We start from the raw sequence: 112,510 nt of genomic DNA on the forward strand, positions 1-112,510 counted from the left end.
GCAGACCCTGATTTACAATTTATTCTGTTATTTCTGGCAGAAGAGGCGGGTGGTGTCTGGACTCATCTGGTTCGCCAGGTGGAAGCAGCCAGCCACGGTGTCGGCAGTGCCTGAGGTGTGTGTGCCAGCACAGCACAGCACCCTGCTGGCTCGGCCATAGGCCATCCCTGAATCCTTCCAGGTGCAGGTGGCACCACCTCTGAAACACAGCAGGCACCAGGGCAGGGGCACTGCCAGACCACGGGAAAGCCTGGGTTGTTGATGAGGCTGTTAACGCTCTTTCAGTCCTTTAATGTACAAGTCCTTACAGAAGACACTGGCTTAATCTCAGCTCAACTGGAAAAATGCCGATGACTGGAAATGTCATCAGCTGCCTGTGGGCCAGACTGGCCCTGAGCTGATAAGGAGCAACGCAAAATAAAAATGTCAACACAAAACTGGAGAAACACAGAGGGTGTTTGCAGCTCTTCTCCATCCTGCAGGAAGCAAGGCCCCTCTGTTACCAGTCCTTCTAGGAGCTGAACTTTCCCTAAAACCTCAGTGACAAACTCTGCTCTTCCTCAGAAAAGAGAAAGGTGGCTGCTCTCAATGCTGCAGAGAAAAAACTGAACTCTTGCCCCATTGACTTAAATAAAGAGGGTAAGTAAAATTTAATTTTTTTTAAACTTTAAATTATTTTTTTTAGGGCAAATCTCACAATGTTCTGTGCTGCAACCTTGTTTTCTTCAAGCACTGGTGGGGGAAGGAGACCCAGCCAGAAGAAAGGCTGATCCACCTCCCTCTCATCTGGAGTATGGGCTTCAAACACCACTAGGTGGTGGACACTAGGTTTGGGCAGAAGTCCATCTCACCCCATCCCACGTGTGCTCTCAGGACTCCACAGGAACACCAAATACTGTGCCCTTTGGGCAAAAAGTAATGTTAGAAGTGACTATCTAATCTTCTGTCTTTGCTGGGAGGGGACATGTTAATTCTCCATGGAGAAGGAGGTGCAAGGCTCAAACTTTGTGACTTCTGGACCAGAGCAGTGTCTGAAAATGTGACCTAGGCCTTGAAGCTGTCTGCATCCCTTCTCCATGTTTACAGAGAAAAAAAAAAAAAAAAAAAAAAAAAGTCTAGGGAACAATACATGAATAGCCAGCAGATTATAAGTAATTTACTCATAAAAGCAACCTGTGAACTTTTCCATGGGTGCTTTAGTGAGGAATCTTTGAGAGAAAGAGCCAGGGAGAAGAGAGGCAAAGCGTGATTTAGATTCCTTCTGGGGCCGCGTGTGGAGGGACACGTCCTTGCCACCGCAAACCATTTCTCGCCGGCCGAGTTCCCCGCTCCTTTCGGCACCATGGGCTCTCTTTGCTTGTCCTTACGGGCTCATCTTAGAGATTTAACACCCCGAGCTTTCTGCTGGTCTGGTCTCCTCTGCACGGACACGGGCCCTGTGGGCAACCGAGCGGCGGCGGGGGCTGTGGGCGAGGGCTGCCATCCCCCGGAGGCAGCGGTGTTCCCAGAGGTAGCGGTGTCCCCGGGAGGCAGCGCCGGGCTCCGCAGACGGGCCCGGCCCGGCCCCTGCCGGCCCCGCTAGGTGGAGCTCGGGGCTCACGCACCGAGCAGGCCCGGTGCTGTGCCCGCCGTGCCCGGCCGTGCCACCCCACAGCCTGAGGGGTCGCACTGGTGCCACCCCACAGCCTGAGGGGTCACACTGCTGCCAGCCCCACAGCCTGAGAGGTCACACTGGTGCCACCCCACAGCCTGAGGGGTCACACTGCTGCCAGCCCCACAGCCTGAGGGGTCGCACTGCTGCCAGCCCCACAGCCTGAGAGGTCACACTGGTGCCACCCCACAGCCTGAGGGGTCACACTGGTGCCACCCCACAGCCTGAGGGGTCACACTGGTGCCAACCCACAGCCCGAGGGGTCACACTGGTGCCAACCCACAGCCTGAGAGGTCACACTGGTGCCAGCCCCACAGCCGGAGGGGTCACACTGGTGCCAACCCACAGCCCGAGGGGTCACACTGGTGCCAGCCCCACAGCCGGAGGGGTCACACTGGTGCCAACCCACAGCCCGAGGGGTCACACTGGTGCCACCCTGCAGCTGGAGGGGCCACACTGGTGCCAACCCACAGCCCGAGGGGTCACACTGGTGCCACCCCGCAGCCTGAGGGGTCACAATGCTGCCAGCCCCACAGCCGGAGGGGTCACACTGGTGCCACCCCGCAGCCGGAGGGGTCCCATCCGCCCCGCAGCCCCAGCAGGAGCAGACCCAGGCTGTGGCCGGGTCTCTCCTGCTGAAGCCGGACGGTCCCTGCGCTGGGGAGCTGGAAATGTCAGTGTGGGGCTCGGGGGGGGCAGCCACGAGGCGTGGGCAGAAGACGGGTGCTGGGACAGCGGGGGGAATGATGCGGTGGTGAAAGCCAGCGTGACAAATGTCAACCTCGCTGTCAGGCACCGCCACGTGCCTTTGAAGAGCGGTGGCAGAGATGGGCTATAAGGAGAGATGCGAGAGGTGGCCTGGCAGGCACTGAGAGCTCCTGATGTGTAGATGCAGGAGAGGAGAAAAAAGCTCTGCTGAAACGCTTGCTTTTTGAATGGTAATTTAATCAGTGACACTAAGTCCTTCCAATTATTTCTTTCCACGGGTACTTCTATTTATTAATTTACTTCATATAAATCCATCAAGCTGTTGCCACACAGCAAGTAAACAAAAGCACCCCAGAGTTTTGTTGGGAAGGCCTAAAAGTAACCGAAGAGGTTAATTATCACTGTTAATTAATTTCTTAACAGATTTGGCTGTGCACAGCATATCCCGGTGCTGGAAAGCCAGGACCGTGGGGCTGGGGTGATGGCAAGGACATCAGGCAGGGTGCCATTGGCAGGGCACTCATGGAGGGATGATGGTCGGGTATCAACATCCAGTCCGGGACAAGGAAGCCTCAGGATACCAGGGGTGTGTCCATCAGTGTATTTCCTTACCTTCCAGAATGGTTTGCTTAATCAGCTTTGGCTTCCTGCTCAATCAAGCAGCTCCTTTGGTGGGGCAGCGGGCCGGAGGGGTCGCCAGGGGTTGCCTTGGGAGAGAAGAAGATTCAGAGGCTGGAAAACTCTCGGAAGGGAGCCATGAAGGAAGTTTAAACTAATTTAGCATAAGAAAGGAAAGGTTAAGTGGTGACTGAATCATCATCTCTACGTACTTATTTAGAAATAAGCCTTCTGGGAGCAGAGGGCCGTTTAATTTGGAGGACAAAAGCATAGCAATACACAGTGCTTGAAAGATGAAGACAGGTGAAAACGGGGTGTCTTCCTTGTTAATGCTTAAGATTCCCTACTAATGTATTTGGAAGGATGGAAGACTTTCCATCCTTTGGTAACTTCAAATCCAGACTGAAGATTTCTCTAAGAGAAAAGCCTGGGGTCAGACAGAAATTACTGGCTTGTGTTTCTATGGGCTGTGTCATGCAGGAGTTCATATGAAATTATTTTATCTGATCCTTTAGCCTTCAGATCTATACATCTCCCTGCAATAACTAACAGATGCCACGAATGTGCTGATTCCATTTGGTAGTTTGCAGATGACTATAACATGATACATTTTGTGTCCGCCTCTCCCCAAAATGTGGTTCTGATGTACATCTGGGGCCTCTGTGCAGACTGCAGAGCCCCCTTGAGTCCCCTTTCCCTCAAATGGATTTCAGTGATGCAGCAGTTTGCTGCACTGGTTCTCTGTCCAGGGATGGCTGAAAACTTGTTGCTGCACAGCCTGGTTAAAACATATTTTGTCGTCCAGGCTCTGCTGTTTACTGAGGAGTACTAAGGCATGCAGTATCCCATCTTCTGCAGAGGCCATAGGATTTTATTTCTGCTGAGCTCTGGCTACTCTGAAATGTGACTGTCATTGAAATAGTGGGAATCAAATACTTGCTTTTACAGAAAATGTTACAATTTGGGAGGAATCTTCTTCCCCCAGAAAAGTTCAGGTTTCTGCTGCAGAAGTCCAAATTTGCCTGATGGGGACATGAAAAAGCTCTCAGCTCCCAAATCCACCTGATTTAAGGCAGCTGCACGGTTTGAATTTCTTCTCCTCGGAGTCCCTGAGTTGCTCAGCTGAGCGTTGTGTTAATGCTGGGCTTTGAATTTGCTATTCCTCCTTTGAATGGCTATGCTCTGTTGCTCAACCGTGCGGTAGTTCCTCGGCTGATGTAAATCAGTCTAGCTCCACTGCCTTTGCTCCTCTGTCATATACCCCGGTTTACAGCGTCTCCCACAGCCTGGCACCCCAAGGCAGCCACCTCAGCAACCTCACTGGCCCCCAGGGGCCGTGCAAAGGAAGGTGAGGTTTAGCTGGAGCTCTAATTGAAGCCCAGTTGGCTGAGGCAGAACTTGGTGGAGTGGTGCTGTTGTAATCTTCCTCCCAGGGCCAGGACTGGATGCTCATATCTCCCACTTTTTGGAACAGGGGGGTGAAGTGCTGCTCTCCGTGAGCCCCCTTGGTGCTGGTGGTGCAGAGCATTCGACCGGTGAACATCGCTACGAGCAATACAAAGGAAGGCAGTGTCCCTGCACTAGGACTGTGACTTCAGCAGGCTTCCTGGTGGATTCAAACTTCCAGCATGACTCAGGGTATTGCAGTGAATCTTTTGAGACAACATATTTTGCTTGCCAACATGTAGGCTGGCTGCCAAAGGTGGGGCGAGGAGATCTGCTATGAGTCTTTTGTATGTGCTCACAGTAAATAGATACATGCCAAATTGATTACACTTGCCTTTCTATTTCTCCACTAGGAATTGAAGGAAAGGAAAAAGTAGTCCCCTGTGGTCTGCCCCAAACCACTGCCTCACATGCTTGGTTTCTCAGGTTCCTGTAGCTGCCTGCTGCTGCAGCCAGCACACACCCCAGAAACAGCAGCATTGGGATGCAGATTTTGCAGCATGGATTGAGATCCTTGTCGTGCTGAGCGGGATGCTCTCCCATTCCATCTCTGGATGTGCCATTGGGTGAGAGGGTGCTGGTATCCCTGGTGACAGGTGAAGGGAGCCAGGATGCAGCAAGGAAAATTGACATGGGGTGCTCCTGGCTGAGGTCTGAACTGCCCATGGCAGGGACACCCGACCTTGCTCAGCCCTCATTTTGCAGAGCTGAGCAGCAAAATGAGGGCCAGCTCAGCCTCACCTCATGCCCTTGGTCCCTGCCTACTCGCAAAACCCCAGGACAGCATCAGTTTTTGATCTAGTGTCTCACTGCCAAGCCATTAATATTTCCAGTTTAAATGCTTAATACAATGGCCTTATTTTGAAGTCTGCCAGCTGAGCTGCCTCTGAGCTGCTTAGGACTATCATTTCCAACTGTTCTCTGGCAAGATGATTTCTCAAATGATTTAAAAAAAAATAATCAAAGTTCTAACCACATCTGTGGCTGCCTTTATCTCTGGGAGCAGCGAAAATTAGCTTGGAGGCCATCAGGTGCTTTCTGAAATGGAAGTCTTCTCCTGCAGACGGCACAGCTCCTGGTGGTGGAAAGACCAGCCACTAATGTGGCTCTTGCTGAGATCTCTGGCACCAGTGTTTTGTGGCTGAGTGAAAAGAGCAGCCTAAACCCACCTGATTTAGGCTGTTATCCTAAATCAGCCGTGGGTTCTCTTCACACACACCATCCAGCTGTGCTGATGCATTGGCAGGCTGACCTGATAAGATCTATAGTGTTAGTGAGTAGTTTTACTTCAGTGCTTCTCTTTTCCTATTAGTTCGTCCTAGACTGCAGTATTGGTCCTCTGCCCTTTCCTAGCACAGCTGGCAGAGGAGGCAGCAACACAAATTTTTCTTCCATGGCAGCTAAGTCGGAGAGCACATTTGGAGCCTTCTCTGTGACATACCAGTGAGGTTCTACTGGTGTACTGCAGCTGAAGCTCTTTTCCCATCATCTCTAGGAAAAGTTGATTAGGTCCAGTGGATTGCTGACTTCTTTTATGAAGAAGCTGTAAAAAGTTTTTTTTTCTTCTGCTAGCGCTTTTCTCCAGGGAGTTGTTGGCAGAAAGAGAGAGGCGAGTGTCTCAGCAATAATGCATTTCAAAGTTATTATGCCAGCAGAAAAGAAACACAAGGGTTTGAACTTGGTAATATATATTTTTTTATGACAGGACAGAACTCTAAAGGGGCCCTCCTACTGTGCAGACCTCCCCGGGTTTGCAGGGCTCCTGGCTGACTGCACTGTGGGGTGACGGCATCAACTAGAATCCCATTTCAGACTAATCCTGAGGGAGGTTTCTGCCGCTGAGCTGGCTCCCACGCTGGCTGGGGAAGATGGGGATTCAGATGGCTTGTCTGGAAGTGTCCCTTGGGCATGTCCCTTCTTCTGACTTGGAGAGACAGGGGCTCTTCTACCTACACCTACCAGTCACGGTGGCACATTCAAGTAGTGAGCAGTGTCACCGAGCCTGAACCTTTGTGCTGCTGTGGCAATGGTAGTGCTTTCACATAGGAAATGAGTGTTTTGTCATCTGAGACCTCCTCTTTTTGTAATGATTAACCTTCTGCTAATGATTTAATATAATATTGGGCGACATTGAGTGCTGCGATATTGATGTTTAATGTGTTCCAAAGCAAGGGCTCAGGAAGCAATAAAGATTTACTCCAGCTAATGTGTGAGAGCTGGGTTGTCGCTGGGCCCTGCACTCACTGATGGCCTGACATATTTGCCGTGGTGTGGCAGCATAATCTAACAGAAGCTGAATTTCTGGCTAATAATTTAATGAAGGTTTGCTGTATTTCCAATTACTGGAAAAAGCCATGATCCTATTCTGGTATGTGTTATAAAAATCAGCCCTTCATATTGGAAAGAGCCAGGGAGACCACCTCATATCTCTCTTTTGGCTCCTGATCAGTGCTACAACAAAGCCTGCCTGCCTCATAACAAAATATTGGGCCATACAGAGGTGCTGCCCATGAGTGTGGGAGGTGGCTCCCAAATGGAGGAGAGCAGAAGAGGCAGAGCACCTAACTGAGGCACCCACCCAGCCCCAGGACCCTCCATGCCCCACACATGGCTGAGGTAGATGGAGCTGGCACAGGCTGACACCACAAATAAGATGGCGTGGGAGGAAAACTTGGAAGGACAAATTACTGTGAGTATTGATTCCCCTGACTGCTTGCAGAGGGATTTCATTTAGCAACACTGCCAATGACATTATGTGCAGCATCTTGTCCATGGCTGGTTCAGTGGCATTAAGAGAATTACTTTGGCCTAATGAATAGGAATAAGAATATTTCAACCTCCTCCCTGGAAAGTAATGGTGGATCATCAAGTGTGCAGCCAAGTTCAGGTCTAGTTACTTGCCAAGTGAATGCAAATGACAGGTTGTTTTATTAAATGGATGCCATGATGTGTTGGCCAAAATTGTTGTCTCTTTTCTTAGCAGATTGGTTCTCTCCTCCCCCCCCCCCCCCCCCCCCCCTTCTAAATCAGACTTTGCCTCTGCTCCTGATTGGCTTTTTTTTTTTTTCCAAGCAGAAGACATTTTTGCTGACTCTTGCACTGAAATCTGTCTCTAGATTGCACCCAAACTCCTCTATCAGCTGTATTTTATGCTGTGCTAAGGGAAGAAGCAGAAGCTGGTGTGCTGGTAGTGGTCACTGCCAGCCTACAGTGAGGCTGCATCTCCCTGTCTCCTTCCAGCTTGGAACCAGTGAGATGCCCCATCGATGTCACTGCTGCCCCATCACTGGGACCACGGGGACATTGTGGAATTCCACACTCTCGCATTGGGCCATTTGCTGGCATGGTGGCCTGGGAGCACCTGGGCTGTGGTGCACTTGGGTTTGTTCAGAGCACTTGCTCTTGCAGTGCACCTCTGCTGTCAGCTGCCATTCAGCCAGCGCCCCGCAGCTGCTCCCCTCCAAAGTCTTCCTCTTCCTGCATGGCTTGTGAAAGTGCTGCTTGCCTCAGCTGCTGCTGCTGTCAAGAGGTTTGCAGCAGTGAAGGTTCCTGTGAATGGCCAGGAACATGGCCTCGCCTGCTGCACACTCACTCAGCCCAAGAGCGAGGTGGGTGCTCTGAGCTGCAGGGTCTGGGTGGTCCAAAGCACGGCTGCATCCCCAACACAGGGTCCAGCCAACCAGGGCCAGAGGCACTGCAGGTGGGGGGGTCCCATTCCATCAGGGGCTGTACTTGGTGCTACACATACAATGACTCTTCGAACACAGACTGTGCCTCACTATGGCTCACAAATTAGATCAGCATGAGGCAAAATATCATCACAAACTAATATTTTCAGATGAGATGCGATGCTTTGCTTCATATAACAGCAAGGATTTGCAATGGCCAAGGGTGGGCTTTTTCCCTCTTCTTTTGTAAAAAAACCCAGAAAGTGTTTGCAAGGTAAATTCTGACATTTCAGCTACAGACCAGTCACCTTTCGAATGAAGTGGCTGTTACTGCTCACTGGCAGTTAATCCTTGCATGGAGATTTTTGCTTAAAGAGCTGGAGGGAGGTGGGGTTTTTTATGTATTTGTTTGGAATCAGGGTTCTATCCTAATTAATTTTTTAGTTGACAGGTTTCTGCTTTGTTTCTCCAAGTGTTTTGATGTATGAGCAGAGATGTCGCACGGGATGTGTGTTTGCAAAAGAGGCTGATGGGAAAGATCAAAACTGATTTGTTTTGTTTGCAGAGAAGGAGGCTCCAGATTTATGAAACAGAGCAGGGAGTGACTGAAGGCCCCAGACACCAGCATTTTCAAGTTGAAATTGCGGCTGTAAGCTGGTGACCAAAGCCCTACTGACCTTGCAGAAGCCACGATTTCATGTCAGATGTCTGTCACATCCTGGTGCCCCCCTCTCAACCTGCCCTGAACAAATTAACTCAGCACAGACTTGGGGACGAGCCCAAGGGCTTCTCTGTCTCCAAGGCTGAGCACAGCAGGGGCTGCTGAGAGATTTAGGAATGAGCTGGGCTGGGAGAAATGCTGGACAGGTCTCTGACCGTTTGCAAATCAGCTGCAAAATCATGCTCACAATAGGGCTGCAAAGCTGCCTTTTGACTGGAACCATGCCTGGAAAATGTATTTCCCAAGTGGGGACTTCAGCCATTACAAATCCCTGACTGATGTGGTCAAGGAACATGGCAAACACATGACCCATTACCATGATCCGCCAGGCTGGATCCTGCTAATGTGCTTGTTTAACCCTCTCCAGCACTACCCAGAAGCTTCTGCCTCTGAGTGTCTCCAGTGTCAGCCCTTCCTGGTGCAAACCCCCATCCCAACAGGCACAGGCAGATGGGAGCTCCCTGGAGGAGAGCTGGCCTGGCTGCTGGGAAAGCAGCAGTGGAGAGCATGGGAACAGGCAAGGAGCTGGCTGCACTGCTCCCACGGAGCCTGGGAGTGAGTGCTTGCTGTGAGGGCTCATCAGGGCAGTGGCTTCAATGCTGCGTAAGGTAGGACAGGGGATTGCCACCTCTTTCCTGACACCTGGCTTCTTCTGAAAACTGTCTCTCCCCCAGTTTTCTTTCTTCTGCCTTGTTTGCTTGCAGCCTTTGTCCTTCATGGCAAGCTGTTGCCAGGGTGGATGGCTGTGGTGTGTGATGGTCTGTGATGGGATTGATGGATGGAGGTAGGATGGTAGTTGGGCTCCATAGCAAAATCTCTATGCTTTATGGGCATTGTGTCATGGTTTTGGGGACCCTTAAGGGAATGGGCACCGTGTGAGGAGCTCCCTGTCCCACCCTGCAGATTGCTGAGGATGTTCACCTCCATAAGCAGACAGGGAGCTGCCATTGTCCTTCACAAGCTGTTCTAACTTGTCTCTAACAAGGCTCTCCAAGAGCACAGTCTGCCTGGAATGATTGTCATCCACAGCAGCATTGTGGCTGGGCCTGAATTTGGAGCCAGCTGGAGCCAAGCTCAGGCACTTGGCGTGGAGCTGGGTGCTCTCACCTTTCCAAAGAGCTGTGACACTGTGTTCTGATGTTGGCATAGGCTGGCAGTGTGCTTGGTGAATTCAGAGGATATTTTTACACAGTTGTGGCTGGGAAGGATTGAAGAGGGTTTTCTTAATCTTTTTAAACAATAGGTAATGGCAAAATCCATCCCCTGCCTCTTTTAAAGACATCTCCTTTTCCTGATGGGTAGATAGATGTAATGAGATTCTCAAACTCGTAAATCTGCTTCGACTTTATTGCCTGCATGTGTTGGAGATGATGTGAAGAGAACTTCATACAGAGAAGACTCTTGAAAAGTTACAAAGGGAACCAGCAGTCTTCAGAAAATCTTCATCTAGAGAAAACAGCCAAGAAAACCCACACAGAAGAAAGCACTTGAGCTGGATGAATAGCTGTAAGGGATGAATGCAAGTGACACCAGCAATGGGGCACCTTGTTGTGAAAGCAAATTGAAGCTAGTCCCCCGTGTGGGGCAGCTCTGGTGCAAGAGCCAGCCTGTGGCTGTTGTGCCCAGCAAGGGGCTGGCCAGCACCCCTACCCTCGCACCCAACACCTCTGCGCTGACAAGGGGGGGCACGGATGGACCAGAGCAGAAATGTGTTGTGGCTTTGTTATTTGCCCTCTGGTGAATGTTGCCCCTATTTTGGCCCCTGCCCTGAGGCAGGGACACTGGTGAGAGGTATCCCAGTTGCTTAGATCCTTCTCCAGGCTGCTGGGTCTGCCACAGTGGACAGCCCCATGGCAGGGGTGATGGCACACCATGGCCTCGCCACATCCCCATGCTGCTCCACCTTCCCTCCGGGCTCTCACAGGGTGGGGCCAGGAAAGGGGTGCAGGAAATGGCCACAGAAATTAACTACATGTTAAGTTGGTTAGTAGATCAGTGGGGATCTGATCAGCACCTGGGTGCTGATCAGTTTTGTACTTGTTGAGGAGCCCTGGTCCAAGGATGGGCAAAACACTAGAAATATTCCAGTAGCTCCGCAAAACACTAGAAATATTCCAGTAGCTCCAGAGCTGGGACTGCTTGCTCAATGTTGTCATGGCCAAGAGAGTGACAGGAAAATGAGATGTCCCAGCCTGTGCCTTGCCCCAGGACCGGTGGTCAGGGAGCTGTGATTGCCAGGCAGGGGACTGTAAATAGTGAAATTGGGCTGGAGATGGTACCAGAAGGTGCAGCCGGCTCCCAGAGCACAAGCTGTTGTGCAACATCGTGTCTGTAGTGTGATGCAATGATATCCTCATGATATCATAATGCAAGCTGGCAGCTATTTTAGGCAGAGAATTAGACTTAAACCTTCCACTTCCGGTTGCAAGGGGGAAGATGTATTTGCTGGTTTTCCTGCCCCAGGTAGCCTCTGCTCTTGCTGACACCTCTCCCTTGCTGAGACAAAGAGGTAATCCCGAAAGCAGAGCTGCAAGTGGGGAGGGAGCAGATGACATCTTTAAGCTGTGATCATTGAAGAATATTAACTGCTCTTGGGCTTTCTGACTGCCAAAAAGTGATGCTTGAGCAATGTGGCGCCAGGAATCCTGAAGTCACTTTTGTAGCCTTGGAAAATGCAGCTGCTTTGGGATTTCAGCCCAAGACGGCTGTTATTATCCACTGTGCAGAATGAAGCTTCTGTTGGGAGCTTTTACAAAGGCCATCAGTCTTCCCAAATAGTGGCTGTTTTTATCACCTGGCAGTAATGATACTCTCTGGTCCCTTTAATATCTGAGTGTGTTCCCAAAGTGAGACCAGGAAACTCATTTAGGGCTCTCCCCCTCCAAGGGAAACAGTTTACAGTTTTCTGCCAGGTAGCCCTACCGTTGTGAGAATGGGCACGACTCACCTAATAAAAACCTTGCTGACAGACACGACCTCCTGGAGGTTTATCTGAGTCGCTTGTTGAGGAGCAGAGCAACATATATCAGGGCTGAAATAGGTGCCAAGCAGCAATCCTAATGCACGCCATGTCTGCTGTAATTGATTCGCAGGCAGGACAAATACCCGGTGGAGAGCGCGAGGGGCCCTGCCTACTCTCCCAACTAAAATGTTATATAACACTGTGTGAAATCATATTGCTGAAGCCGGTGGCTAAAATCCATCTTGTGGGCTGGCTGGCATTAAAGCTGCATCATCCAAAATATCCCTGCCCCTGCATGCACTGACTGGGGCACTTGGGCTCCAGTTCAGAAGAAAACGTATTAAAAAAGAGATCAAAATTTTGACTCTTGCCAGTAATGTGTGTGCAGTATTGCGTGTGCGTTGGCTTTCATTTTTTTGCCAATGCTGTGTTATTGTTCCTCCAGGTAAATGTTGAATGAGGAAAGGCTTAAAACCTGAGGAAGCCACTTAAAACCACAGGGAACTGAGAATTTTAGGCATGGCTAAAGTTGATGGGGATGGCTTGGTGTGGCAGTGTGGTGTAAAGCAGATAGTGGCTCTAGGAGCATCCCAAAGTGCCCACACTAGGAACCAGCCTTAATTTTTTGTTGATCGTCTGGCATCTACTACATCCATGTGGGGCCAGCTGTGGTTCTGCCTCCCCATTGCTCAGCTGGGGAACTTGGTGGGAGATGTCCCTGGAGGGGTGTGAAAAGTCACTGGACACCCTAAGCAGTCTCCCCAAAAATACAGGCTGGCTGGGGGAGCAGGCAGCAGAGAGAAGATGCCATCTCCTGTGAGCTTCTTAATTTCATCAGCTGCACAGGGCTGCTTCACCACACATCCCCCCCAGCATGGGATCAGGCAGAATTAGAGATTTGATCCTTGGGAAGGGCTGGGGGAATGCCTTACAGCGCGAAACTGGAGGAGCTCAGCTTGTTTAGCTTATTAAAAAGAAGATTAAGAGGTGACTTAATTGTGCTGTGTGAGGTACCTTCATGGGGAGAGAAAGGCAGGTATTAAAAGGCTGTTTAATCTAGAGGAGAAAGGCATCACACAAGCCTGTGCCTGGAAGCTGAAGCCAGACAAATTCAAATTGTGAATCAAACAGACCTTTTAAAAAGCGAATGTTAATAAAGATTAAACCACCCAGGAGAGCCTTGCATCCCCTTGCCTTTGATATATTAACAGACACACAGACAGGATGCATTTCTGCCCCATAGACTTGAGCCAAGCAGGAGTTACCAGGCTTGGTAAGGAGTAATTGAATGCCAGACCTGGCCCTGCCTCAGGAAGGTCGGATGAGATGATCTAATGGTCTCTGCTGGCCATCAGTGCTCCCATGCCTGGAGGCTGTGATTTGTGTGCCTGTGTCCAGGCAGCTGGCAGGGACACGGCTCTACCAAGAAAAATCAGTGGAGAAACATGAGGAGCTTGGCACTGCGTCAGAAGGAACAAGAAGACAAGTGAAGACTGATGTGTATGTGGAGAGTCAAAATACTAGAAAGGAAAGGCTTTTAGCCAGAAAAAGGCTTTTTATTAAAAAACAGATTCTCTCCTGATGTTAGCAGACACGTAAATTTTTTGTGCTTAGCTACCCCTATTTTTCCTCACAATTCATTAAAAATAAAACCACCCCTCAAGTTTTATGTGGACCAGGAAATCAAGGCATCAATGTGAAAGCCTCATTTGGGGAAAGACAAAGACAAGTCATACCCCAATTTAATGTAAGTAGGGTACAGAGAAATGATACCTAAAAACCTCAGAGAGCCCCAGGAGTGGCTCAGGAATCACTGCTCACTTGGCAGTGCTGAAGTAAGTTGTGAACTTATTTTCCTCTCTATTTTTATGAGCTGCTCCCCAGTTGAGTGTGGATGCAGACAAGGAGCTGCTGTGGGGTGTCCCTCATAATTTTTAATAAAACTGGGATTCAGCAGAGCTTATCTCCTGCTTTGTGCTCTGAGTCTTTGTCCTGGCCCTGGTGATGGCCTGCCCGGAACAGGATCCTGAGATGCAGCACAGAAGTGTGGAGGGATGCACTGGGCCTCAGCTGCTCCCAGGCTGAGTGATGGGCTCCTGCAGCAAACGATAGAGCCCAAGAGAGGACCTTGCTGAGAAATTGTTGTTCAAGGTGCTTTTCATAACATTTTAAAAATGTGTTTGCTTCCTCTTGCAAATGTTCAAACATCTTTAAAGTGTCTGTGGTGCCAAGCTGCTTCTCGCCCTGTTTTTAAGAGAAATAAGCTTTCTTTAAGGAAAAAGAGCCACAAAAAGCACAGCAAGCCCAAAGTTAACAGCAAGCAGACCAAAACTAAATTAACACCAGCAAGATTTCAGCTGCCCCTCTGAAATATTGTGTCTCACGGCAAAGGGTCTGCGAAAAGATGGGAGAACAGATTGCTTTAGCGCATCTTCATGGTGTTTCTGCGGCACAGATGAAGCTCAGGCTGGGTCCCCTTCCCCTTGCCAAGCCTGCAGTGAGGACTCACAGCCCCCAAAAGTGGACATTCAGAGGTGCAGGCTTGCCAGTGCCATGAACACCCATGGGTCCAGCACCACAAGGGGATGTGACTCGGGACACTGTAGTCAGAGAGTTTAGAGAAGCATTACCTGCAAAACCAGAGTGTGAGCCCAAAAAAGAAGCAGTGAAGAGAAGGCAAGGGACAGGGAAGGAGAGCCTGGCCCTTCTCCACTTCCATAAATTGGAGGCGAGAGAATGGGAGCGTTAGTCATTGGCCATGGTGTCACTGCTCCATGCGGATTACATTGGCCAGCTTCAGTGATGAAAATAGGCAGCCAGCAGTGAGTTCCTCTTTGTAACAGAAAATAGTCAAAACAGCTTGAAAACTATTCATAATGAGAGCTCTGAGAACAGCCAATGCTACACACACGGAGTGAATACTGTCATTAAGCATTCTTTGGATGACAGTCCCAGCAGTTCATTATCCCCCATCACTGCCTGGGGAAGGTGGTGGAGGAGGGAGAGGGGTGAGCTTTTTTTAAATAATCCTTCTTTTTTTTTCTTTTTTTCTAAATTAATCTCCACTGTAAAGCAGAGCACCAAAGGAGCAGTATAAAGGCAGTGTCCTGCCTAGCCAGTGACCTCCGAGGTTGGAGCGTGGGGCTCTTGCAAAAAACCAGTGCCACCAAAACACAATCCCAACCTTGATTTTATTTAATTTGCTAATGGATTGCATTTATACTTTTTTTTTTTTTGTATAGTTTCTGAGTGTATCTTCTTCCTCTGAAAGTGCAATCTAAAGTTTATTTTTAAGACCCTAGCTAACATTTCTGTCTCATATTAGGCAGTATGTCCAGCAGATGTGAGCTCCAGGCTCACCACCCATTCACCATGAATGAAGCAGCAGCTGCTGGGAGCCTCCATGTGAGGATACCCACCTGCAGGTTGAGACTTCTTTGTGTAGGTGCAGGTGGTGCAGGTGGGTGTCTCAGGCTGTGTCTGTGAAGCCCCTCCACATGGGGACTGTGGGGCAGGGGGACAGCCAGGAGGAACAGGTCTCCCTGCCCTTGTCCTGCAGTGGACCAAATCCTTTAGTTCCCTGTGCTTAGGGAAGAGGTGCAGGATGCCAAGCTGGGTATGGGCAAAGGGCTGGCAACATTGTCCATGTTTGCAGGCCGAGTCAAAGTGGATCCTGCCTAAATGGGGATGTCAACTTGAGGTCTTTTATAATTAGTTTGTGATTAGCCCCTTGTTTGAAGAAGTGTATGTTTCTGTCAGGGACAGTGTTACAATGCACATTGGGTCTCCTAACCAGAGGATTTTAGGATGTGAATATCCCTGTATGCCCAGAGGAGAACTCTGTGCCCTTGCCTGGTCAGAGGAGCCCAGTACCTTATTACTGCCATCCAAATTCGTCAGGGCATCCCTTGGCATCAGGAGAAACACTTGTTAAAACTTGTGTAAATATTTCCTCAGCCTGCAAAGTCACCTGGGCAGATGTAATGAGTCACTGTGGCTGTGTGTGGCACCCTGCACTTCATCAGCATTATCTTTCCTTCATCTCCACTATCAGAGGAAAGCAATCATAACTTACTCCAGAGTTAGAATGTTAAATCTCTTCAATTCCAGCAACATTGCTGTGTTCACAACCTTGTCATTATCCTGAGGCTGATAACCTCAGGCAGAGGTGTTAATTTTTTAAGTCATTGAGCAATGTCCTGTTTGTGACACTCGATATTCAGAAATACAAGATACAGCAGCCCTTCCCATCCTCCCAAATCACCCACCAAACCCTCCACCATTCCACCCAGACTCACTATCCTCCTCAGCCCTTGAAATAGATCCTGATTTAGAGCTGCTCATCTGCAGGTCCCATTACAGCCCCCTGCTCATGTGCTGTGGTCTGGCGTTGTTGTATGGCAGGGTCTGCAGATCACTGTTGGAATGGTTTTATCCCAGAGCAGTACACTGCTTGTTCCCAAGTGTGGCAGTGCTCTGTTTTAGTGAGCTTTGGACATGGCATTGTCAGCAGAGCCCTGGCTGTTTGGTGATGGCCACTGGGGATAATTAATCTAGTGTGTGCCCAGAGCCCTGTGCCTGCCTGTGGCCTTGGCTGGGCCAATGCCAGCTGGGGCAATGCCAACAGCACTGATGGGCTATGGCTGAGGTGTGAAACTGCCTTGAAGGGGCCTATTTTTGCCCATTTCTTAAATTGAGGCTAACATTGTTTCCAAGCTTATAGTTTAACTTCTTCCTTTGGAAAAAAAAAAAAAGGAAAAAAAAGCGCCTGTTTTTGAAAAACAGATTTCAAGTGTGACTCTGTGACTCACCCCATAATGCTACCAAACCCAGATTAGGATGCTCCTTGCTGATACCTGTGTCCACACCTGGCCTCCAGAGAACTGGTGGGGACAAGTGTGGGGCTCCTCATCCCAGGGAAAAGGGCTAATGTGCTTTGCACCACCCACTTCCCTGAATCCCCAGGGCACACAGCCCCATGCGGGTGCCTGGGAAAGGGTTAACTGTGCTGCTACCTTTGCCTTTGGCCACTTCAGCATGTTTCCTCTGTGTTTGTCCCAGCCCTTTGGAGTGTGCTGCTGCTGCAGCTGAAAGGCACTGCTTGAATGGCACTGAGTACTTGTGTATTTGAAGTTCAGAAAAGCCAGAATTACTGAGATGGCTTTCTCTTTCCAGGAGGAAAGCCAGAACTGGAACTGGCTTTTTCTTCCTCCTTCTTTCCTCTAAACCAGACCAAACAGAAGTTTTTAGCTGCTTCAGCAGGTAATCACTGCCTGTGTATCAGAAAAAGCCATGGAAAACTCCCTTTGCTTCATAAAACGGAGGCAGCACATTTGTCACCCTCCTTGACACAATTGGCCTGCCACGTGTTGGCAGGGAAGTGGCACCTTCCTGGCACTGGGATTTTCTTGCAGTGGCAGCGATGGGCAGTGGTAACGGGACAGCCTGTGGCAGGAAGTGGCACAGCTTCCCTGCCTGTCCCCATCTTCATCCCTGTCCAGGCTGGGAAGCCTCAGATGAGCTTTTGGCACAGGGTGTTTAGGCAGGGTCACACCACCTGGGAAAGCCCCCCCAGAAGGCTCCAGGCCAGGCTCCCATCACCCTTCTCTGTGGGTGCAAGGGAGGGAAGTGGTGAGCACAGGGAGGGGTGCCACAAGCCAATCTCCTTGGCTGAAACGGCGTGTGCCACCCATAAGGGAGTACCAGGCCTGGTTTTCTATGTGTTTGCAAAATGTCTCCTCATCCAACCAAATAAATAAATGGATAAATAAGAACTGCTGGGCGAGATGTGGTGGCAGGGTGCCAGTCCCAGCACAGCCAATTCATTTTCAGTTCTCATTAATTTGGACTGACCTTTGCTCACATTTCCACCATGAGCACGTTCAAAACAAGGCAGACATTTAACTCTGTTTTGGGCAACGTTACTCTAATGTGGCTTTTTTTTTTGCATAGCTCTCTCTTTTATGGTAAGCAAATGTACTGCCAACTTTTCTCTTGCTATGTACACCAGCGAAGGGAACCAGATGCTTTGTGTTTTCCTCCAAAATGTATCTGAATGTTGTTTTTTGTTTAGTGTTTCGGAGGGAGGGCTGGCTTACAGACAGCATTTCATAAATCCAGTCCTCACTGCATGCTGTTTCCCAACTTACAGTGAGTGGGTCCTGGCTGTGGCTCCTGGCTGGATTTGTGCTCTCTCTTCACACAGTGTGGCAGCAGCCCCTGAGGGGCTGATTCCCAGCTGTCCCACTCTCAGTAGGGCATGACTGCCTCTTCCACCCAGTGGAAGGGTCCCCAGTGAGGTGTGGTGAAAGGTGTGGGGCAGGGCAGGCTCATCCCACTGACTTCTTGCACAACAGACTGTCCACAGCCTGGCCCCACGCAATGGCCATGGCTCTTGAGGAAGCTCTGAGATCAGCCCTAGAGACACATTCCAGGGGGAAAAGATCTCCAGTTTTCAATTCTGGAGATTTCTCCAGGAATGGGGTTTGCTGCTTGTGGGGAGCAGGGTGTGGGGGTTAGCCTGGTGAGTGCTGCTCTGCCTCTGGAAATGGAGGGGTTTCACTCCCAAAGACACTGGGGCCATATGGGGCTGCCTGTGCCCACCCCTCTTTGCCAGGTGGTCAAAGTGTTCTGCATGGGGGGCTGCTCCTCTCCTGTCTGTGCAGACCTCAGCTGTTGATGCCAACCCAAGAAATTCTTGCTGTGCAAGAAAATCATGCAGTCTTGGGCAAGACTGTCAAAAATACTTATGCCACCAGGGCACTTCTGGCCATTTAAAATAATTCCGCTCCTCTACCTCCATCACTACATCTGCTGATATTTTTATAATCACTCTTCTGCTTTCAACTCCTTATCTTCTTTAGCTTTCCCTCTCCTTTTCACACTTCATGCCCTAAAATATTTTCATTACCTTTTCTTTTTTTTTTCTTTTGGGGGGTGTGTGGGGGGGGGTTGATTGGGCTTTATTTCTTCTCCTCTGCCAGATTTATGTGAGTTGTCAAGTCCAGCGGCCGTTTGTCTCTGCCTGATGACAGACTTGCATCCCACCCCCCTCCGAAATCAGATTCATGGCTGTTCTTTAAGGCCCTTTAATATTTTAATGCTCTGACTATAAATTCCATTTTGTCTAAGCTTCAATCCTTCTGCAGGCCTTCCCTTGGAGGGCCAGCACAGCCCCCCTGCTCTCTGCCGTGATTTGCGGCGTGTCACAGGCGGCGTTTGCCATGGCTTTGCTCCACGCACGGGAGAGGAGCGTAGCAGGAATTCGCTTTTCCTTAAGCTCAAACGATTCCTCAAACCTTGACAGGAATTGACTTTTTTTTTTTTTTTTTTTTTTTTTGCTTTCAAGACATGATTTGTTGTGGGCTTGTTGTGCTTTTTATTAAAATGCTCTCGCGGAGTGCTTAGAAAGGTTGGCTTTTCACAGCCTCAGCTTCCTTCTTTAATAAATGCAGCCTTGGCTTACAGTTTTTCCCTATGATGTGTCAGCTGGGGGACTCTCTCCATCTCAAATACACCCAGACTGCTTAAATCATCCTTATATCTCTCAGAGGGAAGAGAGACTTTTGCTCTCCAAAACTTTTCACACCCTAAGTTAATAAAACTTCTCTGCTGAAAGGGATGGATGTGACACTGTGTTGAGGATTTCATGGCCGAGTGCTGGATTATTGCTGTGGTGTAAAAGGCTCCCCAGCCTTGGTAAGCACATTGAATATCTTCTTAAAATATGAGGTTGAAATGCATTTGGCAACGGCTGCGATGCTCAACACAGCCCATCACCGAGGTGTCCTGTGCCTCTGCTGAAGCCACTCTGCTCTGGAGTGTGCTTCTACACTGGAAGAGCTTCCCACCAGAGAGCTGGGCTGGGCGCCAGGGCAGAGCTACTCTGTATAAACCCGAGAGACGAGAGACCAGGAGGGCAAAAACAGTGCTGGAAATTTTGACGGTTTTTGAAAAGAAGTCTGTTATTAAGCATGAGATTGGCAGCTGATTCAAAGGGTGACAAAGCAGCCCTGCACTGCACCAGGAGGGACCTGATAGGAAATTATCAGCAACATCTGGGACAGCTATTTCCTCTAGGTTTGTAAACATTTGACCAAGGAAGTGTTAGCAAAGTCTACAGCAGCAAATGGTCCTGAGCCATCAGCATGGGTTGGCTCACCCTGCAGCCCTCCACCCACTGCTGCAGCACAGGGATGCAGAGCTGTATTTCTTCCCTTGATTTTTGGCACCCGGGCCAAGGCGGGGGTAGAGCTGCTGAGTGTTTAATTCAGTGCTTTCCATTTAGGATATTAGTAGTGCAACTGAGTTATGACACAGGAGCTGAGAGAGGAGTCATTCCCTCTCAACACATTCAGGATTAGTTATTTTCCCATTAAACTGCTTTAGACACAGTGAGTTTGTTGCCTCAAATGGGTCACTGCATGTAACAGGAGTTGATAGGAAAGCCTAATCCTACATGATCAGTGTGAGTGACAACAAGGGACCTATGGAATTCAATGCAAATTTTGCTACAGATGTATACAGACCAAAACTGAGTGTCACCCTCACTATTTATACCACAGAGCTCTACTGAGCAGCCACAGTAATGCTGAAAGGACATGGCAGGGACACAGCAGTGGTGGCACTGGCTGCAGTCAGGTCCCCAGTGCTCAGCTCACCAGGAGTCAGCACCTGGGGGTTCACCAGCTCCTCTCATGGCCAGGCAGGTTTGTCCATTTGGGGTGTAAAGAGGGAAGATGTGAACTACTTTGGTGCAGCCGTTGAACAGAGTCATCCAGCTTTCATGGGAAGGGGCCATTGGGAACTTCCCAATGGAGAGAAGGTGCCTTTATGGGCACTTGTCATCATAGTTTAATGGGCCTGGCAGTTATGGATGCAATGGAAAGGCTCCCTGTGGTCCCTTCAGGGAGGAGGTGGAGCACCAGCCTCCCTGCCTGCCAAAGTCATTGTCCACAGCAAAGCTGGCACCAGGTTTTGCTCAATCCCACTGGATAGCTGGTGATAGTGCCAGGCTCCAGGAGACAGAGGCGTTCTTCAGAGAGAGAGAGACAGAAGAGAGTGAGGCAATGGGAGGCTCTACTTGCACCTGCCTGCAATTAATTAATTACGAATACACTCATTAGCTCAGCCCCATGGCTCCCCTTACTGCCAAGCCCCCAGCTGTCCAGAGAGCAAGTCATTATCTGAAAAGATTTCCCATTAAGTCCAAAAGAAAAGGCATATTTGAAAGAAGGGGCAAGAGAAAACAGCAAGGGTGTACACACGATTGCAATCAGCTCTAGAGGATGTGCGGAGTGGCTGGATCCCCATCTTGGAGCAGCCCGAGAATGATGAAATCAATTTCATTAGCCTGCTTAGCCCCTGATTACTCTTGTGCCACGTGGAAAACCCCCCATGGCTCCCCACAGTCCGGCCTCTGCTCGCAGTGGGTACCTTTGTGTGCATGGCAAATGCACCAGGGCACTCCGGGTCCCACCCCATCCTGCTGGCTGCACAGCAGCCCTGTCCAAGTGCAATCCCAGCTTGTGCGGAAAAAAAACTGCCTGAAGATTTCAATTTCCTCAAGTGAGTGCCTGCCTCCCCTTGGTGCCCAGGCAGCAGCTTCAGCCCAGCTCACAGTATTTTAACCTCAGCCAGAGCACACATCTGCTTTGCCTGCCGTGTTTCTATTACCTGCTCTCTGCTCCCTGTGTTAGCGGAGGCTCCCCTTAAAGCGCAGTGATTTACAGGCGGTGTTACGGCAGGACAGGTCTGACACTGATTGAGTCGCTTATCTGCCATCTCCGTCCTGCTCTCTGACAGCCTCTCCCCCAGGTATCAATCTGCACATCAGTTCTTTATTCCTAGGTGAGAGGAGAGCTGTCAAGGTTGCAGCTACACTGTCATCTTCATCTAAGCTGCCAACAACCCTTCATCATTTAAAGACCCTCTTTAACACACAGGCGCTTTTGGGAGGGGGTCACCATGTTGGGGATGGCAGCAAAATTTCATTTGCTCTCAAGGTGCCCAGAGCTTGATGGATTGGGTCTCATTTGTCAGGGTGCCCATAAATAAGCAAGAGTTTCCAAGCTGTAGGTTCAGCCCCACAGCTTCTCCTTTCTACAGCCCTACAGCGGCTCCTGGCTGCCTGCTACAGGGTACTGGGACCCCTGTGAGACACGAGGCTCCCCTGGGCTTGGGCTGCCACCAGGGCAGTGTGACAGAGCAGAGGGAGGGTGGAGAAGACAAGTACGTGGAGCCAGGCTTGGCATTGGGGTTTGCCAGGAGTCCCCACTGTCTTTGTGACGAAGAACAGGGCTGAAGCTGAACTGCAGAACACCACCCCATCCTAGTCACTGCCCACTTTGGCAGGTTCATAGAAACAGGACAGGGATACGCTGGGATACCAGCACCTGTACCCTTGTGAGGTGGACAAACTGCAACAGGCTGGCCCCCACCAGTGCACTTTAGTTCTAAATGATTTTTCTAAATTATTTTTAGCCTAAAACTGCACTCTTCTTTGGGATAACTGGCAGTGCTGGGCCATGGCACAGGGTGACAGGAAAGGACCTGCATTCACTATGGAGTTTGGTCTCAGCTGCTGCTTTTTGGGCCAGAGCAGCTTCCAGTTATCCCCAGCTCTGATAGGAGATACCATGTGTGTGCACTGGGTCTGTGTTAAAACCCCATGTCACCTTGGTGTGCCACACTGCCTGAGGTAATCCAAAGGCCCAGGCAGTGCACAGCAAAGGAGAGAAGTGGGCATGGCCCTGTGTGCCTCCAGTTGCACCTCATTTCGCTGGGGCTTCTGTTACCCACAGCCCTCTTCAGTTTGGTTTCCTTGTTGCTGCTCCTTCATGAATAAAAAAAGCCACTGAAACATAATCTCTACCATAATGTTTATTAAATAGTAATTTTAAAAGATTTTTATACAAATCATATAAACACAGTTTTATTTTTGTTTTGTTTTGTTTGTTTGTTACACCGAAGAATCACAGTAAAAGCTCTTTAAGTCCGTAAGTCCTGGCTCAGCCAGCAAATGGTCAAACACCTTGAACTGCAAACCTTGGAGAATATCCATTTCAGTATATAATTTCTTAATGGTTTAATTCCCATGCTCACCTCCGGCACCCAGAACTATAGCCCTCCCATTAGCAACATGTCCTGCCATGGGAAGCGTGTGGAGGTAACAGCCCATTTAAGCAAAGGCATTAATGACAGGTTTTTTTTTCTTTTTTGAATTTTGCAGAGGGAATTGCAATCACCAAACCTAATCTATTTGCAGAGGAGGACTCAATGAACTGAACGCACTGATGACTTTCTCCCCCTCCCTGTTGAAGTTACAATCAAACACAGTTTTCCACAGAGCAGTCAAGCACCTGGCAGAGGTAAGTGAGGTATTGGCTGTGCAGCATTATCGGCCTTTTCTCGCCTGGCGAGCTCACACGTGAGCTCTGCCCCAGCTGCCAGGGGCCAGCGGGACACGTGGGCTGGGCGCTTCGCTGGGCCCGTGCCACCTTAGTGCCAAGGTCAGCAGTACTCTCCTGCCCCAGATCAAGAGATACATTAACACGAGTCAGTCCCACGGAATAAGTCACATACACGATACATACAGAGAATTCACGTGCGTGTGCAAACACACTATTTCTGAATATATGTATATATGAACTCTTCTCTCTGTACGCCTACTAGACACCATAACATCACCTTTTTAATTATATATTTTCGCCTATTGTTTGCCTAAGTTGGCTTTTCTACTGTATGGTCCTTTTCCATTCATCCTTCCCCTCTCTGATGATTTCAAGGGGATAAAATCATTGAGCAGCAGCAATTCAGCTTTGAAATGGTCTGGTACATTTCCTCTCCCTGCCTCTGTTTCTTTTGTACAGTAAAATAACTCCCCTGTGGAATTTGTCTGTGAAAAATGCCAGAAGAAATAAGGTGACTCGAAAGGAGAATCAGAGACACATTTACTGCTGGTTTTGTCGGGTGCACAGTGTGAATTAAAGAAGTGAAGTCCTTTGTGTGTGCATCTCTGCGTGAGTGTACGAGCCGTGGATGTTCTGATGACGCAGCTGCTGTATCTGCTCCCCCAGCACACGTGTACCTTTCTTACAGCAGGGAAGGGCTTTTCTTCCTAAAATCTTATTGTCTGAAGGAGCTCTTCATGAAACAGCAGACAAATGTTCCTATTCCCACAGTACCAGGGAGCAGTTGTGGCACTGCTCATGTGTCCGTGCTCATCTCCTCTCCAGAGGGTGTGCCCAAAACCTGGACTCCTGCATGATGTGTCTGTAGGGCTGAGCTTCACAACATATCACACCTTTGTCAGTCGTAGTTGGTGAGGAAAATAATGCCATCCCCAACCCAAACTACTTGCCAGGTAAAATGTAAAAATCAGGACATGCCAGGTATTACCATAGAGCCCCTGGAAAAGCAAACCTAGTGTGACAGAAAGGTTTCTTATTTATTTATGGGCAAGCTGATAGAGGTGATCCATCTGTACTGAACTGGAAATGAAGGCATTGGTTTGGGGTTCAGCATTTCAACTCTTTTTCTCCATTCAGATGTTTCATAACACTCCTCTCCCATAGCACACTGGTTAAGTGGAGAGGTACCAGCTGCCACACAGTGTAGCCAGACCATTTGAAAGTAGAAGGACCAGATTTCTGCTGGGCTCTAACCAGCAAAGAGTGGTGAAGAAGAGCATTTTGTGGGGGAGGATGAAGGCCTCACTTGCTGTTTGCTACAGCACTGATCATCAGCTGGAGGAAAATACTTCTAAGGCACTTGTTCAAAGTAAACGAAAAAAAACAAACCAAAACAAAACAAAAACAAACCCAAAACCACAGCTCATAGATAGATCTCGGGGTCTTTGCTACTGATCAGGAGCAGCACAGTTTTGCTCCAAAGGGGTTGTAGTGGCAGCTGTTTGTTCCAGCAGTGCTGATGGCACCAGCTCACACCCCCCAGCTCCAGGGAGAACTGGAGCACCAGGAAGGTGAGGGAGTGCCCCCGGGCCCCATGGCCAGGCTCCCCAGGGCTGTGGGCATGGTTCCAGCCTCCTTCCTGTTCATTTTCCCTTCCTGGCACTGTGGAGAGGCCTCAGCACTGTACCTCAAGTCAAACCCCAAGTGAAGCCCCCTTCCCAAAGCCATTGCCTAAGCGCCAGCAACCTGAGAGGCTCTATCTTTTTTTTTTGCTGAAGTTTTCTCATTATAGCAAAAAGAAAAATGGCAGGCTCAAGAGGGGTGGGAGATTCAAATGAAGGCCTTCCTGACGAAGGCCTCAGCTTTTGCAGTCAAAGATCTGGATTTAATAAATGGCTCTTATTCACAAATCACTTTAAGGCTCTTCAGCTTCTCTCAAAGAGGTGCTTCTACACATAGGGTTTCCCTTCTATTTTCTTTCTTAATGTTTTCAGAAAGCGCTGCTGTTACTGTTGACAGTAAAGCCAGTATCCCACCTTTCCCCTGCTACCAGAGGGAAAGTTGAAGGTAACAACATGCTTCCATTTTCAGGACTGCAAACTACAGCTTCCTGTTCTTAGTGTGAAGTGCACAAATCCCTAGAATGATATCTGGACGGAGTCTAAAATGGACAGGGGCTCCATGTGTATGTGTGTTATTTCTAAAGAAATCCCTCAGCCTTCTCAGTAACTTACCAGAGGAAGGAGGTGGGAAATAACAATCAACATTTAGTTTCTCACATCCAAAAGTTAAACCAGGCTCCCTCACCACATCCCAGCCACTCACATCAGCAGAAAATGAAGATGAACCAACAAACAAGGGGCTCAGTCCCCCCTCGCCCGGCACAGTCTGGTTTGCAGGAAAGCCACTCGGTCTTGGTGCAGTGTGACCCGGCAGCAAGACCTGGTGGCAGGAGCAGTGGCTCCCCTCACTCCTGCTCCCCTCATTCCCTGTTATGGCATTCAGTTCCCATAGAAAACAGCAAAAATGTACCCCCCTGCCAGCCCACCTCACCGGGCACAATGCCAAAGGGTGATCCCCAGGCACCCATCAGGCCTCCGAGCAGCACTTCTGGTGGTTCATCTTCACCTTGTGCTTGATGCCATCGTACAGTTCAAAGTTGTAGTTCTCCAGCGTGGTGGAGCTCCGCGAGGACAGCCCGGCGTACGAGCACGTGCAGTAGAGGAGCAGACCAGCGCAGATGGCCCCAAGGAGGACACCGAGGGAGCTCATTGCTATAATGGTCACCAGGATGGGATCCAGGGTGTATAGCCAGCTTTTCTCTTTGTCCAGCTTCGGGGTTCCTGGAGAGTTAGTAGAGAACAGTGTGTCGTTCCTATCCGATCCAAAGTAATCTGCAGTGGAACGGGCACTTATTATCCAGGGATCACTTTTTATTCCCCCCCTCACCTTTATACATTTCTCACTTGGAGCTGTGATGGCTTTACAAGAGTTATATATATATATATCTAGGAATATCTCAGCAGGATTCATTAACCCAGGTCGAGATATAAGGTGAAATACCACACTACCAAAGAAGTAGGGCACCCTGGTTCATTTTCAGACATCAGACTATTGACACAGCATGCAAGCATTTTGCACCCACTGGAACTCTGGCCCTTCCACTGCCACTAGGTTCAAAACTATGGAATCAATCTGTCACAGGCCACAGACTTAATTTTCTTCATTTACAAGTCAAAATGCCATGCAAGCAGCTAAATGCTAAAAAGATCAGTTTCACCTGTCCTAACACAAATTCAATACATTGACTTTGCAAGGTTGCTGGCTGTTGAAAAAGGAAAACAGGAAAAGGAAACCAATGCCTTTGAACACTAAGCCACCACTTCAATGTACGTTCTCAAGCGTGTTCTTGCTCCTAACACCACTAAAGCTGAGGTTTGTGAGTAATCTTAGCATCTGATACTGAAATGCAAGTTGCCACAGCTGAACTGTCCATGTGGCATTTGGATACAAACCTGAATCATCGTTGTCTTCAAAGTCTTGCTCAGAGCTTGGGAAGTCATCCTCCATTCTTGGGAAGTTCACTAGAACAACAAAATGGGAAGCACTGTTTGTTGAAAATGGCCTTCTGGGGGCATCATTGTAAGACAAGCCAGAAGAAAGTGATTGTTAAAATACTACAAGGCTCTTCCTCGTGGAAGGAGGAGGAACTCTTTATCTTCTTCCCTTGGCAAAAGTCAACGAAGACTCTTGCATGCTTGAGAGAAGAGGGTCTTCACACTATGTCACATTTCATAACCACTAAATCACCAGTTTTTAAGGAGAAAAGAGAGTGAGTGAAAAGCAAAGAAACCAGAATAGCATTAAAATATTGTCACTGGTGCCTCCATAATGGCCATAATTCACTATTAACATGCTCCTGGGTATTACCCTTATAGCTTTGAATAGGATCTTAGTGCCTGTCATTACTTGCCAATAATGCTGGATCCATTTAGCACACACTCTACTTTTCATCTTTTCCCATATGTCTAACTGGATATAGAGCTCCAATGACCCAGTTCCTCTTTGGGTTTCAGATAAATTTACAGTAATTTGAGGAATTTATGTATCTTCATTATATGTTTTAATGCAAAAGCTGGTTGAAATGGAGAGAGCGGCAAATGGGTGTCCATACCTAGGCCCTTATGTTAACATTTCCTTGATCCAAATTCCATTTAGTGGTGATATTTCTTTCTATTGTTCAGCTCAGACCAAGGACTAGTAACCAAATGCACATATTCCAGTCTGAGCAGAAATGCGCTATTTTGCTGTGCAGTCTTCCTATCATTTTCTCTGCGTACAGTTACCATGGCTCTTTTCCACTTTTCCAAAAGAAAATGTCTTTTCATTTCAATCTGCGAAGAGTTTTCAAAGCTGACTGTAACTTGGGGTCCTCAACTGAGAAGGTGTCTTGAAATGATCAGGAATGCAAAAAATCAGGGACTAGAAAGTGATAGAAGTCACACCTTGGAAGTAGTTGTGGTTGGAACCAAGATTACTTTATGTCTTATGCCAAAATGGCAAGAAGGGTTTAGAGAGGTTACTAACAAACAACCAAAACTAAAGATTGTAACTTGTACCTAAAAAGCCACATGCAAAGAAATTATTCAAAACCTTATAAAAGAATATTTCCGCATATTTGCATGGATATTTAGGACTTGAAAAGGCCTCCTGAATTGTCAAGTACACTTTTTTGCTATGCCAGACAACTGTGTCAGGCAATCCATGCCAGCAACATTCCAAGGTTCTCTTCCAGAGTGGGGTCTCTGCTGAAAGCCACGCTGCCCCAACACCACCTGACCCCTGACAGCAGTGATCCTCTGCTGTTATTAATGATAGCTTCTCGTTCTCCAGGCAGAATTGTATCTGCACCAAAGAATTAAGGGATGTCTTTGAATTTACAAGTGAACCTGGCAACAGGAAGGCTCACAGCCCAACACTTGCCCCTCCTGCCAATGAGTTCTGCATTCAGTGAGTCAGGTAGTTAAGCTGACTCAAGGCTGCTGGTACCTCGTCGAAGAAACACAGGTGCACACTGCCTTCTGTAAATCCTCACTTTAGCGACGAGTTCACATGATTTCTCAACAGTTCTCGAACTGACAGGCCCAGATGGCAACATCTTAGGGCTGGGAGAACTGCCTGAGGGCCTCTTGCAAACATTTAGAACCAAACATGTGGAAAAATACCTTGCAAAGCAGTTCACACACGGAGACGTCTGAAATGCTAGTCACCCACTGGAAGACAAGCATTGAGATTTGCCATCCGTGTCATCCACACAAACCCACAGAAACTGTGTGCTGCTCAAAGATGAGCAGAGGTCAAAATTAGATGACAATCTGCCCAAGGAGTCCGTGTATGGAGAAAGGCTGTTGGAAGTCATCTGACATTCCATATTGTAGCTGCTCTAAATTTTGTGTGAGAACAAGCTAGCAATTTGATCCTTTTGTAATTTCCCAGGGTAACCTTGAGGGAAAAGCCAGAAATAAAAAAGTATTGGTTAATCAACACTTTCAAAAGAACACCAGTACTTCCAGCCTGAAAGGAAGGAGCACTGGGAAAACTTGAAAAGAAAGAACATTTATATGAAAAGCCCAGTCCAGAATCTGTTTACTCTTCTAGTGATTTGCTCGATTCCCCATGCATTTAATACAGCTCTTAAGTCCTGCTTAAATGATAACTTCCTATTTGCCCATTTTCCTTCCTCCTCAGGCCCTCATTCTTCAGTTCCCCACATGCCATTTCATTGCTATTCGATTTTATGTTATCACACAGGGCTTTACACCCTCTAGAAAGCTTTAGAAAAATATAATTCGACACTTCTTTTTCCATACTGGGGCTTCTCGAGTCATTAACTGAATCAGCTCAGGCTGTGTGGGTGTCTGTGGGAATTGAAGCTGGTGGTCTCAGTTCAGTTCCTAGTGGAGATGATTTAGAATCTAGCCTGTCACAGAATCTAGCCTGCTGTTTGTCATCAGTTAGGCTCCTTTGGGACAAGTCTCAGCAATACTGTAAGAAGTGGAGCAGGCCAGAGAAGGCAACTCCCTTAGAAAGTGGTCCCCAGAAAAGCCCTGCAAGCTGGTGGGCAAAATGGGAGAAACATGCATCGCTCTGTGTTGTGGGAAACTGCTTCCTTAAAGGGCAGATTTCAGGCACAATTTACCTTGTATTTTAAAAGGGAAAAAATATTCTGGAGAAAGGTAGTCAAGAAAGTTCGGAGGAAAGTGTAATTAAGTATGAGGAATGATTTCTCCTGAGTGAAAAGCCATTTTTAAAGCCTGTGTGCCAAATGATGCCTGTGAGCACCTAGCCAGTCACGGCCGAAAGATGATATTAGCAATGATGCTGAAACAGCCGGATGCCAAGAAAGGCTGTTATCTGTTGGATCTGAGAGCACTGCCAGCTAAAAGGCTAATTTATGGGGCCTGAAAAAAGAAAGATAAAATTCTAATCAGACAAGGGCTGATTTAAGTGCCATGTTTGTATGACCTCACATGGAGGGAGAGCAGGAGAATTAGTATTTTCAGAGATTAAAGAGTTTCAGAATACATCTGTTTTAAAATAGCAGCTGGGGTGGGAGGGATTGTACCAGGGAGGATGAGGGGGTCAGGAGAGCGGACAAGGTTCTCTGGTGTCCCACCAGACATACACATGCCTCTTGCAGGAAAGTTCTCCAAGCCTCCCCAAGGCAGCTCACCTCTCCAAAGCTGAGCTCAGCGTGTCTTATGGCCTGGCACATACTTCCCACCACCACAGGTGCTGGATGCCAGCCCTCCTGCACAGCTTACAGCAGCACCACCACCTCTGGCAGAGACCTCCACACCAAGCCAAGAGCTATTGCTTTGGAGAGAAAACCCAGCCCTGATTGCTGGAACCCGGACACATTCTTCCAAGGCAAATGACAATGTCAAGAATAAAAAAAATTGCTGTGTCCTTCTAGCCTGACTTTGTCTGGTTTAAGTCCAGGCATCAGGTGGTGCCTCCTGCCAGGTGGCTGGGGAGAGCTCAATCACCCTGGGGCAGAGCTCTATCACCTGGCATCTCTCTCTACACACAGGAATTTGCAGATTATCTGTGGTGCCTCTTGGAGTCTTTCTGGCTGAACAAAATTAGCCTCTCAGCAGGAGGTGCCTTTCCCAAACAATATATCAAACTTGCAGCAATTTTCAGATCTTATTATTGCCTGCAGCCACTTTGGCACAGGATAGCCTGGGCTGGAGAGCACCCAGGATGGACTCCCACCATCCCTGTGCTCCTGCTCCGCACTTTCTGCAGAGGTCCACAACCTCTGGGGCTGAAAGCGATGCACCAGGTGATGGGTGCTTTGTGAGATCTGCTCCCTACAGTCTTTCATTCCCAGTAATATCTGTGGCTGTGCCTGCTGGGACAAACAAGCAGAGTGTGTAGGAGGAAGAAAAACAAACTGCTGGTTTGGGGGAAAAATGAGCAGCACATGGTTGTTTCCCCACTGTGGAAAGGACTCGAGGGCAGCCAGCTACATGCTCACCCCTCTCTCCTGCTGCTGCAACATCCCTCTTGGGCAGTGCTACCCTGCCCAGTGAAGGGAGCGTAGGAGGCACGCCGCTGCTCTGCTGCCAAACAAGTGCCCATGAGGGTCTGAAACATTAAATACAGCCAAAGCCAGGAAAACGGGGTCAGAAATTGCCATTTCCCAGTCTTGGCAGAGACAGAGCTCCGGCTCCACTCTCATCCTTGCTTTTCTCTCTTTGCTCATTCCCAGTCCTTTTCTCTCCACAGCAATAGTGCGACTCCAACACACATCATTTTGTTTTGACACGGCAGAGCAGCCGCCGTGGCCTCGCCTTGACACCGCTCTGCTTGGCGGCGCTGCTCCTCTGGCTGGGAGCCCTGGGGGCTGGGGGTGACACCTCCCACCCTTGGTAAGTGGAGAAGCACTTCTCAAAGCAGCAGCACAGGCTCCAGGCAGGAACACTCCCTCTGAATCCCCCATTGCTCTATTTCCAGCTGAAAATCCACCTCACTTCTCTCCTTCCCACTCCTCCAGAAACACAGGACTAATTTAGTTTACAGAAGAGATAAATCCCTGCCAAATTTCAAATTAAAACAGTGCTTTGGCTACAGTTGAGCATTAAAGAAAGCAAACAAGCTGCCACTCCTTGGCCAGGCCTCCCTCTGCAGTGCAGGAACCGCTGGACCCTTATGCTCAGATTGCCTTCGGGCTGCGCTGGTGGTGACCAACTGGGCACACCTCAGACCACCACAGAACCACTGTCAAACCGGGGGCATGGATGAGCCTCTTGCACTCCTTGGGCTTCCCATATAAAGGTAAGGTGGGAAAGTATGGCTGGCAGGTGAAGACCCCCCATGAAAAGCACTTGGAGACATGGAGCCAGCCGGGTGCTCGCTGTGGCCATGAGCAGGCAGCTATTTCCAGCCCTGGGGCTGTCCTCGGACGTGTGGCAACCTGGCCCTGCTGCACGCATGGCAGATGGCCAAGGTGGCTACCCAAAATGAGCACCCTGCCAAACCCTCCCTGCTGCAGACACATCCCCTGCTGGCAGCCTGACCCCTTTCTCCAGCCCTGCTTCTGCACCTCTCCTCAGCAGCGGCACCAGGCCAGGGAAGCCGTGGCGGTGGCACGCGTGTGTACGGCGTGACTGTGGCATTACACAGCGTAATCCTCTCGTTCTCCCTCTGTCTTAGCTCTGGACTACTCAGGTAAGGAGCTGACATGCAGCTTCTGTGCTCCACGCTCAGCTCACCTACCCCAAACCGAGCGACTCTTCTGCACAAGGGCGGCACCGTGCCCCGCTGCCGCCACGCAAGGGCTCGGAGCTGGGGGAGAAGCTGGCAGCCCTGAGACGTCCTGGTATGTTTATCACCCTCCCCGGTGTTGCTGTTTGTTTTTACAGTGCAGTGGCTAACGACACGATTCCTCAAATTGGCAGTCACGCCTGCAGTCTCTGCTAAGAGCCGCCAAAGCCACTGATGGAGGAGCTGTGGCGGAAAGCCAAGCGGCTCTCCAAGCTCGCCTCGGGGCCTCGCCTGCTGTCTGCGCGCCCGGCTCGGGGTGAGTGGAGACTGGCCCTGGCAAGGTCAGTAGGTTTTCACAGGGTTTCTAGAGGGACAAAAATCCAAACATAACCCCATGCACAGCCTGCTTTCTACCTCGTTCCCTTGCACGCGGCAGCAGAGGCGTTTCCACCGGGCCAGGAAAAGCCAACCTCGTGCCCGCAGCCCGGGGGGCAGGCAGCTCCGGGGCTCCTGTGCCAAGTGTCATCCTGCAGGCGCCTGCCCCGGCAGGAGGCTGACCCAACTGTGCGGCCAGTCCCTGGGCTGGTGAATGAGCTCTGCAGCCTGCCTGCTCGAGCGGCCATCTCGGGCACGCTGACATTGCCAAGGCACAGCACAGCCTTTCCCACAGCGCCCTTTGCTTTGCCAGGTCAGTGCTCCCTCTCTCACATCCCCCTTAGGCGCTGTCTTTGCCCCAGTGCTCACTGAGAGTGCCCATGGACTCCCGTCTGCGCCTTCAACACAACACCAGCTGTAGAGATAAAATAAAAAGATTGACACCATCACAGCCCATACCACCAGGGAGCCACGCCTGAAGCCTCCCCATGACACACACAGGACAAAATGCTATTCCCTGAAAAATAGAGCCCCCACTGCTCCCCCAGAAAGTTTTCCTCTTTTTTTTAAGTAGACACTTAAATAAAAATACTGGCAGAAGAGTTTGCATCAAAATCACAAGAAGCTGTATTTATTTCCTTAAACAAAGCATGCTAATTTTAGCTGTTTTCTTCCCTAGGATGTGCTGCAGCCTGAGCAGCACCCAACTCTCTGGCCAATCTGTCTGTGGTGCACGTACGGAATAATTAATCCTGAACGATTTCTCCCTTTTCGTCTGTTTACTTAACAGAATTTTTTTCTTCCTTGTTGGGAAGCCATCAGTCAATCTCTCCCTCCCTGTTTTTCACATGTGCATATTTGTTTTGAATTTTGCTTGAACAGTCGCTGAAGTGTACAAAATGCAAATTACGAGCGTAATTTGCTTTGCTGTACAATTACAGGGAAAAAAAAGCCCTCTCCCAAAAAAGCAGCATGGGTCCTCAGCTTCGCTTGTGTTTGAATAGCCAGTGTGAGGGAATCACATCTGAATTTTTTTTTTTTTTTTTTGATGGCCTGAATTCCTAGTAAAGTCAGGAAGTTTCATTGCAAAGCTGAGGTTTATGCCAGGGTAAAGAATATGAGAGAGGGAAAATAAATGAAGGAGGGAAGGAAAAACCTCTCAAACTGGCAGCAAAATATATTTCACATGAAATGTGATGCTGCTGACTCTGCTGAAGGGGTGAAAGGTGCGCCTAGGGAAGATGGGAAGCAGAACTGCTGCAGCAGAAGTCCCTGTAACAAGCTGGGAGGACTCAGGTGGAGGGAAAGCAGGGGACATACACCTGTCCAAACACGCCGTGCTGTGGCAGCTGGGCCACTCCCAAACAGGTCCCCTGCACAGTCTGACATACAGAAACTGGGATTGCACAGAAGAGGAAAGCATGCTGTTTCCATTATTAATTTTGGTAATGGCTTACCCATCTTTTGCTGAGCTCAAGGCTGGAGTGTGCGGCTCAGCTGAGCTGGCAGCCAGGCCAGCCCCAGGGACCCTGGAAAGTTGGATGTCCTGTCTCCAGGGGCCCCAGCTGGAGAAATTCTGCATAATCACACTGAGCAGTTTAGCACTTAGGCAGCACTGGTGAAATCCCCAAAAAATCCCAAGAGTCAGTCCAGCCTCCCAAAACTCCCGTAAGGACTGGTACAAATGTAATGGATCTAAAAGCTGCTATTAATGGCCCAATCCTGAGTGCAGTGAGGCAGGGAGCACACAGCAGCTGTGCTGCTGAGAGCTGGGTCTACACGCAGGAACTGGAGCTTCACTTGGCTAAAAGGACTAGCCCTGATGCTCCAAAGAATTTTGAAACTCTGCTTTGCTTCAACCAACAGCATACTCATTAGCAAAGGAAGAAGAAAGAAAAACCCCAGATATTTGTATAAAAATATCATCATTTTATTACATTCCACACAATACATCTTCAAAGAATTTCAAATTTCCACAAGATATTTTTCACACACAGGCAACTGGGCAACGCTGGGGATGTCAGGGCTCAAGGAACAGGGGAAAATTGGGAGTAAAAATCTTGAAGTGACCTTCTGTTTTGTCTTTGGTGATTTTGGTTTGAAAGACAGGGTACCACATTCTCCTTTCTGACACATCAATGCACACTTGGCTAAGCATGTGGGGGTGAACCTGGTCAAAGTGAGAATCATCTGAACTAGGGAGACTGAACGGACTTTGGAAATGGGATATCATCTGCTGACATGGCTTGGGCTGACCTGAAAATGCAGCAAACCCATGCCAGTATTTCACATCTGTTTTAATTCGCAGCTGACTAAAGGGGATGGCATTCTACATCCCAAACCAGATGTGCTGCAACACCAGTGCTGTGTGATGAGGAGGCTCATGGTGAAAGCACCCAGGTCCTGGAAGCCCCTCTCCAGGGACCTTTCAACGACACTGCCTTCCAGGTGGCAGGAGCTTCCCAGGTCTGTTGTGGTCCTGTGGGACAGGCATGTCCCACATGTCCCTGCTGCACTCAAAAACCCTGTGGGAGCCAGGCCCGTGTGCAGTGGTGCCCCAAGCACCCACCATGCCTCATGTGCCCATCACCCTGGGCTTTTTCTGAACTCCCTGCTTGTTTTAGACACTAGCTGCTGCAGCTGAGAGGATCCCACTGAAATCTGCTGTGAAACCAGCATGGGGAACTGAAACTGGCTGCATGAATTAAGGCAAGGAGGGGGATAGAGTGACACCCCCATCGACAGACATCCCCTGGGGATAGGGTTATGCTGCAACAGGGGCCAATACCACTTCAGCACAGTTAGTATTTCTACTTCTTTTCTCAGAACAAAAGGCAGCTCAAGACTGCATGGAAGTTAACAGAGCTGCTCATCTTGATTCATTTTATGCAATATTAATGGGCAAAGGAGGGATGGGCACTAGCAAGTTTAGAAGGGGAGACGGAATCTGATCAGTCATTACAGATGGACACAAACAAGACGGAGAACCTTGCTCACTGGAGGTACTTTTTTGCCTGCAAACAGATTAGGGTTAACAATTCAAACCACTTTTGCATGTCATCATTCAGTAATTTATATAAGGCATTTCCACTACAATACGCTGGGCCATTCAACAGTAGGAGGCTGTGGAGACTCCTCCTCGCCTCCCCAGTTAAAGCAGCAGCAATAGCTGGGCTTGGCTTGCTAGATGTTACTGGCACTCTAAGAAGCAGAACATTAGCAAATGCAAAACTGACATTCTGGAAAGTCAACGGGCAATTTTTATGATTCAGCAGCTATGGATTGGGCAGAAGGAAAAAAAAAAAACAAACCCAGAAAGGGGAACTATACTTGTTCCTTGAACTTTTCTAGCAGAGAGACAAGGAGGAGCCCTTTCCCCCTTTCCCCATGTAAAAGCAAAACCATCAGCACCCAGAGGATAATTAAATAAATAAACAAACCTTCAATTCTCAAGAAACTACAGTATTTAGCATCCACTAAGACCTGCTGAAGTCTAGTGTTACCCTAAGGCTGGCTTTAACAGATACAAACAAAACATTCATTATGAGCTTCTCTGATATAAGGCAACTTTAAATAGATTCACTTGCAGGTGGGGGAAGAGGAGGACTTCCCCTCCCTCTTCCAAACAATGGCTGTGTTATCATGTTGGCTGCAGAAAGAATAAAACTGAGAGATCTTACTTTTTTAACATCTATGAATCTCTCTGGATTCTTCTAGCCATCTGAGGTGGACATTCCTACTGTCCAGCCTGGCCTCTTCTCAATTTGCACCCAAGACATTAACACTATCAAACAAGAAACCCAGCCAAAGCTAGATAAGGCAACAAAAAAGCATTGCTCTCTTCCCCAAGTAAACGAATCAGGGCATCCACCATAAACACGTCCCAGACCTTCCAGAGAGAAGGTGGGAAGGAGGGAAAATTAACAACAACAACAACAACAAAAACAAAACTAAAAGCATTCCCTGTGCAAGTAGAAGCAACAACAAGCAAATTAAAAAGGGGCTGTTTCTAAATATACATTCAGTCAGTCAGACACACGCAGTCCTGTGCATGCTCACACACGCAGGTTTTAGCACACATGCACATGACCCTCACACACAAGCTTCCAGGCTCGCCATCAGGTTCCCTTGCAGGTTGCCTACTGGGAGGAGAAAAAACCCCCGAAACCCAAAGAAGCTGACCAATTAAAAAAAAATTACTCTCCAAACAAACACAACAAAACAAAATATCCCCCCACCTGACACCCCAAGTATCCTTGAAAAGTAATAGAAAGGGAGCGTTCACTTCTGAAGTGAAGGGGTGGTGTGTCTCTTCTGGCGATCCAAGATGCAGCATTAGTTTAGAGTTTGTAAAAGATTCGGGGAGGGCTGGGGGATGGAGAAGGGATGGAGATATCTAAGAGTTCACACGTATGCTAGGTAAGGAAAAAAGTGCAAAACTGAGGCAACGTATTCAAAGTCTTAGTTTTTGTCTGTCTGTCTGTTTTGTGTTTTGTCTGCTTTCTCGTTCCTGTTCGGCTCTCAGCAGCGCAAGCTGGGGTCTTGCTCTAGTTTTATGGTTAGGGTGGGCTCCACGGCCACAGGGGCCCCGTTGGCATAGTGGGAGGTTTTGTAGGTGATGGAGTGATCACTCTTCTTGGCCGCATAGCGGAACCGGTGGTAGTGGAGCACAAGGGCCAGCGCGACGGAGACCAGCACCACAACAGCACCTCCGGCGGCAATAACGTAATACCAGTAGGCTGGGATGGGCTGCACTGACACCGTGTCCACTGTGGGCTCGGTCCCTGGCAGGAGGGTTGCCCCTGGGGAGGAGACACAGAACAGGGTTGCTAGGTGGGAGGCATGCAGACGCACAGAAAGAAACAAACATGCTTTCAAGAGTACAGCACCGAGCAACACGAGGTCCCGCAGCCACCTCCAGATACAGGGCAGAGCTCCTAGGGGAGGGCACAGCCTGGCACCTGCTGAGCCCGCATATTCAAGGGCTCTTCTCTTCCCTTTTAATTAATTGGGCTGCTTGGATCGCAATACAAATTCCATATGCACTATTATTACTGTTATTTCTGGCATCAACTAATGTTTTTTCCCCTTCTTTATTTTGGCCATCTCCAGATCAGCCACCTGGTTTTGTCTGCACATGGCAGATGTTGTCAAGCGGTGACAAAACACATCACGCTCGTAATTGGAAGAAAATCATAATCTCAGATGGCTGAGGAAGTTACCACAGGAGACTGGGAAAAAGATTACAGGGAGAAGCATTTGTCTGTCATTTTTACTGAAAAGACTGAGAAGTTGTCTGTCTGAAAGTGCTCTGCACACAGGTCTAGTCTCACTAGGTACCCCATTCACAGACCTACGCAGATTTCCTTGAAGCAAGAAGGGATGGTTATAATTATTTACAGGGCATGGGCTGCAAAATTCAACCCAATATTCAGACAAGAAACTCACGCTCTCTGCAGCTTCAGCAAGCTAGAACTATGAATTCATGCTGATAAAGGAACACACTCTGGGAGGGCTGGAAAAGCACCTGCCTCCCCTGAACTCAGGGGCAGGCAGTGCCCAGACTCAGCCCAGTGACGGTCAGCAACACCCTGGAGGCGAGCTGTAAATAACTAGGGAGAGATGTATTTTTGCACCACGTTTATTTACTGGTTACTTCAAGGGGGCTGGAGTCCCCAGGGAAACTCTCAGGAGGGTTTGCTCTGCTGCTGGATGCATTCACCCCCCCTCCTGTGCTCACCCTCTCCTCCTGCCCCTGGCTGGCTAACGGGGGGCAGCCCCCTGACTCGGTGCTGGCAAGCAGACCTTTGTGGGCTCCTGGATTTGGTGTCAGCACGCTACTGAGCTCTGTGCTAACTAAACTCCATAAACTCCAGCTTGGTTTCCTGAGCAGACTTGGAGGACGCTGAGGGGAAAATACAAAACAGGGCAGGATGCACTCAGCTTTGCCAGCAGCAAGGGCATCTTGCAGCACAGCCTCTGCTCTCCCCTACAAACACTGCCTAACAGGAGAGTCACTGGCTGGAAATTTGGGATGGCGACAGCTTTGCTGCTATGGTGGCACAGTGGCACAGGAGATGAGGCAAAATGATGGCTCCTGTGCCACTCACAAGGCTTTTCTCCCGCCCCCCATTCCCCGAAACCTGGGCAAGGGGGCTAAAACCAAGAATGAACACTGCACCCAGATGAATAGCTACAACAACAACAACAAAAATAACCCCTCAAAAGCTATGAAAAAACCACACAAGCAAGACAAATCCTGCTTTTACAGAGCAGGAGGTTGGGAACCACCCACATATTTGTCATTGTAGGCAAGAAATTCGGATGTCTCAGGAGAAGCCTAACTGCCAGATACGCTGCTCTCAACCTGTCTCACCCCAGCTGCCCCTCACCATCAGGAGTGGGGGTGGCCCTGTCCCTTCTGCCCCCCAACAGTGCCTACAGAAGGGGGATGCAGGCTGGGCTGTGTGTTGAGGATGGCAAAGGTAGGGAGGGACCAGGCAGGCCTCTGACCTCCTTCCCTAACTCCACTGGCCATGCTGGTGTGGGGGAATGAAAGCAGCACATCCCTGCACCTGCTTGAGCAGCTGCTGCCCCTCACCGGTCTGCACAGGGGTGGGAGCGTGGGACATCCCATGGGGGCTGCCAGCAGCTCCCTGTGAGGCTGAGCATGCCTTGAGCCTCACTGATAACCCCCCCACTGTCTCCCTGCACACTTCCAGCTGGCCCAGACCCGAATGTGACCCACCACCATCCCCAATGGCTCAGCAACACCTCTCCTGTGCCTGACAGCACAGGGAGTGCAGGGCTGACCACCAGGGATGTCGTGGGGGTGTGCTCGCTGTGTAGAGGCCACTTGTGTTTACACTTACACTTACATAGCACCTTGTTCCAACGAGAGATTTACAGACAGACAGACAGACAGCCTCTCACACCACCAATATGCACCAGGTTCCTTGGTGGAAGCTGGGATGGGGAGAGGGGCAGGTGTCAGGGGTGACAACAGCTCCTGAGTCTCAAGAGAGTGGGAGGAAGGCTTCCTCCTGATGGCTGTACATTGCCCAGGGGAAGGCTGAGCATATAAAGGGTGGGTCTGGCCAGAGAGGAGCATGTGCCCAGCCTGCAACCCCTGCCCCTTCCCCATGCACCTCTGCCCTCTGCCTGCCTGGGGACAGAGGGAAGCAGCACGATGTACTGCAGATGATCCTGCTTGTGGAAAAGATCCCTGGGGGAACTCAAGCCGGCTGCAGCTTCAGAACAGCCTTGGCTCGGCCCTGACCCACTCCAGATGTCCCAGCCAAGGCTTCAAGCACGAGGGGTGGTGCAGAGCCCTTCCTCAGCCCCCATTTCCACACTGCATGGTCCTGCCGAGGAGATAGCAGAAGTCTGGAGAGTTCATTTAGCAACTGAAGTCATTAAGGAATCACACTCAGTTGTCTCTAAGCCCTAACGAAGCCTATTCCCAACATTAATGATTGTTCTTCCTTACACTGCCAGCCACTAAATATAGCTGCCCATCCACTCAGCACACAGAACTGATGTTATCTGCTCTGTTTTTACTGGCTCTGCAGCTCTCTGGAAGTTTTCTGTTATATCAGTGGAAAAGTTCACTGCTCAGGGAGATGGAAAAAAATTCCATCTTCTTAACTTAATAATTTTTCCACTCCCCTTTGCCTTCCGCCACACACACACTTGCCCTTCCTCACTTATTCACTAGTGCTCTCGTCTTAATAAAGAACTGCCTCCTGCTGTTGCTGTCAAGTTGTGGCTGCTGTGTTTATGGCACAGCTTGGAACACCAGTCAGTGGAAACCTGATTTAATCCCTACAGGATAGATATATTATGTGGTTGTGCTGCTGGTGCTCACACCTCCAACCTGGCCAGGTACTGCCCTGTTCTCTTTTCAGCAGGGAACACTCTATAGGGATTAGTTTTGGAGTTTTGCAGTGAGAATCAAAACCCAAAGAAGAAAAAGCAATAGTCATTCGGGGGGAAAAAAAAAAAAAAAAGAGGAGAAAATTCTTTCCAGAAAGCTGCCTAGAGGGCTGCCTGTCTGCTCTGCCACTGCCATATCACTGCTCATATTCCTTCCCGAAATCACTGACATTAACTGCTTTGGACAAGAAACACAGCTGGACTTTTCATAGATGACACAGATGAAAGCAAGCATTACACTCATCTAATCTGAATGCCACAAAACCAGTGTCAGTCTCAACTGCATAACTTGCTACCTGCCATTGCTCCAGGGAGATATCTCTATTTTGATTTCAGGATACCCGCAGGGAGAGAGTCCCAAAGGCAAATTCTCCCCATGTTTTTCCTCCATGCATTCTTTGGAATATATCACTTATTTTTAGCCTGGTATTTATCTAATTCCTTGCTTCCAGAGACTTGTTGTACCCTTTCTTTATGGGTAGAATGCATCAATGCTCAAATGCAGTACAGTTCAAGCACACTTTCCTGATCCCGTAAGCTTCTGACCCACTAGGTGAAATATATTCCACCTACACAAATTCTCTTATTATTTGCTTTGTGATCCTGGAGCCTGTAAGGCACATATTTTCAGCTTTGCTCCCAAGCCAGTGGAGGAAGGATTTGCTGTTATTTTTAATGGCACCTGACTTTTTCAGCTCATCATGTAATTGCAGGAGTGGGGGCTGTAGAACATCTCAGTAATTTGTGCATAGTTTTTTCTCTTAATTTTTTTTCTTCAGCCAGGGACTTCTTTCCCTCATTTTACTCACTTATTCTGTTGGGCATGTCTGTCTCTCCCTCGTTTTAATTGTTATGATGTACTTGCCTCCTATCTTTATCTTCACTTCTTCATCTTTTCCCTCTACACTCTGCTCTTTCCCAGGTCACTCCATCCCTCTGTACCATCTATTCCTGCCTGTCATCCAGGGAAACCTTTTCAACCTTTTGCTGCAATTGAAATTGCTCCCCTATTATAACTAATGCTAAGATATCCTTGAGGGGTCCAGGAATGGGCAGGAGCCATTGGAACAAGCTGACAAGTTCCAGTGGGAAGGGGAGGTGTGCCTGTAACAGCATCTGCCTGTGGTGCTCAGGGACCTCACTGTTTCTCCCCAGCCAGTGTGCCCCAGGTAATATGATGGGGGAGTGGAGGCACTCAGGCAGCAGGGCAGGGGTGAAGGAGAAGACAAACAATACAAATTTGCAGGACTTTAGCATAGACTTTAGAATAGAATGTGAGGACCCAGAAAGAGGTTCAAACTGTAACAAGTCTCAAAAGACAAGGATGGTGTTTGCAAAATAGGTACCAGACCAGTCCTAGGAGAATGTAGAGCAATGGTGAATGTCATGAATGGTTGTGAAACTTTAACCTGAGAATATCGCAGCAGCTTTACTGTAACACCACAAGCCTGAATATCAGATAAATAAGCAGCCTATAAACAAGCAGAACTAAAATCCTGGTTCTTACAGTATGGGTGTGACTGTAGAAGATGGTGTTAGACCCTGCACTTGTCCCTCACATTGGTAACACCCCACAGCCTGAATCCCCAGGGACAGAGTTATGTGTGTGACTTCAGTCTCGGCGCCTACTTTGCCTTCACTGCCACAGCTCCCAGTGCACGCACCCAGGAGAGACAGCTTTGCCCACACAAAAATGCAGCTGCTTCTAGGGTAGAGTCCAGCCATATCTCACAGCTCATCAGCGCAGCAGGGGATGGAGTACAGACATCATGTCCCAGTGAAAGCAAAGGGCATGTTGATTGAATTGACAAAACAACTCTCAAAATTAAGGGGATCTCCAAGACAACTCTTTATCGCAACACAACCCCTAGACACATTTCTTGAGAGGCAGGCAGGAAAACGAAATCCAAATTTAAAAAGCAGGTAAACCTCTCACACTAAACTGGTGTCTGCAAAAGCAGATAGTTTCTCCCACCCCAGAGCAAGACAAACAGCACCCACCCGGAAAAGAGAGGCAGTTTCTTGGAGTTCCTCACCTTTTCTCCTACCCTGCAGGTTTGATCAGAGAAATGTTGGTTTCTATTCTCCAGGCTAGTATCAAGCCGTTAAATGCACCATTTTCACTTTGTTTCCCTTTAATTCACTGTCACCTTCAGAGTTTCTCGTGGCACTCTGCTTTCTCACTTACAACCTCCCCACTCCCTTCCCTGTCCAAGCAGACTGGCCCCACCCTCCTTTGCCAGCATTGAACACCACCACTGCTGGAGTATGTACCAGCTAGAGAACCACCTTCCCTCACAATAATGCGAGTTACTGCCACCAAATTTCACTTCTAACTGGCTACTCTTTTCTTCCGTTTAAGTGATTTGAAAACTACTCCTCAGCCTTCCCATTTTTAGGCTTAGGTGCTTTTCAGGAGCTAAGTGCTTCTCATGATGGCAGGTTTCCTAACGCTGTTCAGTCCCAAGACAGGGAACTTGCCTGCTTGCCTGTTCCCTGTCACCTAGCAGAAGTCAGAGGATGCCATCTCCTGCTGCTGTGGTGGGGGAGGTTTAGTACACACTTGCCATTTCAGTGCTCAGAACATTTGCTGTTTGTACAAGCACACACATTGCTTTCCTTCGATGTAAAAGCCCATGCCAGCAGAACAAAACAACCGAGAGAAGTGCAGTTTTACCTGGAAAGTAGGAGTTCTCACCTGGGAAAGCTGTGATGGGTTCTGCAGAGGAAAAACAAAAGCTCATGTTAGAGAGGGGAGTTCTACACACCAAGTCCCCAGTTCACGCCCCCATTGATTTGCAGTGGCCAAGTGCAGCAGGTGGGTGGCTGTGCCACACAGGAGCCACTCCCTGGGAACAGCACAGGGAGCCAGCCAACCTCAGGAGGACCAGGAGAAACACATCCCAGCTGGGGACCAAAGACACAAAAAAGCTTCGACTCAAACACACTTCAGAGAAAAATATGTCTGAGGTTGAGGGTAATTTGGATGCCGCCTGGCTGGCCTGAGTCATCCAATGAGAAAGCCTCACCTGGCCCAGTGATGAAACCCTGAAATCCCCTAAATTTCCAGAAGTGGTTTTGGTTTCTGGCTCAGCTGTGGCACTGCTGCTCACATGGGAATTGTGTTAATTCTTGGCAGTGATGCCCTTCTCCTCTCCATCTCACAGTGACAAGAAACAAAGGCAAGTGATATTTTTCCTTCTTTGAAGATGCTTTGAAGATGTAATCTATTACAAATTACTGGATCTGAAAAGCAGTAATCGGTACTTACTACTGATTACTTTCTTGCAGAAGTAATAGACTTCTGATTATTTTTAGATTACTTCTGCATTATGCCTGTGAGTCACAGAAGCAGACTCTGGCTCTACTGAGTGCTATGAAATCATCACTCGGGTTCAAAATGCGAATTACACATTTGTCAAAGGAAAAAAATTATTGTGACTTATTAGCGTTCTTTCATGCTAAAAAGGAATCAGATTACTTCCAAGGATTATGTTTGTAAAAAATAGTAGCCTGTGCTGGAGTCAGCTATTCTAGAGGCTCTGAAAGAAAAAGAGCAGCATGGTATTGCTACCATTTCATCATTATTTTGGTGAAATTGGAAATGACCCCTAAGTTATGTTAAAGTTTGCTGTGGGAGCCCTTTGCTGGAACTGATCTGAAAAAAACTATCCTTATGTGTTTTAAGATCCACATTCAAATTCCTAGACTGGGTAAAATAATTTTCTGTAGCAGTTTGGTGTGGTTTTTTTGGGCTGGAAATGCTTGAAATTTTGTAATTTATCACTGCTTTTGTTTTTGAAATATTAAGCTTTAGTTTCATGAGGCCCAAGGTACAATGAGACTGGAGCTAGGTGAATTGCTAAGCTCCAAAGAAGTTAGATAGGAAATACTATTAATGTTAATCATGGGTCTTGCTTCTCTTTAATGCCATAGAAGGCAAGAGATTAAAACACCACTGTCAAGCCTTAAATACTGGGAATTTGACATCTGAAGTATTAGCTCCTTTAGCAGATGGGAGACCAGCAGAGTTCAAAGCATCAAAGAAACGGGGACTGACAGTGCTTAAGAGCCTCTCTGGGGCAGTCCTAGCCCTCTGTTTTATTATCAGTGCTGGTTCCTGCACCATCTTCACCCTCACTTGCCTGCATAGGGGCCAAGCTCTTCCCAAGCATGGTTTGTCTGGTGCTTCCTCCCCTAAGAAACACCCCTTGAAGAGAGTGTTTGTCCTGCTTGGGGTAGGAGGCACTGGGATCCACCCTTAGTGGGGGTGAGGAGAGCAGCTTCACTGAATGGGGCCTTTCAAAGGCTCCTCTCTGCTTTTTCCAATGGCTTCAGGATGGGTCAGACACTTCCTAGTGAGACATGCTTCTCCCAGGTCATGCAGAAGAGCAGGACCTCGCTGCTCCGGGCAGCTCTCAGCACAGATCCCACTCATGAAATACTGCTGGTCCCATGCTCAACTGGGATACCTCTAAGTCCACACCCAAGCTAGATGGCAGCCAGAGCCATCAGTGTGACTACATGGATATGCCAGCTAGAGGAAAAGTGCAGGGCAATGGCTCCACCAGCAAACTGCTGAAACACACCTTTTTCCTCTTTTTTTTTTTTCCCCCAAGTCCTCTCTGTTTTTACCTGGTTTTGGAAATGGTGAATTCTAGGGCAAAAATTTCTTTTGTTATTCTGTTAACATTGCTGTAAAACCTCTCTGTTTTTTTTTTTTTTTTTTCTTATTAGAGAAGACTCCTTTTGAACTCCTCGGCCCCTCTAAGCGTGTAATACTGACTGACAGCTGGCTTCTTTTGTTCAGCGCTTTCCTTTTAAATTTGGTGTATGTCCTTATCACATAGAGTAGTCCTCAGTAACCCTCAGCTGCTCTTTCAGCTTTGCGTGGCAGGGACATGTGCTTCCTTCTCACACCAACGCAGGCAGAGCCTGTTCCCCAGAGGCTGAGTCGCCCTCATTTCTTTCCTGGGCAATGAAAGTCCCAGCTGAGATGCAGAGACTCCTGGTAACTCAGCCAGGGGACAGGGTGCCCACTGCCAGCTTGCAAGGCAAGGCTCTCCAGGCTGAGCTGCCCCTCCCTCCCTGCCCCTGCAGCACGTACCCATGCAGTTCTCCAGCGGGATGTCAGTGCCGAGCCGGATGTCATCCAGGGCCAGCTCTCCCGAGTGGCCATTGCGGATAAATCCCTCAAACACGATCTGTGGGAAATCGGCACAGAAATGTCAATGCTAAGCTGGGAAGCAGAGAGAGTGGCTGCTGCTCCCAAAGGAAAGGGTGGGAAATTGCTTTTGGCTTTCCCTGCAGAGCTGTGGATCACCTGCCACTAGTCCTGCTTCCTTACCCTGCCTCTGCCACCCCTTTCCCAGGGAAAACTGCTGTGCAAGGATAGGTTCAACAGAGAGATCTTTGCCTGGCCTGGCAGCACTTGGCTTGCAACTTGTTCAGTTAAATGTCTCTCATAATGAATAAAGACCCAGTGAATCCCCTAGCTCTTGCACAAATGGTGCAAGTGGCATAACTGAGTTACTGCAGCAGCAGCTTTGGCCCATGGTATTAACTGAGCTATGATCACAAAAAGGAAGGGAAGGACACAAAATGCATTAACTGCAAAGTGCTGTTTCCATCAACATTACATAAGAAGTACTGAAATGTCAGGGGAGAAGGGTCAGCTTATTCCTACTTAATCACAGGCAAAATATATTTACAAAAATAAGTAGAGTCGTTAGCTCTAAGAACTGCTGAGTGGAGACACTTGCAGTATTTACATAATGACGCCATTATTCAGCTAATGCTGGTATATTCATGTTTAGCACACAAAGTAGTCAGCCAGTGCCCATCATTCTTATCTGTAGGCATATTGTATTTTCTGGTATTTTATTAAAAAAACAAAACCATACAAACAAACTAGTCAGGCAGCTCCAGGGCAAAACTTTTGCTTTATATTCCCCTGCCTGCTCTGAAGGTGTTGGAATAGGCTGCCAAGGGAAGTGCTGGAATCACCATCCCTGGAAGTGTTCAAAAGGCAGGTGGATGTGGCACCTGTGGATATGGTTTAGTGCTGCACCTGATGATGCTGGATTAATGATTGGACGTGATGATCCTGGCTCCTGATGAGCCTTTTTCAACCTTAGTGATAACTAGGATTCTAAGGGTCCAAACAATTTCCTAGAGCTATGTACTTCACAAACCTCCTCTCCCCATATTAGGTGGCCCCTTTCACCTAGGGTGCCTGGGATCCATGCCTGCCTGCAAGGACACCTCCCTGTGGCATTGATCCCACAGCCCTGCACCCAGCCTTCTGATCTAGGCTAAGGTAGCAGAGAAGAGGATTCACAAACATGCCTGCATTCCCTCTTCCTTCTCCTATGTCAACACTTGCAACTGAGGCAGGAGAATGGCTGTTTGCTGCCCACCCTAAAGAACTGGCTGTGCTCCCTCCCAGCTTCCCACTTCTCCTGGCTGCTAGGTTTGCTCCCTGGAGCTGCACATCTGCCTCTGGTCAGACTATCTGAAGACCTTCAGTTGTAGGGGGAAGAAATGCACAAAACAAAAAGAAAAAAAAAAAAGGGAGAATATTTGCTAAATGGGAGATCTGAGAAATACTAAAGGCAACAGGCTGAACAAAGGCCCAAGTCTGTGCAGAAGACAGGCACTCTCAGAATAACAAACAGTGTATCTTAGTTACTATGGCAACTTAAGAAACACAATGAAAACAGCCACATTCCCCAGTGATGAATAGGCCTGGGCTCTGAAGCACTGAAATCAAGATGCTGGAGAAGTCTACCTGGTCCAGCCCACCTTCTGCAAGCATCTTACCCGGTACTCCATGTCGTAGCTTGGCAAAATGATGCGGCCTTCCCTCCACTCCTCCCCTTGGTCCTCCGTGATGACCCACAGTGCCTTGTGCTCCTGGCTGGCTTCCCGCCAGACCCGCAGCATCACCCCATTGCTGCCCCATGCCTGGTACTGGAAAACCATGCAGACAGCACTCTGGGGCAAATAGATGGTGGGGCTGATGAGCCGAGCTCGCTGGCCTTCCCTCCTTCCGCTGCTTTGCAGTTGCAGGTAATTCTTGACATCTGCTCAGAGAGGAAAACACCATTCTATTATTTTCTGCATCCACTGGCCACAGGTGTTTCACCTCCTGCCAAGTGGCTTTGCAGTGCTGCATGGCAGTGCAGCCCCATGCCTGCAGAAGTGGGCTCTCACACCTGCACCCTTTGTGTGTTCATCCAGCTGTGCTGCTGCTGCACCCTCTGCAGGGTATCAGCCCAGGCAGGGCATCGAGTCACACACTTCTCCCACCAGCCACCAACCCTCTCCCTGGGTAGGAGACCAACAGCAGAAAGTGGTTAAGAAAAAGACTGACATAATTAGAAGAAGTTAAAAAGCTGGAGCAAGGTACTGTCAGAGGAAAGTGATGCCATGATAATTGCATTGACAGGGGCTATGTGTGTTTATTCTACTGGGAGCTTCCTCAGTGAACAAGCCTGAGGTGGGTTTTTCTAAATGCCAGTGCTGAAAACTCATCTCGTTTTGTGGATACACACAACAAAACAAAACTCTGGCTCTCAGTTTTTCTGTAATGCACCAAAACAATCTCTAAAGCACAGCACAGAGGAAGGACATGGACCCAGTATGTGAAGCATGCATAGGTGACAACTGGGTGTTTGCAAACTTGAAAGTAGCTGAAATACATACAACGGAGGATTCACTTGCTCTAATATTACATTTAAATTCTGCCACACTTTTTGTCAGTCCTCAGGGAGGAGAGATTTGATACACTTGATATCCCAGGAGAAGTTCAAGGCTGAAGCTGGAACTGGAGATATTTGATCTGAATACCAATAGCAGCAGAAGCCCATGGATACAAATCCCCAGGCACACCTGACATTATGTGGAAGCAGTGGTTTCCAGCCCTCTCCACTGAAAAGCCTCCTCAAGGAGTTTCCCATTTGCAGCTTGGATGTCTGAAATCCCTTAGCACACAGTGAAAGCCAAGCATGTAGCTGAAATGATCTTTGCCTGTCCCTCCATCATGACCAGTGCCAGGACAGAGTCCCTTGGGTTGCTCCAGCTGCAGAGCTGCAGTGCAAGGGGACTCAGACAAGCCAGCTACACATACTGCTAGATTTTGCATTTTGCTCAACAGAGCAAAATTTTGCTACACAGTGGGCAAGTGCCACTGGTGCTTCATGCCAGCGTGTGCCAGCCCAGGCACAAGAGGATTTATCTCTGCCCCAGAACTACACTGAAGTGTTTGTTACTTCCTTCCCCCACATCTTAGCCTGCTGTGCCTGATGGGCCAAGCTCTGAGCAGCAGCTTGCCCCTGCCTGCCCTGCTCCCCCTGTGGTTTCAGTGCCCACAGCAGCATCTGTACTCAGGATGTTTGTAAAACTCACTCAAGACACCTCCAGAGCTTAAACCAGAGAGACCTGAACCTGGAATCCATGGAAAGACACGTTCCACCCAGAAAACAGCAGCTGACCTCACTACTGCTCAGCAGCCAGGTAGCATTGCAGCCCAAAGGAGATCTATCAGTGGCACTGGCCCTGCTGCAACGTTATCAGTGCCAGAGAGCAGAAACCAACCACTGTGAGCTACGCAGCCTTCTAAAATAAATTTAGGACGAGATAACATGAATATTTGCCATCATTCCACTCCTAGCATGTGTGATCAAAGTACTTCAAAAGCATATCCACTCCTATGAATTTTCACTGATTTTGCTGTATGAAGGACAAATCTGTTCCCGACTGGCCACATAAAGAAACAGCAACATTTTAGCAAAATTTTTCCAGCACCTTTGAAATATCCCTGGGCCACTTGGCACTTTATGACAACAAACAGTAGCAGAAAAAAAGGATGAAAGTGTGTTTGCCCACTCCTGCTTGAGTGAATCACTTGAAAAAGTACCATGCCGTTTTCTAATGGAGGAGTGTTCTTGTGATTTACCTCAGAGTGGTAGTAGTGGAGGAGGAGATGTGGGAGATAAACAAGTGGAGGAATAAAAAAAAAAAAAAAAAAAAAAAACAAGCTGTACTCCACGCCTAAGGAGTGATAAGGCATAATAAGTCATCAAGGTCTCCTGAATTAAAATCCTCTTTTTGTAATTCACTACAAGCCTCTTCAAATAAAAAAGCAGCAACAAGAAAAGAACAGCAACAACAAACAAGGGAGCAAATCAGACTGCAGTCATACACTTATCTCACATCTGAAATGGTCTCACAGGGAAATCTTTAATAAAAGCACTAGTCAGGCTCAAGAATGATCTAATCCAGATCCTCAAAATTCAGGACCAACAGTTAGTGCCAGTATCTAAGCAGCTGGACTGAGTGCAGGGTATTGAGCCATCTTTGGATCTACCCATAGCCTACAGCTGACCTGAGGGGACTATTCTAATTGTGCAGCTGGACACCTCCCATTATCAACACTCTGAGAACCAGTGGTATCCAGTATGGTTGCTTTGCCACTTCGGCAGAAGAGCCTGTGTGCCTCTGAGTCACGTCCCTCCCTCCAGGATTGACCTTCTGTTTGTTCCCATTCCTATCAAACTGTGACATCAAAGAAACTCCTAAGCTTCAGCCAAAACTAATGTTCCCCTCAGCAACACAGGATCTTCCAGAGACTTGGGAACCCTCCATCTCCTGTGCTCTCTGCCCAATTCTTGCTGGGGCCCACAGAGCTCTCCAGGACCTCCTGTCAGTCCCAAGGACTGCAAGGAGGCTCAGTCTGCAGGTGGTTTTTCCAGTTGCTCCCCTGCAAGCAGTAGTGGGTTTGGACATCATGTGCTCCTGCTCCTGGTACCAGTGCCAGTTTCTGGGTTGGAAAGCCGAGTGTAGGCAGGCATGAGTTTGTACGTCATTTGAAGATGAAATGGCTGGATCACTCTAATGGCTAGTTGGACTTTTGGAAAAGCCCTACAAATTTGCTGAGACTGACTGAATAAGGGCACTGTGGAGCTAATTGTTGGAACAGCATGTGGAAGCCTGGTGGTTCCAGTAGTCACTCTGATTGATACAGTAAATGGAAGCCTTTGGCACAAAAAGCATCTGAAAGGCTGATTTCCCCTGTTAAAACACTTGAAGGGAGCTTTGCAACGATGAGCTGATCAATTCTTCCAGGATCAGAAATGCATTTTAATCTCTTTCCCAGAACTTTGCTTTGCAGTCTCTATTCCTAACACGATAGCTACATCCCCCACAGAACTGGCACCGGTAGTTCAAAGCGCCAGCTCAAAAAAGGCAGGACAAACCCACTCAGGCATTTTACCACTGTTTTGCAACTGATGCTATGGCACAAATCTCATGGAACACTTATGAGATCATCTGGATGTAAGGACGCCAGTAATGTGAACATGGAACCACCCCAGCCTGACGATGGCACAGCCCCTCGTGTGTGCATGGCAGTGAGTCCTGGATAAATCACCAGCTGGGCTCTGCAAACCAACCATCTGGGCAATGCAGTTTTCTCTTGGCACACCTGTCCCCACCTGCTAGGAAGCCATCTGAGAGGATATTAGGGGCAGTGGGGGATGAAGCCTCACAGTTTGGGTCAGACTGCAAGCACAAGCCACAGCAGCTGCCCCCTCTGCAAGGTCAGCCTGCCTGTGCTTGGGTCCTGCACATCTTTCAAGGAAAGCACTTTCCCTCATGGATCTCAGCAGCACATCTGGAGGTGTTCCAGCAAAACATGTTGGGCAGCGTGTACACAAGCAATTATTGAGATTTCAGATTCCTTCTGCAGTTCCCCCTCACTGAATATTGTTGAGTTACAGCTGCTGCTCCTATGGAGGAACCACGTGAATTGCCTTCATTTACGTCCCTCCAAAGGACGCTGCACTCTCTTTGTTGCACAGCGTGCTTTAGCTGGCAGCACTGCAGCCTAGTGGCAGCCACCTCTTGTCTGTCAAATCCCATAGCTGACCACACTGCTGTGGGCACTGTCTGCTGCTTGCACAGACCCAAATGCCACCCCAACCACACTGTGCCATGGCCAAGGGGACATGCCAGCGAGGCATGATCTTGCTGTTGTTCTGGGGCATGTGAGGTGGAAGCTGCATCAGCTCAGATGCCCTCATGACTGCAGGGTGGTTTGGTAGCAAGGGAATGGCAGCTGCATGAATATGCAGATTGAAATTGGATAGTTATCGTATTTTCAAATTTTTTGGCAAATCATGCAAGTTCACCTCAAAAGGCTGCCACTATAATTTCATGACAGGCCTCTCCTCAATGACAGACTTTCATCCAGGATGGGAAGTCAATCCTCCATAAAACTAATATTTATATTAACTAGATCACTGCATCTACTGGAAAATCCCCTCAATTTTGATTATGTGTTAATTAGCCTGCCAAGTCCCTGCCATTTCAGTCTCTAAATCAGCCCGTCAAAAGGCATAAAATCCCACACTTAACCAGAACCAGGCTCTCAGCCTGCTCTCCAGAGCCTTTCTAATGGACCTGCCATTGCCTCCTCTCAATTAAGCCTCACACCCTCAACAGCACGGTGCAACTGTGAGTCCTCCTACCTCCCCCAGGGATAGCAGGGAGGGCACGGTGTCCCTGACAAATCAAATGCCAATTAGAGCCCGACATTTATGCTAAGTGAACTGCCAGCCACCAAAAAATTTGTCCTTTGGCAGTGTGGCAGGCACCCTGCCTGCCCCCACATGACAGGGGTGCCCAGCCCCAGCAGCCCAGGGTCAGTGCCTGCACGGCTGCAGATGTGAGCAGTCTGGAGCTGCACTGCACTGCACTGCACTGCACTGCACGCTGCCGCCTGCTCCTGCACACAGTCCTTTCCCCAGCCCTGCTCTGTGACTCCCTGCTGCAAAGCCATGGGGTGGTGCACATGCTAAGGTTTGAGAGATGGTGTCTTGCTTTGCACAGAGCATTCCAGCCTGCTTCTTCTAAGCGGGAATGTCATTGGTGTTTGGGTCCAAGAAGTGACCGAGACAAGCAGTGAGCCCCAGAGGAATGGTTTCTTCTACTCTGCCTCCAGCCCAGCCCAAGCGAGCAGGAGCTTTGCTGGAACAGACCATGGCTGTACCTCCTTCTCTCATCAAAGACAGCATGGGCACACGGACCTGCAGCCAGAGAATTCACACAGACCAGCTGATCCTCAGCGAACCTCTTGTGATCGGGGTGCTGGCGTGTCCCAGCTCTGCCGCGCTGTGGGCAGCCAGGGCACGAAGGACTTCTTAGCATTTGCTGTCCTCACTGTGCAAATGAGAGTCAGGAGAGACACGTACAGCTTTGCTGAGAGACAATCTGCACCACACATGAGGGGAGCGAAGAGAGACAGAGATGGATATGTGGTCTCCTTCCCACAGCGTGCAGCTGCTCACTCATTGCACAGAAATGCTTGACTTTCATACCCCCCCACATGTAAAACTCCTTCCTACTTCAAAGGACACAGGATTGACCCTTGAGGTCAAAATGTGTCCCCAAGGCACAAGCCCTGAGAATCTCATGAGGGTAAGTGCAGACCCACTTCGGTTCAGCCTTGTCCTGTTAACACCATGAAAACCTTTCTGCTAGTTTGGACACAGTAGAATCAAGGCCTTCAGGCAGCAGTTCTCATGGATTGCAGGAAAAATATGAAACTTTCCCTTTTAAAGATCCCATGGGAAAAACACAGGAATGGTAAGGGGTCACCATCAGCTTAAAAACAGCTTAACATTTGTTTCTCTTAAAAAATAAGCTCTTACGAAACTTCAGAGCACTATAAACACTCCTCTGCTGAAAACACTTTGAAACAAATAAACCTCTCCCTGCAGTGCCCGCAGCCCAAACCAGCAGCATTCCTGACCCTCAAAGCCAGCAAGGCTGTGGCCCACAAGAGAAGCTCTCAGTGGGTTTTTGCAGCCCAGCCCAAAAGCTGTGTGGTCAGGAGAGCTGCAAGGTTAAAAGTGCTTCCTTTTCTGTGTGCACGTACAGCTGCCAACATCCGAACAACACAGGGTTCACAGTGCTGCCAGGGCTCTGACCCTGATGCTGTGTTCACCCGAAAGAGAAGCAGCACTTGGTAAAGCTGCAGATGCCACAGTGCTCTTCTAGAACCACAGGACATTTACTTAAGCACTGCAGGGAAGGGGGGAAAAATGGGCAAAACGTGGAGATTCCAGCTCTCCAATACTGGCTTATTAGTGTAGTATCACTGAGAGCAATGCAATCACATCGACCAGCTAAGGATACAACCCAGGATCTTTAGACCCTTCAGGATCAAGACCCCAGTGAAATTCAAAGATGGAGGTGCCCAAGTTATCAACCCAGATTTATTTTCAGGTCTTAAGACCTTTTCTTGACACCAATGGCATGCTGCCATTGCATGCAGCAGGAGGGGGGTTGAAATCTCATTGAAACCTAAACTTGTTGCTCCTGGAAGCTTGCTAGGTGCAACTAAGGGGCATCTTTCTACAGATGGGAAGCATCTGAAAGTCCATAGAGGGAAAAATCCTGACAATCTCTTATGGGGGCATGGAAAAGGGAGCCATTGGTATTTTCTAGGCTTGCAAAGGGCAGGTAGCAGTTGGAACCATGCTGGACTTCTGCTGAGCTGGGCACTTTGGGTCCACTTTCACCAATGAGGTCCCCAGACGTGTAATGGGAGCCTGCAGGAGAGGACGTGGAGTTAATCCATGGTGTGAAGAGCCCAAGGAACACAGGGCTAAAAAAAGAAATGCAGAGCTGCCTGAAAGAGTATCTTGGAAATAAAAATAGTGGAATGAGAGCAGTGGGTGTCTTGTCAGTCTTGAGAAGTTCTCCGTGCCAAAGACAAGGAGGAATTGCATGCAGTGCATAAAATGAAATTGGGAGATATCTGAGGAATTCAGGCCTGTCTCTCAGCAGACTTTTCTAATCAAGTGCCTCACAGAGGATATTTCACCATGGACATTTCCTTCCCCCTCTCTCTTATGCAGACTGAGCCAGGGCTCCTCCTTTCATTATTATTTTTTCCTTTTTAATTTTAATTTTTGTTTTGTCATTTTCAAAAGAAGTAGAAACACATTCCACAGAGCTCTTAAAGGCACAGCACACTTTCTTGCTACTGTGGAGTAGCCATGGCCTCTAGCCTGGGCCAGCACCTTTAAATCAGAGTAAATTGGGCTCTGGCAGCCTTGAGCTCCCCTTAACTTTTGCCCTGCCTCTAACCAAGCACAGCTGCTCTCCTTCACCCAACTGCTCACCCCAGGGTGGGGAATTCACAAGCAAAGACCACCCCGAACAACAGCTTTTCATTCCTTGCTCCCTGGAGTCTGAGCGTGAATTTTCTAACTGGAAACAAAGTGCTGGAGAGAGCACGAGGGAAGGGCAGGGGAAGAATGGGGGAATGTGAACCAAACAATGCTTTGATTCTGTCACCACCAAGAAGCTGGCATTGCCTCTTTTTCGTGTTTCTCCAGTTGCCCTTAAGAGCTCTTCAGGGAGGAAAAAAGCAAATAGTTGCTTCTCTTTGTGTCATGTCTCCTTAGTTTCTAAGAGCAGGACCAAAGTGAGGCATAGCAGTGATGCCTTTGTATTCCAACTCTTCTGCAGCCCTGTGCTGTGGGGGCAAGGCAGTGGATGCCCACAGATGCCAGGATGGCACACCCTTGCCTGGGCCAGCCAGGAGGCAGATCCATGGCAGTGCCAATGCTGATCCCTCAGCCTGTGCTGGTGTTTGCTGCTGGCTTCCCCCACTGCTGTGGGAAAGTCACTGCAGCCCCCTGGAGCCACCACCACCACCTTCTCCTCCTCCTCCCCTGCCCACACAGCCCATGACTTGCAGGGCAGTGCTGGAATTCCTGCCTGCATCCCCTCAGTGCTGCTGTGCCTGACTCTGCACAGCACCTTAAGGGAGAGCTCTCCACCCACACTGGCACAGAAACAGACCACTGAACTCAGCAGGATGACATTGCCCAGCCCCAACAGTGAAACGGCACAATTCATAACTGAGAAAAAGGAAAAAGAGCAGAAGAAGAGTGAAAACCAGAACTTCATGCTGCTGTCTGAGGCAGCACCAGCCTCTCCTGGGTTACAGCAGGATCTTCTAAGAAACTATGGCCAACTAATTGTAGGGAGACTCAGGGGAGAGGAAATGAAATGAAAAATTGAGTCTGAGTTATAAAAATAAGTAATTTTTATCCTACTTGCAGGAGACTTATATTAATTAAACATTATTACAGTGAATGAGATGGGGAGGGTTATTAAGTCTGGGGCTGGCTTTAAGTGTTCTCTCCTGTTGCCTGAGGCTCCACCGAGCTCCAGATATTAATCTTCTAAAGCACTCAAATGCTGAAGAGATAAACACTTGAAATATGAAAATATTTTTCTCCCTAGCAGACACTGTGTCCCTATGTCACGCCAAAGAATTTTTCAGATGTCCATATGGGCTGCACTTACAGCATTACCGTGTCTCTTAGAAAAAAACCTAAGCACCTCAGGAGCTGAAGAGAGAAATGATGTGTGCATTTGTGTGGGGGTGATTTGTGTGTGGAGATGTAGCAGATTCTCCTCTTCCCATATGTTTCTGGAATACATATTTTCCTCTTTAGCACTGCCTACCAGGTGTTGGCTGCACGGCTTTCCAACTGGCTGGCGGCACTACCAATCTGGCCAGCGACTCTGCCAGGTGGCTAACAGGTTCTCCTGAATGTTTGCATTCCGAGACTCAACCTTACCCAGGGGAGGGCGAGGAGGGGCCCACACGATGCATGGGTCACACAGACACTGGAATCACCAGACACCAGGGCAGAGCCCAGCACAGGTCAGATCAGCCAGCTCGCCTGCAGCAGCTTCGACTTTCACAAGCAATGACTGAGAGTGAAGTGGTGCTACGGTGACACGGCCTACTGTTGTAAGGGAATTGGCAAACGTTCTTCGTGCCAACCATGCCACAAAGTCAATGAGGGATAAGGAAAGCACACTAGTCCTGGCGTGAGTTCCAGGATGTGAAGCGGAAGAACTTGATCTATCAACCACATTGCCAGAGGCAAGCTCCCTTGCAACCCATGCCAGCACATCTCAGTGAGGTCCTCCATAAATTAGGCTCTGTCACAGTCACGGGAATCTTCTGCTTCCAAAGCACGAAGAGAAAAAGGCAAAAGTCAAACAGCAAGAAGCTGGCATTTCCAACATTCTTAGGGCTTAGCTCATCCTTCACTTGGAGGAGACTGAACTCCAGCCTCGCAAGCCCAGAGTGCTGAGCAGCTGAAGACTATAGGCAATCTGAGAAACATATGGGAGAGGAAGAAATGCATTCTGGGGAAAAAGCACTGGATCCTACAGAGGACGTTTGGATCAGGATGTGGAACAAAGCCTGGGCTAGCCTCCACAGTCCCACTGGATTCAAAGCCCAGTGTCTGATTCAAGGCTATCTCAAGAGGACAGTTAGTATAATTCAGTGCCAGCGGTCACAGTCCTATAAATAAGTCATGAACCATGCAGCAAAGCATCTGAAAGTTTCCATGAAAGAAGTTCAGCTCTGCACAGCCCTCACAACTCATGATAGCTGTGCAATAATCATTCATACTGTTCACATTGAGAAAGCCCCATTAGCTCTCTCTTCCCTGCTTTGGTATTAATCATCTTACCAGGCACAGCGTCAGGGCTTGGTTCAGAGTTGCCAATCCAGGTGCCTGTAGGCTGAAAAGACCACGTATAACCAGTTGCCAAGTCGTGTGACCAACCACAAAGGTCTTCAGGAAGATCAAAGTTGCAGTTGAAGTTCGCAGGGAGTTGGAAATCTTATAAAAAGAAATAGAAGCAAAATAAAGTCGGATTAAAAAATGACCTACCCATGAAGGGTTGCTATTAAAAAACAGCCCAAAACTAAAATAGCTGGCAAGCCATCAAAACTGAAGAAAGCATGAAATCTCACTCACACAGATGCTTTTAACCTATCTCACATTTCCTCAGCTCCAAGGATCAGCCTTAAATTCCGCATCATCAAAATGTTCACACCACGTCCTGTGGTTAATCCACCAAACTAAGCAAATATAAAAGCAAGAACCAAATGCTTCCAGACTCTAATCAGCACCTTCTCTTCCTCTCCTGGAGTGGTCAATATTAAATGCCCTTTTAAATGTCAGGGAAGAGTCCTTCCTGAGTGCCCCATGCTCAGCAGTTCCTGCCTGGCTCCAAAAGGAGAATCTCAAGTGCTCCAGAAACCCAGCTCCTGAGTGACAGACCTAGCCACTTGCACCAGACGGGAGCTGTCTGTCATCCTGGAGAGCTGTCACTCACTGCTTCCTACCTTCTCGTGGAAATGTTACAGGGAAAACGTGGGGCAACCATGAGCTCAAGTTTTTGGATTCTGAGTGAAAGAAGCCAGCTTCTATTTCTGTCTTGCTGTGGACTCACCACATGGCCATTGGGCAAGTCCTTTAACTTTCCATCTTGAAACAGGAGCAGAGTTAATTCCCCTGTGACAACAGCTTTGAAAGCTCTGGAGAGCTTTCCTGCAGAGACAGGGCTGTGGGCAGGCAGGCACATGCCAGGGGCTGCATGTGGCAGTGAGGCAGCTGCTGGCTCCTTGGGTTGAGGGAATCAGTCGTGTGGCATGGAGTCTGCAGAAAGTGGCTGAATCCGTACCAAGCACTCAGCAGACATGCGTGTCTGAGCCTAATTATAGGCCAGGATTTTCCTGAGCAAGGAGGAAGTTTTAAATCACAGTGCCCAATGGCCAGAAGGAGGTGAGTGACTCAAGTGATAGGCATCAGGAGAACTTCACTGCAAGGGGCACAGGGCTTTTTTTACATGCTCCCACTCCAAAATAAAACAATGCAGATCATGGATTCCTTTATTCCAATCTAATCTTGTACCCTGGAGAGCAGCATTGTTTCTGTTTGGCTGTCATAAATCTGATTGTCCAGAGAAACACACTCATTGTTTTATGGAGTATGAGAATGAAAATTGTTGCTAAATCTGAGGGAAGCTGACAAGCAGGCTGGTTCCACACTCCACAGCATACTCTGCTTGCTCTCTCGCCCTGGATTGCACCCAGGAATCATGTTCTTGCAGAGACTGTTACTGGCCTAAATTTCCTTTCAGCACTTTCCCAAGTGCCTCAATGGCAGCAAGGTTGCACAGCCTTATCACTTAGGCAAAGCAATGAGAATCAGGCCCTTTGAGCTACTTCTGCAACTTACATTTCTAGAACCAAAGTACAGCAGAATCCCCATGGGAGGTGTGAAAAAGCCAATTATTGTTCTTCTATAAATTTATTTATTTTAAAACCTATTATTTTTTTTTATCTGGGACTGAAAGCTGAAGAGACAGAAATCCTAAGAGCTATCTCGGAGGATAGTTTTTTCCTTGTGAGATTCTTATTGAAGTCCTTGTGTAAATGCTCCAGTGCTGAGGCCAGGCTCTGCTGTTGCACCCGGGGAATGCATTTCCTGAACACTGTACTGTACAACTAACCTTGAACAGCTCTGTCAAGCCCTCTCCTCTTCATCTGGACCTTTCACAACCTTTAGATGCTCGCATACCCCTTGCAAGAAGCAGAATATGATGTCTGCTTTTACAGACAGGAATTTGAGGCAGAGAAGATTAGTCCTCGCCCAGCACTGGCTCTTAACAAACACAGCATGGAGTCTAAACTAACATTCAGCTTCTTCCATCGTTGGAAGAAATAGTCAAGTGCTACAGGCACCAAACCATTTCATGGACATCTGACAGCCACCTAAGACTGGGTAGATGAAATCCTGCATGGAATTAGTGGAGTTAGTGTTCCCTCCTCTTTACTGCCCACACAAGGAGCCCTGACTCTCCTCCTAAATTGCAAGCTGCTGAAATAGGGAAGATGATCCTTAAGATGGTAAGTGTTCAGGACATCAGTCTTCAATACATGTTGTGATTTACTTCCACAGTTGTGACTTCTGCAAAAGGAGCCCTGCATACCAGGCAGTCTGAATCACCTTCTGAGTTTATGACATCCAGCCAAGAGGTGATTTGGAATGGAGATGTTCTAAACAGAGCACTAAATGAGTTTCTCCAGGTCATGTAAGGAAGCTGGGAGACCAGCTCTTCATGTCTTGTACCCTAGGGACTGAATTAGTTGCTATCTCTTGCTCTTCCATCCTTCCTTGATAGAACTTATCAGATTTTGGCAGATTTGTTTATGAGTTGGGTTTTTTTTATTTTATTTTATTTTTTTTTTACTTTTATCCTGGCCTATCGCTAATAATATTACCGAAAGCTTTCCAGGAATCAGCCCCATGTATTGGCGCTAATGGGAAGATAAGAGTATTTTCCTAGCTCTTAACCCATCAGTTACTGAGATAAAGATGTGCTGCTCTGATACATACCCTCCTCTTCTCCACAGTTATCACCACAGTCGGTTGCTTCTGCATCAGTTGGGTAGGGAGTGGTGGTCTCTTCACTCTTCAAAGTGGGCACCAGCGTCTCTGCAGTGGGCTTGACATCTGAAAAAAAATTGAGTAGAGAAGCTGTTTGCAACAGACAGTACAAGAAGCCCAGGTAGTAGAAACAAGGCATAAAAAAATCTTTTTTTCATGTTCTTATAATGGCAGGAAGAGATGGAACAAGTATGCCATGACATTTCCACGTGCTACAAATGTCAGCATGGTTTGAACTTCAAGTGAACTGTCTTTCCATATGGGAGTTCTATGGATTTGGAGTTCCAACTGAACAAGCCTCTTCTCTAGACATGCACACTACTTTTCCTCTTAATTTTTTAATCTACAATCTACACGGGTGCTGGCAATCCACTTAGCTGTCATTACTGGATAAGTGAGATCACAGGCAGAACATCTTTTTCTTTCATAAAGGCATATGACACGTTGAAAAAACACACACAACATTCCCACCAATTGTGCCAATTTATAAAACAAGTCACTCAAACCCACAAATGATGTAACCGCAAACGGACCCAGAGGATCCCCTGGTGAGCTCTGGCTCACTGCAGAAAGCATCTGGTTTCACACTCCAGGCTCCTGACTATGCTTTCAAAGGGTCTCTGTCCAATTTCCCTTTCTCTAACATGGCCCATGTGTAACAGCCTCCAAGCAGGTGTCAGGGGAAATTTAAGCAAGAAAGGGAAGGATATTAAGATCAACAGTAAATGACATTAGGTTCCAGCAAACTCTCCTTTTATGGGTGCATTAAGTGGAGTACAGCAGACTTGATTCTTTCCACTTTTAGAAAGAGGCAGCTTAGCTCAGTTATGTGTGATTGTGTTTCTTTGTCGGCACCCTTCAGGATATCATTTAATAAAGCCAGAAGCAGGAGGAAATGGCTAAATACATTGAATATTTTCCATAGGCTCCCTTATGCCCTTTTATTTTCCTGTTATTAAACATGTCGTAGATAAACTCTCTGGTTTTTTTCTTTTTTACTTATTTTTCCCCCCAATGGCTGTCTTTTGTTCAGGATAAAATACCCAATAACTTAAAAGTCTTTTAATTTGTAAGTTCAAATTTGTTACAACCCCATAAAACTCCAAAGGCAACCAAGAAGCAAATTGCAAGCAGCCAGGCACAGAAAAATGTCATAAAAAAAGAAAAGCAAAGAAAAAAAGCAGCAGGTGAAAGCAACATATCAAAGGCTGGAACTTATTTAGAGCTGGTACATTTTTTTAGGTTGTTGTTCCTATATATCGAGATTTATAGCTGAAATGTGACAATGTGGAAGGACCTTGAAAGCCAAGTCCCATATGGGACACAGATGCTGAGCGGATGTAAATCAAGTGTTGCATTGCCCTGGACAAGCCACAGAAATATATCTTGAAAAATCAGTTACCATGGCAGAGCTGCAACACGATGGTTACAAGAGATAATGAAAATAACAGGCAGGACAGCATCATGTGTGAAATGGAAAGTGAAAAAGAGAGGTCTTGCTTGCTTGCTTCCTCACTCCTCCCTGGCCCTGCAAGTGTCTTTTCGACTGGTGGTAACTGCTAATCAAAATGCAAAGTCACTGAGCAATTGAAACCAGATGTTTGGAACTTCAAAGGAGAGAAACCCAGCTGCAAGGGAACATTCATCATTCTCCACTCTTCAGAGAAAAAATTTTGGCAGGTCTTTGAAAGAAGCCAATTGCTGACTGCCTGCTTCCCAGTTTTTGAGTTAGTAGCCAGCTAGTTTGTGAGCCCAGTTGTGGCTGTTACCTGTTTAACTCAGTAATTAAGACTCTTGCTGCTGATAAGAAATAGAAACACCTGGGCAGGGTGCACATGGGCTTAGACCCTCACTTGGAAATATTTTTAATTATCTTGTTTAAATCCATTTCTCAATCTTGTTCCCAAGCAAGTGCAATTGCCTGGGTTTTCACAGCCACTTTTGTGACACTCCTGGCTCTTCCTGGCAAAGGAGAGCCCTGTATTGGCTTTGTCAAGGCCTGCTGCATGTAGCCAGCCTGGATTACACATGCAGATAATGCCATGGGCTATCTCTGCTCCCCAGGTTGCATCAGGGATATAAATGTTTTCTATAACATGGTGGATCCACAAGATTACGAGCCCTGTTCTGATTACAAAGCTGAATGCCTGTAGATTAGTAAAGCTGCAGATATTTATGACCTGGCAGTTGAGTTTTAAATGTTACAATGTGCAAATTATTACCCAGACTGGGAAATGACCATAAAGCACCTTGCCTGGAAAAAACATGTGCTGTTGCTACTGATGCTGAAAATGAGCACGGACACACATGTAAAAGAAAATTTGGGCCAAAAATAATGCAAGAAGTTAAAGACTACAAACCCCCACTTATTCCCTAAGGTGGAGGAGCACAGTGGAAGGGCTGGCATGCACGTGGCTGGAGGTCCTGTGTGACTGCCTCCCTTTATGGCAGTGATGCAGTGCTGTGATGCACCATCCAGCAGCAGTCTGCAGAGATCTGCCAGCTGGAGACTGCTGGGAGCTGCAGGAAGCAGCAACGTGGGAGCAGCCTGACCACTTCTGCACAAAGCCCTCAGCTCCTGCTTCTTGCACCTGCTTCTCCCACAACATCCTAAGATGTCGTAAGATTTAAATTAAGATCTAATCTGATTTAAAGTTTAGATAATTTACAATGGATTGCCAGTCCAGGGGGATATTTACCATTGACTTCAAAAGTGAAAAATTATCATTATTAATAGTGTGTACATGTGTTGCGTGATTTGCTGTCAAGTGTTTGCAATGCATCTTGCAGCACATCACAGGAGGAAATGCTAGTAAAGACTGCACAAGAGGGTAAAAAAAAACCTCTGTGTCTTTCAGACTTCCTAGAATGGGAATTCTTACAAAAAATGTCGTCTACAGACGTGCTTATAAAATGGAAATCATATCACTGACATCTGGACTCCAGATTCATATGTAAGCAGATTATTAAAAAATAAAAGATTAAAAAAGATGACAACTAGCCTCTGGCACTGCAAAGTCAGCATCAGACCCAATAACCCTTTGGGTGCATTTTTTGCTTTTGGGGATGAAACTATGGAGAAATCAATCACCACTGAACCTCAGAGGGTCAGAGGCACAACCTCTACTGATCCCAGTGAGTGTGTGAAGTCAGTTTTCATCTCTGTATTAAAACAAATGGTGGCTGAAAGGCATACCACGTGTGAAAAACAGGTGGGCAAAAGTGAACAAATTTCCTTGGTCTTAGGGATGTTTGTAGAGATATCATAGAGTTAACTCCCCAGCCTTGTCTGCAAAAAGGATTCCATGTTTGGTTCAGTGAGAGAGGGACTGTTGTTTTTACAGCAAAGCCTTATTGTGGAAGTTCAAGATATGAAATATTGGTGACTGCACCTCTGCTTCTCCTCTTCCTTTTTGTTTTATTATTGGGACTTAAAGGCCCAAAATGTCCTCTAACATAATAGACTATGAAAAACTGCCCAATGTCTAGGTAAAAATCTGAAAGGAATGTGAAGGGAGTTGAGGACAAATTCTGCATGGAGCTCTGTATTAAAGCTTGGAGTCCAAACATTGCTGCTACATACTGCATCAAGGCCAGTTCTTTTCAAGGTGGAAATAAAAAGGTGGGGCCAAGCCACCCTACAGGTGCTGCCTTCATGGCTGCAGTCTCCCTGCCACACCATGGCTGAGGTAGGCCAGCAGGAAATAACCCTAAAGTTTACACCTTGCTGGTTTAATGCCTGGCCCCAGAGCTGCCAGTGGGCAGAGGTGCAGGGGTTCCTACCTGTCCAGTCACAGCCCAGCACCTCCAGGCGCATTCCTATTCCTGCTGGGGACCACCTCTCTGGGTGCACTCGGATGTACTGGGCAGGAACAGGGTCAAACCTCCGGACCTCAGGGATGTCGTAGTGGATGTTGCCTTCAAAAAGCTATGGAGGGGGAGAGAGAGAGAGAGAAAGAAGAGGCAAGAGGTGTGTGCATTTCATATGCTCTCAACCAGACTTGATATTTTGGGTCTGGCAGAATGTAGCCACGATTTGAAGAAGTTTAGCTGCCCCATTCTGGGCCATTGGGCCCAGCTGAGCAGAAATTGGGCTGCTCCTTCTCGGTTTCAAGAGGATGAGCCAGACAACTTCTAAGAAACTTGCACAATCTCTCCCGGCCTCTGCTCAGAGTCCAGGGGTTAGATTCTGATCCAAGCCATGCAGGGGAAGCCTGGGGAATATCCACTGACTTCACATATAAATGAGATCAGATTTGTCCTTTGGTAAATAAAGAAGCTACTGCATGTTCTAGGATGGTGTAAATACTTGGTTTTCCTCACAGTCCAAGTACTGCTGTTTTTCAGCTTACATGCACGAACTAAAGTCTGTGGGGAGTAAACAGAGGGCTATAGATAGCATCAGCCCTCTTTTGAAAGATCAGGAAAAATTAAAACTTACACAAATTTTAAGCAGAGGAGTATGCATAAAAACAGAACAGGCAGTAGCAGAGAATTTATTTATTCCTCAAGTCCCTGCCCCTCCCATAACACTAAGCAGAAAGATTATGGGGAACTCCAATGATAAGGAAAAAATATGGGGAATTTCAGGGTCACACCAGTGTGGCAAAGAGACTTCAGATATAGGAAATTTCCTGAAGAGAACTTGTGATTCATCTTCCTCTTTCAGAGGTGCACACCACAACAGCCACACATTTCCCCTTATAAAATATGGAATTAGTTTGTGTAAAACATAATTGTTGTACACAAAACATAATAAAACACACCATCTTTTGGACTCTGACCTGCAGGAGCTGGGAGAAGCAGCGGGTGATGTCCACATCCCCATGCTTGGTCCACAATAGAAAATGAAAAGAAACTGCCATCCCTGGGGAAAGGTGGACCTTATGGCCACTAGTACAGATTTGGAGCAGCACCAAGGGACACAGCCTGGAATTTCATGAGGACAACCCCAAGCTCCCAAGGTCTCTTGGGAGTGGACAGCCAATTTCCCAGGTCAGACTGAAACTAGTCAGGAACATATCCTCTTTTGCAGCTGCTCCAGGCAGTGCCTACCTTGGCTTGCATTGTTTTGGGGTCCTGGATGAACTCCCAGTCCTTTCCATTCATGCTGTAGGCCACCTTAAACTTCTTCACAAAGGAACGGGACTCAGTGGTGGTCACACTGTCTCCTCCACGAGCCCCCTGAATAATGACGCCTTTGATGTTCTTTGGGATGCCAAGGTCCACCTGCAGCCACTCCTCCCCAGGTTGGGCTTGGGGCACACGGGGAAACCAGCCCGAGCGGCTGCTCACCAGGCGGGCCATGCTGGGAGACCAGTCATAGCCTCTGATGGAAGAGGCAGAGATCTGGGAGTCAGGAATGAGGCCAGAAAGCATTCCCAGCAAGTTGGAGCAAGGTGAATCTGCAGGTAAGAAAAGGCCATGAACAGTCAGGGTAATTGAAGGGAAGTGCTCGTGGTTCACCTCACAGCATTAAGCTCTGGACACCAAACCAACACCAGCCAGCACTGGGCATTTTTCCCTCCCTCCGAAACCTGCAGTCCTGTCCCCGCATCCCGTGCGGCGGATGTCTCCACGCTAGTCACAGTGTCACCATTCCCACCACAAGTGGCAAGGGACGAGCAATGACAGTGGCAAGGGACAGAGAGGAGCACTGAAGCCCAGGGGAGGAGGGGACCCTCACCAGTGATGCGGCAGCCATACAACTCCAGCCTCAGGGCGATGCCGTTGTGCCAGGTCTGGGGACGGATGCGCACGAAGCGAGTGAGCACCGGGCTGTGGATCTTGTTGAGAACCACCTCTGTGGCATCCTCGTTGGCCTGAAATGTCTGCAAGGGAAGGGAGTCACAAATGTACATTTGCGCACACTGTTACATCCTCACCAGATAAGCAGGGAAAACCAAGGAAAGGCTTTCTGGTCGGGGCCAGCCTCCAACCAGGGGAAGCACCGGGGGCCAGCGGGGAGATGTGAGTCACTGTCAGGACAGCATGGTGGACGGACTCACCTACCAGGCAGGAGGGCCAGGAGCTTTCTGTTGGACTGCCTCTCACAGCACTTTGAGGCACCTCAGACTATCAGGCTTCAGCTGCTTCGAGCTTGCCCCCAGACCTAGATCTGCTCCAGCACAAGTGACCAGATGACCCCAAAGAGGCTGACATCCTGACACACCCTTACACTGAGCTCCACTGGGAAACGTCGCATGCAAGCAGTGCTGTGAGCAGGAAGGATGCACCTCTGCCTGGGGTGACAAGCTGCTGCCTCAGCCAGCCCCTTGCCTTTGCCTCTCCATGCCACACGGAGACAGCTTCTCGGGAGTTTATGATTCCACATGGTATGAAAAGACTGCTGCTTGACCAGATGGCCATAATCAATAACTACCAGATGGATGTTAGATCCACCTCTTCTGCCCATTTTTTTAATAGGCCGGACAAGAACTGGATACATGTGTTTCTATTTTAGGCTGCAAAGCCTGAGTGGGAAAGAAAAGGGAGGGAAAGAGGAAATACCCAAGGGGAGGGTCATTTTCAACCCTTTCTCTGCCCCAACATAAAGCACTAGCACTCACTGACTCCATGCTCACTGAAAGCATTGCCTGCTTTCACTCCAAGCACTTCCAAGGGCTGGACTCTTCTCCCATCTCAGCCAGGAACCACATCCACACTGCGATGCTGGCTGGGCTCTTGTGCAAGCTCCCACCATGTGTATGTGTACTAAGCACAGGAGTTCCCAGTAAGTTTATCTCAGGAAAGCAGGAGAGTGTAATCTCTGGCACCAGCTTCCTGTGGGAAGCAAGAGTCAAACAACTGAGGACTTAAGAAGGGGTGAGGCGGTGTCCCGGCCCCTTGCCTTGAAGAGCAGCTAGGAAGCATTTTGTAAGCCTCCTGTGGCTCTAGGCTTGCAGATGGCACATGTTACTTCTTTCTCCCAGGATCCAGCACGGCAGGGCACGCAGAGGATGTTTACAGGGCTGCTCACAGCACCCCAGCTAGCTCTGGGCTGTCCCTGCACATCACCATCCACTCCTTCAGGGCAGGCAGCAGCCACCCCACAGAGGGAATCAGTTGCAAATCTGGCTGGTCATTGGGATGAGGGGTTGATGTGAACTTGCGCAGAAATGCTAATCTAGAGAATATATATCATGCTGCTACCGTTTAGCAACACAGCATGGTTTATGTGTTTTTAATATCCTATTTTATCCTGTCTGACCTCACTTCCCGTCATTTTCCTTGCTCAGCAGACACCAAATACCCTTTTTTTTTCCAGCAGGAGGGCTATAAGAAGAGTGGGTACTGTGAAACACTCTCCAGGCATGCGTGTGTGCACATGTGTCTGTGTGTCTTGTAAACCCATGGGCACAGACACACAGACACACACACAAACAATTTAAAAGGATATATTTCCACACCACAGCAAGCCTTCAGCTTTATGCCAACACAGAAGCTGACACACAACACCTTACCTCTGAACCTAACACCAGAGGACAGGAAATGTTTATCTGAGCCACAGCAACTATTTTAGCACAAGGAGCAGCATGTCAGGTCAGACCAAAGGTCCCTCTGTCCCAGAGGATGGATCCTAATGGTGGCCCCAGCAGATGTCCAAGGGCAGCAAGTCCAGTGGAGTCTTCTCCCAGTAACCTCTATTTGCTTCCCACTATCAGCAATGTGAAGACTCCATGAGCCAAAGGTTGCATATGGACCGGCATGTTTAACAGTCACTGACGAGGTTTGCTGCTCTTTTTGATTTAACATATTTCAAGTTTTGTTCTTTTTTAGCTCACTTCACACATACAAGCATCAGGGGCCAGAATCCAAATTTACACCAGCATAATTTGTTGCTGACTTCTGCACAGTCAAGCTTGACAGAAAGCAGAAGCAGGACTGAGCCCAAAAATTTTATCATTACTATCAGCATTGCTGAGAACACCTCTTAAGACGACCTTGGTCCCAACTACCTGCTTCCAAGAAGAACAATTTCAATTCTGCTTTAGATTAAGAAACCAGCAACTTACTCAGGCTAGATCACATTCAACAAGCTATGAACTCTGACTCTGGGCCATGACACTCCAGACTGCCAGCATGTGAGGGCAGAATCGGCACCTGACTTCCAGCTCTGCTATCAGCTGCACTGGTAGGATCTGTTCTGTTGAACCTCGCTTCTGAACAGCCCCAGCTGGTCACAGCAAGCCATTGCTTTGCACCCTGTTCAGCATAACAGAAAGGGGCCACTTCAGAGGGCATGTGCTTGGTGCTCTTAGGGACCTGAGGTATTCCCACATGCCTGCTCTCTCAGCCTCCTTCCCAAGTGGAAGTGCATTGTGACCCTGCAGGTCCTGATGCTACTGACCAGGGTCTGACCCCAACCATCTGGTTTCCCTGTACTGAAAATGAAGACCCCAGAGCCACAGCACACTGTGGAGAGAGGCCCATTGACTTCAACAGGCTCTACATCCTGCCTCAAATTAGCACTCACAGCATAGGAAGAACTAGCAAGAAAATGTGTGAAATTGGGAGTGCCAAGAAAGCAAAGATTTCTTCCCTCTCTACCAAAATAGAACATTGCTATTCCTCCCGTCCTCTCTGCTTCCCATCCCACTCAGCACATATTTTGAGCCAAGTCTTCAAATGGTGTAAATCAACATATCACCATCGAAGTATAAGAAGTCACAGTAATTTACACCAGCAGAAAAAAAAAATACCTGGCTGTGATCTAGGGAGATAGATAGATAAATAGATATACACTCAGCGGAGAGCACACATGCATGCACATGAACACACACTGAAGGGTGATGGAGCCAGAAGACAAATGGGAAAACCATTAACAAATTAAAAGCACCTTCCAAGAAACAGCCAAGGGAACTCGCTTTCACTGCTGCATCAAAAAGCTGCCCATCTTCTCCCCATACACTGTATGTTTACTTCCGTTTCATTCCAGACAGCAGGTCTGCATGTGAAATTAAATTGATAATCAATGAGAGCTGACCTGCTTAATTAATTTGCTGCAGTAAGCAAGTGGTAAGGGAGAGGCTATAAAAGTAGGGGACATGATGTCTAGGCTAGAGGAGGACTGCAAAAGTTTTCCACGTGCATATACATGCAAGCTCCACACCAGCATTTACAGGTTACATTTTTGACATGTTGGAAGCATCATAGGGTGATTGGGAGGGAAGGGATTGCTGAAGCTACATTCCAGTGGATGTGGGAATTGGCAGTTTGGAGTGAAGGAGATGAAGGACAGGAAGACAAAAATGCCATGAAGTTGAAGAGGCAGTGAGTCAGGGAGGGGGTAGAAGGTAAACTCTCTGCTGCTCTATTTATTATGCTGCTTGGCCACTATGCAATTTCTTGGGGTGCTGAAGAAAGTGGCTGAGGGAGGAAGAGAAGGCCAAGGATGGCAGCAGTCCTTCCTTCGTCTGTACGTATGTGTCTCTTTGGACCCACTAGATTTACTGCAGGATTATGTTACTCCTGTGGAGACAGAGCCCTGGAACAGAGCATGCTAACAGGATTAGGGCTTCAGGATTTAGACAGAGAAGCATGAAGGAGAAAAGTAGGGGAGATTATTTTCCTTGTCAGACGGGGAAGGCATAAAATGGGGCATGTTTGATGGTGGGAGGATTCTGGCTTAAGTGGAGGGTGGATAGTTCTGGATTTATTAAATCCAGGAACAAGGAGTTAAAAGAAAAATGATACTTGGCAACACTCAACAAAGCACAGTGTCTGGGCAAGGTACAGTGTGCTGGGCTTGCCAGCTCCATGTCTTTGAGAGGCTCCACTCAGATTTGGGAGTCATCAGGGACACGAGGAGTGGTACTGTGTTAGCCTGCAAAGGAGATATCAGGCCCAGGAATACAAAGCTGCAGCCTTGCTAGGAAAGCCAGGGCTGTAGTTCTCCCCAGGTACTGCACCAAGGGTAAATGCGCAAGGCTGCCTTTGGCAAAGCCTGATGTCTTTGTCCTGCCTGCAAAAGTAGGAGAAGCAGGCTGGGACCTGAATGTTCCTGGGCAAATCCTCTGCACCATGATGTCTCTGCGCAGAAACTCTTGTGGTCCTCTGGCTCATTGCACCAGCTTTTCCTGATTTTTCCAGATAAAAAAAGCCACAGGACTGAAAGTTTTTCTCTCCTTCCTCAGGTGAATAAATACAGGAGACCTGATTAAGGACTGAAAAGACAGAGGAACACTCCTAGGGGAAGGCACAAGGGTCTCCATAGAGTCATCCCAAATATTCCCTGCCAAGACCAAAAACCTCTTATGTTCCCAACTCCAACGTGCAGCTGAGATACTGCTCTTTGCAGCAATTCAGTCTTTGTGCAGCTACCACCTGAAATGCCATCCAGGAAAGTTAACTAATAACAAGCACAAAAACATCAAAATGAGTAAGAAATGAAAAATGCACATCAGCTGGATCTTCCTGTTAGCTGCCATTTCTTGTCTGTTGACTTATACAGATTCTGAAAACAAATGTTTCAGTTGCATTTTACACACAGAGCAATGGAGGCAGTGAGAGCAGCACTCATCATGGTCCCAATCCACTCCAAATCCTGAAATCCATCCCATTCCCAGTCCCTTGCGGTACTAGGTGATTCCTGTGAGCTCATCTCCGCAGTTACTAAGATGGAGCAGCTCAGACCACATGGGAGCTGGAACCCGAGATGCTACAAAGAAGGAAGCAGATCAGAATGGATGCAAATTTGGTCTTCTGATATAATCCTCATAGCTGAGTCTGTCCAAAGAAAATGGACAAAAATAAAAGGTCAAATCCTGCCAGGTGCTCTTTTCCTTCCTTGGGTTCAAGAAGAGTTGTTGTTTTCTAAAGACATTTGCAAACCATTAGATAAGATCTCGGCACGAACACCAGGCCAGTGTCTGGAAGATAACCTCAGAGGCCATTGGCCTGGCCCCAGGTCTGGACACGTGGACAACAGGGAGAGCAAAAGCCAGACCAGCTTTTCTGCAGCAGGCTTGGTTTGGCCCTGTCCCCTGATAGGGGGCACATTGTTGTACAGTAAGGGGCAAGTATGGGATGGCACGTGGTGATGGCCACTCTTCTCTCTGTCTCCCCTCTCGGGGACACACAGGAAGACACAGCACAGCATCTCTGGCCAGGTTGCTGGGTTAGCCTCCCCCCCTGGTTCCATGCCTGAGGGAAAGACAGAGACATGTCTAACATGTCAGGGCAGGGGATGTCTGGGCCAGGCTTCGTGGGGAGTGGGCTGCCAGGAAGGGGGAAAGCCTGGCAGGGACGGGGTGGGAAGGGGAGGAAGTGAGTGTGGAGCTCCGCTCCTGCCTTCCCGCTGCCTCTCCATCCCAGAAACATAGCAGTGCTCAGCACGGAAACAGCCCAGCCAGCCCTGTCTGCTGTGAGCACATATTAATCACATTTTCCGCTGCTCCATCCCGCCTTTCCCGTTTCCCTTGCTGCTGAATGCCAGCAGCTGGGGACTCAAAGGTGAGCCATCACATTTGGCAGGGAAACACCCTGGCCTCACTGTCATCTGAAACACCAGAGTAGGGGAAGCAGGGGGCAAAAGAGAGGCGGTGAAAGCTTCCCATCCTCTGCAGGGAGCATCCTCTCCCCCCCCCCCCCCCCCCGTACTCTCTGGTTTTCTCTTACATTAGCTCCCTGATGAAGATGTGAATGTTAGTTGACCCACCTACACATGGCAGAGCATTGCTTTTGGCCCACAGAGCTGGCAGAAACTCAGAGCAGTGTTTGGTACACCCCATATGCCTATGTGTGCATGTGCATATATATGTCTGTATGTGCAGATATATGTGTGTGCATATATGTTTGTGTCTGTATATATATGTATCTACCCGCCTGTGTATAGAGAGTCTCTGTCTGTCCACAGCTTCCCCTCCCTCCCTGCTCCTCATGGCACCAAATCAAGCTGCGGCAGACTTGACGAATCTCTTTGGCATGGTTTGCTCCAGCACTGCAGCCTGGGCTGTGCGGACCTCTGCACTGATGCAGGGACGGAGCTGCACCTCGAGCACAGACATCTGGGAGCTTGCTTAGCACAGGAACAGAGGGATTAATGTGGGCACAGAATGTGGGACCAGAGCCCCTGGGCACCAGGTCTGTGAGCAAGTGGCCTTGCCCTGGCCCCACTGTAGCTCAGCAGCTGGCAGCCAGCTGTTTGGCGGGGCAGGAAAGCAGTCACTAGGATGCAAGGGGTAGGCCAGCCACCAAAAAGCAATTACTTATCCTCCAGCCTTGGGAGGTGTCTGCTAAATTAAGGCCAGAATGCGGGAGCGAATAGAGACTGGAATAGAGGAATAAAAAAGAAGAGGTTTGATTTTTTCCACTTTTTTAATGAAAAGATAAAACAGAGTAGAAAAAAGCTGTCAGAAATCAAGGGCCAAGTCCCAAAATGGTGGCAATCCAGGTGGTTGTAGGATTGTTTTGGATTGACACCAGCCAGGCTTTAGGGTCTTGCTAGAGCAATGTAAATTGGTTTAGCAGCCCTGAAACCAGTCATGCTGTCCTGCTCCACCCTGACTGAGGGTACAGTGTCCAACGCCCAGGACTGCAAGGATGGGATATTTATTCTCTGCAACTAAAACCACCCTCCAGGGCCAGATTCCTGCTCCAGTTTAGGTTTGAAAAGGTAAATCTATTGCCAGTGGTTATTTGAAACACTGAGCTCTTTATATAGCTCATCTCTCTGCCCAACATGATGAGTATCTCCTGTCTGACTCAGCTTACAGAAAAAGTCACAATGAGACCCCAAACTCGCCTGGGGTGAGGAAAGATGGCCGTGGTTCACATTAAGGTCTGCTGTAACCAGTGGGTCCTGGGAGAGCACAGAGGCTCTACACCACTGCATGGGTACTGTGTTAGGACTATACATGAGCTCTGACATGAACTACTGTCCTGGAGCCAGCCCACCTGAGATCTGGTGGGGCCAGCTGAGGACTCCCCTATGTGGTGCTGGGCTGACCTGTGCCTACATTTCACTACTTCTAAAATAGGACTAGCACTCCCTCACTGGCACATGAGGAGCTTAAATACTCTGAGTATTGCAGGTATGAGACCCTGATAGGTACCTCTGCACAGAGAGGACTCATTCTGGGAAGCAGAGGGAATTTGAACCTAAGACACTGTTGCGGGGAAGGGGAAATCACACAGCCCGGAAGGGAAGGAAATATCTGGATGAATCCTGGACAAGGCAGGCTACTGCATTTCATGCCAGCAGCGCCTGTGCCAGCAAAGGGAAGGGACAGCTAATTTCACAGAAGTGCTGAGCAATCAAAAATTACTGGGACGTGTGTGGGACTCCAGCCACAGAGTTCACACAGACACACTGTGGCACATCAACAGGAAGGACTGAATGCAACAGCAGTGCTGGTGGTTGCCACAGAAGAGCAGAGAAGTGTTTTCTTGAGGCACCCTTAACCAGGGAACAGCCCCATGACCAAAGCAATTGACAGAGAAAAACCCGTCCAGCACCTTAACCCTCCTCCCGATACACCAAACCTCCCATGCAGACCACTCCAAGTTTACCTTTCCTGGCCACACACCAGCACACATATGGTGTGAAACCGATGAACACCCATATTTACCCTCCTCCCTCCTCCTTGCTCCCACCTCTGTGGGTGTCCCAGAAACACATCAAGAGTATGCACAGCTCCCAGGGATCAATGCACCCTTGCTGACCATGCCTGCTAAGTGCAGATCCCACAGCTCTGGCTGCCTGAATTGTTTCTCATAATTTATTGCTCATTTTGTTCTCTGGGATGGTGCAATTGCCTCTTAGGACTTGTGCCCTTTCATTTCCAGGCCTCAGTAACTCCTGAACTACAGTTTCATGTGGTTTTGTGATTGTTAACCCAGCATGCAGACGGGTCTACGACCATAAAAGCTCAATGAATCTTATATAGCAAAACATAGGCTGCATGTGTTATTTTCTCCTTCATTTGCAGTCAAAGAACATACTCTCACCACCACAAAAGATGCAGCAGCAGCCAGGTTTTCCAAGGAACAGTGTTTCCTCATTGCTGTGCAGAGGAGAAAAGACTATTTCTGCTCAGAGCACCATCACTCTTTTCGCTGTCATCAGAAAAAGAGTCCCTCATGGATGAAACCCTCCAGGCCTGCAAAATCTCTCTGTCCTCTTCCCTCTTGCTGGCTGCAAGACTCACCAAGGTGCAGGCAGAAGAGACGTAAAGGACATTACCTTGTGGTTTTTCCCATGTCGGTACATCATCCAGTCCTCCCCATTGGTGCTGACCTCCAGCTTGTAGGTACGGACATAGTAGCCTTTCTGGGTTTCCCTCGAGATGGCACCCTGTGTGGCAATGGCTGTGAGCACAGTCAGGAAGTGGAGGTCCACCTTTCCAGGGGAAAAAGGGACAAGAAAGAGAGTGGTGACCACCTGAGAGTCCAGACTGGCTAATTAGTTCCTCTCTCTGTCTCTGAAAAATAAAAAGGTGCAAAATCAGCCTGTCTCACTCTATCTGTGGGTGCACAGTTCAACAGCCACAACCCTTCCTAGGGCCGACTTTAGCAGAATAGGACCCTGGGACAAGAGTAGCTAAAGATCTTGATGCCCTTTTATATGGGACCACCACAAAGCCTTCTTCCTGCCTCAGACCAAGCAATAGGATCTGCACAGAAGCGCACCTCCATTAAAGCAGGACAGAGACTGACTTTTTCAATGTAAAATAAAAGCATGATATCCAATTAGCAAGTGCTGCAGCTCTTGGTTTTCCCTTGCTGGTTTGTTTTGTTTTGTTTTACAGCATGGGTTGAGAAAGGTCAGCAGAGCTGGCTTAGTAGCCCTGCCATGAATGAAGAATGAGACGTCTGCTGGAGGCAATGACATTCACCACCTCCTGCTCGTAGTGCCCTTTAGCAAGCAGGGTCTCCCGGCGATGTGACACAGCCAGAAGCTGTGTGTGGACACACTGTGGCTCTAACCAGCTCCCAGGGAAAGCCTTTGCTCTGTCAGCCCCCCGCCTGACACCAGCCAGCTCACGCTCCCTGCATCACTGATGAGATAAATATTGTTCTAGTTGTTTTTCTATGCACCCCCTGGAGACTTTGGTCCTCAGACCAGTGGCAGAGTCAGTGGCCCTTGTAAGTGGCAGAGGTCTCTTAGTCTCTGTCAGTCTGATGGGAAGTCCATCAAGGTTTGGGCAGAAAGGAGGGGGTGGGAGCAAGGCAATGGATGGAGTCAGTCCTTGTGCAGGCAAGCTAATGGGAGAGCCAGCCCGCCGTGTTTCACCGAGGCACTGCAGCTCCCCTGCTGCTCGCTCCCCATGAGCCCCAGAGGCAATAAAAAATTCAACAAGCCTTATGGTCAAGGGTCAGTTTAACAGCGTGACACTCCATTTGGTGGGGGAAGAGGAGAGGGGGCTGGAAAGGTACCTGGAGGTACTCTTTGTTGCTGTCTACGTTGGGGGTCCAGCCATTGTCGTCACTGTTGAGCCGGCTCTGCTGAGGAGTCCATCTCCCATCTGAGTAGGTGGAGGAGGCACTGATCTGCATGTTGGAGATCCTGCCAGACTCCATCCCCAGAGGCACATTGCACTGAAAGTCTAGAGCAGACGCACATATACACAGAGATTGGTTTACAGTCTCAGTACTTCACCCCCAGGTGAAAGGCAGCCCTGAACTAATCTCTCCAGCTAACCCTGAGCAAAGCTGCCTGTCTGGAAAGATGAACAGATCTGCACCATCTAGCAGGTTTTGTGCGTTCACAGATGGCACTGAAGAATTATAGATCGGGCAGCTTTGGGTTCACACGGCCCTCTGAGCACTAATACAGTCTGGATCTTTCTCCCTTTCTTTGTCTTCTTCACCTTTACTTAGATTTGAGACAATTCTGTCCCTTTCCTCCCTCCACCTCCACCAAGATGTTCTAAGTACCCTTGCCACAAAGTTCCCATCCTCTTGAAGGCTGTAGGTGAAATCTAAGCACTGACAAGCAAGGAATACAGACAGACACATGAGGAGGGTGCTTACTGCTGCCAGCAGGAACATCAAGGATTGGAATGTGCAGCTTTTAAGGTTTTGTGTGCATGTGAGAGCAGGGATGCACGTGTGTATATGTCTGTGTATATCTGCATGCATGTATATCTGTATGTGGTATCATGCCCATAGGGACTAACCAGACAAGATTATGAAAGACACCGCTATGCTTTTCTTTGGATCTCTTCACTTCTAAGGCTTTAAAAGTCACAATTAGCTCAGTTTTATGGCACATCTCATCTATTTTATGGCAGCTGTGCTGTAAAAACAATAGCAAAGAAAACATTGATAGAAAATACTGCACGGGTCCAAGTGTGCTGCTGCTGTAAACCAACAGGGCTCCACCAAACTGCCTGTGTGTTTAATGTGGCCAAGTCAAGTTTGGGTGGAAATGATGGGCCAAGTTAGGATGTCAATGCTATTATTAAAGTTTCAGTTTACACCACCATAAGTGAAAACAGACCTGGCACTTTAACAAAGGCTCTTGTGCTTGATTTCTCAAGGTTTGTGTTCAACATCTTTTTTCCAAATCCAGAACAGAAAAGGGATTAAAGAACAGATAACTGAGTGTGACAATAGGTAATGGTGAAGAGCTCATGCTTCTCTGTAACTCTTACAGCCTCAGCAGAACTTCCCTTACTCAATCACAGAGTAAGAGGTTGTAACCCTCTGCCCTGGTGCTGCAAAGCCCCTACTCTACCCTGCCCTCTGTCTCAGGCTTTCAGTGGCGGGTCTCTTTCTCTGGGACTGAGGGGTGTCCTGAAGGATTCTTCTGTTGTGTGAGAGGTTCACTGTGAACAGAGGTCAAGAACAGTAGCTCTGAGGCAAAAATACCATGGGAAAACAAATGGAACCTTTCCTTGCTAGCAAGTGTTATCACAAAGAATCAAAATGCTCTTCATTCTCAAAACACACAACTTATTGCTTCACTCCACATTAATTTACCTCCCTTATTAAGGGTTATAAAACAAATTTTGGCTCAAAATTCTTAGTGCTTTAAGCAATTTTAATTAGACAGCCAAGAAATTTCAATTTGTGGTTTGGGACTGTGAATATCTGGAAAACTAGAGAGAGAGAGAGAACACATATTTCCCCCCATGGTTTAATGAATCTGCTGCACATGCTGGGGTGAAGTCTTCCCCTAAATCCTTTGGGTTGAGCACATGCATGAAGGATTCTAACTGAAAAGGTATTGAAGAAGACTTCACAAGCAAGTGAAAAGTCAACAAAAGGTCAGAAAGTGAAATTCTTTCTGAAATCTTACTTCTATCAGAAATAGATAACAGACCTAGGTGAAACTGCTGTCTGCACTGCTGGTGAAGAACCAGCCCCTGGCCACACTTCTGCCTGCTTCACTCTTGCATATGCCAGACTGGGAAAGATGGGAAACACAGGGGACACAACTAAGTCATATACACACATTTCCAACTTACTTTCTGGGACTTCCTGGTGGATCAAGTAGTACTGAGCAGAGAAACCATCCTTAGCCACTGCCAGGTCCGTGTGGAAGGTGAGAGAGAGGACGCCAGTGGTTGAGCGGATGTCTGATGGCATCTTAGCACCACAATACCTGCCTATCAAGGGGCCAACTGCAAAAGAAAGAGCAGTGAAGGTAATGCCTGCTTTTCCACCAGCCTCCTGGGTCACCGGCACATTGCTGATCGGGATAACAACCACAGGCTTTGGGGATGGGCCATTTTTTATATCCATCGGCCTGGTGCCATGCAGTGCAGAAATATCCACTGCAGCAGGCATTGCTCTGCAATTGCTGGGAAATGTTCCAGAATGCTCTGTTTCTCACTTTTGCTATAAGGTAGGGAGGTCCTCCCATCATTGCATGAACCCACTACCCTTCCCTGAGGGAGAACTGCAAGTGTTTGGAGTGTCCCGTGGGGCTTTTCAGATCAGTGGTTACAACAGAGCAGTAGTCTGTGGTTGAATGGATGCAGCCTTCTGCAGGCACACTGTGCCCAAGCTGGCCACGGAGTGCCCTGATGGCAGGTTGCAGCCACCTTTGAGGTTAGGCACCCTTGGTGTTCAGACACAGGCTGCATGGTTTTGGAGCTCTGTGAGACACCGGGAAGGGCCAAGGAAAGCAGTGCCACACCCCGTGGCTTACCCTGAGGGATGCCATCCCAGATGTCTAGCCAGTCATACTTGCAGTCTCCTTCCCCCGACTGCAGTGGGTCATGCTCGAGGTCAAAAAGCAGAAAGTGGAGGAGAATTTCTGTCTTTGGCTTGGCTATGATGGTGAAGATGCAGTCCAGGTTGTGTGGATATTTGTCAGGGAAACCTGGAGACTCAATAGTGCCGTTGGAAGCAGTGAAATTTCTGGAGCAGTCCTCGGAGCCTGTAACAGCAGGAAAAACCCAGAACCTTAGCAACAATGAAGCTTAATGCCAACAACTTGACTCTTTGGAAACCCCATTCTGAGTTTGTTGGGGTTGTGTATTCACTTCTGGAAATGTCCTGCCGCTCAAGAGCTGTGGGAATCACTCTGAGAAGCAAGAAGGTGATTTTCAAAGCTTTCTATATGTCAAGAGAAAAGGTCCATCAGGTCATTGTAGTGGACAAAATGGTTTGAAATCCCTTAGACAGCTTTGCAGACATAATCTGTACATCACTGCTGAGCCTTCTGCCAAGTACCTCAAAACCAGGACTAGAAGAGCGATCCTATCCAAAGCCATTGCTGTGATTTGGCAGGCCAACACCCTGCCATGTCCCTTAGACTGGTGGTGGTGGACAGGGAGGCCACACCAAGCTGGCCTATCTTCCCCAGCTGGCCCTTTCTACTCTAACCTGTCCCCCAGAGAGGCTGGCCAGCACTCAGGGATCTGCCATCCATGGTACTCATGACACAGCTGCGACCTGCAGCCATGTGGGCAAGGCACCAGAGCGGCTCCAGGTCTGATGGAGGAGCCCTGTCTGGGGAAGGAGCTGCCTGGGATGAGGCAGAGAGGAGCAATGGGATGTACTCTCTTTAGAAAGGCTGTTCCTGTGGGCCAGTCTCCTGCAAACTCCAGCCTTCCAGCTCAGATACCCGTGCCTCAGTTTCCCCTTGAGAAAATCCAGAAGCACAAATATTTACACAGTAAAAGGGCCTGTGGGAGGGTGCCAATGTCTCCACTGTTTGCTGCAAACCTTTGGGAAGTGCACAGTTAGCCTGCAGCCGCCCCCCAAGACCCACATGAGGGACAGGGGCCAGCTCCAGCATACATCTCCACAACGTGGACACATTAAGAGTGGGGATAACAGAGGCTGTGGCAGGGGGGTCTCTGCTGAGAGCAGGAACAGAGCTCTCTTTTTCACAGAATGAGCCATCCGCACCAGATATGCAAGTTATTTCTATCCCTAAGGAAGACCTTTGCCTGGTGGGGAGGACAGACAATGTTGCCTCTTATTTATTGCTGACCTCAGCACTGGCCTCGGCTGCAGCCAGGCCAGCTCAGTGCCCCCTCTCATGCAGCCAAGGTGCCTCGGGGTGGTTGGGGAAAGCGGAATTTGTGTCATGTTCATACCACGGTGACTTTGAAACCCTTGCCAGGACAATAGGCAACAGAAATCTGCAGCCTGGAGCTATCAGAGGAGAAAGGGGGTGTTAGGGAGGCTGCTGGCCACTGCTGCAACCTGGCACTAGCATTCGAAAAGGTTTCTGCTTCATTTTTTACTGGGACGCTCTCCTTCTCCTCTACAGATCCTTTTGCTCCAGCTCTTCCAGGCAGCACGAGCCTTCCCAGGACTAATGGGAGACTTGTTATTCAATTCAGCATTAACCTAGAGTCAGGCCAGCAGCCCGCAGTAATAGCAGCATCTTGCACTGCATTATGCAGCGGTGCCTGGCTGGAGAGCTACTCAGGAGAGGCTCTTAATTGACTACCTAATGAAGCAGCCAGCTTTTCTGGTGTGAACCTGTGGGGTAAAATGCAGACGCAAAAAAAAAAAAAAAAGAAACAGCCAAACACAAATCACAGCATAATGCCATGAATAGGATAACAATGTACTCATTCCAAACAATCTGAAAGACAAACAGATAAATAGTGAAAATAACACAAGCTTCGAGCTAGGGAGAAAATCAAAGGCTAAACCCAGAGTCAGGGACTGTCCTCTGGAGACCGGCAAGATATAACTATGTCACCACATTAGACAAAAGTTTCCTCATGTGGGGCTCTTATCGCATTTGGCATCTTTGTCTACATTTTGGCTAATGGCAGCAGACACAACGATCAGCTTTTTATAAGGAAGCTGCAGATAATCAACGGGAGTCATGCTGGCTTTGGTAGCACAGGCCAGCCTGAGAGGAGACTTTGATGCCCAGCACTGGAGAGCTCAGGCCAGCCCTGCCAAACTGACTCACAAAGGGAGCAGCAGGGAGGCTGGACCAGCCAGGGCAAGGGCTCTTGTCAGCCCAGACTGCTGACTGATACCCATCAGGGGATTCAAAGACTGGTATGTGGTTGTTTGTATGCAGATTGCTTCTCTCTCACATTGGGATAAGGGAAATTTAGCACAAGGTGGGGAAAAAAATGCTCCATTGAAAAGAGTTGTTTTTTTAGGTCACATTTAAGACAAAAGGAATCTGCAGCCTTTACTGCTGTGGACAATGACAATCTGATGACCTTTAAAGCTTGTGACAACCTTTGCTGGTTACCGTGACAGCTCAGACAGAAACTTGGCCCATGCCTGCCCACCATCAAAAGGCAGGGTTTGCTTGTACTGCAGGAGCCCTGCAGCCAGCACTGCCCACCGCCCTCTCCAGAGACCTGGTGGGACCGGGCTGGCCAGATGTGGGCTGGGAGAAGAACCGGGCTGGCCAGATGTGAGCTGGGAGCGCTCCGGGATCACAGGCTCATCCGCACTCCTGCCAAAACCTGCCTGGCCAGGCTTGATTTCGTGGGCTGTGGCTGTAAGAAAGTGCGGCTGTATCTGAAGAGGATGGCTGCCTGCAGGGTTGGGGGTGGCAAAAGCAGCCTCAAGAACCACTTCAGACCTGAGGGCACTACTGCAGGGACTTACATCGAGGGACACAAACTCAGCTCCAGCCTCCATCCAGTACCTGCTCTCCTCCACATCAGCCCTCGATTCCTCTCCCTCCCTCATTCCCAGTAACAACTTCTCCTTTCCTCATAGATTTGGTCCCTTACTGGCTCCCAATCAGACCAACAGGGTTCCTGCCTGCCATCCAATTCCACAGCATGACCTGGCCACCTCAGCCATCCAGACCACCCCATGCTGCCTTGTGCCCTGAGTCATGGACCCAGTGTGAGGTCAGGCACAACCCAGCACAGCCTGCTGGGCTCACAGGAGGTGTGAGCAGGGAGACAGAGGCAAGGGGGGGCTAAAGTGGGTCTTCCCACCTGCATTCTTTGTCATACTCTGTGCTGGCAACTGGCCTTAGCAAACCCCAGCATCTGGCTGAGTCACTAAACTTTCAGGACTAATCTGCATCCTAACTAACAGTGGTGGTGAGCTGGCTGCACAACAGCTCAATGGCCAGTTATGCAGTCTGGGCGACTGCCAGCTTTCCTCCTCCATCTGAACCTTCACAAATGTCCTGTCCTCACTGATTTACAATGAATTTAGGGAGTCTCATTCTCCTGCAGCAAAGTCTCCACATTCACATCGACCTATGACCAGGCTGTGGGCTGTCTGTGCACCTCTGCCTGCTGCACAGCTGGGCCAGGGCCCCTGGGCACTGCCCATCTTTTCTTTAGAGAGGCTGGATAAGCAACCCTGTTGTGCTCCTTTTTTGTTCTTCCCATGGCACAGACTTTTTTTTTTTTTTATGCTGGATGCAATGACTCGAAGCCATGTGTGTTGTCTTCTGGAGCATCCCCAAAGGAATGTGGGTACAGGGTAGATGTGCCCACGCAAAACACTCTCCTGTTCCCTCAGCATGCAGGCACACCTCTCTCACATGCACACAGAGCAGGTGCTATTTTTTTCAAGCCTCTTTCTTCCCAGGCACAAAATTTGGCAAATATTTAGACAGAAACACTATTAAAAGGGCTTTGAGCAGATTTTTCTTCCCTCAACAATAGTTCAGTATTAAACAGAATTATGAACAGTTCCTCTTACACCAGCCTGGAAGGGTGCTGCCTCCGACTTTGACAGCATTGCTGACAGCAATCACTTGAGAACTGGAGCTCCCAAGTTACAAACCCCACATTCATGGAGACAAAACACAGCATCACTGATCAACCCTGAATCACAACTCCACAGGAGGGGGAGCTCCATGCACTCCTAACAGAGGGACAATCCCCTTTTAGCCCTAACAAGCTCCAGACCTGCCAGGGAGTAAAGATATATGTTTCTAGTCCTCGAATACATGAGAGCATTTAAGGAGGAACCCTGCTTTAATTGCCACTCTGTGATCCAAAAATGCACTGTCATGTGCCACTAACATCTTTACCTTTTCAGAAATGTGATGCAGAGACTTGCTTAAATCAAAAATAAAAGAAAGTCCTTTATCTCTGGAAAATATGCTAGAAATCAAATTGAAAAGGTGGTCAAAGGCATCTCCAGATGAAGATAATTGTGTCAAACAGTCTGGGAGACAGGCACTGACTCAGACACTCACCTGTCTTGTAGATCTCATAGCGCAGAGAAAAGCCAGCACCTTGCCGTGCGTAGTCTGAGGTGAACTTGATATAGAGAGAGGGGCCAGAAGAGATGATGGTAGGAGGTGCAATGTTCCCACAGTGCTTGCCCAGCAGGTCTGCTGCTTCACTGTCTCCATCACGGATCTCGATGTAGTCGTACCTGCGGAGGCAGGTGAAATGGCAGGGAAACCATCTGTCAGGGAGATGCTTCAGGATGCCAGGCACAAACAAAAACCACTCTTGGTATCTGCGTATTTCACAGAATGTCTTGCAGACAGGTACCTGGGACTCTTATTCACACCACAAACCCCAAAACACTTTTTCTCTTTTGTCTGCCTATGTTTAGGTCCTTTCCTCTACTGCCATTCACATCATTAATTTATTAATTTATTGTACATACATCCACTTCACCTTCACAGCTAACATGCAAAATTTAGGACACACTCTACCCCATTTCCACAAAATTCCTTTGGCAGGGGAGAAGCTGAGATACAACTCTCCAGGGGCTGCTCTCCTCCCCTGACCTCTCTTCTGAATTGCCATTGTGATGTTTGGCAGAGCTCACGTTATTCCAGTATCCATGTGGGATTTGGCCAAGCACATACTCAGCGTGAGATTGTCAATACTCAATCCATGTGAGCAGGTAGCTATTTTGGACACTGACACCACACTGGTCCTTTAGCAAGTATGGCAAATACACTCACTTTGCACTTGCACATTAATATTAATCCTCTTCTATTAAGTGCTAATGAAGATTTTCTGTGGATGAGAAGTTCTGTGTAAGAGCTGAGTACCCACACTCATTATTGCTGATCTTGTACACCCTGTAACTGCAACCTGCGTTTGCTAAACCCTGCTTGAAGGTGTTCCACCTGCCCACTGGTCTGGGTATCTGACTGGTCTGGGGGAGGAATGTGTAGGGTTAGAAGAATTGCCTCCTGGTGCAGAGACAAAAGCTCGTTGCAAAGCTTGGCTGGAAGGCAAAACTGCCACAGATCCTTTCATATTTTCTAGGCCATGAGTAGGCAAGGTAGTAGTATCAGGCTCTGCGTGCTGTGAAGAAACAAACAGCTTTTACATGTACATCTTGTTCTTCAGCTGCTTTCTAACACCCACGCTCTCCCGCCCCTCTCCTCTCTGGCCAGCACGCTGCTATTTACAGACACTGACCATCTCTCTAGGACTGTTTATTTGCTTTCTATCAACCTGTTTGAACAACATGCTACAGCTCTTCTTAAGGGGCCAGGGAGGAAAAAACCATTTCCAGGCTGCCAGGAGTCTGCCTTTTTTCTTTGTCACAAGATCTTCTGTTTGGGAATGGAGAGTTGAAAGGAGAAGTAGCCTGCTGGATACGGAATGACCCTCATGTGACTCATTCCCGCTCCTCAAAGCACATATCGGCAAGCAACAACCTCAAAACAAACTTACAGGGACTTAGTGTGCTCCTCCACAAAGAAAGATGGCCCAGATGGCTTTGGTTTCACTCCTTTCTGGGACTAAATCAGGCTGAGAGCCAAAAGCAAAATGCCTGCAGATAAAAATCCTGTCTATGTTGGACCGAGCACTCAACTAGCTGCAATCACCCAGCCTTTAACTTCATTACAGACTCAACTGCCTTGGCCAAGGTGAAATCCAAGCGGTCTGAAGTGGCACTCGAAGAGGAAGAGCATTTGGCTTAGCTGGTGTGTGGACACACACAGCAATGCAAATGAAGATCTGCTCCCCCTGCTCTCTCCTCAGCTCTGCCTAGCCCCTATCACCTCGTGACCTCTTATTACCCTGACACCAGGCAGCAGCACCCTGTGTGACCCCACTAATGTCCATCATGTGTGGCTTCATCCTACCATCTCTCTAGGGAGGAGGAACATAGAAGGCAGGGTTAGTGCTTCTTCTAAGTAGAATTTTTTCCTCCTTGTTTGTCTATTTGTTTAAAGTAGTACTGAGCAAACAGCGGGGACATTTTGTTCTCTAAATAACTACTTGCTTTCAGCATGCTTGCAGCCCTTCCATGTCTGAAGTGCACATCTGTGCCACAGAACTACTGGCTACTAGTGAAATTGTGAGTATGTGGCAAAAAATTAATTTGGCAAAAACATGAATGTTGGCAAAACATAGTTAATGGAGTGGGCTGTAAAAGCTGCCATTTTCATGCACAGGCAGAGGTTAGCTGCATCCCAGGGAATCACATCTGTTTGTGTCCTCATGGGGTTGTACCTTGCCAATGCAGTACATGGCTTCAGCCACAGACTGCAATGATCACAGCTCCTGCTGTAGCCAGCACAACAAATATCCTAGTGCTGTCCACATGGCTCCTCAAGACACCCAGTTTGATAGGAGCCCTGGAATTTCAGAAGCAAGTTCTGAACCAAGAAATTTTTGTTTATTGAATGGGTCACAGACTTCCAATAATACATACAATTGGGGAATATTGCAATCTGCTCATGGGCAATCTGCAAATGGAAAATTAAAAGAATGAATCTAGTAGGTAAATCATCAGGAAATATTTGCTTCTTTAAATTAAGTCCCATTTGGCTTCATTCAAGCATCTAGCTTAGCTTTCTCATACTGGAGCTAATCCTTAATAAATCAAATGTTAAAAACAACTGGAAAAAAAAGCCCTTACGAGAAGGTCAGGAAATAATTTTTGCCAAATGTAAATTTAATATAAATGTATAAGAGTTTTCTTCTCTAGTCAAAAAATCTTGGTCCAAGTCCTCTGCTCTGCATGAGGCAAAACCTTTTCTTTGGGTCATATAAACAGAGTGTGAACTGGGGAAGTAATACACTTGGGAGATAGCACTTGCCCAGATGAGCAGGAGCCCCTACTTCCTCTCCATCACAGCAATTAAGCTTCAGGCTTTCAAAACTAAACACCAAAGACATCCATGTTAGACTTCCAAACTTCAGCAAGAATGCCAGCTAATCCCCACCACAGATTCTTTTGGAACCACATGCTTCAGTCATGTCTGTGCCTTTGCCCTCAAACAAACAAACTGATAAAACCCATTCTCATCCTGGGTCACTGGACATGTTACAATTCAGTTTGGCCAAATCTTTGCTCCTGTTAAGCTTAAACATGTTTTCTGGACTTTCTTCTTCCCTTGTGAAAAACAAGAAGAAAAACTGGAAGGAAGAAAACCCAGCCATGCTTTCTATTCTAACCATTTCATTTTCAGATTACTATGGCCTAGGGCACAGCTGGGTGGGACACATTAATGCTGCAATGGTGTTCAAACTGCCTCATACAGTGCCCAGCAATTTGCATTTCACTCATATGACCAAATCCATTGTTTCACTCAACATGCACCAACATTCTTGTGGGCTGACCTCTGGCATTACCTCCACTGGGAAAGCTGCCATCTCCAAGCACATTTCATGGCCACTTCTCCCCACCTAGGCATCGCTCCAAAGAGCCAAGCATAAACAACCTCCGTAACCCACAAGTAAAACCAGTTGATTAACCAACTCTTCTTTTGCAGGGAAGGTGACCACAGCTGCCTTCTCCTCCAGTGGCACAACAGCAAGATATTCTGAGCTGCCACTTGAGTGAGAATGCCAGCAAGCTGGTTTGAAACCGTCTCAAACAGCTTTTCACCAGGGAGTTTTGAGGCTGGGAGGCAATGCTGAAATGCTTTTAACTGCCCAGACAATGGAGGCTGAGAAAGAAGGGAAATACAAGGCTTAGATGTTCTTCTTGAAGCTGTTTAACAGAATTAAACAAAAAATGTACAATGCTTACAAATATTGCTGCATTTGTGTTACAGATTTTTTAGTAGAAGGTGCTTTGCTGATGTTAAGAGAGCTTTTATAAACTAATTATAAAGCACTTCTACAGCCTGTATTATTCATGCTAGTGTGCTTGCTTTTTCCTCTAGTCAACCTCTCTTCTTCCCAGGCTTCCCTTTCTGTTTTTCCTAAGTCACTTTGCTGCTGGCTCCCCAAATGAGGTGCCACAAAGGCAAACAAGCCCCAGCTGTAATGACTATGAAGAGATCTCCAGCTTTTCAGTCCTTTTCTGTTCCTAAATAGCTAATGTGCTCCCTCCCTGACCATTGAGCTGTGCTCCATGATCCCCTGGGACCAGGACAGACCTCCCAGGAGCTCACCCAGGCACTGCTGAGCACCAGAAAGATTCCTCTGGGTGCTCCCCTCCAGAGAGACACTCAACACCCACTCTTCAGTGACCCATACTGCTGAACACAAAAATCAACAACCCCCATTGGCCTTCATCCCCAGGTCCCAAGAGATGCTGAGTCCTTCCCCCCTGAAACATGCTTCAAGGGCATTACAGGGACATCAGGATGGGGAGAAATGAATAACAAATTATTCAGATGTTGTCAGCCACATCATGAGTCCTCTGAATACATAAACTTGTGCAAGCCTTGCTTCAGAGCCTCAGGAGGACGGGCCAAGCTCTGACCCAGCTGGCAGCTCTCTCCTTCTCTCTCTAGAGCTATGATTTGAAGTAGGTGAGGACTTGTGCTCAGCAAAGCCCAGTTTCCAGTGCTTGCCAGGACTGGAGAGAGAGGCAAGGCTCTAACCTGAACTTCCCCAATGTTTAATTTGGAGCTATTATTTATAGGCGTTTCCATGGGGCTCATGACTGCAGCTGGCAAACAGTAATGATGGGATTCTCACGAGACCCTGGGAGGTAGGAAGGCAGAGAGGAGCAGTGTCTGCCCCAAGGTCACACAGGAAGTTTGCAGCACGGCCAAGAATAGAAGCCAGTCTTGACTGGGAGATTATATTATATTGGAGAAATCTGGCCTAGATAGACAGGGAGACAAATAGGTACAGACTGCATGCCAACAACCCTAAATTTGGGAATGCCTAGGGCTGACTTGAGCCTTCAAGACCTCTGATCTGCTTGAACCATATGTCACTGTCTTGAATGAATCTGCTGAGGAGAGGAAGAGAAACTGCAATTCTAGTGAAATTTGGCAGGTGTTAATATTCTGCAGGTAGATGGGGAAGGCCTGTGCTTAGCCACAATGGCACCTAGTAAATGAAACTGTTCCCCCTTTGAAAAGGTGGCAGGAGGTATGTTTCTCAGAAATTGTTACAAAAAGCATAAGGTTTTTTTTAGCATTGTCGAAGAACAGGCAGTTTCTTAGAAATTAAATAGCAGTTGCAGTATAGAGATAGTTAAGAAATGATGAACCAGCATCTCTGTGCTTGTTGTGCAATCAAGAGGTGTCTAGAATTAATGTCCATTACATACTAGCTGGCTTAGTCGATTTTTCTGTATCACCACACATCTTCATGCTCTTCTGTATGCCACCTTCCAACTAAATCCTTATTTCAGGGGCAGTTACATTGCGAAAGACAAAAAAAACTTTTCCATGATGTTTACACCACCCTGAGGACATACTCTTCAAAGGTTAAATTGTTCCAGAGCTACTGAGGACTTTTAAATTACTTTTTTTTACAGCCATGATAGCAGAGGCGAGCACCACTGTTGTCTCATGAAACAAGAGCAATGAAGTTTGATCTTAGCTGCCAGCCCTTAATCAGAGTAATTAATTATAAAAACAGCAGATGAATTGGATTCTCCTTTGACTTGAACTGGTTTTACACATGTGTAACTCATCATTTTAAGGGTAATCACTCTTAATTTATCATGGTGTGAGAAGAGAATCACTCCTCATAGACACAGGCCCTGATATGGATTTGTGCACAGAACTAAAAATCCTCTACCACGTCTAGGTTTAGCCAACTAAATGTCCTCTGCTCTCAGTGGAAGCAGATTTCTCTCACCCAGATTGGGATGGGATTAATTGTTCTTCTGCACTGACAACAGAGGTACTTTAAATCTACTCTTACTGACTAGACCTGGGCTTTGGGTGTCTGAACAATGCAGAGATGAATCTGATCTCAGTCTGAACCCTTTGGGGCCATTTTTGCCTATGCTGAGGCAAAATATGCTCACAGAGCTTGCCCTTGTTTTGCCCTTATGGAAATAACTGACTCTGGCAACAACAGAGAGAAACGGGCTGTAATTGCTCTGAATCTGAAGGGATTTCACTGAATTTCAGTGACTAAAATGACAAAAATACAATGGCAGCAGGGGGAGAGCTAGGCTGGTGTGGGGGGAGTGGGGGGGGGGGGGTGATGGCACAGGCAAAACTGCTTAGGATTTTTTTCTCGGAAGTTTGTTTTGAATTTGTGGTATCCAATCATGTCTTGTGTAATCACAGTATTGTGGGGGTTTGTAATCATTCTACTGTGCTTTGGATTATTTTGTTATCTCCTCAAAAAATCTGACCAGAATTTCTGAATTAAAAAAAAATCCAGTTAATCCAGTTAAAGGGAAAGAAAAAAAAAAAAAAAAAGAGAAAAGGAAGAAGGAGAAAAAAAACCCCCAAAAATAGAGAAGGAGAGAAAATAACCCTATTAGATTGAAAAGCTTCTTCAAAAATGCCTTGAAGACAAAAAATGGAAACTATAAAGAGCCTCTATTTCTACTCTTTCTAACTCTCTGGGTTGTTGTTTTCACCCCACTATAGGCACTGCTGATGGGAAAAGGCTTTCAGCAGTTACTGCTAACTTTTGCCGGGGGGGGGGGGTGGGGGGGGGTGGAGTAGGGGGAAGGTAGCCAAAATTCTGCTTCAGGAGGGAATTTCAGCTCCTAGCATGCTGCTGCCCTCCCCTGAGACAGGAGAGCAAAGGCTCCCTGTGCCTCCCTCAAGCTGCGCTGCCAGAGCGCTGCAGAAGGATGCCCTGGAGTGGAGAACTGCTCTCATCTGGGGCATGCCTGCAAAACCAACCATTATCTGAGAAAAGAGATGTGCTAATGTGCACTTCGGGGGTTTTCTGCAGGCTGTTGTTCAGGAGTTACACGTGGCTGTTTAATTTTATTTCCGTTTCCAAAACCATCTCTGTAAATGCCTCACTCTTCTATTTTTAGCTACAGGGGTCTTTTGTTGCAAGATGTCTGCGGTGTTCATTGGTGGGGGGAGAATCATGGTGAAATCAGGAATAACATATATAAAGCATGTTCAGAATAAGCCCCCTTTCCATGGCATTCTGCCTTCTGTTTCTGCTCTAAGGGAACTGAAGCAACTCACAACCCTTTCATACCCCAAAACGCAGGACACTTGAGAAAATGCATTTGCACTTTTCTCCTTCTGCTACAATCCATCTGTGGAAAAAATTAGACTTTGGTTTCTATGTCATTTTACTGTCACCACTCACAGGCACTTGATCACTAACAGAAAGAAAAAAAAAACAAATATAATAAAAGATAACAACCACAAAAGGAAAAATTACTGCCGGAAAGCAGCAGAGCAGGCAGAAGGCAAGGGCAAATGCTCACTTTGATCTCTTTGCAGTGAGGGGGACAGACTTCCCTTTTCTGCTGAGATCCAGTGCCTGACAGCCCAGGCAAGAGATGGACAGGAGCTTAGGTCAGGTTGTCCAAGTTCTGAGCTGCTGATGAGGATCAGGGACTGCTCATGTGGCATGCTGCACCAGCCCTTTTCCCAGAGGGGCAAGTGATGTCTCATCACACCTTGCTGGTGCAGCATCAGTCATGGCCTTAGACACTACACGCAGTGAAAAGCAAAAGGGAAGAGTAGAAACTGGGATCAGATGGGGATCAGAGCTTGGTAGCTGGGCTTTCCACTATCTTTCCACCCATTGGCACTGGCTTTTGTTTCAGCACAAAACTGAAATAAACACCTCGTTAAGCACCAATTGTATAAAGGAGGTTGTAAGAACAGAGCCCTGACCAGCCCACCCTCACCCTCCTGGCTGTCTACATCCCTCATTAATGATGGATGGTCACCCTGGGACTGGCCCACCATAGGACGATTTTCTGACCCCGTATTTTCTCAGACACAGCCTGTTCACAGCCCAGATCCTGCTTCAGTTGATGCACAAGTGAGTAAGGCTTTTCTGCCAGACTGGCCTGCAGCCTCCATTATTTGGGCGTTCCCACAATTTAGCTGTGCCAGCTTGTAGTAAGAGCTGTTTCTAGGGCAAACAGTGCACCAAACCTGCCTAATCTCTCCTTGCTCACTGCCCAGCACACCATCTCCTACCCCCTTCTCTCCTCAAAATATGGGCACTTGCAGCTCAGCAGCCATCTGTGCCAAGTCTGAGCACAGTCAATGCCTGAGTGAGGGCCAGTGCTGTGCCATGCGTGTGCCACACCTTGCTGTGCATTGGCAGCAGCAGTGACCTCCCACATGGCTCTCTTTGACAGCAGTGACTATCTGGGGGTGTGGGAGGAATTAGCTGCTGGCAGGGGCTGGTTGGTACCCCTGAGGTGAGCTCAGCCCAGCCCAGGATAGCAGGTCAGAGAGGCAGCCACATCAAGATAGAAGAGGGAGACAGAGACAAGGGAATGGGATGCTGCATGAGGCTGGTAGGTACCTTTACTCCTTAATGTGGGAAAAGGTCTGGGAGCAGGGGGATGGGACTGTCCCTGCTTCTCCCACAAACAAGGACTCTGCCACTGCTTTGTTCTGAAATATTTTCTTTCAAGCAACCCTTTGTGTCACCTCCTGTTCAGCCGCGGCAGTGCGTCTGCTTTGTCCTGCCAGCTCAGCCATGGAGTGTTTACAAGCCTCCCTCACCCTTCCAGGCTGTGGTTCAGCTCCATTGACACTGAAGGCAACAGACTCCTCTCTTGGCGTGTGATGAATCAATTACTTCCTCTGACACTCTATTACTATAGCCCTTACATCTCCAGATTGCAGATGAAAAGACAGGCTGAGAAGGGGGACAGGGAAGGGGAGAGGTCTCCTGAGGTCTCCATCAATTGAGTTGTTGGACATTTGAAGAAATCCCCATCTGCCATATTTAAAGACAGAGAGATGTTTTGCTCCTGAATGGCATAAAAATCAGAGGGTTTTCACAAAAGAAAACCTAAGAAATCAAATGGGTCAAAAAACTTCAACAAGATGCAGTGAACATAGATCAGTGGTGAGTCAGTCTCCTCTGCTGATGGAGATCCCAGACCTTGTTCCCACCCATGATTAACAGCCAAACATCGTCGGTATTACCAAAGAGACAGTCATTACACCTTCCTTCTGACTGCAAAATAACAATGTAAATGAAACCTCCTACCAACACTCACAGAAGAGGAAGGAAGCTGAGCACATGCCTCAAACTCTCGTGCTGCCGGTGGAGGGGGGGCACTTCTCCTTGTTGTACATCCATCAACAACCCCAGCTCTGAGGTTTCCCTGGAGGTTTTTAACACGTGGAGCACTTCCCATGCAAACACCCTGCATGCGGAGTGGCCTTGGCAGGCACGGGGCTGAGAGCAGGGGCTCTCCCACCACCACTGGATGAGCATTGCCTGTCTCAGGAAGGCAGAGCTCCACCTCAAAAGATTCCTCACACAGTGTCTTCTGTACCGCTGCAAGAAGGTGGGGGCAGCTATCCTGCTAGTTTCTGTGCCGTTTGTAACAGAACCAAGTCTTTGGCAGAGGATTTCTTGCTGTCAGACCCCACTGCTTCAGGCTCTGCTTCTAGGAATTCATTAAACAATCTTATCTCCGTGTCTGACCCAGTGTTACTTTAAAACCACACCGTACAAGTGTACTGTAATTGCTCACTAAGGCTGTATGTAGATCTCAAGAATTCCTTGGGATTAGCAGTGGGGTGGGGTGCGAAACCAACAGAAAAACCCTAGGTTATTCACTCTTTCTAATGATCTACTGAGCTACTCACTAAGCCAGCATAACGCGGTGTGTTTGAACTGATATATCAGACAGTTGCTTAAAACATCCTAGCTGTGATTAGTGGACCATGACTGCTATTAACTTATAAGGAATTCCAGGATCACCAGACTGTGGTTTGCAACATATTATTACATTGCCTTTCAACAGTGGTGTGCAGCCGCTTGATTTAAAGGAAACTGAGAGCTTGCCTCAGACTAAAACCTAACCTCCCCCAGTTCCTTCAAATATGTTCTGTGCTGAGTTCTGGCCAAAAGCAACCACAAATTTCTTCTGTTTTTCAGTCTGCTCTTTGCAGTCTGTTCTTTTTATTTTGCATTCATATTTAATTGCAGAATTCACACCCAGCCAGAAAAGGCTGAGAATGTACTGGTTGTCTTCTGCTGCACTTTGACCTACTCTTGTGTGATGCTGCCTCTCAGCAGCCTTTGGAGGGGAGTGTGCTTTTCACTATTGCTATCTAGACTGGGTTGTATGCCTGCAGATGCCCAGATCTTCTTTTCTGTATAACACAGGGAATTTTAAGTGATTCACCAAGGCAGGAACAGGAAATCTATAGCAGGGAAGGGGAAGAACCCAAATCTCACAACTCCCAGAACTGATATTTGCTGGGGATCTGCCACAGACTGACAACAGGGATTATATCCATTAAGAAGGCTGCAAGTAGCTAAATCAAAGAGTTGTTCATTAAAATGCTAAACCAGCTCCTATGTAAATCAAGGTAAAATTTCACTTTTCTTTTACTGACCTTTACATCTAGTCCTTAACAAAAACTGGATAATTTGGTGTCACATAGTGGGCTGGAGCATTGTTGCAAAGATAGTCAAGGGCCTCAGGCTCTGCTGAAACCAGGAGCACCTCAACACTGTGGTTATCAGGCATTCCAATGGGATTGCTCTACTCCTATCCTACAACATCTGCACTGAGCAGGGTCTGCAAAGATGCAAAGGATTTAGAGCTGGAGTATAGCTTACAGTGCTTGCTCAAAAAAAAAAAAAAGCACATGTTTCTGACACATCTAGCTGAATTCTGCATCCACTTAATCAGGAGTCACCATAGCCAGCCCTGTGCTTGCTCCCTGTCCAGATGCTGTGGGGTCCTGTTCCTTCCCCTCGCTGGACAGAGAGGCTGACTAGAATACACCACCACCATTACCAGTTCCTCCTCAGCAGCAGGAAGGAGGGGGAGAGGTCTCTGTCTCTAATCCTATTGTTCACAGTGTCACCAGCTGGCCCTCAATTTGTCATCATGCCAACAGGAAACAAGGTGCAAAATGAGATCTGACTCCTATGCACCGGATGTCAGTGAGCTAGTGGGTCATAGGAGACCCTACAAGAGTGTATTTGGGGCCACCACCTCCTGCAGAGCCTGGACTGGCCCTGTCCCTCCAGGGAAAGTCTCTGGGGCGTAGAGAAACACAGCTACAGAGCAAGCAGAGATGGGAAGCAGAGAAGAGGGATGTAAACCACTTCAAGATGTTATCTCATGTGGCTGGTCTCACCATCACAGCTAACCCATCCACTGATGTCCCATTCTGGAAAATGACCCAGGCTTGATGGGAATTATGAACCATACAGCGGATGCTGGATGGAGTTAAAAACAGTAGAAGCTCATTTGAAGACAAGTTGAGCTGCAGTGTCATGTTACCCAGACTGAATTATTTCCTGTACGTTAGAAACTTTGCTTCTGGCTACCCATGCCACAAATATATGAGCAAGCAAATGCCTTCCTTAACATCTCATCTTTGACTTCCCCTCACTGCAAAATTGAAGCTCGACTCCCCCACTGCTTCAGGAGATGCAGTCACTTCCCCTCACATCCTAGTGAAGAACCCCTCCAATCCCTGGCATTCTCTAGTGCTCAAAATGCATTTCTGTTTTCTAAGCGTTTTGCCAATCACAAGATGAACTGCATTGTTTCTAAAATGTTTACTAATAAGCTAATTATGCACACTTTCAAAGCATTTACTAATTAGCTGTCCATGATTGCTGCCTTGTCTACTCTTAACCTTCATTGATGGAAGGATGGCTTCTCACAATATTATGCTCTTGTTTGAAGGAGATGGCAAGAGAGGCAGGCTGAATGCTGCAGCTCCCAGCTGCCTGGCTGGCTGTGGGTACTGAGTCTGGATGCAGCTCTCCCTGCAACCTCAGCTCAAAGGAATTTGAGTCTGTGGCTCTCTAGGAAAAATGCAGAGCTGTTTTGTTCCAGTACCCAGCTTTTTGGATACTTAGGAGATGGTCATGCTGCCATAAGAGGCCTTCACTGGCTGTCCAAGCTGCGTGTCTTACCCTTTGTGCTGTGGCATGGGAACACCAGCATGTTGCTGCCAGTGTCCCCTGGCCAGCAGAGCTCTGTGAGATGGGCACTAGGAGCATGCTGTCTCTCTGCCAGAGCTTGGTTCACTCTGCCCTTCAAGCTGGGAGCAGACGTGTCTCCTCCTGCCATGCCTGCCCTGTATCCAGCACACATCAAGATGCTGTGCTTGATTCAGCTCTCTTGGCACCACTATGGCACTTATGAGGTCTCAGTGGCCACTGCATAAATTTCCCTCATGATAGGAGCCCCGGTTCCTGTTTCTTTAAACCTTCTGGGCTTGACAGCGGGACCAAAGTCAGGAGGAAGAGCCTGACTTACAGCTCCATTTCCAGTTTGCCATCTCCAGCCTATTTTGAGAAATCCTGGCCCCTGTCTCCAGAAACCTTTGCCAGCATTTGGCGTGTGCCACCAGAGGGGGCTGCGAGCCACGGCAGCGGTCCCCTAACTCCATCCCAGGCAGGGATCCCACCGACTGCAAACCAGTTGCAGTACGTGTTGGAAATGGCTGCAGAAAAATCCACTGGGAATGGTCTGACTACCAGTTGGGCTTTTTTAAAACACTGTTCCTCTGGAGCAGATGTTATGACTCAGCTGGAAGGTCTTCTGCTGGCAGAGGAAGCACGAGCATGTCCGCTGCAGCCTGGAGGGAGTGTGCCTCTGCTGCTTAGGCACTGCCCTGCCTAATCCTCTGGAAGGGTCAGCTGAGTGTGGCTGGGGGTGTCAGTAGCCAAACGCCGGAGGGAGCTTTTAGTGGTCCAAAGAGAAGACCAGCAGAGGGAGGGTGGCACAAACAGAAAGGTGGTTGGTCAAAACTGCAGTGACTCATGCATAGCTGAGGTTTTGAACTTTAATTTTCCAGGCAAACAGAGCAGGCAGAACAACAAAATAGCGATTAAGAAGGAGTGGACAGCTCAGCTACGTGACTGCAAAAGCTGGGGGACAGCCAGCCCTGTTGCCCACCTGCTGCAAATGGTACAGATCACTCCTGGGATCCCAAATAAATCCCTGCATGCACAAGACTGCCCAGCAGCCCCCATACCACACAGAAGTAGAAACTTTCCACCACAGCAGCAGCCTGCTCTTTTCCACTGGATGCCACTTCCCTGTTCATTGAACAGATACCAATTATGTGGGGTACAGTACCTGAGCTATAGCTGCACTCACAGCACAGAGGGGAGCAAAGAGCCAAGCAGAGCATGATAATTTCTGAATAGTTCGACAGACCTTTTTTTCAGAGCATCAAACTTCCTTTTTGGCTCTGTTATTACATCTGTGGCCCCACAGCTGCAGGACATCACGGACAATGGCCCAGGCCCATACTCCCTGTCACAGCATGCCCACCCTCCCTGCCACAGGGATCCCTGCTGGTGCACAACAACCACAACAGCAGGAGGAGGCCAATTTTCTTAATCTAGCGTACTCCCAAAGCAAGACATTTCCTCGGAGCACAGATACAGCACTCAGAGAGATGTTCTGGGGCTTCAATTACACCAAATTACTCTTTTCATGATGGTGGTGATAGAGCGCAGTTACTTCTTAATGCAGCTGGACACAGCTGAAAAATAAAAGCCCAGATGTGCCTCCAGAAAACAATAGCAGCAAGCAGCACTGAGCAGCCACCTCTGGCTGGCACCTTGGGCATCCATCCCAGGCTGATGCTTCCCCCCTCCAGGCTGCCAAAGCTGTTCTCTGCAGCCAGCTCTTGCTCTGGCATCTAGGCAGCACCAGGTTCACAGGTCCCTTCTGGCCAGCTGCTGGCCAAGGGGAAATCACTGACCTTTCCTCAGAGGTCCCCAGGGTGCCAGCACTGTACAAAACACAGGAGGAAATGCCTCCTGTCCCAGAGGGAAATCGAAAGCAGATACAAGGAAGGCTAGAAGAGACACAGTAAATATAAAAAGACTTTTGGAGACATTTTTGTAGGCTTTTGAATGCGTTTTAGGAATGTAAATGTTATGCTTTTTGAGGGAGAAACTGTAGCCTAATAAGGTAAAATGAAATGTTGAAAGAAGCAGCAACAGAGGAAGGGGATATGGTGTTTACCTCTGGCAGCTGGAAGCACAGACTAGCCCCACTGTTGCTCCAATAGCTGCCAGGTAGCAACACAAGAGCAGGGGACCTTGTCTGCCCAGAGAGTGAGTGCCCAAATGGAGCTGATCTGTCTGTCACCTTGATGTGAATGTGCTCTTTATTAATGATGAGATGTCAAAAGGAGGGCTCTACCCTGAGACTGTGTCTTTGATGCTGATCTCCTGTTCATTTTAAGGTTCACACCTGCAGCTGCAATGAGGTCTTTGCTTTTTTATAAAAAACCCTCTGACACTCAGATGAGATTTATCACTAGATGGTCACCTATATTAATGTATTGTAATGTATTAATGCTCAAACTTTACACACTGTCCACATTTGCCTCCTTCTGGTTGGTTACTTGAAAAAAAATCTCACTCCTATCCATTTCTTTCAGGCCATGTTTATTATGCACTGTTTTTATTGTTCTGTTATGCTTCCTATCAAGCACTGTCCACAAAGCTCTTCCAAACCCACTCCAAATCAGTGCTGGCTCAAGGGAGCTGGCACCCCGAGTCAGCTTGGCTCTCAGCTCACAGCTGTGGCCAGCAGAAGCTCAAGTGCACAGTGGATAAATTATATTTCACTTTAAGAAAGGCTCCCTTGTGCACATACACACAGAAGGGGAAATAGTGAGACCCCACAGCAGCCACTCGGAAGATTGCTACAGAGAAGTAGAAAGCAGCAAAGGGATAACCAACAGCCCCAGTGCTCAGACAGTTCTACTGCACACACTACCTGCAGACCAGGACCAGACAACGCTCTCCCACAGGCAGCAGAACATGGCAAATGTTGCACAAGATGCTCAGAGATAAAACTGACATCTTCCTACAGGTGGGGGACAAACTTGGTGTCCATGGGGATTTCCAGCTCCCTGACCAACCTGTTTCTACTTGCCTGAGACCTTGAAGAGGCAGAAGTGGAGTCCCTCCTGCTCAGTTTGATCCCTGCCCTGCACACAAGAGTATCCTGGCACACTCTTGGCATACTCTGCAAATATGGGCCTAAACAGCTTTTATTACTGTGAATTTGGGGCAAGTGCATTAGCTATGAGGAGGCTGTGAAGTTCAGCCTATGCAAGCAGCAATAAAAATCTGATAGCAACTACCATTCTCACATCCACTGCAAGGCCTTGTTGTGTTCATCTATGCCCACATTAAGCCTTTCTGTACCTTCTCCCTTCTTTATACACAGGCCTGATCCAGCAAAGTGCTAAACACCTTGCACACACAGTGACTTCAGGGAGAGTTCATGGTGTTCAAAGCCTTATTAGCCCAGGCTTTATCTGTAGGGGGTGACAAGATCCCCAATGACATCAATCAGCACACCTTCATTAGAGTTAGAGGAGCTATGCTGATTTATGATAGCTGAGGATCCAGCTCTGCACTTCATAACCTTCAGTACATCATCAAACCCATGCTGAATTCTTTGTTCTCTGCAGGACTGGTTCTGCAGCCCCATAAATGCTTCCGCTGTTCCTTTGTCCTTTTTTACAAACAGAATTTCCCTCTCCATATGCAACCCCCTTTTAATCAACGGGACCAGTGCAACTAGCAGGACTGCTATGTCAGGCCTGTTTTAGGAGACCCCAAGCTCCTTCATACTCAGGCATCCCTGTGGCTGGCTGTGGATTTCAGATGAAACCCACAGGTTTATTTGTCTGCTGAGACCATGTTATTAACTCAGCCTTTTATGATGCCCTTTGATGCCATTAATTATTCTTTACTAGTTGTTAATTGTTTTTCCCAGACATCTAGTTTCTGGGTCCTCTCTTAGAAGAAAAAAGGAGAGAAAAAAAAAAAGACAAACAAACCTCCCCTCCAATCCCCCCAGTTTACCAAACGTAGCAGAAAAAGCACTATGGGAAGTCAGATCCAGCCCAAATAGCTCAGACCACCACCACACCTCTGGCCTCACATGGCCCTAATCTGTGTCTCCAGCCACAGGGCTCTCTCTCATACCTCTGCCTAGTTACACCGAGAAATCGCTCTGCTCTCCTAGCATGGGACACAAGAACAGTGAGGCTACCTCGACACAGGAAAACAGATGGCCTTTTAACCAAAATCAAGCTCAGGTTGAAAGCCAGTTGGGTCTTTCTATCAGGTGGTATCAGGCCAAGTTAATAACTACAGGCTCATTGCAGAATAGGCTCATCCTGTATGTCCAAAGCAGCATCTTACAACCTCACAGGCAACACTTGCTCCAGAAAAGCAAGGAGATGCAGCACTGTGGGGTCTCAGGGTGATGTTTGATTTCAAGTGGAAGGAAGTACAAGACCCATACCACTAGGCAAAAGCAGGAAGAAGAGGTAACTATGTACTAGAGAGGAAGAGGAAGGCTCTTACTTGCAGTCATGTTTTTCGATTTCAAAGTGAGGGTTGAAGTTGAGGATAATCTTCTGGTTGGATTCAGGGGCGTAGATGACCCATTCACAGTTCTGGTGGGAGGGGTAGTCATTGGGGTACCCTGGTGAGGTGATGTACCCAGCATCCTTGGAGTTTAGGCGGCCCCCGCATGGCTGAGCTGCAGAGACACAGAAGGGAACAAGGCATTGAAAAATGTTCTGGGCATCAGGTGTGCACAGCAGGTCTCCCTGGGCCATTGATAGGAGTGGTCTGATAAAGACCATTCTCCAGGCCATTGACATCCTTTTGGTACTCTAATATTGATATTCATCTCTGGGCAAGGAGAATTATTCTGCAGAACAAACATATTCCTTTCCTCTCCACCTCCTGCCACACTTACATACCACATTTCACACAGACCAGAAAAGAGAAATGAATGCTCTTGCCAAGGCAATTACAGAGCCATAAGGAGACAGATTGATATCAGATCATCTGGAGCTGCCTCATTTTATCCCTTCTTTTGCCTCCTTTGCAAGCTGCTCTGTGTCAGTCTCCCACAGCTGCCTCAGGAGACACCAGAATATGGACACTATCAATTCAGTCCAGCTGCAGGAGGGCAGAAAGCTATTTCCAGGGAAGGAAACTGAGGCACATCAGGGATGCTGGTGAGCCCAGGCCCACCCACACTGTGTGGCAGAGCTAAGGACAGCAAACCCTCCTTCCTGGCCCCAGCCTGGAGCCCCCTGAAAACCCCCCTCTGTTTGCTGTGCTCTCCCTCCCCAACCTGCCTGCCCCAGCAAACATGTCTCAGCAGACTTGCAAGCTGACCCATCCACTGGAGCTGCAGACACAGATAATCAGCAGTGGTGGTTTTGTGGGACTAGCCCACAAATGGCTGGCAGTGGATGCATGGCAAACAGGAAGCTTTCTCAACTTTGGGCTAGAACAGGCTCTAGAGGGTGATTTCATAATAATAAAAAAACCCATTTAATCTCATGAATGCTGCAAATCAAACATATAATTGCATTACTTGCTGGTAGGAAAATCTGTATCATGGGGTCATGTGATAATGTACTACAAATCCCAAAGTCCTTTCTCCATGGGCCCCCCACTCTGTGTCCTGCTTTCCTTACTCCCCTGCCACCTCTTGGTATCAGCACCCAGGCCCACAGACTTCAACAGCTGCCCCCAGAAGACAGCATTGCCTCTTCATACCCACCAAATCACATAAAACCCACCAAAGTGGGCAAAACCCAACAAAACCCCAAGTCCCTCCAAAGGGCGGGCTGGCAGGCACACGGGGTGGCTCTGGCCACACATTGTGGAAAGTCTTCCTCCCTGACAAAAAGCTGTGGGGTACAATGTGGGATGAAAAACCTCATGGGATGTCCCCAGTTCCAGGTTACCCCCACGGCCCTGTAGGACCCTGGACATGCAGGAGGGTGCCAGTGGGTTTTCCCAAGGCCCACATGTTCACACCCAGAGATGGGTGCTGCAGCACATCCCACACCCCCAAGGGAGCCAAGGCACAGAGGGGCATCACCCTTGATATAGGAGGGTAAACACACATCCCAGCAGCTCCAGGAGTGAAGGGTGTGTTCCACAGCCTTCCCCACTCCCTTGGTCCTGAGGGATGCTCCTCTCCCTCCACAGCAGCACTCACTGCAAAGCTCCAGGACCACCCAGAAGAAGCAAAGCAGTGCAGATTGCGTGGCCTCAGCCCCATGTTGTGGGTCTGGCTCTGTTCCTCTGCCATAGGGTCTGCCAGGTCCCAGGGCTGTCCCCTGCCAGGCTGTCACAAGCCCACTGGCTCTCTGTAGGGACATCCCAGCCTGTGTTCAAACTGCCCTCTCGCCAGAGCCAAGGCGAGCAGCAGGAGTCAAGCAGGAACCCTCAGCAGTAATGCTTCCTGGAAAAAAAGCACTTTGAATAAACAACCTGCTGCCTGCAGAAAATGCATGCGTCCTGTGCTAAAACAAGGGCAACAGGAGGGCCCTTCATGGGCCAGTGAGGCATCCTTTGCTGTGAAAAACCACTCAGCTTCCCCCATATTTTTCATGCCCTCTAACACATTCTTTCTTCAAAATAACTTTCTTTGCACACACCCAAAGGCAGATCTGCAGCCTTCCCTCTTTCTTAAAATAATCCTGTAAGTATCCTGAAAAATACGAAGGGGAAAAAACGCAGCACTGCCATGAAGAGCTGAGAATACCAAAAAACATCTGGTTTTGTTCCACAGGAGAGATTGCTCAACACAAACATTTACAAACCTACATTCTTGCACAAATATCTTCTCTCAGGAAGGCATGTTTGCCCACACATGTGTTTATGCGGGTTTGGAGGGAGGGAGAGAAAGAGACATTCACGTGGAAAGAAGAAATTCACCGACTTGTTGACATCAATGTACAAATAGACGTGTAATTCACACTTCACTCATGTACGCACTTTCACACCTTCTCATAAAAATTCACACCTCGTTTGCACACATGTCCACCCCCTCCAGCAAAGAAAAATATTCAAGCTGCAGATTATTTTTCTTGGAAAGTGTAAAGTCTCGAAACAATGAAAATACAGTCAATCCTTCCACACCTCGTGATTCCCTCCCCGTCTCTCCAGCTTTCACACACATGCTACCCGCTAGGCTGATACCACCAACATCACCCAGCACTCAGGAGCTGCTAGCCCCTTACTCATGCTGGGTACCGTGAACACCCTGTGAGCCCATGCAACTCCACCAGTCGGAGGGGAATTGTCATGTGAACAGAGGTGTCAGCCTCCAGCTTGCTCCAGCTCTTCCCCAACAAATGAACTCAGGACCAGAAACATACTTCTACCCTGACCTTGAAACTTCTCCCTTGCCCTGCAAGGCCATTGCAAGTTCAGTGGGAGTGAGCTAAGGAAAACCCTAGGCTTGATCCTAATTTCAGGTCAGCTTGATACCCAAATTAGACTGCTGGTGCCAGTGAGGACAGCCTGAGTGAGAGGGGCTGGAGCCCAGCTCTCTGCAGCTGAGGTCTCTCCAGCAAAACAGGACAAGCACGTGAACCCCCTGAGAAAACAGCAACAGCCACATCCCTTGGGTGTTCAGGTACCACTGGGAAAATGTCACCATCCTCCCACCTGCAGGAAAGCTTACCTGTGTCTCTCAAAGGAACATATTTTGTCCTCTCATCAATTCCTGCCCTAGAAGGTCTACTGAAACGAAGGGGGCTGCAGCTTTGCCTTGCCCACATTGTGGGCAATAGCAAACCAGGAATTCGAGGCTTCTATGAGTTATCTGAAGAGGCAAAATTACTTCAATATCTCTGTAATTGTTCTGTTGGGTTTTTTCTCTTTTGACTCACAGGTATTTAGCAGGTGAACACCTGCAATGAGAACAATAAATCTATCATCATGCCCACCCGACGGGCAGAGAGTTTGATTCAGCAGTCATGCCAATCACTGTCTTTCTGTATGAAATATGGCCTGCTTTATACAGTATACAGTAGAGGCTCAAGTGTCGATGTAAATGGATTCTTACAAACTGATGCATTGCATCCATGCAAAAGAAAGAAAAAAGAAAAGGTTAGTGGCATGGCTACTGCTCAGTCTGTATGTGTTGGAAGCAAGACATGTTCCATAGTTAATGGGCTTTGGCAGCTTTTGCCAGTCCTGAATTCACTTAATAAAATTAAAATTAAATTCTGAAGTACAAGCCAAGTCTGCCAGGTGCATGGGACATCCCACAGTTGCTCAGTGAGCAAAATGCAGGAGTTGAAAGCGAACTGCTGGGGCCCCTGCCAGTCCACATGGTAGAGGGGCCAGGGGAGTGCTGTGCTAACAAGGCCACAGGGGAGCAGCAGGGCTCCTCAAGGTAGGCTAGGGAGGTCAATACTCCCTGGCAGTGTTGGAGTAGACTATGGTCAGGTTGGGAAATCTGCAGACCCCTGTTTTCTTCAAGGCTCACCGTAACCATAACATAAATTATCCCTGCAACCTCCTCCATGCAGGGCCACTCTAACAGGGGAACTACACCAGAAGAAGACAACCAAGCCAAACGGATGGGAAAAGATGACCTGGAGAAGGCCACAAGGTGCAAAATCCTGCAAATGCTGCATTGCACAGTGCACAACTCCGAAGTTTCCCATGGAGATGGGTATCAGCAGCTGAGCTCCTCACCCTTTACAAGGGACAGACAACTCTTTCTCTGCCCTGACCTGCTAGAGACACCCAGGCTGATGAAGTCTCCTCCTGCCTCCCCCAGGCCACAACAAGCAATCATGACTTAGAGGACCCAAAAATAACAGCCAGGCCCCAGGAACCTTCATCCACACTTGGTGTTTTTCAGCTCTGCAGCTCATCAGGCACATGCTTAAACCTTAGGCCAGGAGCAGGGCATTCTCCTACTTGAATTTCCTGCTGATTAAACCCCTCTGGATTTCCCTCACCCCAGGAGAGCAGGGCTCACTGTTTTTGTTGGACCTTCCACACAGAAAATAAAGCCAACTCTGCCTGTAACAAAAATAATCTTCACCAGAGAGGCCCGTTTCACAACAAACATACATACTACAGCCTCTCAGAGCTTGTAGAGTCCAGCACAAATCTACCACGTGTTCTGATCTGCTGAGCTCAGTTTACTTACGGGATATCATTCAGGGTTGCACACAAAAATTAGAGTGCCCTGGATGCCTTAGAAGCAGCAGAAGCATCACTGTCTGTGCTGCTTGAAAAAAGCAGCCTTTGAGGACAGCAGAGGAACAAGGGAGAGAGATGTGGGTGTTCCACAGCAGAATGCACTGCCTAGTCTTGTCACTTCTCTTCCTGGCATGAGGCCCTCCAGCCCAACTTCACACTCTCATTCAAACACTGCAGAAGATTTCCGTGTCCCAGGATTCAGCACTGGGCAGAGGAAACTTGCCCTTCCAACCCTCTGAGGGCACAGCAAAATACAGGTTCTGGCATACATGACCCACTTCTTTCAGAGCTGCTGAACTTGGCTCAAGCCCTTGTGCAGGAAACCCATGTTTCATTTCTGTTAGTCACACAGCTCTTCAGGAATCAGAATTTTTCAAGGTCCTTGCGTGTCCAAGAACTTTGCCAAACCCTGGTATGGAGGAGACAAACAGATCTCTTCTGCCAAGGATTCATTACCATTAACACTCATCCTGCCTCATTCCCCGAGCTCTGACCCTGCCTGGGCACAGCTAACGTGGCAGGGGCTCTCACCCCAAACCACTCTCACCCCAAACCACACGGCACAACTTTCGCAGGAGGCAGGAATGCAAATATAAACTCTCAGACTTAAATCATACAGTTTAAGCATTGGCCAAGGAGAGAAACATAGTGCAGAGGAAGCTAACAAGATTAGATGTTTTATCTCCAGGAGCATAGATCATCTTAGCAGAAGCGTGTTTGCTTTGGATTGCAAGATAAAGCTTCAAAGGCTTCCTGAGCAAATTAATGGACAAACACACCCAAACAGCACAAGGCTCTTACATGCACATTTCATTCCAGAGCACTACCCACATCCACATCTTGAGATTTCGCACAATCAGGGAGAGTCCCCTGAACATTTCATTGCGAACTTTTACCAGTTTAAACTAAAATTTTGCTTAAAAGTAGAGACGCAGTGAAGTAGAACTTAAAGACTGCTTTTGCGATTTGAACTAGGATTTTGTTCAATTCAAAGTGTCTCAAGCCTGTCATGAGACAAGCTCATAAAACACTGTCTGGGCTTAAGCAAGAAAGGAACGGGCCAATCCATCAGTTGAGGAATGCAGCCATTTGACTGCTTCCTAAGGCAACTGGGAAGGGATGCAATATATTCATTTTATAGCACTGGACAGCAGTGAAAGGGGAACACTGGAAAGCTCAGCAAATGGAACATTTTAGCTGTGAGCCTTTGCAAAAAGAGATAATTTGAAATTTTTAAATAAGAAGGGAATGTTGGAGGGAGGAAGAGAGAGAAGGAGATTTGGAGACTTCTAATACCTGCACTTTTTTCCCCTCATGTTAATCCACAAAAGAATTAAGTAGAAGCCTTGAAATAGAGACCTACTCAAGCTTCACCCATGGAAAATGAGAGGGCCAAATCCTGCATGCAAATCCAGGTAATTTGCTTTGAAATCACTGGAGTTCACTGGAGTTCAGCTGATTTCTGCCCCTGTGTTTCTGGATAGCCACCTTCCAGGGGCTGGCATTGCTTTATACCACTTGAGCCAGTGACAACCTTGACCTTTAAATGTCCATCCTGCCCAATCCCTCCCTTATATCTTTGATGAGATTTTATAGCCTGTTTATCCACCTCCAGTAACTTTATTATTTGTCATCTTATATCAGAAATATATTGGAAATGCAATTCCAATAGGGTAACCAACTTAATAGCATTAGTCTTTCTATAGATATGTGTGTACACTCAATTCTCCCAGCTTGCCTGCAAATGTTACCTGTGGGTCTGGAATTACAACTCCTGGCTGCTCCAGTAATCATCCTGGAGAGCACGTGAGTATGTGTGTACACATGCAAGGGAGGGGGATAACTGCATTTTGAACTTGGAGAAATCATGCCTGCCTCTCTGTTAGGCTCCCAAAGGCTTGAAATCTCATGGAAAAATGCTGCTATCTCCCAGGAATAGGTGGCAGCTTTATGAGACTCTCAAGCTGCAGGTCAAGCAGTTTCTGAGTAAAACTCCCCAGTACAGCAGGCAAGGAAACAGATCTGGGGAAGCTTAAACCTTCCTGCATGGCAGCCTGGCACCCTACCTATAAGTTACATAAGGAAAAAAATATGATTGTGAAAATTCGCTGAGCCACCCCCATTAATGCTGTCAATAACAGACTCATTCAAGGGCCATGGAGACAAGAGACATTTCTAGTTGTACACATTGAAAAAATATTCCCCTAGGATTCCTCTCTAAAGAGCTTCAGACTTGATGAAAGGTGTTCAATGCCTCTGAAATACTAATTAGTATTATTAATATTACAAAAATTCCAGGGAAAAAAAAAGCTTATCTCATCTCTCATCTCCCCCTGCTCCCTCCCAGCTTCCTCACACCTTTTGAACTCATCTGTCAGGGTCCATTCTGAAACTGGATCCTGTTTTCCCCATCAGGCAGTAGCACTTTACCCCTGGCTCTTCCCACAGCAGCTGGCAGAGCCTCTCCATCTCACAACACCCCTGGCTTGGCCCTCCCTCCCAGGGGCCCTGTTGGAGCCTCGGAGCACAATGCAGTGCTTTGGCTGCAGAAAGTCCCAAGTCCCACGGATGGGATGGGAGGGCAGCAGCCTCTCCTGAGCCACTTGGAGAGAGCCCTGCCGTGGGTCCCCCCTGTGCACTCTGCTGAGCAGTAGTGGCTTCAGCCTTTGGTGCTAGTGGTGAGGCTCAGCAACAGCTGGATTTGAGCATGCTGTCAAAGTTATAGCACATTCTGGTGAGTGTCTTAAACACTTTGTTTCCTGCTGAGCACATATTCAGCAGTCAAACAGAAAGGGAGGAAAGCAGAAGTGAGCTTGGGGTGTGCACAAGGGTGAAAGTTGTCAAGGGGCTCTGGGTTTGTGAGGGATGGATGCAGAAGTGTGCATGTGTGGCAGCAGCAAGGCAGTCCCCAGTGACTGGTGTGGCTCTGTGTGTAAGAGGAAAGGTAGAGAACTGTGTGCCTGTGAAGACAGAGGAAGAACCAGGGAGATCATAAGAGTGTGTGTACGTACGTCTACATGCACAAGGGGTTTTCCTCTTTCTGCATGCATCCCTTTACAAAAAGGGGGTTGAAAGGAGCCTTTCAATAAAACGTAAGCAGAATAAAAGGACAGCATCCTTTTGGCTTCACCATCTTCCCAGAGGGGACATGGAAAAGGGCAAGCATTCAAGCCCCACACAGACAGTACTTCACAGCTTCAGGTTGACCCACCAGAACAGCTGGGCAGATGTCCTGCCTGTGTCTCAAATGCATGGGGAGAAATGAGGGCAGGTTTCAAAGACCTGGAGCCTAGTACTTTACCTCTGGAGCCCATTTTCTTTGACTCATCAAGTATGAAGGAAGGGGAAGAAGCAGTCAGACAGGGACCTTAGAGCTATCCACCCCTGCAAGTTATACTTTGGGTTGTTTGGCATGCCAACCTGTTGCTCATACCCCTTTTCCCAGACGGCTTGGGAAGAGGTCATCTCCCCAAGGCTGTAGCTGGAGCCCCAGCCTCCCAGCATTACTTTAGCTGTCCTCCCTGTGATTCACGGGCACGGCTTGCACATAGAAAGGGTTACAGATCCAAGTTGTGATTTCGAGTGTTTGGCCCCGTGCCTGCTTACCTCGTGCTGACAAACCTCTCCTCCGTGTCTATGTTTGTGCCTTTTCATTGCACAGGCATCAAGGCTGGCCCAGGATCTGGCCTTCTGAGATTGCAGTTTGGCTCAGGCAGGGAGCAGGCTGACCCTTTGATTCTGACTGTGATTAAACCCATGCTACTGTAGCGCTAAGCCGTGTGCAACACTGTTAGCAACAGCCGTGATTTATGTTGTTGCTAGTATTGCGGTTTCCACCAGGGTGTAGACAGGGATTTCAAAAATCGCCCAGCTACCTCTTTGTCTGTGTGTGTATTATAATTAGACATGTGTCAAAGGGCTGTTACAGAGTGAGGATGGAGCTGGAAACGTTCACACCCCACTTCTGCCCCCACCGCCCGGCGGACACCATCAACCCCAGCCTGGGTGTGTGCCGGCACATCAGCTCTCCACACTTCCCGGATTAGACAACTGTATTCCCAAGACCCCATGGAGGCACGGTGGTGGTGACTTCACTACACAATAGGCAACAAGTATAACAGCTTCCAGTTTGCTCTCAGGCGGCTGCAATCTGCCCCCACCACCGTGGCTAAATGACAACTTTTTTTTCTATTTTGATTTCAGATAGGATCACGGGTCTCAGATGTAGACAATTTATTTTCCTAGCACAGCTGGTCTGTCAGAGGTCATATAATTTGGCAGCAATCCCAGTGCTTAAAAATTAATTTTTCCTTATTAATACAACTGGGGGTCCCACAGGATAGGATCCCAGCCTTATCTGAACCTGACAGCTTCCTAAACCCCATGAAGGATGCTTTCTCCTCTCAAGCTATATGCAGTACAAGGCCACCATGTCCTGGTGCCTGGCAGCACTGGAGGTTTCTGCTAGGAAACCAACCCACCCACCTGCTGGGACGGGAAATGCTGCCTTCTCCAGCCCAAAAAAAGTGGGGTACTTTCTCTTTTTAACCTTCTAAAGCCACGCCACAAGCTACCAAACACAGAGAAGATACTGGGAAGGGGGGGGGGGTGGGGGGGAGGGGGGCAGAAGGAACAAGGCAGGGAGATGGGAAGTGCCTCCATAGAGCCCTCTGGGACCAATATGCATGCCTGTCACTCCAGACACCGCACACCATGATTTTCTGCAGCAGTAAAACTAGGAAAACAAAATGCAGCATCCTAACCTGGGTCAGAGCGCTTCACCGAGCTTGTATCAGTGGCTTTCAGTGATTCTCTGACAACTATCTGATTCCTAGTGTAAAAAAGCTTTTGTTTCCAGTAAGAGCCGAGTTCACAGCACAAGGGGAGTAGGACACCACACTCAGTGCTTGTGTGCGTGTTTGTATGTGTGGCCGCGCGCTTGCTTGGCAGCAATTTGTTTTGGTACTCCTCCCCACCTTGCTACATCTCCTAAGTCACTACTAAAAATAATAGCTTTTAAGTAAACTATTTGGAAGGCTTCAGAGTGAGCTTTGCTCAGAGCTGCATAATCATCTGAACGGCTCAGTACTTGGGTCACTCAAATATGTTACTTTCTTACTTCATTGCTTTTTACGGGAAAATGAAAAACACACAGCCCTCCAACATTCAGATTTATTTTCACAGGTCTCCCACCCACTCTCCTCCATGGTTATGTCAGGGTTTGCTCGGCTACATACAAATTGGCAGCTGCACTGTTTATCTCTTACTGTAGAAATATTGCATGAGGGTTTTTTCCATGTAGATTATCATATTATTGTCTATTAAAAACGTCTCCCCTCTCTACTAACCTCCCTTAGGGAACCTAAAGAGGGACTTCCATAATGGGGGAAGGCTTTCAGATACACCAGACTGAAACATAAATCCATCTACCTCTGGCATGTTTCCCTTACTAGGCTGGCTAATTTACTGGAGCTGAGTGTAGCCTGATCGAGGTTTGCCTCGATCCCATTACCCCGTACCTTTGCTCGCTGTGCTGGCAATAAAGTCATTTGACCGGATTGTAAGCCGCACATCATCATCTCGTCAAACCACCGCTGGTGTCGGCCACAGAGAGACAACTTCCTTGCTGGTTCCAACACCATGTGATGCTCTGCTTAGCCGGGAAAACCCCACATTCAAAGAAACACTGCTAACAGCGCCTGAACGGCCTGAGAGACACGGTTTGCCCGCAAACCTCTTCCTTAGCCAGCAGTCCGGGTGCCGAACTCACTCCAGGGTAGAAGGAGGTGAACGCACGGACACGGGCACACAGTCGAACTCCGCGGCCACAGGGATCACAGCCGGACTGGCCAGGGCACCCTCAGGAGCCAGCCTGAGGCTACAGCCCGATCTGCCGCAGCACAAAACCTACTCCAGGAGATCAGATACTGCACTTCTGCAACGGGGATCATCTGAAAAGACTGTTGCACTCAGCAAGGGCCTCCCAGGACACTGCCCTTTCTCTTCATCCCATCAAGTGCCTATTCGTTTTCCTGCTTGAACAAAAGATGGGATTTTTTTCCCCTTTCCTTTATAACCGTAAGGAAGGAGATGATGCCAACCGGCAGCTGAATGTTTATCGGCAATGTCTGTGCTTCGCACTGCGAAAGAAATGGATTTTCTCAGGCAGCAGAGACTCTCTCATTTCCCCTTTACAAGGGGAAGCTGGGTGGCCACACAGCTCCAAGACAGGAGAAGGCAGAATGCACTCTGCCATCATCTAACGCCGCTCGGGTCAGACCGCAGCTCAGGGCCCTGAGCCACGTTCCGAGGCCCCGACTAACGGGAAGGCAAACCCACAGGTCAGCAGCTGCGGGCTCGGCACTGCCGTCCTGCCAGGCAGCTCCTGAGCGCAGAAGGAGCCTATCCTTTTCCTTCAGAGACTATTCCACATCGGGACTCTGTTGCCCCCACTAGCGAGACTCAAAGCCACTGGCCGGGGAGCACAGGGCCCAGCCCCAGCCCCGCTCCTGTCCCCATGCCGAAGCGACGCAAAGACGGGTTTCACCCCAGCACCTCCTGACAGTCCAGCCCAGCTCGTCAGCGAGGAACAGAAAAACACACTCGCGACCCAAAACTTGCCATGAACCCGCCTTGTCCCGGGACAGCCCGGCGTTTGCAAAGTGCGTGCGGGTCCCGCACGTAGCGCGGGCAGCCTTTCCTGAGGGTGCCGCTGCCGCCGCCGAGCTTCGCCCGCTCCCAGCCCTGCACTGCCCCGGCTGCTGCTCCCGCCACACGATTTTAATTTCTCACCTAAAGTTTCCCGGGGCTGCAACCCGGCGCGAGTCCTCGGACATTCGGATGCGGGTGTCCGACACGTGGCTGTCCCTACCGCTTCCCCTGCCTTCCTAAAAAAACCAGCACACAACTTTCCAGTGCGGCTCCATCCCCTCGCCCCTTCACGCCGGGCGTCGGGAGCGGCGCGGCTGCAACCGCTGCGCTCCTTGCCGGGAGTGCGCCGTCCCCGCCCCGCCGCACGCATGAGCCCCTCCAAAACCCGTGCTGCGAAAGCTGCGTGGCGCGGCCGATCGCTCACGCGTTCCCTAAATTTATTGCCACGCAACGCATCTATGCTTGAGACCGGGACCGCGCCCGGGAACCCGAAAGTTGGGCGGACGGGGACATCCCTCATCCCTGAGGGCGCCTTACCTGTCTCCGCCGTGCCTCCGGAGCCGGGCAAGCACAGCCCTAGAAATCCCCAAGCGAGAAGAAACGTATCCATCCTCCGGAACAAATTATAAAAAAAAAAATAAAAAAAAACAAAAAAAACAAACCAAAACCCACAGCACAAGACCCGAGGCTGCGGGGCCGGGCTTCACCTCGTTACCCCGGGCGCGCCGCGCCCCGTGTGGGCGCCCCACTCGCTACCAGCTCCGGCGGGGCTCAGCGAGGGGGGGCGGCGGCGCTCCCAGCGCCGGGGTTGCGGGGCGGGCGGTGCCGGCGGAGCGCCTCTCCCCTAGGGTGACCCGCGGGGCCGGCGCCTCGGCATCCCCCGGGGCGCGGCGGCGATGGTGCTGCGGGCTGGGGCGCCGTCTGCGCCTCCTCTCCCTCCCCGCCGGCGCCTCGCAGCCTTTTCAGGCAGGGCGGCATGTGGCTGTCAGCGCCGAGCGCCGGCGCCGCCTCCCGCGCCCCCCCGCCCGCCCGCGCACCGCACCGCCCCCGCGCCCCGCCCCGCCCGCCCCGCCCGCGGGCAGCACGGGGACCGGGGCGGCTCGGGGACCGGGGCAGCGAGGGGACCGGGGCAGCGAGGGGACCGGGGCAGCGAGGGGACCGGGGCGGCTCGGGGACCGGGGCGGCACGGGGACCGGGGCAGCGAGGGGACCGGGGCGGCTCGGGGACCGGGGCAGCGAGGGGACCGGGGCAGCGAGGGGACCGGGGCGGCTCGGGGACCGGGGCGGCACGGGGACCGGGGCAGCGAGGGGACCGGGGCGGCACGGGGACCGGGGCGGCTCGGGGACCGGGGCGGCTCGGGGACCGGGGCGGCACGGGGACCGGGGCAGCGAGGGGACCGGGGCGGCACGGGGACCGGGGCGGTTCGGGGACCGGGGTGACGAGGGGACCGGGGCGGTTCGGGGACCGGGGTGGCCCCGCGGAGCCGGGCGCGTCCCGGCCGCGCTGCCGTGCCGCGGGTGCTGGCCGGCCCCCGCCCGGGCGCTGACGGCCCCGCAGCGCAGGCAGGAACCAAACCCGCTGGAAATAACGGCAAAAGAGACGGCTGTGCGAAGGGAGACACCCAGAAATTGTCGGATGGGGGAGCATCAGGACAAGGATTGTCCCTGCTCGTGGGCTTCCGCCGCTGCCGGCCGAGAGCCAGAAGCGCAGAGCCTCGACCAGAGCCGCCTTGCCAGAGCAGGGAGCGGCAGAGAAAGCACACGCTGCCTCGCTCCTGGCACCCACGTTGCGGTGCAAAGGCTGCTACAAGGAACAAATGCAAACCCCCTCCGGGACTGCACCACAGCTGGCTTCCACGCTCCAAACCCGTTTTCTCCGAGATGCTCTTTAAAAAACACGAACCGAGAGCAGCGCTCGTAAAGTTTGTTCGCCTGTGCCCTGTGAGGGTGGGGAGTCTCTGCCCGAGCTGGAACTGCTGGGACCGTGCGTTTACTTGTTGCTTGTATTCACAGACCAGGACAGGCTTAAAAGCTGGTGTCTGGCAAACTGGGGCTAGCTCACACTTCCATCCTCTTTGAGAGGTGAAATTTCAAAGCAAGTGAAATGAGCCCTAAAACCCTGCGCCAAAAAGCTATTTCAAAACAATTCCTTTATGTTGTTGGTGAACCCTTAGATTTTAGATTCCAACTTCCAAATAAACAGACAAAATGATTAAAGCTATGTTATCTCAGTTTTTTAAGTTGGTAATTAGTGAAGAGATACTGGCATGTGGCAGAAGTGAGATACATCATTGTGTGGGTGAGAGGGAAAGTAAGAACATTTCACTGGTATTCATTTAGGGTGATGAGACTAATTATTTTGTACTCTGCTGTCTATCAGTTATGAGTAGCATTATGAGCTCACGTCAATGAAATCACGATGCCAACCTGTTTAAGCACTTTCACACAACACAAACGCTTAGAGTTCCTCTGAGGCCAGTGAAGTTCATTGACAGCAACAGATTTGGCCTGACAGATAGATCTGATATTTCAGCCATTACCCTGAGGGCTGTAGCATCCCTCTTCCTTCTATGT

General features: G+C 48.6%; 2 protein-coding genes across 2 annotated transcripts; both read right to left on the reverse strand.

Moving 5' to 3' along the window:
• Nucleotides 1-24,653: 24,653 nt before the first annotated feature.
• On the reverse strand, nt 24,654-36,634 carry LOC134047168 (neuropilin-2-like). Its single transcript, XM_062498131.1, has 3 exons — nt 36,571-36,634; nt 26,701-26,769; nt 24,654-26,028 (listed from the first exon to the last, which is right to left on the reverse strand). The coding sequence occupies exons 2-3, from the start codon at nt 26,753-26,755 to the stop codon at nt 25,775-25,777; spliced, it is 309 nt and encodes a 102-aa protein (XP_062354115.1). The 5' UTR covers nt 26,756-26,769; nt 36,571-36,634; the 3' UTR covers nt 24,654-25,774.
• Nucleotides 36,635-36,835: 201 nt separating this feature from the next.
• Nucleotides 36,836-110,919, reverse strand: LOC134047167 (neuropilin-2-like). The gene is made up of 16 exons (XM_062498130.1): nt 110,475-110,919; nt 98,613-98,790; nt 82,172-82,353; nt 77,714-77,944; nt 77,028-77,183; nt 74,992-75,161; nt 73,799-73,954; nt 65,300-65,444; nt 64,669-65,018; nt 63,397-63,541; nt 59,563-59,679; nt 56,845-56,997; nt 47,090-47,352; nt 45,375-45,471; nt 42,966-42,986; nt 36,836-37,134 (listed from the first exon to the last, which is right to left on the reverse strand). The coding sequence occupies exons 1-16, from the start codon at nt 110,545-110,547 to the stop codon at nt 36,854-36,856; spliced, it is 2,718 nt and encodes a 905-aa protein (XP_062354114.1). The 5' UTR covers nt 110,548-110,919; the 3' UTR covers nt 36,836-36,853.
• Between the last annotated feature and the right edge of the window lie 1,591 nt (nt 110,920-112,510).

The sequence above is a fragment of the Cinclus cinclus genome, chromosome 9 (assembly GCF_963662255.1).
Source record: "Cinclus cinclus chromosome 9, bCinCin1.1, whole genome shotgun sequence".
Classification (NCBI taxonomy): domain Eukaryota; kingdom Metazoa; phylum Chordata; class Aves; order Passeriformes; family Cinclidae; genus Cinclus; species Cinclus cinclus.

Excerpts from the sequence above, each read along its gene's own strand:
- LOC134047168 (XM_062498131.1), bottom strand. The coding sequence starts at position 26,755 with ATGGAGGATGACTTCCCAAGCTCTGAGCAAGACTTTGAAGACAACGAT. Across the intron at positions 26,029-26,700 it reads TGAAGACAACGATGATTCAG|GAACCCCGAAGCTGGACAAA; the intron begins GTTTGTATCCAA and ends CTAACTCTCCAG.
- LOC134047167 (XM_062498130.1), bottom strand. The coding sequence starts at position 110,547 with ATGGATACGTTTCTTCTCGCTTGGGGATTTCTAGGGCTGTGCTTGCCC. Across the intron at positions 65,019-65,299 it reads GTATGGCTGCCGCATCACTG|ATTCACCTTGCTCCAACTTG; the intron begins GTGAGGGTCCCC and ends TCTTACCTGCAG. Across the intron at positions 56,998-59,562 it reads TAACTGTGGAGAAGAGGAGG|ATTTCCAACTCCCTGCGAAC; the intron begins GTATGTATCAGA and ends TCTTTTTATAAG.